The sequence below is a fragment of the Oncorhynchus mykiss genome, chromosome 25, assembly GCF_013265735.2.
Source record: "Oncorhynchus mykiss isolate Arlee chromosome 25, USDA_OmykA_1.1, whole genome shotgun sequence".
NCBI classification, from domain to species: domain Eukaryota; kingdom Metazoa; phylum Chordata; class Actinopteri; order Salmoniformes; family Salmonidae; genus Oncorhynchus; species Oncorhynchus mykiss.
Window position 1 is genome coordinate 19462274 of NC_048589.1, and position 142088 is coordinate 19604361.

Below are 142088 nucleotides of genomic sequence, written 5' to 3' on the forward strand. Positions count from 1 at the left end.
TAACAGGCAGGCTCCTCGTGAGGCAGGTGGTTCGAGCATTGGACTAGTTAACCATAAACGTGCAAGATTGAATCCCTGAGCTGACAAGGTAAAAATCTGTCGCTCTGCCCCTGAACAAGGCAGTTAACCCACCGTTCCTAGGCCTTCATGGAAAATAAGAATGTGTTCTTAACTGACTTGCCTAGTTAAATAAAAGGTGTGGAGGAAAGAAAAGGGAAAAAAACGGCAAATCGGCATCCAAAAATACCGTTTTCCGATTATGAAAACTTGAAATCGGCCCGATTTAATCGGTCAACCTCTAGTCTGTAGTGGATGTGTTCTTATGGAAATATTGTATATCAATAATAGTCCCCAAGTATAGATAGGAACAATCTCACCATTCTGTTGAATATATAATCAATTCCCATGTAATTAAGATGAGCGGTTTTGAAGGTTGGGTATTAAGTTTATAGTACAGATAAAGCATCCAGTAACTGAACGAAGGAGTTTATTAATTGTATTGTTGTTTATTTAACTGTGGAAGGAATTGCGTCTGACGCACATGTAGACACCATGAGCAAACAGTAGACCTTCACGTTCCTCCGGAGAAGAGCCACAACATGGAAACAAGTTTCTAGTAACCAATGAACGAACACAGCTGGAATTTCTGAAGATTGTGTTTGTCTGTGTCCTACCTTTCCGACACTAAAAATAACCATGCACATCCTGCTGCGATGTTCAAGGTGTAGTCGACTGTCCTTCTGGTAGGAAGCCATGAATATCGTGTGACAAGCGCCCTGTTCCTTCCTCTCAGGCCTGAGAAACAGGAAGTGGAGCTCATAATGCATTATTGTGACAGACAGGAAATGCAGTGTCCTCTAAAATAAGGGTCCCTCTCTACCCGTCAATGACCGGTCCCAGCTGTCTACAGCCCTGTGGTAGACCTCCCTCTTCCTGCACCCCTTTCTTCACGTCAGCAAAACACAGAGACTGGGGAGATACAGCCTCCTGAACAACTAGAACCAGAGTGTTTAGTCAGACCCTGAAAAAAAATCGACATCCCCTTCATCATATAGTAAAGAAAACGATGGATAAACAATGGGAACGTTGACTGTTTTATGACCAAAGGCAATGACAGACTGGTCCTGCGCAGTTCCAGGAACTGGAAGAGTATGGCAAACAATGGATTGGGCCATGTGATTTCTGCCAACCATACACAGTACACTTCATATGTACTGACTGACACAGCCCAACAGTGAAGAGAACCTTGTGAAAACCTTAATGCTGAAGGGCTCTTACCGCCACTAGTCAATGTCTCAAGACTAAATTGATTGGAATTCTATTTTCAGTCACATTACTGGAAACAAGATGACAGTTTCAATTTGAAATCTAAAAGCTCAAAAGACCTAGGAGGCTAGGAGATGAAGTACAGAATAATCCATGATCTCACCATATGTCTGCTGCAGAGGGACAAGAGAGAGCCATGAAAAAAAAAGTTTTGATCAGTCATGGAATTTGCTGAAAACAAACTGGCTCCCTATTTTAAAAAAGTAAATGGAGAACAAGCTATGAAGGAAAAATATTGCCATCTTGATGCAGGCTGTACCTGCACCAAACTATTGCGATAGTCAGAACTATACGATATATCATCAAAAACAATATCCCGATATGCAACTATCAATCTGCCCGCCATTCACTACTATCGATCCAGTCCCTAGCAGAAGCTGAGGAGCCAGTTGCTAAGAGAGATGGGTCTTTGTGCTCTGCTCCCTCCTAGTTAATTAAATACTACTTTATCTGTTTCATGCCTTCAATGAGGGTACCTGGCATGAGCCCAAGCTGCTATACGTAGATAACCATGGCAATAAGACGTGATTAATGTGGGCCCCAGTTGTGCTGTTGCGCCCTGCTGCTGTTTAAACACATTGTTTCTGTCTTAATATCCTGTTGATCCCAAACTGCACCTCTGAAAATGAATTCAAAGTGGCTCTTTGTGGAACACGTGTGTAATATCTGCATTGCAGGATCCTAATTCAGGAAGCCCATAAATTAATAAAGACATGGCTTTATTTTCCTATGTAAAACATGGCAGGTGTTGGGTACTTATGATCGTCAGCATCTGAACTTCTTGAGTGATTAGTGCTGCAGACAGGCAATATCAATTTCATGTCAACATCCTGCATTCATTCTGTGCCAGCTCTAATGGTTTTGCAGTCATCTGTAATCAAAGCAACCTTCCAGAAACAATGTTTTTCTTTCATTAACAGCATATCTATCAATGCTTTCCTGCGTTCCACCTCAATTAACAGCAACCATGAAGCCAAATTTAGTAAATTGATCATCCTAAGCTATATTGGGTACTTTATTCCGTGTTAGCATTTGTTTTACACAACTGACTATTGGACTTTGAGAAGAAACATTTTGAAATGAATGAATCATAAAAAGGTTTTTCATGTATACAATATTTGAACTTGATGTGCTTCATTTGGCTGAACTATAATTCTGCTGGTGCTGCACAGATCATCCAGGTGTGGGCTGGTATGAATTGATACACTATGTTCTGTATTGTTATCAAAGGAATTAGTTGAACATTATCAGGCTGTAGCCTGGCAGAATATTCCCTGTACGCCGAGGGCCTCATTACCAAGTGAAATGACTGCACTTAACAGATTCAGAATGTACCATTACTCACGCAAATCAGGCCAGAAAGAGAGAGAGAGAATAAATCAGAGTATTGAACTGGTGTTAATTTAACTTTGTAAAGGAACAAGTGATGAACAGCAATTTAAGTCAATTTAAAAATAGAAGCTTAAATAAACAAATGTACAGGTTAACCAGATACCATGGACACAACTCTAAATATCACTCATCCAATTATGATTTGATGTGATATTGTACATTTGAAATAGAAAAGCAGTTAACTAAAACACCCAACATTGGTGCAATTTATATTGCAAACAGAATTGACAATTTACCGCCACCTAGTGGTCTTTGTAGAATAAAAATGTACAAGTAATTTTGAACCAACCAATCCCAATCATAGGTGGCTCTTTCTAAATGAACTGAAGGAGAGACTGAGAGGAGAGGCGAGACCTTGGGGTTTCTGGATGAGGCCTCTCCCTGCACCAGGGATGTTTTCAGATGGCTGTACTGGGCTGGGTCTTGGGCCTGGGGGGACAGGCACCTCCACCCTCCCCACTGGGGCCTGGGTCTTCAGGGCTCCGGGGCTCTCCTTGGGGACCTGGGCTGCTGGTATCGGGAGAGCCAGGCCTCTTCCCAGTGAGGGGAACACAGGGAGAATGGGTGGTGTTGGGTCTTTCAACAGGGACCTCCCTCTGCCTGCCATTGTGTCCATCACTATCTCCAAGAGTCCTGGTGCTCTTGATTTAGCCACTGGGCTGACGACTCCAGACGGCTGTTTCCTGTAGCTCTGCTGGGCCTCTTGTGTCAGGGCACGGAGGTCAGAGGCCCCCAGGGTATTGCTGGGACAGGGTGTCTCTGCTGGGCCCTGCCCTGGTGCTGGGACTACAGGCGCCACTGCTGTGGGGACAGGAGGGTCTGGTTGTCTTTGGGTGGCTGTGTCCTGGCCCTGCCCATTCTGTGATGGGGGTAGGGGTCTGGGGTTGGAGCGCTCCAGTAGGCCCTGCTCAGTGACAGGGTAGCGGTCGACGGCCCACTTCTGGCGCTTCTGACGCGTGTGCTCCAACTCCCGCAGCTCCCTGGGCAGCTCCAGAACACTGCTCTGTAGACAGACACACAGCTGCCCATTAGCTTCTATATCATCACAACACACATACATTTATATCTCAGACCATTACTGCCATGGAGATCTATTCATTTTTATGTCACTAAATATTCTCTCAACATTGCCATATGTACAGTAATGAGTAAGTGGCTCTGGATGTTTGAGGATGTAAATACTTTATCTGTGTGGTTGTGTTGGGTCGTGTGTGTGAAGCTCAGTGGCTCACCGAGCCGATGTTCTGCATGTGGACAGGTTCCTCTCGGCTGCCGCTGAGGTAGGAGTCCACCAGGCCTGTGTAGTCAGCCATGAGGGCATCCAGCAGCACCAGTCTCAGAGGCTGCAGGTGGATCACCGACAGGGCCATGACCTTCAGCAGGGACAAAGGGCAGGGACGCACGTACCACACCTCTTTGTCCTCCTACAGGTTTAGTACAGACACACCGATACAGGTTTAGTACAGACACCTTGTAAACCTTTAACACACAAATACAAGTCTTTCAACAGTTCTGTTCCACTGAGACAGACAAACACCACATCCATAATGCTGTGCTATGTTCCCTCCTTTAGGGTTCCGTACCTTGGTGAGCAGAGACTTGATGTTGAGAGAGGAGAGTTGTGACGAGGACATCTTCAAATGTAGGCTCACCACCTTCGGTAGGGTACTGACCCTATCTGGCAGGAAGCCACCCGTCTCTGTGTAGAAGCACAGGATATCTGCCACCTATGGAGAAATAACATGACTACATTGCTGTGATAAGGCAGGTAGGACAACACCTGGTATGATGCCTACAGGTAGGTAAGAATCCATTCATAGAACAACATTTAGGCTGCACACTCTACAGTATAGTACCTGTGTGTCAAAGACATTGGTGAGATTTACTCCAAACTGAGCCATCAGACATCCGGCGAGGCTCCGGCAGTCATGAGTGACCTGAACAACAAATATATACAGACAGAAATTGCATGAGGTGGAAGTGAAATGGGATAATATGTCAAACTCTCCCATCTAAATTACTCACCTTTAATATGTGGTTATTTTCTAGGATCATGGACAGGCCGTTCTTAAAGGCCCGGGCTCCAAGCAACAGGATGTCAAAGAGGTACACCTTGTTCTTAGTGGCAATCTACAAAGAGACATAGTTCAGTTCAAATTTCCAACGATGAAAAGTAATAGATTGTGTGAAATAAAACACGCATATGTAAAAGCCTAGGTAGGAGCAGTCTCTTTCCTCACCTGCAGCCAACAGAGTCTCTCGTGCTGGAACGTCCCGACCCCGTCAGCTCCTATCCCGATCACCTGCTGCTTCCGGATGTGCATCATCTAGGTGGAGAGCATGACCAAGCAAGGAGCTAGAGAGTTCAATCCGTACGCCCACAGGACAGGACACACACCTCGTTAGGCTCCCACTAGATTAATTTCCCTCAAATATTATCCACCTTTGTATGCCAATAGGCTATGTAATGTGAAGCTTACACCCAGGGGCTAGGTGATATGAAACTGAGGGTTAGGTACTCACAGCAGGACCAAACTTCTCATGGAACTCATCAATGACCACAAAGTTGACATGGCTCTCATCATCATCATCATCATCATCTGAGGATGGCAAGATATCTATTTGTAGTACTACATAGATCATATAAACCAACTAATGACAAAAGCTAATGATTCAAATCTATGGCTTCTACTAGCTAAACATGTACAATATAGTATTTACCCTGAGGTCAACTCACTCAGTATGAGACCCTTCCTGTAAGGCTGGAACTCTGCCACTGTCAGGTGACCTTCAGGTCTGTGGTCACTGGTGTTATCTCTGAGCAGACAGTCTTTTGGTATTATTGCATGCAATACTAATGACACATTCATTTATCCGTGAGCAAAGTCAACTATTGTAAAATATGACAGATGCATACAAAGAATGATTCCATGGTTAGATAATCTTTCATCCATTCACTAATGACGTCAATATCGGACATACCGGTCAGACTGTGTTACATTTGGGAATTCCACTGAAAGATAGAAGGGTAACTAATAGTTATACATAGCAGAAGACCAGAGACGATTAGATTCAACTTGTAAAAGTAGCTAGTAATAATGACAGAAATAAAAGTGCACGATTCTGGCTGCCTACCATTGAGAATTTCATGTCCAAAGAATAGTTTCACTCCAGGGAATTTCCTTCCATTCTTGACATCCACAACTGAAAAAGATTAAACCCATACATTGCAGACTACTAGCTTCATGCAACAGTCAAAGACTAGCTAGCTACACTACTGTTCAAAAGTTTGGGGTCACTTAGAAATTTCCCCCAATAATTGTCCTTTAAAATAACATAAAATTGATCAGAAATACAGTGTAAACATTGTTAATGTTGTAAATGACTATTGTAGCTGGAAATGGCTGATTTAATGGAATATCTACATAGAGTTGAAGTTGGAAGTTTACGTACACTTAGGTTGGAGTCATTAAAACTAGTTTTTCAACCACTCCACAAATTTCTTGTTAACAAACTCTAGTTTTGGCAAGTCGGTTCAGACATCTACTTTGTGCATGACAAGTCATTTTTCCAACAATTGTATACAGACATATTATTTCTCTTAATCCCAATTCCAGTGGGTCAGAAGATCACATACACTAAGTTGACTGCCTTTAAACAGCTTGGAAAATTCCAGAATATGATGTCATGGCTTTAGAAGCTTCTGATAGGCTAATTGACATAATTTGAGTCAATTGGAGGTGTACCTGTGGATGCATTTCAAGGCCTACCTTCAAACTCAGTGCCTCTTTGCTTGACATCATGGGAAAATCAAATCAGCCAAAATTGTAGACCTCCACAAGTCTGGTTCATCCTTGGGAGCAATTTTCAAACGCCTGAAGGTACCACGTTCATATGTATAAACACCATGGGACCACACAGCCGTCATACCGCTCAGGAAGGAGACGCGTTCTGTCTCCTAGAGATGAATGTACTGTGGTGTGAAAAGTGCAAATCAATCCCAGAACAACAGCAAAGGACCTTGTGAAGATGCTGGAGGAAACGGGTACAAAAGTATCTATATCCACATAACCTGAAATGGCGCTCAGCAAGGAAGCCACTGCTCCAAAACCACCATAAAAAAGCCAGACTATGGTTTGCAACTGCACATGGGGGAAAATATCACACTTTTGGAGAAATGTCTTCTGGTCTGATGAAACAAAAATAGAACTGTTTGGCCATAATGACCATCATTATGTTTGGAGGAAAAAGGGGGAGGCTTGCAAACCGAAGAACATCATCTCAACCATGATGCACGGGGTGGCATCATCTTGTGGGGGTGCTTTGCTGCAGGAGGGACTGGTGCACTTCATAAAATAAATGGCATCATGAGGTAGGAAAATTATGTGGATATATTGAAGCAAGACATCAGTCAGGAAGTTAAAGCTTAGTTACAAATGGGTCTCCCAAATGGACAATGACCCCAAGCATAATCCCAAAGTTGTCGCAAAATGGCTTAAGGACAACAAAGTCAAGGTATTGGAGTGGCCATCACAAAGCCTTGACCGCAATCCTATAGAAAATGTGTGGGCAGAACTGAAAAGGCGTGTGAGAGCAAGGTGCCTACACACCTGACTCAGTTACACCAGCTCTGTCAGGAGGAATGGGCCAAAATTCACCCAACCTATTGTGGGAAGCTTGTGGAAGGCTACCTAAAACATTTGACCCAAGTTAAACCATTTAAAGGCAATGCTACCAAATACTAATTGAGTGTAAGTAAACTTCTGACCCACTGGGAATGTGATGAAATAAAATCTGAAATAAATAATTCACTCTACTATTATTCTGACATTTCACATTCTTAAAATAAAGTGGTGATCCTAACTGACTTAAGACAGGGAATTATTACTATGATTAAATGTCAGGAATTGTGAAACTGATTTCAACTGTAGACGTACAGAGGCTCATTATCAGCAACCATCACTCCGGGGTTCCAATGGCACGTGTTAGCTAATCCAAGTTTTTCATCTTAAAAGGCTAATTGATCATTAGAAAACCCATTTGCAATTATGTTAGCACAGCTGTAAACTGTTTTGATTAAAGCAGAAAAAAAACTGGCCTTCTTTAGACTAGTTGAATATCTGGAGAATCAGCATTTGTGGGTTCATTTACAGGCTCAAAATGGCCGGAAACAAAGATCTTTCTTCTGAAACTCGTTAGTCTATTCTTGTTCTGAGAAATGAAGGCCATTCCATGCGAGAAATTGCCAAGAAACTGAAGATCCCGGAACACAAACTGGCTCTAACCAGAATACAAAGAGGAACGGGATGCTCCGGTGCACAACTGAGCAAGAGGACAAGTACATTGGAGTGTCTAGTTTGAGAAACAGACGCCTCACAAGTCCTCAACTGGCAGCTTCATTAATTTTCCATCTCTCCCCTCCCGGAGAACCTGAGCCCTAGGACCATGCCTCAGGACTACCTGGCCTGACTATTCCTGGCTGTCCCCGTCCCCAGTTCACCTGATCGTGCTGCTGATCTGCCTGTGGCTATGGAACCCTGACCTGTTCACCGGACGTGCTAACTTGTCCCGGACCTAATGTTTCGACCCTCTCTCCCTCAATGCTTGTGTAACGGATGTGAAATGGCTAGCTAGTTAGCTGTGGTGCGCGCTAATAGCGTTTCAATCGGTGACGTCACTTGCTCTGAGACCTTGAAGTAGTGGTTCCCCTTGCTCTGCAAGGGCCGCAGCTTTTGTGGAGCGATGGGTAATAATGCTTCGTGGGTGTCAGTTGTTGATGTGTGCAGAGGAGCCCGGGTATGGGCGAGGGGACGGACGTAAAGTTATACCGTTACACTTGGCTACGAAAAGCCAACTAACATTTTACTTCTGAGGTGCTGACCTGGTGCATCCTCTATAACTCGGTACCGGTACCCCCTGTATATAGCCTCATTATTGACATGTTTTTTTCCTTCCCCCTTTCATCAATTTAAATATTTACTTAACATTTTCTTAACTGCATTGTTGGTTAAGGGATTGTAAGTAATACTTTCACAGTAAGGTCTACACCTGTTGTATTAGGCGCATTTGATAAATAAAATTTGATTTGAACTGAACATTTGATTTGAACAATTTGATTCAATCGACTGGCCGATCGCCAAGCCATTCCTAGTCTTTCAAATATTTATGTAAAAAAAATAAAGCCTTGCGTTCCCATTTGTTTCACAATGTTGGTGGTAGGTGCACTTGATTCAGCAGCCCTAGCGTCGGGTAGGCAGTGTTCCCATTTTATGTATCTGAAGATAAAACGATGCCTACCGGGCAGGCCCAGAGAGCAAATCAAGTGCACCTATAGGCTGGCTAATTAGATAACTGCAGACACAGTGATCTGAGCTTTCAAGCCATAGACTGTAAAAAGAAACCTTGAACGCACTGCAAAGTTGATCATGTGAGATTAACACTTATAACCATGACTAGTGAGACTCAATGAATACAGCGAAGAGCTGCTGTTTTATGAGTAAGTTCATGCCGTTATTCAGCACTGTCAACCCTTTGTTCAACAGTTTTATAAGCAATAAAATGCACAGTCGCCCGACTTCCACTCATGCTACAACCAGCACTGCAATGAAGGAGTATAACAAAGTGTTTTGATAAGCGTTATTATTTTCATCTCGTCTTTTAACGTCAAGGAATATTTTACTTTCTCTGGTCATAGGAGTAACATGAATTGGTGCATGAGGCAGAAATAATTCTGTACAACAAGTTTCGCCATCAGCTGGAAGACTGCCCTTTTCTCAGCGGATGGAGGGAGAGGAGGGACTATGAGTCGGGTGAGAGGGCGCTGCTCCATCCCTCCCCTCAGTCTGCCCATCGGAAGCAGGCAGTCAGTCCAGTAAAAAACTAATATTATACTCACTCAGCCATGCCTTGCAAGTAATACAACAAATTACATATTACCTGTGTGGTCATATACCTAACATTTTTAAACCATTTGAAAAAGGTCTGAAAAGAACATTGGGCAATTACAGCATAGCCAATATGCAGTGACAAGTCCAAGTAGGCTGTAGCCTACTTTTTACTGAAAAGTTTTTAATTGCTTAATGTTGCATAGGCTTACGTTTATTAAGTAATGTAAAGAAAAACTGAGCAGTGGCTCTCATTTTGCATTTTGACTCAGAAAATGGACTCCAAAAAGGTTGGTGACCACTGCTCTATAACCACTTATTATTACTTGACCCTGCTGGTCATCTATGAACGTGTAAACATCTTGAAGAACGACCTGGTTCTCCACCAGGCAGAGCCAGAAGAGGACTGGTCTCCCTTCAGAGCCTGGTCCTAGGGTCATGCCTTTCTAGGGAGTTTTTCCTAGCCACTGTGCTTTTAAATCTGTGGGGTTTTAGGCTGGGTTCTGTATAAGCACTTTGACATCTGCTGATGTAAAAATGGCTTTATAAATACATTTGACTTGGAGATGCTGATGCTTTTGGGAAACGGGGTCCAGGTCAGTCTTTAGGACACGCGCACACCTTTCTGGAAAAACCGCCTTTGCTGGCTAACTAACGTTAGCTACCATAGCAAACTTGCTGAGCTGAATGTGATCAGATACCGTGGAGATTCTTTGCAAAAAAATATGACCATGTAAAACAGTTAATCAAGATAATGTAAGTCAGTACATTCATTTTATATCTTACCGTCCTCTAAAATCACAGTTTTATTGGCGTTTATCCGCTGAACAATTCCAAGGAAAGTCGCAGTCTTGAGGGTCAATTTGATGCGCTTTCTCTTGAAGCTATCCATGAATTGAAAGTCGTCCATGGTCATCTTTCTAAACAACAATTGCTGTGCTTGTTGTCCAATGTATCAAGCGAAGTTAAAGCTAATGACAGCGAATCAATCTCTATCGATGCTTTTTTTTTTTTTTAACCAACATGTGCCTTGACCAAAGCAGGTGCGAGGAATCAACTACGTGAACGTGATTGATTGACGGCCAGGGGGTGGAGCGTGTGAGGGGTCAGGCCATACAGTCGCATAGAGATGGGTAGCTAGAGAACGCAACATTGTACATGTCCCATATGGCGTCTGCGAGAGCAGATGTACAAACCCCGCCTATTTTTTTATTTTTTTATTTAACTAGGCAAGTAAGTTAAGAACAAATTCTTATTTTACATTGACGGCCTACCCGTATTTTTACAAAGTATTTTCTTAATATATGATTTAAACCCAACCTTAGCCACGCTACTAACCTTATGCCTAACCAAGCGATTTTTTCCCCCCTTCATTTTATAACCATAACATCACATTACGATATAGCCAATTTTGAATTTGTGGCTGTGGTAACAAGTTGAAACCGTGAGAAAATGGGCAGCGCCATCTCCATTCTGAAGTAGTCCATTTTCTTCCGCAACTACTTGAGTTGGTAAACAAACTGAAAGGTTCCAAACTGCCACCTATAGTGTGTTGTTTGAATAAGTATAATGCAATGCCTGGCTATTTACTGCCACTTTCAGTTATGGACCGTTTTCTCATGAGTATAATTCATTGGCTGATCCTTCCTGATGACCTGGATGGAATTATGTGATCCTTCCTTAACCCATAGGAAGTCCCACCTAGTTGACTACTTAAAAATGGTGAAAGACCTCAATGGAGCTGCTCATGCTAAAACAGGCTTTTGGGCCCTAGAGTGCTCTATCTCTGTGGTCAGGCATCACCAGGCAACCTTCTTCTTCTTCTATATAATGGCGGGCCACAAACAAACATTTAAGGTCCATGCCACTACCTATTGTTTCAGCTCGACCTTGCATGATGCTTGACAATAAATACTCCTTTCAATATTGATTGTTGTCAATAACCATGCTTCCGTCTACAGTTTTTATGTGAGTAATATCGTATATAAAAATTTAAAAAATAACCACAGCTGTGATGAAAACAGGAAGTTTCGGTGTAATTGTATAAATGCTGACAGATAATTTGTTTGTTTGACGTGGTGGGAAGTTTTTGTGCAGGCAGTGGTGGAAAAAGTACTAAATTGTCAGACTTGAGTAAAAGTAAAGATACCTTCATAGAAAATGGCTCAGGTAAAAGTCACCCAGTAAAATACTACTTGAGTAAAAATATAACATGATTTTGGTTTTAAATATATAAGTATCAAAAGTAAATGGAATTGCTGTTGAGTAGCTTGGATGAATAAGTTGCCCAAAGTAAACGGCCTGTTCCTCAGTCTCAGTTGCTAATATATGCATATTATTATTAGTATTGGGTAGAAAACGCTCTAAAGTTTCTAAAACTGTTTGAATGATGTCTGTGAGTATAACAGAACTCATATGGCAGGCAAAATCCTGAGGAGAAATCAAAACAGGAAGTGAAAAATCTGAGCTTGGTATGTATTCACCATAGTTCCCATTGAAATCCCCTTTAGATATTAATGATGTTGCACTTCCTAGGGCTTCCACCAGATGTCAACCGTCTATAGTAATTTGAATGAGACTTCTACTGTGTTGTGGGACTGAATGAGAGCAGAATCTATCAGGTGACTGGCAGTCAGCCATTTTCTGATCACGCGCATTCCTCATGGTATCCACTTGTGTTCCATTGCTCATCAAGACACAAAGGAATACTCCGGTTGGAACTTTATTGAAGCTATATGTTAAAAACATCCTAATGATTCATGTTGTACTTAGTTTGAAATGTTGAAGTTTTTGTCCGACATAAAGCTGACCAGAATGAGTGTTTGGATATTTATACCAAACGCGCTAACAAAAGGAGGTATTTGGACATAAATAACGGACATTATCGAATAAAACAAACATTTATTGTGGACCTGGGATTCCTAGAGTGCTTTCTGATGAAGATCATCAAAGGTAAGGGAATATTTATCATGTTATTTCTTGTTTATGTTGACGCCAACATGACTATTTTTCTCTGAGCTCCGTCTCAGATTATTGCATGGTTTGCTTATTCTGTAAAGTTTTTTTGAAATCAGACACAGCAGTTGCATTAAGGAGAGGTATATCTATAATTCCATGTGTATAACTTGTATTATCATCTACATTTATGATTAGTATTTCTGTTGAAAGATGTGGCTATGCAAAATCACTGGATGTTTTTGGAACTAGTGAATGTAACGCGCCAATGTAAACTCATATTTTGATAAATATGAACTTTATCAAACAAAACATACATGTATTGTGTAACATGAAGTCCTATGAGTGTCATCTGATGAAGATCATCAAAGGTTAGTGATTCATTTTATCTCTTTGTGCTTTTTGTGACTGCTATCTTTGTCTGGAAAAAATGGCTGTGTTTATTGTCGTTTGGTGGTGACCTAACATAATCGTTTGTGGGACTTTTGCTGTAAAGCATATTTGAAATCGGACACTGTGGTGGGATTAACAACAAGATAACCTTTAAAATGGTATAAAATACATGTATTTTTGAGGAATTTTAATGATGAGATTTTTGATGATTTGAATTTGGAGCCCTGCACTTTCACTGGCTGTTGTCATATAGATCCCGTTAACGGGATTTCAGCCCTAAGAAGTTAAGTATCAAAAGTATAAGTATAAATAATTTCAAATATATTAAGCAAATAAATTAAGCAAACCAGACTGCACAATTTTATTTGTTATTTTTTTATTGACGGATAGCCAGAGGAACACTCCAATACATCATTTACAAACTAAGGAATTTGTGTTTAGTGAATCCGCCAAATCAGAGGCTGTAGGGATGACCAGGGATGTTCTCATGATAAGTGCGTTAATTTGACAATTTTTCTTTAAAAATTCATAGTATGCTTTTGGGTTTCAGGGAAAATGTATGAAGTAAAAAATACATTACTTTCTTTAGGAATGTAGTGAAGTAAAAGATGGCAAAAACATAAATAGCAAAGTAAAGTACAGATACCCCCAGAAACTACTTAAGTAGTACTTTAAAGTATTTTTACTTAAGTACACTGCTCAACAAAATAAAGGGAACACTAAAATAACACATCCTAGATCTGAATGAATGAAATATTCTTATTAAATACTTTTTTCTTTACATAGTTGAATGTGCTGACAACAAAATCACACAAAAATTATCAATGGAAATCAAATTCATCAACCCATGGAGGTCTGGATTTGGAGTCACACTCAAAATTAAAGTGGAAAACCACACTACAGGCTGATCCAACTTTGATGTAATGTCCTTAAAACAAGTCAAAATGAGGCTCAGTAGTGTGTGTGGCCTCCACGTGCCTGTATGACCTCCCTACAATGCCTGGGCATGCTCCTGATGAGGTGACGGATGGTCTCCTGAGGGATCTCCTCCCAGACCTGGACTAAAGCATCCGCCAACTCCTGGACAGTCTGTGGTGCATGGATGGAGCGAGACATGATGTCCCAGATGTGCTGAATTGGATTCAGGTCTGGGGAACGGGCGGGCCAGTCCATAGCATCAATGCCTTCCTCTTGCAGGAACTGCTGACACACTCCAGCCACATGAGGTCCAGCATTGTCTTGCATTAGGAGGAACCCAGGGCCAACCGCACCAGCATATGGTCTCACAAGGGGTCTGAGGATCTCATCTCGGTACCTAATGGCAGTCAGGCTACCTCTGGCGAGGACATGGAGGGCTGTGCGGCCCCCCAAAGAAATGCCACCCCACACTATGACTGACCCACCGCCAAACCGGTCATGCTGGAGGATGTTGCAGGCAGCAGAATGTTCTCCATGGCATCTCCAGACTCTGTCACGTCTGTCACGTGCTCAGTGTGAACCTGCTTTCATCTGGGAAGAGCACAGGGCGCCAATGACGAATTTCCCAATCTTGGTCTTCTCTGGCAAATGCCAAACGTCCTGCACGGTGTTGGGCTGTATGCACAACCCCCACCCGTGGACGTCGGGCCCTCATACCACCCTCATGGAGTCTGTATCTGACCGTTTGAGCAGACGCATGCACATTTGTGGCCTGCTGGAGGTCATTTTGCAGGGCTCTGGCAGTGCTCCTCCTGCTCCTCCTTGCACAAAGGCGGAGGTAGCGGTCCTGCTGCTGGGTTGTTGCCCTCCTACGGCCTCCTCCACGTCTACTGATGTACTGGCCTGTCTCCTGGTAGCGCCTCCATGCTCTGGACACTACGCTGACAGACACAGCAAACCTTCTTGCCACAGCTCGCATTGATGTGCCATCCTGGATGAACTGCACTACCTGAGCCACTTGTGTGGGTTGTAGACTCTGTCTCATGCTACCACTAGAGTGAAAGCACCGCCAGTGTTCAAAAGTGACCAAAACATCAGCCAGGAAGCTTCATGCTTGAAATGTCGCCGGGAATGCCTTTATGCGCAAATATTGATATAATCACCATCATACGCCTCAGGAAACCATGCAGTTTATTAAACTACAGATTACATATATTATTATGAACTTCACAGGGTGGTGAAAGTGCAATTGATGAGCTTGATTCTGCTTGATATTCTCGCTCTTATCCATAATAATCTCATCATGTAGACTAGCCAACCAGGCACAGGCTACCTGCACTGTATATGTGCAGGTGCCAAGACCAGAGTAGGGACATTTGCTATTTAACAAAACTATCGGTAGAGTTGAAAATGCAATGGAAACACATTGAACTTCAGATTTTTATTTGGTACATGAGAACTTAAGCGAAAAGTACATTTTGTGTACACTGTCATAACGCACAGATTTTTTTTTTATCTGCAACAAGTTCAGTTGGTGGAAACATACCACTGGTGGGAAAATATGCATATTTTCTTCATGCGGATTCTATTTGCATGAAAATCTGTCACCAATTGGATGGAAACCTAGCTAGTGTCACTCAGAGCCACCGGAAAACGTGTGGCATTTGCCCCAGTACTTTTCACACCACTTTCAAAGCAGCAGCACCGACCGGGACAGTTATTTCTCAGCACGTCATTGAATGCTTCTGAAGCTAAGCAGGGTTGGTCCTTGTCAGTTCCTGGATGGGAGACCAGATGCTGCTGGAAGTGGTGTTGGAGGGCCAGTAGGAGGCACTCTTTCCTCTGGTCTAAAAAAATAAAACATTTAAAAATATCCCAATGCCCCAGGACACTGCCCTGTGTAGGGTGCCGTCTTTCGGATGGGACGTTAAACACGTGTCCTGACTCTCTGAGGTCATTAAAGATCCCATGACACTTATCGTAAGAGTAGGGGTGTTAACCCCGGTGTCCTGGCTAAATTCCCAATCTGGCCCTCAAACAATCACGGTCACCAAATAATCCCCAGTTTACAATTGGCTCATTCATCCCCCTCCTCTCCCCTGTAACTATTTCCCAGGTCGTTGATGCAAATGAGAACGTGTTCTCAGTCAACTTACCTGGTAAAATAACGGACAAATAAATAAATAAATGCCATTGAATTGCATCACTCATCTCATATGTAATGCTACATTCTATTCTCCTGTATCTTACTCTATGCCGCTCTGACATTGCTCATTGCTGACATTACTTAGATTTGTGTGTATTGTTGTGAAATTGTTAGATATTACTTGTTAGATATTACTGCACTGTTGGAGCTAGAAAGACAAGCATTTAGCTACACCTGCAATAACATCTGCAAAACATGTGTATGTGACCAATAACATTTGATTTGATTTTGAAGACTACACCATTGAAGACTACACACAGAACAGTTGTGCTATTTGTATTTGAGCAATATGATTGGCAGTTCATTCAAGCACTACTACACTCCTGATAGTCACAACTTCTCCAGCACTCGAGCAGTACAGAAGGCACAGACGTCAATTCAACATCTATTTCATGTTGGTTCAATGTAATTTAATTGAAATGACGTGGAAACAACATTGATTCAACCAGTGTGTCCCCAGTGGGTAGCTACGTTCACACAGTACACAGGAGCTGTCCTGAGCAAAAAGAAGCGCCCATCAATCAACTCGCTGAGCTTATTTATTTTAGGGAAAGTGATTTACAAAAGTAAACCTTCAATAGTGAACATATTAGACATTTCTGACTACTGTTGATAGTCTGCAAAAATAAAGATACAAAAAAATACATTTTAGCATTCGTCTTGGCTAGTCTATGAGACCAGGCTGATCCACCCTCACCAATCACCCTCCTTTCGTTTTTTGCCTTAAGTAACCTGTCTTATGTAACCGCACCAAACGTAACATATCATGCTAATTTGAGTGTCCCGGATTTACATTTACTATGTTACGTCTAGTCTACGAGACCAGGCTGTGTAGCCAGGTCAATATATCTTTTCGAACGCAATTGTCTTAGAGGGGCAGCGTCCTATTATCAAAATGACATTAGAAACAAAAATTACTGAAATTAATACAATGCAATTCTACGGAATAGAGTAATGAAATAATATGAAACAGCTTTTTAATACATTGAGAATTTGATACTATAAGTTCCTATATGCAAAAGATGATTCTGAGATAATTACCTTTAAAGTTCTGAACCCTGATTGGTTTGAATGGTGTCAATACAGGACTAAGATCGAATCATACTACACTGACTCTGACGCTCGTCGGATGGGGCAGGACTTGCAAACCATTACAGACTACAAAGGGAAGCACAGTCGAGAGCTGCCCAGTGACACGAGCCTACCAGATGAGCTAAACTACTTCTATGCTCGCTTCGAGGCAAATAACACTGAAACATGCATGAGCACCAGCTCTCATGCACCAGCTGTTCTGGAAGAGTGTGTGATCACACTCTCCTCAGCCGATGTGAGTAAGACCTTTAAACAGGTCAACATTCACAAGGCCGTTGGGCCAGACGGATTACCAGGACGTGTACTGCGAGCATGCGTTGACCAACTGGCAAGTGTCTTCACTGACATTTTCAACCTCTCCCTGTCTGAGTCTGTAATACCAACATGTTTTAAGCAGACCACCATAGTGCCTGTGCAAGGTAACCTGCCTAAACGACTCACGTCTGTAGCCATGAAGTTCTTCAAAAGGCTTGTCGTGGCTCACATCAACACATCCCAGAAACCCTAGACCCACTCCAATTTGCATACTGCCCCAACAAATCCACAGATGATGCAATCTCTATTGCACTCCACACTGCCCTTTAACCACCTGGACAAAAGGATTTTTAAAATATTTTTTTTATTTCACCTTTATTTAACCAGGTAGGCTAGTTGAGAACAAGTTCTCATTTACAACTGCGACCTGGCCAACATAAAGCATAGCAGTGTGAACAGACAACAACACATAGTTACACATGGAGTAAACAATAAACAAGTCAATAACACAGTAGAACATTTAAAAAAAAGAGTCTATATACATTGTGTGCAAAAGGCATGAGGAGGTAGGCGAATAATTACAATTTAGCAGATTAACACTGGAGTGATAAATGATCAGATGGTCATGTGCAGGTAGAGATACTGGTGTGCAAAAGAGCAGAAAAGTAAATAAATAAAAACAGTATGGGGATGAGGTAGGTAAATTGGGTGGGCTATTTACCGATGGACTATGTACAGCTGCAGCGATCGGTTAGCTGCTCAGATAGCAGATGTTTAAAGTTGGTGAGGGAGATAAAAGTCTCCAACTTCAACGATTTTTACAATTCGTTCCAGTCACTGGCAGCAGAGAACTGGAAGGAAAGGCAGCCAAATGAGGTGTTGGCTTTAGGGATGGTCAGTGAGATAAACCTGCTGGAGCACGTGCTACGGGTGGGTGTTGCCATTGTGACCAGTGAACTGAGATAAGGCGGAGCTTTACCTAGTATGGACTTGTAGATGACCTGGAGCCAGTGGGTCTGGCGACGAATATGTAGCGAGAGCCAGCCGACTAGAGCATACAGGTCGCAGTGGTGGGTGGTATAAGGTGCTTTAGTAACAAAGCGGATGGCACTGTGATAAACTGCATCCAGTTTGCTGAGTAGAGTATTGGAAGCCATTTTGTAGATGACATCGCCGAAGTCGAGGATCGGTAGGCTAGTCAGTTTTACTAGGGTAAGTTTGGCAGCGTGAGTGAAGGAGGCTTTGTTGCGAAATAGAAAGCCGATTCTAGATTCGATTTTGGATTGGAGATGTTTGATATGAGTCTGGAAGGAGAGTTTACAGTCTAGCCAGACACCTAAGTACTTATAGATGTCCACATATTCTAGGTCGGAACCATCCAGGGTGGTGATGCTAGTCAGGCGTGCGGGTGTAGGCAGCGAACGGTTGAAAAGCATGCATTTGGTTTTACTAGCGTTTAAGAGCAGTCGGAGGCCATGGAAGGAGTGTTGTATGGCATTGATGCTCATTTGGAGGTTAGTTAGCACAGTGTCCAAGGAAGGGCCAGAAGTATACAGAATGGTGTCGTCTGCGTAGAGGTGGACCAGGGAATCGCCCACAGTAAGAGCAACATCATTGATATATACAGAGAAAAGAGTCGGCCCGAGAATTGAACCCTGTGGCACCCCCATAGAGACTGCCAGAGGACCGGACAACATGCCCTCTGATTTGACACACTGAACTCTGTCTGCGAAGTAGTTGGTGAACCAGGCAAGGCAGTCATTAGAAAAACCAAGGCTACTGAGTCTGCCGATAAGAATATGGTGATTGACAGAGTCGAAAGCCTAGGCCAGGTCGATGAAGACAGCTGCACAGTACTGTCTTTTATCGATGATTATGATATCGTTTAGTACCTTGAGCGTGGCTGAGGTGCACCCGTGACCGGCTCGGAAACCAGATTGCACAGCGGAGAAGGTACGGTGGGATTCGAGATGGTCAGTGATCTGTTTGTTGACTTGGCTTTCGAAGACCTTAGATAGGCAGGGCAGGATGGATATAAGTCTGTAACAGTTTGGGTCCAGGGTTTCTCCCCCTTTGAAGAGGGGGATGACCGCGGCAGCTTTCCAGTCCTTGGGGATCTCAGACGATATGAAAGAGAGGTTGAACAGGCTGGTAATAGGGGTTGCGACAATGGCGGCGGATAGTTTCAGAAATCGAGAGTCCAGATTGTCAAGCCCAGCTGATTTGTACGGGTCCAGGTTTTGCAGCTCTTTCAGAACATCTGCTATCTGGATTTGGGTAAAGGAGAAGCTGGGGAGGCTTGGGCGAGTAGCTGCGGGGGGCGAGCGGAGCTGTTGGCCGAGGTTGGAGTAGCCAGGAGGAAGGCATGGCCAGCTGTTGAGAAATGCTTGTTGAAGTTTTCGATTATCATGGATTTATCAGTGGTGACCGTGTTTCCTAGCCTCAGTGCAGTGGGCAGCTGGGACTTTACAGTGTCTCAGAACTTTTTGGAGTTAGAGCTACAGGATGCAAATTTCTGCTTGAAAAAGCTGGCCTTTGCTTTCCTGACTGACTGCGTGTATTGGTTCCTGACTTCCCTGAACAGTTGCATATCGCGGGGACTATTCGATGCTATTGCAGTCCGTCACAGGATGTTTTTGTGCTGGTCGAGAGCAGTCAGGTCTGGAGTGAACCATCTGTTCTTAGTTCTGCATTTTTTGAACGGAGCATGCTTATCTAAGATGGTGAGGAAGTTACTTTTAAAGAATGACCAGGCATCCTCAACTGACGCAGGATGAGGTCAGTGTCCTTCCAGGATACCCGGGCCAGGTCGATTAGAAAGGCCTGCTCGCAAAAGTGTTTTAGGGAGCGTTTGACAGTGATTAGGGGTGGTCATTTGACTGCGCACCCTTAGCGGATACAGGCAATGAGGCAGTGATCGCTGAGATCCTGAATGAAGACAGCGAAGGTGTATTTGGAGGGCCAGTTGGTCAGGATAACGTCTGAGGGTGCCCTTGTTTACAGATTTAGGGTTGTACCTGTTGGGTTCCTTGATGATTTGTGTGAGATTGAGGACAGCTTAGATTGTAGGACTGCCGGGGTGTTAAGCATGTCCCAGTTTAGGTTACCTAGCAGAACAAACTCTGAAGCTAGATGCGGGGCAATCAATTCACAAATGGTGTCCAGGGCACAGCTGGGAGCTGAGGGGGGTCGATAGCAGGTGGCAACAGTGAGAGACTTATTTCTGGAGAGATTCATTTTTTTAATTAGAAGTTCGAACTGTTTGGGTATGGACCTGGAAAGTATGACATTACTGCTATTACTGCTATCTCTGCAGTAGACTGCAACTCCTCCCCCTTTAGCAGTCCTATCTTGATGGAAAATTTTATAGTTGGGTATGGAAATCTCAGAATTTTTGGTGGCCTTCTCACATAGGATCACCTATGATATCTTGACTTCTGCGATGTCATTTACAAAATAGCCTCCAACACTCTACTGCAAATTGAATTCAATCTATCACAGTGCCATCCGTTTTGTCACCAAAGCCCCATATACTATACTACCCACCACTGCGATCCGTATGCTCTCGTTGGCTGGCCCTCGCTTCATATTTGTCGCCAAACCCACTGGCTCCAGGTCATCTATAAGTATTTGCTAGGTAAAGCCCCACCTTATCTCAGCTCACCATAGCAGCACCCACCCGTAGCATGTTCTCCAGCAGGTACATTTCACAGGTCAACCTCAAAGCCAACACCTAATTTGGCCGCCTTTATCTGCTGCCAATGACTGGAATGAATTGCAAAAATCACTGAAGCTGGAAACTCATATCTCCCTCACTAACTTTAAGCACCAGCTGTCAGAGCAGCTTACAGATCACTGCACCTGTACATAGCCCATCTTTAAATAGCCCATCCAACTACCTCATCCCCGTACTGTTATTTATTTTTTGCTCCTTTGCACCCCAGTATCTCTACTTGCACGTTCATCTTCTGCACGTCTCACTCCAGTGTTTCATTGCTGAATTGTAATTATTTCGCCACTGTGGCCTATTTATTGCCTTTACCTCCCTTATCTTACCTAATTTGCACACACTGTATTAGACTTTTTTCCTGTTATGTTTTTGACTGTATGTTTGTTTATTCCATGCGTAACTCCGTGTTGTTGTTTGTCACACTGCTTTGCTTTATCTTGGCCAGGTCGCAGTTGTAAATCAGAACTTGTTCTCAACTAGCCTACCTGGTTAAATAAAAGGTGAATAAAAAAATTATTAAATAAAAATTACACAGAGTGACATCCCGTGCCGGCGGCCAGAGTCCGAAAATCCATGGCAAACTCCTCGGCGCTCCTCATCCCCTGCCTCAGATGGAAGAGACGTTCACCCGCCGCTCTACCCTCGGGTGGATGGTCAAAGACTGCCCGGAAGCGGCTGGTGAAATCCTTGAAATGGTCCAGCACCGCATCTCCTTCTCCCCACACGGCATTGGCCCACTCCAAGTCTTTCCCAGAGAGGCACGAGACGAGGGCCCTCACGACCTGAAGGAGCCGGGTGGACGGTTGCCAGGTAGAGGTCGAGCTGCAACAGGAAACCCTGGCAGCGTGCAGCCGTCCCGTCATACTCCCGGGGAAGGGCGAGACGAATCCCACTGGGACCAGGTGAAGGGGGGGGGGGGGGGGGGGGGATTCTGTAGCAGAGTGCGTAATATGCAGCAGAGAAGTCAGGCGCAGGAGAGCAGAACTGGGAAATAACCGGAAATTTATTAAGCAAAACCAACGGCATCCAGAAAGAAACAAGATAAATGGGCTCAAAAATAACCCGCCGTGCGCTCACGGGAAACGTGCACAAGCACTACAATAAACAATCCCACACAAAGACATGGGGGGAACAGAGGATTAAATACACAACACGTAAATGAGGGAATAGAGACCATGTGTGTGGAAAAACAAGGCAAAACAAATGGAAAATGAAAAGTGGATCGACGATGGCTAGAAGACCAGAGATGCCGACCGCCGAACCCCCCCGAACTAGGAGAGGATCCGACTTCGGCGGATGTCGTGACAAATATACAATTTTCTGTCCAACTAGCTTACATAACATTGGATATAATTTCACACAGTTTAATCATGATAATGTGTGTAGCCTGCAGCAAAACGATTACAACCTAGCTAGCACATTATTAATTTGGTTAACTTTCATTGAGGTGACATCATAAAGGTTTTCTGTGATTGTATTGACTTGGTCCTGAGCTCGTTATGGGGAATTACTTCTGACTTAGACGTCTGTATTATGCTGATATTTTGTATCTTTTGTAATATATTGAGTCTTTTGGGGTGTATTATGCCTAGAATTAACTATGGAGGTTGTATTAATAATGGAGGTTGGTTAATTTGGTTCCTATTCTGAAAGTTTGATAAATTGTGCATAATAACATTTAATTGTGCAATAAAAGTATTTAGTGTTTCAGACTCATATACTGTATTTTAATACAGATTCAGGGGCACTTCTGAAATATTTTGGAGCACCCTCTGGCACTGGCCAGGATGAGGAGCCATCTCCCTCAGCCACACAGGCCTCTTCAGAAATTATCTCGGAGCCTGGTATGGCCAGTGAGATTTTTTTAAATTTACGTCGGACCCTGTCAGCCTACAAATAGGACCCATAGTTTCACCTGACCAGTTCATGAGATCAGGAAAACTCCAGGCACCAGAAAAGATACCACATTTTGCCACACCACATTTGAATGTCTGGTGTCACATCTGGTGTCACAACATGGCATGCACAACTAGAAGACTATACATTTAGAAGTGAGATTGCACAGTACCCGTGTATGCAAAATTGCTGCAGACAGACATACAAGATCCTCAAAATTTGAGGAACTTCAGTTATTCTTGGGGCAGCAGGTAGCCTAGTGGTTAGAGTGTTGGACTAGTAACCAAAAGGTTGCTGGATCGAATCCCAGAACTGACGAGATAAAAATCTGTCGTCCTTCCTCTGAACAAGGCAGTTAACCCACTGTTCCCCGGTAGGACGTCATTATAAATAAGAATTTGTTCTTAACTGACTTGCCTAGTTAAATAAAGATTTTTTTAAAATCTGGTAAGCTTCCACAGCCTTATAAAATTAAATGATATTGTCAGGTACTCCTCCTATTTTCCTAAATGGATTGAGTCTTGAAAAGTATATTGTGGTTGTTCCATTTCAGATTTTTTTTCAGAGTAATGGTTTTGTAAGTTTTAGACAGTGGATAGCTGAAAAAGTGCACTGTGGTTTGCATAGAGTTGCTTTGGGTTATTTTCATAATGTTTTTTCTATTTCATAAAGCCTCGTCCACAGAAGGAAGTCACTGTGTTGCAACAGTAGTACAGATTCCCGAACAATGTATCACAAACTAAAAAACATGCGCTGGAACTTTGGCGACTAGTAAGTATTTTTTAAACTCCCGCTTTGGGCTGGATGTGACGATGTGTAGTTCATACACACATAATCTATGAGCAGAATTAATGTTCTATCTCAATTAGCCACAAAATCTCTAGTTTGAAAGCGACTGTTCTCTGGAAGCCGAGCGGCGCCATTTTCCCTACATTTTTTCCCACGTGGGCCAGCCCCCTAGCAATTCGAGCTTCAGCCCCTCGCCGTTTGAGTGACAGCTAGCAAGATGCACACACATAGTAAAACAAAAGAGAGAGAGAGCAATGATGCGTAAGGGTCCCACGTGGGCACCACATTTGGCTCGTGAGCGCTACTTTCAGAACTACTGGTTAAAAAGTATACGAAAGTACCAGAGAATCGCTTTAAAGCACAGTCAAATCGAATCTATTTCAAACATCACAAAGCATTCTGGGGTGTGGGGTTAGACTGCACAGAGGGAACTATTATAGCTGTAAAGAGTTATTCACTTTCATAACCATTCAATGTGATGACTTCACCTCCCATAAAATAGAACAGTTAACTCAGAAGATAAGAAAGTATCACATTCTCATGGGTGTTTTGTGTGTTTATTGAATCTTGATCTAGAGAAGACATCAGATGTTGAGAACATGCACTTAGGTTTGATTAAGCTATCTGCTGAGTGCTGATCAGTTAAAGATGAATTTTATAGATGGAATATACTCAGTACTATTTAGAATGTATGACAAACATGCTACCTCAAAGTTAAAATAATAGTGGGTTATTTAACTTTCAAACATTTTCCTATGACGTTTCTGCTATGTAAATGTTTGTCTGTCCTGGTAAATAATTAAGTGAATGTTGACTTCAACCACATGGGGGCAGACTTAAGGCATTTTGGGCCTTAGTTCAATCACTCAATTAGATACCGTAGCCCTGTGAGAAAAGTAAACAGTTAATACAATCCATTGTTAAAAGTCAGAGAGCATATGGTTGAACGAGTGATTTCACGGAAGTGCAAGCAGCAGTGTTAGCAATTATACTAGATATCAACCCTTAGTCCATCTTGCCTCAGGCAGAAAGGGAAATACAGTATATCCATCCATATCAGGTCACTTATCACTCAGTTAAGGTTAGAAGGGGGAAAGAAGTATCTGAGTGAGGGGAGTAGGACAGGGGAGTGCAGACAGAAAACAGGAGTTTCAGGAGTTTTTTTTTTTATCAGTCTGTACCGACACAATACTATGACTAGTGCTTGTGTCAACATCAGGACCTGATGGTGTCATGTTTGACAGCTTCTCCACAACCTACTCATTCAATGTCTCCATGAAGATAGAAATAAACTTAACAAGCATAGATCCTAATTAACCTCTTAGCAGTTCTTTTTTTTGCTTATCTTTATCAGGGACGCCAATAATTATGAATGGACCTGACTGTATGTATTTAAATGTATAGCTCACCCAAATTACAAAATGACACATTGGTTTCTTTACCCTGTAAGCAGTATATTGACAATATTTGACAGCAATCCATGCTTTAGTTTAGTTTACCTGTTTTCAAATCCTGGTACCGATATTGTCAAAATCATTCTAAAACGTTAGCATTTGGAAACAGTACCCGGGAAATAAAACCAAACCACAGATTGCTGTCATCTCACTGGGCAAAAACTGGTTAAATCAACGTTGTTTTCCAATGTCATTTCAACAAAACCAAAAAAGTGATGTTGAATCAACGTGGAAACCTGATTTGGATTTGCAAAAAGTCGTCAACATAAGGGAATTTCATATTTTTTTAACCCAACTTTTAACCAAAACGCAATGACATGGTGACATTTTCTGTTGATTTCATGTTGAATTCCCATTAGTTGACAACTCAACCAAATGTAAATCAAAACATTGAAATTGTGTTTGTGCCCAGTGGGATACCTTGTCCATAGACTGCTTACAGTGTAAGGAAACCAATGGGTAATTTGGGTTAACTATCCCTTTAAGTCAGAGAGTGAGTGACATGTTGTCTACTCCATGGGAACATTTCTAACATACAGTTTATCTAGCTCCCTGTCTGGACATGTGTGATTAGTCCCAACACAGCAGGCTTACAGAAACATCCTCATAGGGGGCCAATGTCTAGTAGAGAGCTATGACTAAAAGGAAGGCCCCACCTTTCCTCTGCTGCAGGCACAGCAATGCAGCAATATATGTTGTGGTGGCAAATTCCAGGGAGCCTGAAACTACTAGTCATGGGATGATGGACATAAAGGTTCGGGATACTGTGAATAAACCTGCCAACTCTGATTAACAAAATGACACATACCTATTGCTGGAATCCATGTAGTTATTGCACACTTAATTAAATCACTTTTATCACAATTAAGTTTTTTAAAATTCAAAATAATCGATGTAAGAACAGATATTGCACACAGCCTATTGCACACTTAACTTAATTGTGATGAAAGTGATATAAGATTTTAAATAATCAATGTTAAAACAGATATCTCATATCTAATTGGACATAGGCTTAATTTAAAAACAATTTAATCATGACTCATACTTTAATGACGACAAATCACTAAACAATGGCAATAGGTTCATAAAGAAATGGGTTAGCCGGCCTACTCATTCTACTAATTTGAGCTCTTGCGCATAAATTACCGAGGAGTGAGTCGCATCACCAAAACAACTTTTGTTCAAGTGCGTTTACGCCCACACAGACACAGCACGATGCATCTTAATTTGTGCCATCCTCATTGACAAGTCAAAACAATGGTGAGCTCCCCACCGGCGCGCGGCCGCACACTGAACAAGGCACGCAATGAAAATGCTCTCATCGAAACGGACACAGATGGATAGTCTCGTTCAACCACTTGTTGCCCAGTATCTCGCTATGGGATGCCAATCCAAAGAAAATGGGCAAAATGAAAATGTGGGATCAAATGGAAAGGAAAAAGAACATCCGTAAGTTATTTTTTAACGAACTCCTGTATTTGTGAATGAACTGAATATGTTTATGGAGCGCATTACGCAGACATTTGAAATAGCCTACAGCAAATATCGTTTTGTCAATTTGAAACATACGCAATTATAAAACCTTTATTGACACCGAATAAACATTATGATCTTGTTGATTTAGAATGTAAATCAAACTTTTGGTGGTTCTTAGTCATACAATAACTTTATGAGTGCAACAATTCCGTACCCTGCGATGTATAAAAGCATCGACCAGGACGTACAACTGATGCACTCTCAAAACATATTCTCTATAGACTGTCTTCTCTCTTTCGAATGTCATTCCATAGTTAACCTATAGATTGTGTATAGAATAGTGTATAGTGTATAGAACAAATGGCACGCATGGCATCCTCTCCGTTTATCAGCCAACTGTTTATTTAGTGGTTCCTATAATAGAAGTCGGCAATCAACAATGATTTCCCCAAAAGGAAGGAAATGAGAACAATGAAAAATAGCAAAGCTACCTTTACTCTAAAACACCAGGTATGAAACACTTTGGAGTGTAGTATAATGACCTGAAAAGTGTTGTTATATTTGCCTATGTGATTTCTTTAGGATTAACATGTAGCATTTTCATTGTGTTGTCTACTTCAATATTGTATGCACTACATGCTATAAATGGCTGCACACACACACACACACACACACACACACACACATACACACAGCTGTGCCATCTACACCTCCCTCCACCTCATGACCTCTATCCTCCACTGCCCCTCCAGAAGGCCCTCTCTCTCTAAGGTCTGCCCGCCTGTGCCTGCTCGGCCTCAGCGGTTCAACAGGCCCAATCTGGCCCAGATGACCCAGGGCAAGGTCATGATGTCTCTGGGACACTATACCAAGGGGGCCAGCTGGGAAGAGCTGATCCAGGCCTGTATCCAGTCCTTCGGTGAGTCACTGTGTTCTGGGCTGCTCTTGTGTTTCTGCCAGTAATACTATTGGTAACTGAATGATAATACTGACTTTATATGATTTCACAATACTGAATATGCGCTGCATATTTTCCTTTTTTGTTTGAAAAAAGTATTGTTTTTTGTTGCATGAATTTGTTGTTTAGCTGTACAAAATGGTTGTGCAGGTCAAGATCATTGTCATTAGTTATGTTGTCAGTTTATAGCATCTGCTTCATTTCCCTTTTTAAGTGACGTTGAACGCTGAGCCTCAGTTGTTTTTAAATCAGTAGGGTGAATGTTTCCTGGAAGCACCTGTTTCTCTCGGCCTCTAGCTGTTTGATGTTAAGAGACCCTGTCTCCATGAAACTGTTACCATTTACAAGGTATCTCTAATTAGCCTATAGGGCTAGGTTGACAAAAACAGACCACATTTAAAGACTTTTCCCTTCTATGAACTAGCCTCTATTTGTTGTCTAACAATATGGTTGTCAGTCTTTGCATTTGAGATGAGACAGGGATTTATTTTTTATTTATTTAAGTTTATTTGACAGGGACAATGCACAACAAAACATACGTCTCAGAGCACTGAGATATGATGCGTTGCACCAGATTTAGTTTTATTAGAATATTACGATCACTTTCACAAAAATGTTAAGTATATATTTTCACCTACACACAGGGGAGGAACCAGAAAGACCAGACTACTAGAATTCTTTGCATTTTGGTTGTTATCAGTAAAAAACAAATCATCTGCCCAATGGGGCAACCTCAGAGCAGGCTCAACTTGCGCGACTGCTCATGTCACTTGCCCAGGGCAATGGACTATTCAATTTCTCTAAGACTATATTTAAATGATAATGCCCGATAAACCGGTGTTTGGAGGATATATTGGCACTGGTGTTGTTAGGCTCGAGACGAAGTTGATATATCCTCAAAACACCGGCTTCGAAGGGCATTATCACTTTTATACAAAGGGTTACCAACATATTCAAATAATGATTGACATATTTTCATTAGACACGACCCAGTCGTTCAGTCTTTGTTCCGTATCTATGGACGCAACCCAGTCCTTCGTTTTAAATGTTCCATTGCCATACTGGCTGGCAACGTGCTAGCTTGCTAGCTAGCCAACTACGGCTAACTTACAGTCATGTCAAAAAGTGCAGCCAGAATGAATAGCTAGCTGCCTTTGCATTTGTTAAGCTGTTTTCTAGTGACATTTATTTGGATACATTTATAACAATGATCTAATGGTGTAATTTCACCTGGCATAGAAAATGTGCTCACTTGTCAGGACACTTGTTCAGAGGAGCTAGCCAACAACACAGCTACTGTAATACAAGCAATTCAAACAGAAGATGGAAAGACTGAAAATTAGCTGTGTTGTTTGACCTTTTTTCAATTGACCTTTTTTTGTATACAGAGCCTTGACCTTTTCCGCAGTTTGTTACATTACAGCCTTATTCTAAAATTGATGAATTTTTCCTTCATCAATCTACACACACAATACCCCATAATAACAAAGCAAAAACAGTTTTTTAAAAATGTTTTGCAAATGTATAAAAAAACTTTTTAAAAACTGCAATATGACATTTACATAAGTATTCAGACCCTTTACTCAGTACTTTGGTGAAGCATCTTTGCCAGTGATTACAGCATCAAGTCTTCTTGGGTATGCATCTACAAACTTGCCACACCTGTATTTGGGAAGTTTCTCCCAATCTTCTCTGCAGATCCTCTCAAGCTATGTCAGATTCAATGGGGAGCGTTGCTGTACAGCTATTTTCAGGTCTCTCCAGAGATGTTAGATTGGGTTAAAGTCCGGGCTCTGGCTAGGCCACTGAAGGACATTCAGAAAACACTCCTGAGTTGTCTTGGCTGTCTGCTTAGTGTTGTTGTCCTGTTGGAAGGTGAACATTTACCCCAGTCGGAGGTCCTGAGTGCGCTGGAGCAGGTTTTCATCAAGGATCTCTGTGCTCTGTACAGCAGGATATTGAATTTCAATTTTGAAACAATGATGCAAAAGTTGAAGAGACAGACAGGAAGGTTTTTACAAATCTCTGCTGTTGAAAACAAAATGTTAGTCTAAAAGAAAAGTGAGATGTCTAGATGCATTTTATAGTGGAGATCAAGTTTATAAGTTGCCTCGCTGGGCTGATGAGACAGTGGATTGCGCAGTCAGATGGAACAGAGTAAATAGGCATTTTAACGTCATAGATTTAGCCGTTGGTAACTTATGGAATAGACACCGGCTGGATTGCGGTTTTACCCAATCAGCATTCAGGATTAGACCCACCCGTTGTATGTGGATCTACTGCAACTCTGCCTGCTCTGAATATGATACAGTATAACAAAATCATTCACCAATTGTGAAGTATTGAATCAGTAGACGTGGAATGTGATTTAAGGATATCACATAAGTAATACATTGACGTTTGTCTATTTACATGTATTTATATATTATGTATATTGGCTGCAATATGGAAGCTGTCAAAACCCTATCAAGATACCCTGTTAAATGAGAATAATGTGCCCTACTAAGTTGTCTGGAGTGCTCTCAAAGTTATCGTGATTATCTATTGGAAGAGGCAAGCATTCTGATTGCTGTTGCTTGGAGACACAAATGGAGTGAAGAGTGAGTGATGAGGAGGTGGTACAGTGGACTGAATACAGAGAGTGACATCCCTTACTTACAGTTATCTGTCAAGGAAAATAATGGCAGAATAATAGCTGGCTGTTCATTTAGGATTTCTAAAAAATCTATCAGCCATGTTAATCAAGTGGGTGCTCTTCTAAAGCTCATTTTATGTATTTTTAGGATAATTCATCCATATGGTTTACTAACAATATGTGTTGAATGACTGAAATTGTCATTGAATTTCCAAATCAGACTTCACAGGTCATTGAGAGAAATTCCGATCCTTTCAAGGAAATGTAGTCTACAGTAAAGAGATTAACATGCAAGTGTTTTGAATCCAAGTTAATACGAGGGTACAAAATGGACCTACTGTAGTACAGAGAGGTCAAACAGGGCGGAGCGTTCCCCAGCGGCTGCTGTCTCACATCAGAGGCTGACCCCCCAGGTCCTGGGGCTCCTGGGGCTCCAGCACCTTTTCAAATGTGAGAGCACACGTAAGAGTCATTTGAAAGATTGGGCTAGCAGCAGTAAGGCAAAGGTCAGCTACCCAAAAGGCCCTTCTCAGATGCTGACCACTCTTTGAAATGCAGAGCACCAAGGGGTGGGGATCAATAATGTTTGACATCATCATTCACCCCCAAGTCCACGCCCCACAGTTCCACTCACCCACAGTGCCCGAAGTCTCTACACTAGCATAATGTTAATGGACAGCAATAAGCATTGCAGAGATTTGAAAGCCTCAATCGTGGAACCCATTTGTAATTAAATTCATTTTCCAAGTAAATCATGTATGATGCAGGCACACAACCTGTGAATCTCACAAAGAGATATCCACTGCAGGCTCGGATGTACTGTAGACGCTAATGTGAAAAACCTTTGTGCCTATGGTGGTCAACATATGTTTAAACACTTACGGAGCATCATGGCTGTTTGTGGATATTAAATCAATTTCCTGTACTCCATTGTTCTACATGTACTGTAGGCCTACAGCATGTTGGGCCAACATTATAAGGTACATGCAGTAGAGAGTGTGCAACTAATAATGACATGGAAATCTCTGGGGCCTCTTAGACTGTTCCTTACCGATTCTTTCATGTGTACAGCAGAGATAAGCATTGGGCTGACTGAGGCAAAACAAAATGATTATCCATCCCATTAGACCACCAACAATTCTGAAATATTCATCCCTAACTACAACATTTTCAGACAAGATAGAACGGCCAAAGGAGGCGGTGTTGCAATCTACTGCAAAGAGAGCCTGCAGAGTTCTGTCCTACTATCCAGGTCTGTACCTAAACAATTTGAACTTCTACTTTTAAAAATCCACCTCCCTAAAAACAAGTATCTCACCGTTGCCGCCTGCTATAGACCACCCTCTGCCCCCAGCTGTACTCTGGACACCATATGTGAACTGATTGCCCCCCATGTATCTTCAGAGCTCGTGCTGCTAGGCGAACTAAACTGGAACATGCTTAACACATATCTAAGCTTGATGCCCTCAATCTCACACAAATTATTATCAATGAACCTACCAGGTACCACCCCAAAGGTGTAAACACGGGCACGCTCATAGATATCATCCTAACCAACTTGCCCTCTAAATACACCTCTGCTGTTTTCAACCAAGATCTCAGCGATCACTGCCTCATTGCTTGCATCCATAATGGGTCAGCGGTCAAACGACCTCCGCTCATCACTGTCAAGCGCTCCCTGAATCACTTCAGCGAGCAGGCCTTTCTAATCGACCTGGCCGGGGTATCCTGGAAGGATATTGATCTCATCCCGTCAGTAGAGGATGCCTGGTTATTTTTTTTAAATAAACAGGCAAATTCCTCACCATCTTAAATAAGCATGCCCCATTCAAGACATTTAGAACCAGGAACAGATATAGCCCTTGGTTCTCTCCAGACCTGACTGCCCTTAACCAACACAAAAACATCCTATGGCGTTCTGCATTAGCATCGAACAGCCCCCGTGATATGCAACTTTTCATGGACGCTAGAAACCAATATACACAGGCAGTTAGAAAAGCCAAGGCTAGCTGTTTCAAGCAGAAATTTGCTTCCTGCAACACAAACTCAAAAAAGTTCTGGGACACTGTAAAGTCCATGGAGAATAAGAACACCTCCTCCCAGCTGCCCACTGCCCTGAAGATAGGAAACACTGTCACCACCGATAAATCCACTATAATTGAGAATTTCAATAAACATTTTTCTACGGCTAGCCATGCTTTCCACCTGGCTACACCTATCCCGGTCAACAGCACTGCACCCACCACAGCAACTCGCCTAAGCCTTCCCCATTTCTCCTTCTCCCAAATCCAGTCAGCTGATGTTCTGAAAGAGCTGCAAAATCTGGACCCCTACAAATCAGCAGGGATAGACAATCTGGACCGTTTCTAAAATTATCTGCCAAAATTGTTGCCACCCCTATTACTAGCCTGTTCAACCTCTCTTCCGTGTTGTCTGAGATTTCCAAAGATTGGAAAGCAGCTGCGGTCATCCCCCTCTTCAAAGGGGGGGACACTCTTGACCCAAACTGCTACAGACCTATATCTATCCTACCCGGCCTTTCTAAGGTCTTCGAAAGCCAAGTCAACAAACAGATTACCGACCATTTCGAATCCCACCATACCTTCTCCGCTATGCAATCTGGTTTCAGAGCTGGTCATGGGTGCATCTCAGCCATGCTCAAGGTCCTAAACGATTTCTTAACCACCATCGATAAGAAACATTACTGTGCAGCCGTATTCAGTGACCAGGCCAAGGCTTTCGACTCTGTCAATCACCACATCCTCATTGGCAGACTCGACAGCCTTGGTTTCTCAAATGATTGCCTCGCCTGGTTCACCAACTACTTCTCTGATAGAGTTCAGTGTGTCAAATCGGAGGGCCTGTTGTCCGGGCCTCTGGCAGTCTCTATGGGGGTGCCACAGGGTTCAATTCTCTGGCCGACTCTCTTCTCTGTATACATCAATGATGTCGCTCTTGCTGCTGGTGAGTCTCTGATCCACCTCTACGCAGACGACACCATTCTGTATACTTCTGGCCCTTCTTTGGACACTGTGTTAACTAACCTCCAGATGAGCTTCAATGCCATACAACTCTCCTTCCATGGCCTCCAATTGCTCTTAAATACAAGTAAAACGAAATGCCTGCTCTTCAACCGATCGCTGCCTGCACCTGCCCGCCTGCCCAACATTACTACTCTGGACGGCTCTGACTTAGAATATGTGGACAACTACAAATACTTAGGTGTCTGGTTATCCTGTAAACTCTCCTTCCAAACATCTCCAATCCAAAGTTAAATCTAGAATTGCCTTCCTCTTTCGCAACAAAGCATCCTTCACTCATGCTGCCAAACATACGCTTGTAAATCTGACCATCCTACCAATCCTCGACTTCGGCGATGTCATTTACAAAATAGCCTCCAATACCCTATTCAATAAATTGGATGCAGTCTATCACAGTGCCATCCGTTTTGTCACCAAAGCCCCATATACTACCCACCACTACGATCTGTACTCTCTCGTTGGCCGGCCCTCGCTTCATACTCGTCGCCAAACCCACTAGCTCCAGGTCATCTACAAGACCCTGCTTGGTAAAGTCCCCCCTTATCTCAGCTCGCTGGTCACCATAGCAGCACCCACCTGTAGCACGCGCTCCAGCAGGTATATTTCTCTGGTCACCCCCAAAACCAATTCTTCCTTTGACCGCCTCTCCTTTCAGTTCTCTGCTGCCAATGACTGGAACGAACTACAAAAATCTCAAACTGGAAACACTTATCTCCTTCACTAGCTTTAAGCATCAGCTGTCAGAGAAACTCACAGATTACTGCACCTGTACATAGCCCATCTATAATTTAGCCCAAACAACTGCCTCTTTCTCTCCTGTATTTATTTATTTATTTTGCTCTTTTGCACCCCATTATTTCTCTCTACTTTGTAAATTTTTCCACTGCAAATCTACCATTCCAGTGTTTTACTTGCTACATTGTATTTACTTCGCCACCATGGCCTTTTTTTGCCTTTACCTCCCTTATCTCCACCTCACTTGCTCACATATTATATGGACTTATTTTTCTACTGTATTATTGACTGTATGTGTAACGTTCGTCGTCCTCGTCTGAGGAGGAGTAGGAGAGATCGGACCAATATGCAGCGTGGTACGTGTCCATGTTAATTTATTCAACAGAACACTAAACAAAATAACAACGGAGAATGAAACGAAACAGTTCTGAAAGGTGACATACACTAAACAGAAAACATTCACCCACAAAACACAGGTGGGGAAAAGGCTACCTAAGTATGATTCTCAATCAGAAACAACGAACGACACCTGCCTCTAATTGAGAACCATACCAGGCCAAACACATACAGTGGGGCAAAAAAGTATTTAGTCAGCCACCAATTTTGCAAGTTCTCCCACTTAAAAATATGAGAGGCCTGTAATTTTCATCATAGGTACACTTCAACTATGACAAAATGAGATTTTTTTCCCCCCAGAAAATGACATTGTAGGATTTTTAATGAATTAATTTGCAAATTATGGTGGAAAATAAACTTTTGTTATTGACCAAATACTTATCTCAATACTTTGTTATATACCCTTTGTTGGCAATAACAGAGGTCAAACGTTTTCTGTAAGTCTTCACAAGGTTTTCACACACTGTTGCTGGTATTTTGGCCCATTCCTCCATGCAGATGCTGGGCAACACGGACTTTCAACTCCCTCCAAAGATTTCCTATGGGGTTGAGATCTGGAGACTGGCTAGGCCACTCCAGGACCTTGAAATGCTTCTTACGAAGCCACTACTTCGTTGCCCGGGCGGTGTGTTTGAGATCATTGTCATGCTGAAAGACCCAGCCACGTTTCATCTTCAATGCCCTTGCTGATGGAAGTAGGTTTTCACTCAAAATCTCACGATACATGGCCCCATTCATTCTTTCCTTTACACGGATCAGTCGTCCTGGTCCCTTTGCAGAAAAACAGCCCCAAAGCATGATGTTTACACCCACATGCTTCACAGTAGGTATGGTGTTCTTTGGATGCAACTCTGCATTCTTTGTCCTCCAAACACGACGAGTTGAGTTTTTACCAAAAAGTTATATTTTGGTTTCATCTGACCATATGACATTCTCCCAATCTTCTTCTGGATCATCCAAATGCTCTCTAGCAAACTTCAGACGGGCCTGGACATGTACTGGCTTAAGCAGGGGGACACGTCTGGCACTGCAGGAATTGAGTCCCTGGCGGCGTAGTGTGTTACTGATGGTAGGCTTTGTTACTTTGGTCCCAGCTCTCTGCAGGTCATTCACTAGGTCCCCCCGTGTGGTTCTGGGATTTTTTTCTTGTGATCATTTTGACCCCACGGGGTGAGATCTTGCGTGGAGCCCCAGATCGAGGGAGATTATCAGTGGTCTTGTATGTCTTCCATTTCCTAATAATTGCTCCCACAGTTGATTTCTTCAAACCAACCTGCTTACCTATTGCAGATTCAGTCTTCCCAGCCTGGTGCAGGTCTACAATTTTGTTTCTGGTGTCCTTTGACAGCTCTTTGGTCTTGGCCATAGTGGAGTTTGGAGTGTGACTGCTTGAGGTTGTGGACAGGTGTCTTTTATACTGATAACAAGTTCAAACAAGTGCCATTAATACAGGTAATGAGTGGAGGACAGATGAGCCTCTTAAAGAAGTTACAGGTCTGTGAGAGCCAGAAATCTTGCTTGTTTGCAGGTGACCAAATACTTATTTTCCACCATAATTTGCAAATAAATTCATTAAAAATCCTACAATGTGATTTTCTGGATTTTTTTTCTTCTAATTTTGTCTGTCATAGTTGAAGTGTACCTGTGATGAAAGTTACAGGCCTCTCTCATGTTTTTAAGTGGGAGAACTTGCACAATTGGTGGCTGACTAAATACTTTTTTGCCCCACTGTAAACACAACCTTGAAAAACGAACAGACTGCCCACCCCAACTCACGCCCTGAACATACTAACACAAAGACAAAATAAAGGAACTAAGGTCAGAACTTGACAGTATGTTTGTTTTACTCCATGTGTAACTCTGTGTTGTTGTATGTGTCAAACTGCTTTGCTTTATCTTGGCCAGGTAGCAATTGTAAATGAGAACTTGTTCTCAACTTGCCTACCTGGTTAAATAAAGGTGAAATAAAAAATAAATCAAATTTGCCCAGTTACTTTACCTCTGTCAAAACAAGGAAAGACTCCTTTCACCATGGCTTTGCTGATGAATGCCTATGATAATAAAACACCTCAAAGTAAGGCAACGCTCCCTGAATTTTGCCTTGTTTGTCATCACATCCCTTGTCCTATCCCAGTGCAGCCTGCTGCTGCTTTCCTAACTTTCCACAGTGAGTAAGACAGAGGGGATTTCCTCAGCAATTAGTCCCGTCTGGGTTGGTAGGGAGGTGTTGTAAAATTATGAAGTAATTGTTTACCTGGTAGTGAATCAAAAGCTCTTACTTGTAATTGTAGATGATTTTAGAGCAGAACTTGCTTATATGATTGCAGCAATAAAAAAAAGCATTACGTTTGTATAAGTAGAGGAAGGATAGAGTTGAGTTGTTTTGCATCACAGTCCTTCAACAGGTAGTGACAGTATAAAGCGTCAAACCTATTACAACAGTTTCCCCTCAGAACAGTCTAATCATGTATATGATTTTCTAGATATTTATTTTCACTCATGACAATTTTTCATACAGTAAGATTATGTCTGTGTCATTGCTGGGAAGACGACTTTTCATTGACATTCATTGACATTGACATTGGTAAATGGAACACTGCCGTACTGGTGGTGCAGGACATGAGAGAAGGATCAGCTGCCTGCTGAAGTTGGCCCAGTGAGATAGTCCTTTCTAATGTTTGTTATCTATGTTGCCATCGTGTCTGAGGTATTTCAAGTCGATATGGGATATGTGGAGACCCATGGAAACTGTCATCCTTGTGTGGCATTAAGACAATACCAGCTGCTTAGGTTCAAAAGTTAAACACCATTTTCATGGATTCGTCAAGGTGCTTTCTTAGCTACGATTTCCAGAAAATCACTGGCAGATTGTTTACCTGCAATGGAAGAGATCAGAAGCATAGCAAAGAGGTTGTCTTTTGCTATCCAATAGACAAACATGGTAGTGAACCACTTGTTTATAAACAACATGTTACAGAGGACCAACAAAATGTCCACTTTTCTCAAGTCAGATAATTTGTAAGAGAGAGGCTAATGTAGTTAGAAATCTAATCTGCAATTGCTACTGTGTGGATAGAGCTAACAATGTATTCCTTGAGATGTTTTCCACAACGTCATATCCTTTTATCTCCAGTGCCTCTAGGGACAAAGCTGTTTGAGTAGATGACAGAGATGGTGGCTGAAGGTTCCTGTGATGCCATAAGTGTTGGCAGAGATATAGGGAGGCGGTCACAAAGACAGGAAGTGAGATACGACAGAGAAAAGTAGACCACAGATTCACAATACCACCACAGGAAAAGACATTCAGAGATGGTGAATACACTTAGATTTGCAGTTGACACAAAACTGGCATGTTATTGTGTTCATGGTTGCGAAGCACACATTAAAATAAAAAAAATAAGGTATGCTCTTTTGAGGTTGATTTGTATCATAATTTGACTGCAGACTTGTGGCTGAATGGAATCGGGAGGTTTTAATGGTTAAACCAATTGTTTTGTTGACATTCTGTAGCATGACATGACTGCTGGATTTGAGAGCTACTGTAGCATTGGACATTGATATGCAGAAATTATTTTCTTGTCCATATGAAATCTCAACCATCTACAGTACATTATTGGCATTGTGATAGGCAACAGCATGTCTGTTGACGTGCTCCATGTGTTGTGCTCTCTTTCAGATGCGGAGGGCTGTGTATGTGGGAGCAGCCACCTGATGAACATCACCCTGACCATGCACCGACTCCTCATGTCCTCCAGTGACCTCCTGGAGAAACTTATCTCCCTATATCCTTTACCAAGCAGACCCAATGCTCTATCGCTGTTCCACTACAGCAATAACTATTATTGAGTTGGCACCAGGACCTGACCAATCTGTTGTGCCAAACATGGGATCTTTACCGCCTGTGCAGCGCTGATTTGTGATCTGGTTGTCAGTAGCAACGGCCAATTAAGATCCAACTTGGCTGACAAGGTGCCATGCCATCGACTCCTCTCTCCTACCAGCAATGTGACTATCAATATGTGTGCACCCCAATTCTGTATTGCTGTACTATAGAGCCTCTAAATGTCTTTGTTAGCTCCAGTACACATCACCATGTTCTGTTTCCAATCCAGTGTCTTCCAGGTACTTTACAGTCTTTTTCTATTACCATCTTAGCTACACAAAAAGCACGATTCATCCCAATTTAATTCCCCCTCTTCAGGTCTGGTGTAAAAAGGCCACTGTAGTTGCCTATTTTCTGTTCTGAATGAGCAGTCTGTAATCTAGGGCTCCATTCAACAAAGAGCTCTGACGTCACAAAGCCCAGAGGAGCGGCAGTACTGGCACAGTGAGGAGGGTACTAAGGCTAGGGGCTTCAGGTGTTAATTACCTCTTCCCTGACTGAAGCCCTCTTCAGTTCTATTTAAACACAGCCTCTCAGCTGCCCAAGGAGGATCGCTCACCAAAACCCACGTCACACCTCAAGATGCACTGTGCGTCCTGCCCTCTATTTTCAACCCCTAAGCTCGTTCTGAGCTGAAGACCCAGAAGCATCAAATATGGTTAAGAGTGGCTTAGGAACAAGTGAAAGCACTGGAGCCATTAATGCCATTTATCGTAAAAACAATCTGGCTTTGCGATAGTGTGGGTGGCTCTTCATCTCCCATGACGCAATTAGCCTTTTTATGTGCATCACTTCAAGCTGATTTCTGCCAACAGAGTGCAGCAAGGCTCACAGTGTCAGGCAATTTTTTTTTTTTTACCCCGGTTTTATATAATAATAAGAATGGAGATGTTTTTTGAGTTAGGTACTCTGTACCTACTGAGCATATGGCACAGCAACTTAGCTAATAAACTGTTCTCACAGCCATTGAAATGTAAAAAGTAACCTTATGTTGGCTGTGTTTTTACCTGGTTGAGAGAACATGTTTTTACTCACTAAAAGGGTCCTCTGCCAGCACATCTTCTACAGGAATAGGGATTGTCTGTTGTGCATGTTTTAACAGACACTTTTATCCAAAGCAACCAAGGAATCCAGCCCATAGCCCTGTAAACAACATGCTTCAACCAACTGAGCCATTGGAACCACACAACACCAGAATGATTCACTTGCTGATGCTCCTAACCAGTTCTCTTTTTTGTGGTCGCCTCCTCCCACACCACCAAATGTCACATCTGTTCGCCTTTTAGTTTTCCTATTGATGAGTTTCCTGCGCTAAATACATTAAACACCAGTTAGTAATTGTTTACTTAGATGAATAGACACTTTGTCCTGCACAGTGATCCAGATCGTTTATTCCCTGATAAATCCCACATACAGTTCCTGGTCTCTTCCCAGACTCTAAACAATGTGCACATTTTACTATACCAGTGAATCATAATGTATCCTTAACTTGAGGTGTTACATTTAAAAGCGCCCTGGAGAATAAGCAGTCCACAGAGTGTAAGAGGATCTGTTACTTCATTAGGTAAGTGTGTGTTCCCCCTGCAGTCGTCCTAATCATGCCACTACCACTGGGGTCCACTAAGGCCTCCACACAATAACTCACTATTCAATCATTCTTATGAAAGGACATTAAAGGGCTTATCCACATAACACATACAATATTCTATAACTGGGTTGATGGTTTAGGCAATGCTATTAGTGCATTTGCAAGAGCCTATAGTGTTGATTTCATGTTAGACAATAAACAACTAGAGTTTAGTGTTTGAAGTATACTCCCAGTCGGTATTAGATAGAATGTCGCGGCCCCACCCGCCTTAGGGGAAAACAACCTGTAGTTACCTAGGTTACCCCATTGGCTCCCTGCAAAAACTGGACTTTTTTCAAATGCAATTTCCTTGTCTGCTTGTTTTAGTCAATTATAAAACTGCATTTAAGAAAAGTACTTTTCAACATTTCCTGCTTCCGTGCATTCTCACTACTTAGAAAAACGCAATATTGTAGAGCTTCCCTCACTCCCCTTTTTATGTGGTGCTGGCAAACATGTGAGTGAGTGAGTTGCTACCGACCAGAACGTTAAGCTAGCCAAGACCAACAACACAAACAAACACACTATAGTAGTGAGTAGTGAGTGGAGTTACAAACGGACTATACTGAACAAGTTAAATGTCTTACCTGTGATGAAATGTTTTTCACACACATAGCTACATGTACCCTACTTGGACACCAGGTTCCCACACTGCATAGCCCGAAGCTACATGGCTCTTCTCATGGGCTCTATTTCCCTATGTGGGAGCATTCCAAACCGTAGGTCAAGATTTTTGACCTGGTTACATGTACAACACAGCAGCTTTTCAGCATACTTTGTTATTTATGTATGACACAAAATCTACAACAAAGTTGGCTCTTTTACAATGGTGGTCAATGAGAAATAATGTTTGTTTTCCACAATTTGTGGGCGTGGTCAAGGGGAATTCCTTCTTATGTGAATATTGACTCGGGGTATAGTATTTAATTGTGGTAAACACAGTCTTATTGTCCATATATTTCAGGTATTGGATCCAGGAGTTCTGGACGATGTTCCGGTTACACAGCAGCCTGTCAGACTCCATGGAGCAGTTCCAAGATCTGGTCAGGGATCAGGGCCAGGAAAGGCTGTGCCCTCTGTTGCAGACTAAATGGATGTAAGTATTCCCAGTATATTACTGAACAGAATCCATGTCTCTCTTGAGGAAAGCATCTAGAATGACCTGAAAATGGTTTCATGATAATGGTTTCAAATGATGCCTGTGTAACACCTGTGTGTTTCCGGTCTGTGTTGTTCACCATGTTGTGTCCCAGAAATGATAGACACTGGTCTCAGAAGCCCAGTCAGAGGATCAAGGCTAACAGCAGTAAGAAGAGGAAAGTGTCTCTGCTGTTTGATCACCTGGAGCCCATTGAGCTGGCTGAGCACCTCACCTACCTGGAGTTCAAGTCCTTCTGTAGAATATCAGTGAGTAGAGTCCCAATCCGCCTATATGTGATCGCTATAAACACTATGACATTCTGAAGATTGTCATAGCACATGCGTTCTACAGTAGGTATTTCAATGCACTCAAATGTGTTCTGCAAAACTTCTGTCCTTTTAGCAAAATGAGTCAGCATATGCTTTATTCTTTTTTCCAGTTTGCAGACTACCAGAACTATATCCGCAGCTGCTGCATGAAGGACAACCCCATGATGGAACGTTCCATTACATTGTGCAATGGTATCTCCCAGTGGGTGCAGCTCATGGTTCTGAGTCGGCCTACAGCTCAGCTGAGAGCAGAGGTCTTCACCAAGTTCATCCATGTGGCTCAGGTATGGCCCTAACTATTTCTCCTCCTCCTCCAGAACCATTGTAGACTAACTCTACAGTATATGTCTAGACAATAACAAAATGTCCACATACAAGGTGTTTAGCCCCCATGTTTTGTACCCTCATGAATTGTGTTTGTTCAATGTCTATATCTGGTACCTTTTCCTTGTATTAAACTAATGCATGTCTACCATATCGTACAGTGAGACCTTCAGTACCTACTACTGTACTGCAGAAGCACCATCATTTGTTGTTACGTAATGCATATTAAAAGAGGGCTACTAATGACTCTCAAGAGCGCCATGATGGGCTTTTAGTGCATCAAAGATGCTGGCTAACAGTGAACGTGTGCTCTGAATATTAACAAAGTACAGGCCTTCAGCACTAATGGATTTATCAGTGCTAAGTGCTAATACTGAGGATCTATCAGATGCTATGGGTTCCCTCCAAAAATGGAAAGGTACCGGGATTAGATGCGTTTCCTATAGAATTCTACTGGCTATTATCTGAGCGGTTGATGCCTCTTTTTCTCCCTATGATCAAGTCCTGTTTGGCGAAAACGCTTCCTCATACTTTACGTCTTGCAGCTATTACTTTACTGAAAAAGAACGATAAAGATCACACGTTGTGCTCCTCCCATAGACCAGTGTCACTTTTAAATGTTAATTATCAATTGATTGCTAAAATATTAACTCTGCGCCTAGAGCCGGTGCCCAATCTCATCCACACAGACCAAACTGGTTTTGTGCAGGGTCGTCTATCCTGTGATAATTGACGTCTATATTTTGTAACCACATTCCAGTTATTGAAATAGGTTACTAATGACTTGAAAAGAATGGACTTCCTTCCGATTTATCTTACAGCCAGCGTTAATGTCATCCAAATGTCAATATTACCAAAATGTCTTTATTTGTTTCAGAATCTTCCAATTTCACCCTCTGCATTTTATCAAAAACATGCAAAGCCTATTTTCCTCATTTATTTGGAATAACGAATCACCCAGAATTTGTCTGCAGGTCCTGTATCTTCCATATAAGGCGGGTGGTCTGAATTGACCAAACCTAAAAATGTACTATTGGGCAGCCCAACTCACCCAAGTTAAACAATGGTTTTCTCCCACATTAAGTTCTTGGGCAAGGGAAGAATCCTATGACATTTTACCATATGAGCTGAAATACCTTAACTATTTTGGCCTGCAAAATAAGGTTGCAAATAACCCTGTCATTTTTAATAGTATACAATAATACACGTATGGAAAGCAACTCATAAATGACTGGGTTACATTGCATCCCTCTCCACTTTTGCTCCCATATGGAGACATCCCTGCTTTTAATTATGAGACATTTACAACCTGGCACAACAAGGGTTTAAGGAAAATGTACCACCTCTTTCAGGATGGTACTACTATGAGAGACATTCTGTATTCCATCTGACCATTTGTTTCAATGTTTTCAAGTCTGACATATGGTTCAATTGAGGAATAAGGTTCTCTTGTGAAATCCAAATCATCTAAACGTGATGTCTTACTGAATAATAGTAAAACAAATTGTGAACTGTATTTCCAAAGTTTGTGCTGTTAGATCATATGCTAGTAGACACAGATGTTACTAGATTAGGAACTATGACAACTACCGTCAGAGGAAGGCCCTGCAAATTGTCTAAGACTCCAGCCACCCTAGTCATGGACTGTTCTCTCTGGTACCGCATGGCAGACGATACCGGAGTGCCAAGCCATAAGACTCCTGAACAGCTAATCAAAGGGCTACCCAGACCCCTCTTTTAACGATGTTGCTACTCTGTTTATAATCAATGCATAGTCACTAACTCTACCTACATGTACATATTACCTCAATTACCTCAACTAACCGGTCCCCGCTCACATTGACTCTGTATATAGCCTCGCTTGTTATTTTACTGCTGCTCTTTAATTATTTGTAACCTTTATTTTCTATTTCTCACTTATCTATTTTTTTCTTAACTTCTTAAAGCGTTGTTGGTTAAGGGCTTGTAAGTAAGCATTTCACTGTAAGGTCTACACTACTTGTATTCGGCGCATGTGACAAATACGATTTGATTTGAAATGGGAACAAGATTGACAGTTTGAAATAAGCAGAGAGATAATATGTTCTACAGTTTGAAAGCACACACATTTTCCTACAACCTCAGACACAAACTCTCTCAGGTTCACAGAATTAACTATACACCAGAAAAACTTCACGAAATGAATGCTGAAATGTCTTTTCTTTGTTGGAGGCAAAAGGGTACTTTTTATTCACGTTTTGGACACGCAATCTTATTTCAATGTTTTGGGAATCTGTAAACACAATTTCAGAAAGTTTTAACATATGCCAATGTTTTTATAACATTACGCTGGAAATCAGATAGTCCCTCTACTTTAACACACTGGCTAAATGAAATATCTGGCTACATCCCTTCGAACAATATCTTCTATAATATCAAAGGCAGACCACATAATTTACAAAACATCTGGCATTCCCACATCCAATTCATGGCAATAAGAGCGAATAAATAATGAGTGACATGTTTATTATTATCATTTGTTGATGTTTTTTTTGTGTCTAATTGTATGCATTGCTGTACCTTTTTTGGTACTGTATATGCAAGTACACGTGTGTATTTAATTAATTGTATTATGTGTTGAAATTGTATTTACACATGCTAAAATACACACACACACACACAAAGTTGAAGTCGGAAGTTTACATACACCTTAGCCAAATACATTTAAACTAAGTTTTTCACAATTCCTGACATTTAATCCTAGTAAAGATTCCCTGTTTTAGGTCAGTTAGGATCACCACTTTATTTTAAGAATATGAAATGTCAGAATAATAGTAGAGTGAATAATTTCAGCTTTAATTTCTTTCATCACATCCCCAGTGGGTCAGAAGTTTACATACACTCAATTAGTATTTGGCAGCATTGCCTTCCATAAGCTTCCCACAGTAAGTTGGGTGAATTTTGGCCCATTCCTCCTGACAGAGCTGGTGTAACTGCTCGCACACGCTTTATCAGTTCTGCCTACACATTTTCTATAGGATTGAGGACAAGGCTTTGTGATGGCCACTCCAATACCTTGACTTTGTTGTCCTTAAGCCATTTTGCCACAACTTTGGAAGTATGCTTGGGGTCATTGTCCATTTGAAAGACCCATTTGCGACCAAGCTTTAACTTCCTAACTGATGTCTTGAGATGTTGCTTCAATACATCTGTAATGCGTCTGTGTGTAGATGAGTCAGGCGCAGGACAGCAGATAAGAGTAATGTACGTAATTTACTCAACAAATATACAATACGGGTCAATAAATCCAAGGCCACACATAACGGACATCAATACAAGAAACAAACAAACATGGGGGAACAGAGGGTTAAATAATGAACAAGTAATTGGAGGATTGAAATCAGGTGTGTAAGACAAAACAAATGGAAAATGAAAAGTGGATTGGCGATAGCTAGAAGGCCGGTGACGTCGACCGCCGAACGCCGCCTAAACAAGGAGAGGGACCGACTTCGGCGGAAGTTGTGACAGTACCCTCCCCCCCTTGAGTTGCGGCTCCAGCGGTGTGCCGACAACGACCTCGGGGATGACCCGGAGGACGAGGCCCTTGGCGATCCGGATGGAGATCCCGCAGCAACGAAGGGGCCAAGACGTCCTCCACCGGCACCCAGCATCTCTCCTCCGGACCGTACCCCTCCCGCTCCACGAGGTACTGAAGGCCCCTCGCTCGACGCCTCGAGTCCAGGATGGCTCGAACAGGATACGCCGGGGCCCCCTCGTTGTCCAGAGGGGGAGGAGGAACCTCCCGCACCTCAGACTCCTGGAGAGGTCCAGCCACCACCGGCCTGAGTAGAGACACATGGAACGAGGGATTCATATGGTAATCTGGGGGAAGCTGTAACCTGCATCATACCTTGTTCAGTCTCCTCAGGATTTTGAATGGCCCCACAAACCGCAGGCCCAGCTTCCCAGCAGGGCAGGCAGAGGGGCAGGTTTCGGGTCGAGAGCCAGACCCGGTCCCCTGGTGCAAACACCGGGACCTCACTGCAGTGGCGGACGGTGCTCGCCTTCTGCCGTCTCACGGCCCATTGCAGGTGCACATGGGCAGCGTCCCAGGTCTCCTCCGAGCGCTTAAACCATTCGTCCACTGCAGGAGCTTCGATCTGGCTCTGATGCCAAGGTGCCAGAACCGGCTGATACCCCAGTACGCACTGGAAGGGGAGAGAGGTTAGTAGATGAGTGGCGGAGTGAGTTTTGGGCCATCTCTGCCCAGGGGATGAACGCCGCCCACTCCCCCGGCCGGTCCTGGCAATATGACCTCAGAAACCTACCCACATCCTGGTTTACTCTCTCCACCTTCCCGTTGCTCTCGGGGTGAAAACCTGAGGTGAGGCTGACCGCGACCCCCCAGATGTTCCATGAACGCCCTCCAGACCCTGGACGTGAACTGAGGACCCCGATCAGAGACTATGTCCTCAGGCACCCCGTAGTGCCGGAAGACGTGAGTGAACAGGGCCTCCGCAGTCTGTGGGAGTAGGCCAATTATGCACGGCTGAAATGCGGTCACTCTCCATCTCCACCCCTGAGGTGGAAATGCGGTACCCTAGGAAGACGGACTGTTGGAAGAACAGACATTTCTCAACCTCAACCTGATCTTGTACAGGTCATGCACCAACAGTCGACCAAGCACGCTGCGCACCAGGGACGCATGCTCGGCGCGTGTAGCGGAGTATATCAGAATGTCGTCGATATACACCACTACACCCTGCCCATGCAGGTGCCGGAAAATCTCGTCAATAAAGGCCTGGAAGACTGATGGAGTATTTATCAACCCTTACGGCATGACGAGGTACTCATAGTGCCCTGAGGTGGTACTAAATTCCGTCTTCCACTCGTCTCCGCCCCGATACAAACCAGGTTGTCAGCGCTCCTGAGATCCAATTTTGTGAAGAAGCACGCCCCGTGCATTGACTCGATCGCACTGGCGATGAGGCAGCGGGTAGCTGTACCTCACAGTGATCTGATTGATACCCCGATAGTCAATACACGGGCGTAGACCTTCTTCACATAAAATAAACTCGAGGAGGCAGGTGAAGTGGAGTGCCGAATGTATCCCTGCCCCAGGGATTTGGAGACATATGTTTCCATAGCCGCCGTCTCCTCCTGTGACAGAGGATACACGTGACTCCTGGGAAGTGCTGCGTCTACCAGTAGATTTATCCCCCTGTTGATGAGGTGTAATTGAGTCGAGAGCCAAATCGGTATATTCTGAGGGGATGCGCACGTAGGAGACCTGGTCTGGACTCTCCACCGTAGTCGCACCCTACACACCTTCCTGAGCACTTTTGTGACCACCCCTTGAGAGCCCTCTGTTGCCACGAAATAGTGGGGTCATGACAGGCCAACCAGGGTAGGACCAGCACCACGGGAAACGCAGGAGAATCAATAAGGAAGAGACTGATTCTCTCCTTGTGACCCTCCTGCGTAACCATGTCTAGTGGAGCGGTGGCCTCCCTAATCAGCCCTGACCTAATGGTCGACTATCTAGGGCATGCACAGGGAAGGGCATATCCACAGGAACAAGAGGATCCCTAAATTATGGGCAAATGAATGGTCGATAAAATTCCCAGCTGCGCCTAAATCTACAAGCGCCTTATGCTGGAAATGCTCAGGAAATTTAATAAACGCATACATGTGAGCAACAGAGGGCTCTGGGTGAGCCTGGTGCCGACTCACCTAGGGTGACACGATAGTGCCCTGCCTGCTGCCTCGACTCCCTGAGGAACCCCCTCCCAGCACCGACCAGCAGTGTGCCCTCTGCGGCCACAGATGGTGCTGGGAATGGCACCTCCTCCAGTCGGCCCTAAGAGCAGCACCTCCCAGCTCCATGGGCATCGGAGCGGCGGTGCTTGTGGGATGGAACTGACCGGCCCCGATCCGGACGTCCGCGGGTAGCCAGCAGGTTGTCCAGCCGGATGGATAGGTCCACCAGCTGGTCCAACGTGAGGGTGGTGTCTCAGCAAGCCAACTCCCGACGGACGTCCTCGAGCAGACTGCACCGGTAGTGATCGATCAGGGCCCTGTCATTCCATCCCGCGCTGGCGGCCAGGGTCCGGAAGCCCAAAGCGAAATCCTGCTCGCTCTTCGTCCCCTGCCTCAGGTGGAACAGATGGCGTAATGGTCCAACGCCGCATCTCCTTCACTCCATACGGCGTTGGCCCACTCCAGGGCTTTGCCTGGAGGCAGGAGACGAGGGTGGACACGCTCTCACGTCCCGAAGGAGCCGGGTGGACGGTCTCCAGGTAGAGCTCCAGCTGGAGTAGGAACCCCTGATATCCGGCAGCCGTCCCATCATACTCCCTCGGGAGCACGAGCTGAATCCCGCTGGGGCCGGGTGAAGGAGGGGTGGACAGTGGGGCCTGGTGGAGGTCCTGGAAGACCTCCTCTCTCCCAACGATCCATCGTCTGCAGCACATGATCCATGGCAGTGCCCAGACGTTGCAACATGGTCACGTGCTGCTGACTCCATTTCGGGTGAGTGATTCTGTAATGCGTCTGTGTGTAGCTGGTGTAGATGAGTCAGGCGCAGGACAGCAGATAAGAGTAATGTACGCAATTTACTCAACAAATATACAATACGCGTCAATAAATCCAAGGCCACACAACGGACCGCAATACAAGAAACAATCACTCAAACAAACATGGGGGAATAGAGGGTTAAATAATGAACAAGTAATTGGGGGATTGAAATCAGGTGTGTAAGACAAAGACAAAACAAATGGAAAATGAAAAGTGGATTGGCGATGGCTAGAAGGCCGGTGACCTCGACCGCCGAACGCCGCCCAAACAAGGAGAGGGACCGACTTCGGCGGGAGTCGTGACAATATCCACTTAATTTTCCAACCTCATGATGCCATCTATTTTGTGAAGTGCACCAGTCCCTCCTGCAAGCAAAGAGGCACCGAGTTTGAAGGTAGGCCTTGAAATACATCCACAGGTACACCTTCAATTGACTCAAATTATGTCAATTAGCCTATCAGAAGCTACTAAAGACATGACATAATTTTCTGGAATTTTCCAAGCTGTTTAAAAGGGACTGTCAACTTAGTGTCTGTAAACTTCTGACCCACTGGAATTGTGATTACAGTGAATTATAAGTGAAATAATCAGTCTGTAAACAATTGTTAGAAAAATGACTTGTGTCATGCAAAGTAGATGTCCTAACCGACTTGGCAAGTCAGTTAGGACATCTACTTTGCATGACACAAGTAATTTTTCCAAATTTGTGGAATGGTTGAAAACACTTTTTAATGACTCAAACCTAAGTGTATGTAAACTTCTGACTTCAACTGTATATGTATATATATAAAGTATTCCAAAAATAACTAGTGGCTCTACTTGATCAAATGCCTCTTCATCACTTCATTCACATGCAAAGCTGTGTTCTGAAGAGTAATGAGGAGAGGAGCTGAGAGAGTTGGATGAAGAGGCAGCAGTCTGGAGAATCTCTCTGGGTTACATTAATGCACTAGTCAGCTGACGCTCCTCTAACTCCTCTCAATGCATTCCACGCCAATGGGTTCCAGTGTCCCACAGCAGGGCCATATGATCAATTAGGGAACTGAGAAAAGTTGGTGAAACATTTACTGGGGCGACAGGTAGCCAAGTGGTTAGAGCATTGGGCCAATAACTGAAAGGTTGCAAGATTGAATCCCTGAGTGGACAATGTAAAAAATCTGTTGTTCTGCCCCTGAACAAGGCAGTTAACCCACTGTTCCTAGGCTGTCATTGTAAATAAGAATTTGTTCTTAACTGACTTGCCTAGTTAAATAACGGTTAAAAGAAAACAACTAGATTTGTACAACTGTATTATCTAAGATTGTAAGCAACAGTATTATGAATGCCTAATGCAACCAACATTGGAGTGCTGCTTGTGGAGAGTGCTGTGGGTTGACACTGATTTAAGGTTCAATTAGAATGTTTGTGTTTCCCAGAGCCTCCATCTTATGCACAACTTCAACACACTAATGGCTGTGGTGGGGGGCCTGTGCCACAGCTCCATCTCCAGACTTAAAGAGACCAGTTTGCATGTGTCCCACGAGGTCACCAAGGTACATTTATCTATAACATTATCATAACATGATCTATATTGATCAGTATGTCTAAAATACAATACAAGGTAATAATCTACAATATATTTTCCACTATCTCTTCTCTCCACAGGTGCTGAATGAGATGACAGACCTCCTGTCCTCCTGTAGGAACTATGACAACTACCGTCAGGTGTACAGCAGGTGTGCAGGCTTTAAGATCCCCATCCTGGGGGTCCACCTCAAGGACCTGATCTCAGTCAACGAGGCCATGTCAGACTACGTAGAGGACAACAAGGTGAATGTTCAGAAGCTCCAGGCTCTGTACAACCACATCAACGAGCTGATCCAGCTACAGCAGATCACCCCACAGCTCGATGCCAATAAAGACCTGGTCCACCTTCTCACGGTTAGTATACACCTAAGTACACAGTAATTCACACTACTGTGTCTGTTGGTAAATGATCCTGGTCTCTGACCCTGTTGTCCTCTACTGCTCAGCTGTCCCTAGACCTCTACTACACAGATGATGAGATATATGAGCTCTCTTACACCAGGGAGCCCAAGAACAGCAAAGCACCCGTGAGTAAAAAGGGGACATGAAAAACACTGTGGGAAATGAAACTATTTGCATAATGATTGAAATAGAAAATACTCCTAGCCATAACAAGTTCACTGTGTTATGGCTAGGGGTGTTTTCAATTTCAAACATGTTTAATAATACTGACAAAAACCCAGTTCGCTCCAGTGAATCATGTCTGATGTTGCATATCCCATTAACAAACCTATTTCAAGAGAATGAGCACTGGAGCTCTTTTTTAATTGGCCCATTTAACATCAGCAGAGTCTATTCTACATCTGCTGACAATGTTCCGATCATCTGTTTTGTTTTACATCAGCCAGCCACCCCATCTAGACCTCCAGTAGTTGTGGAGTGGGCATCAGGAGTGGCCCCAAAACCTGACCCCAAAACCATCAGCAAACATGTGCAAAGAATGGTGGATGTGAGTTGACAATACCAAGGGAAGGAATATAGACATAAGCATTGTATTCTGTTTCATAAAAGCAGTAAATCATGTTTTAAATATTGTTTTGTCATGACCGTTATGTTATTTCCATTAATGTATACTACATACATTATTTCTCTGAAAGTTGTAGTTTTAATACTCTACCAGATCAAACTGAACAGAACTCTTTCCAGTTGATCTATTGTGCTTCGTGTATCTCATTACTATGTCTTGTGTCTCTTGTCCTCAACAGTCCGTGTTTAAAAACTATGACCATGATGAGAATGGCTACATCTCTCAAGGAGACTTTGAGAAAATCGCTGCTAGCTTTCCATTCTCCTTCTGTGTTATGGACAAAGAGAAGTATGTATATGGTTCCGTTGTGGCTGCATGGGCTCTCCTTTGGCACATTTGACAGTTCACACTAACAGCATGGGCTCATTTTTAACTGCAGAGAAAGGAAACTAAAGTGGAATCTGGGCATGTAGCTACAGGAAACAGAAATATCAACATAAGTATCAGCTAGCCATATGTCTCAGCAGTCAACTCTCACTGTGGTCAACTGAGGTTAAATCACAAACTTCTTAACCAGTTAGCTGGTGGAGTGAAACTGTTGAAGTGAAGTAAGGAAACCTGCTAGTTTTGGTTCCTCTTATTTCAATGTGACATATAGAAGTATGAAATTAGGCCCAATATAGTACATACAGTACATTGCAAACATAACATTTCTTATGAGACAGTTTGTTGACATGAGATATGCTTTGTGTTGTCCTGCTCCAGGGAAGGCCTCATCAGTAGAGAGGAGATCACAGCCTATTTCATGCGCGCTAGTGTCATCTGCTCCAAGCTGGGTCTTGGCTTTGTCCACAACTTTCAGGAGACCACCTACATGAAGCCCACCTTCTGTGACAATTGCTCTGGATTCGTAAGTCAAGACAGTACATTACAGCACTATGTCCTGATCTGTCTTTAGCTTAGCTGTCGGTCTCATTAGTATGGGCAGGAGTTTTTCCTGAAGTTGTCGCCTGATCAGGAAAGACTCTGGGGCTTAGTTATAGCATACTCATCAACAATAGCAATGCTGTTACGGCTTTAAATGACTATTTAAACATGCATATTCCTCATTCTTAAATATGCATTACTTCTGTTATCTCCAAACAACCTTTTCAAATTCCTCTTTTCCATAACAGTTGTGGGGCGTCATAAAACAAGGCTACAGATGCAGAGGTGATTATATTATGTTTTATTGTTGCTGCGTCTAGACTGGAATATTACATCATGTTTGCATAAATGTTATTCTGCACGTAGTTTACAGTTCAGTACATTGTTGATAGGATACAATGTTAGCAGAGGTTGCTGATAATGGGGAGACTGCGAGGAGCAGGTAATGTGTAGCTATCTTGAGAAGGTGCATTGTGTGGTTTCTATCATGCAGACTGCTAGCTGAACCCTGCAGCACATGAAAGTCACAACCACAAAACAACCTTTTACTCTCTTCCCCTTGAAACAGTCAGAAACACGCTGTTTGCATGGCAACATGCACACAAAGGTCTGAAAACTGTTCTGTTCCACAGGCACCATTAGGCAACCGAGGGGAACGGAAGTTACATTATCTAGTAGGGTGCTATTGACAACAAAACAAAAACATGCATTCTCTGTGCAACCCAACATGACCATACAAGAATCTATTTAAAAAAAACTCCTTTCCACCTCTGCCTGCTCTTACACGTTGTCTGCATTCTCTTGGCCTGTTCACAGACTGTGGGATGAACTGCCACAGGCTGTGTAAGGACCAGGTGGCGTTTGAGTGTAAGAAGAATGCCAAAGGCAGCAGCACCTCTGAAGGTCCACTAACACCCGGCTCCACACCCGGCACTACAGGTGGGCCGGAAGGTGAGGAGGGACATACACACATACACGCATAGTAAATATGCTTGTGCCGTGATCCCACTCTCTGAGGGTGTCTCAGGTGGACAACACATTTCCAATTTACACTGTATTCATGTGTGAAATAGCACAAATATAAGCAAGATATATTTTTTATATATTTTTAATCACACATACTAAATTATTTACCAAAATAGTGATGAACCACATGTAGTGTAACAGTAACCAACCAGAGTTGTGATTGCTAGTTGTGCTAGAAATCTAAGGCAGCAGAAGGTCGCCATCTGCTGGTCTAGAAGTAATATATCACTCTAGGTCTAGAAGTAATACATCACTCTAGGTCTAGAAGTAATACATCACTCTAGGTCTAGAAGTAATACATCACTCTAGGTCTAGAAGTAATACATCACTCTAGGTCTAGAAGTAATACATCACTCTAGGTCTAGAAGTAATACATCACTCTAGGTCTAGAAGTAATACATCACTCTAGGTCTAGAAGTAATACATCACTCTAGGTCTAGAAGTAATACATCACTCTAGGTCTAGAAGTAATACATCACTCTAGGTCTAGAAGTAATACATCACTCTAGGTCTAGAAGTAATATTTTACCTTTATTTAACTAGGCAAGTCAGTTAAGAACCAATTCTTATTTTCAATGACGGCCTAGGAACAGTGAGTTAACTGCCTTGTTCAGGGGCAGAACGACAGATTTTTACCTTGTCAGCTCAGGGATTTGATCTTCCAACCTTTTGGTTGCTAGTCCAACACTCTAACCTCTAGGCTACTCTGCCATCCCATATATCCCTCTACTTGTGCTTACTACCTGTATGCAAAGTAAAACCTATCTTGGATAGTCCTAAACTATACCATTCCATGTGGTAACCATTATTGACAGGAGTCACATATATTGCAAATACACAAAGTCCCAAATCATTATTTGAAAGGTATGTCTTTGCAGGTGAGAGAGCAGGTTTAATCTAGTTTATGGAAAAGTAGCACAGCTTCTGGGTAGTTTCCCTATGTGGTGGACTGTCATACTGCTCTCTAAAGTCAAGGACCTGCCTCACTTACTGTAACACTGGATGTGCTTTCTGTGGTCAGACAAACACTCAGTTGACTTTTCCTTAACCTTATGAGATTGACTGTTTGCAAACATATCACTTCAAAACCAGAAAACTGATTGAAATGGATTGAACAGATCAGAGTTGACTGACTATCTTTATGGTGTTGTTTGTGCTAGGCTCAGAAGAGGGGCCTTTCCCCTACCCGTCAGAGGAATGTAGGGACTGGAGCCCTGACTCTGCGCCCCCCTCCCATCTGAGGCTCCCCCCTAAGCTGTCCATGCCTGTGGGGGTCCACTGTAGCACCCAGACAGAGGGCCCTCCCGCCCCTGCCTCCCCGCCAGAGCCCAGTCGGCTACAGCCAGTACAGCCCTCTCTCCTGGCCCCTGTACCCTCCTCTCTCTTGGCCCCCGTACCCCCCTCCCTCACCCCATGCCCCAGTCCGGTGCCCCAACGCAAACAACGGGCCTATGCCAAGTGGGAGAACAGAACCTCTACAGTGCTAAAGCCCAGGGAGCCGGATGAAGATCTAAAACCCAACTATGATGCTCTGGAAACGGTGAGATTCAGACACCACTACCTCTGGGTTACTGATATGTGTTCAATTGTGTACATTGAATGTACTATATTCAAATTTCTAGAGTTTTGAATGCAAGGTTAAACATTCCAATAAATAAACAATGATGGTGAATGATTCTCAGGAGAACCAGAAGCTTCAGAAGAACAACGAAACGCTGCGTAAGAAGCTGAGGGAGACGCAGCGCGAGGTAGAGATCCTGCAGACACTTCTGAAGAGGCACGCCCTGCACCCTGTGGTGGAGGACTCATCCTCCTCCTCCTAGCCAGGAACACCCTTCAGCAGGTCAGACACACCCACTCTATGACATCACAGGTGATGCTCAGCCCTCTTTCTCCAGAGCCACTGACAGTACTGTTTGTCTTAAAGGACCACAGCGCCACACAATCAAGATACACAGAGGGACCTAAACGTCCCTGTGAGGAGACACTGTTACTCACATTGTTTTATGCCATGGGTACCTCACAGTGCGGTACATACAGCCACTCTAATTACCAGTTGCAGCCAATATGGGGTTATGAGGCATAGCCAATGAAAGTACCTTCCTGAATAGGACACAGCCAGTCAAAGCACAGTACCAGCCATTATGGAACAAAGCCAATCAGTGTGACATTGGGTTGGGGACTCTGACAATTATAATACCACACAGTATGGCCAGGACACTGGCCAAGTTCATTCAGGTGTACTGTGTAGTTATTATCCTGTCTTAAGTAATAACAAGGTTGCATATTGTAAATCCATGTGATTTCAATGTCACTGTCAATATTTATTGTTAAAACACTACAATACAGGTAGATATAGATATAGATAAATCATTGTTTTAGTCTTTATGTAGGTAGGTGCAAGAAGACATTTTCTAAAAAGACTACATTCAACCACAGTATTCTTATGTATATTTCATCAGCTCAGTGCGGTCCATAGTAGCAAATAACATAATTTTAGATGTTTCACCAATGACGTACCATGTAAATAACCTAAGCATATCATATATTGTGGTGCCATTGTACCAGTAGTTTCTCTCAAGATGTCCTCTCTCAGTATTGCTGTCATAATGGATGTTATAATAAAGACATTTTCTCTATTCATCATGTTCGGTGAGATTTGTAACTCGGTGGGTGTCAATTTTTTCTTCATTAGTATGGAACCTTCACAGTATGGAACTGACAGTAGCTGTGAAATAAGTTCCACTAGGGGTCACTAAACCCACTAGAATATCAGCATAGCCTACCACTCTGCCTGCTTTCATAATGATTTGATGGTTTAGTTTTATTTTGTTTTCGTCAACTTTGCTAAAATAGAAAGCACCACTCACAGTAACTATACTATTTGCTGTATAAATGCCATTCTCTATTCAACCTCATCAGAATAGCTGTGAACCAGTGCCATTACCTCCTCAGTTGGTGGTTAATGGGGAAGTTTAGCAGGAAAAGAAGAAAGTCCAGCTCTTAAAGGGGCAGACCCCCTCGCCTTCAGAGATTTGGTACGAAAATGTATGCACTCACTACTATAAGTCGCTCTGGATAAGAGTGTCTGCTAAATGACAAAAATGTAAATGGAACAATAAGGCTCCACCTTTACAGTCAACAGGTGAGATTGTGACCACCTATATGGCATTAATAATAATAATAAGTAAATAATAAGCGAAAGAAAGAACTTTCGCAAGAGGATAGAGCAGTGTACATTTGGTGCCTATCTTTTGTGTCCCTTGTAGGTCAATAGCCTGCTGCTCATAATTAGTGCTGTGTTCGCATTTATATTTGACCTGAGGTCTCTGTAGGTAATTAGTCTTCTGTGGTGTAGCGTATAGTGTAGATAATCATTGTACTTGTTTTTCACATAAACTGATATTAGGCGAACTATTAGAATTTTAGCAACCAGGAAATGGCGGAGGGGTTTCTGTGACTTATCAATATATTTGCCTGTATTTACAGCCCAAAGATTAAGTGCTAATTAAGTGCTAATGTGACCATCATAAAAACTACAAATGCCATGATCTGGACAAGACTGCCAAATCAAGGCAAAGGTAAGAATCTCTGGATTAATGTTAGCTAAATGTAGTCATGAATGTATTGGCAAAATGTCTAATGAACAATTCTGTGACCTGTCTTGCGAACGTTTTAAATTGACACAGTACCTGTTAGCAAAGGTGTCAGCTACAGATGACGTGCAGGAGCTTGCAGGGATTTGTAGTCTTTGATGCTAATTAGCATTTTCGAATCTGAGACTAAATATAGACGTGCATATTGATAAGTCACCTTGTCTAAGAGAGATTGCGGTTATATTAACGTCACGCCAGGGTAAGCCTACATGAAACACAGCCCTTATTTTAAGTGTTTCTAAAATCCCCTATGGGGAAAAATGGTGGGAAAACTATTGAAACCATTTCTGTTTGACCGCAAGGTTTTATGGGTATTATGACACCTCCACTTTGGGTCTCTATGTAGGCTACGTGCAGGCTATGGTGCAGCTCATGTGAATTCATATCAATTGTAGATACATTTACATATTTCTAGGGGGTAGATGTATTTGTCGTTAGGATTTTTTTTTAACAACTTTTTATATTTTCAAGGCAACAAATAGGCTGAATAAATTAGCAGCTACCTCTATGCTTGTGTAGTCCAGTGGTTATAGCTGCTGAGCCCATCACACATATGCCAGAGTTGTCATGGGTTTGAATCCAGCCCACTGCCCTTTGACTTTTTTCAGGAACTCGTACTTTATAGTTACTCTCAGTGGGCTGTATTTGTACTCTTACTCAAGTCATTTCTGAAGGAAGGAACTTACTTTCTACTGTTTTACATTTGACCAAATCCCTTACAGTTACATAGATATTAGATAAATACAGTACCAGTCAAAAGTTTGGACACACCTACTCATTCAAGGTATTTTATTTATTTTTGCTATTTTCTACATTATACATTTCTACTATAGTGAAGACATCAAAACTATAAAATAACACCTATGGAATCATGTAGTAACCAAAAAAGTATACTGAGGTATAACATATATTTTGAGATTCTTCAAAGTAGCCATCCTTTGCCTTGATGACAGCTTTGCATACTCTTGGCATTTTCTCAACCAGCTTCATGAGGTAGTCAGTCACCTGGAATGCAAATCAATTAACAGGTGTGCCTTGTTAAAAGTTATTTGTGGAATTTATTTCCTACTTAATGCGTTTGAGCCAATCCGTTGTGTTGTGACAAGGTAGCGTGGTATACAGAAGGTATCCCTATTTGGTAAAACACCAAGTCCATCTTATGGCAAGAACAGCTCAAATAAGCAAAGAGAAACAACAGTCCATCATTACTTTAAGACATGAAGGTCAGTCAATGTGGAACATTTCAAGACCTTTGGAAGTTTCTTCAAGTGCAGTCGCAAAAACCATCAAATGCTGGCTCTCATGAGGACTGCCACATGAAAGGAGGACCCAGAGTTAACTCTGCTGCAGAGGATAAGTACACTAGAGTTAGCTGTGCCTCAGATTGCAGCCCAAATAAATGCTTCAGAGTTCAAGTAACAGACATCTCAACATCAACTGTTCAGAGGAGACTGCGTGAATTTTATTTAACTATGTAAGTCAGTTACGAACAAATTCTTATTTACAATGACTGCCTACTCTGGCCAAACTCGGACGACGCTGGGCCAATTGTGCGCAGCCCTATGGGACTCCCAATCACAGCCAATCGTGAATCAGGCCTCCATGGTCAAATTGCTGCAAAGAAACCACTACTAAAAGACACCAATAATAAGAAGAGACTTGCTTTGGCCAAGAAACACGAGCAATGGATATTAGACCGGTGGGAATCTGTCCTTTGGTCTGATGAGTCCAAATTTGAGATTTTTGATTCCAACTGCCGTGTCTTTGTGAGACGCAGAGTAGATGAACGGATGATCTCTGCATGTGTGGTTCTCACCGTGAAGCAGGTGTGGGGGTGCTTTTCTGGTTACACTAAGTGATTTATTTAGAATTCAAGGCACACTTAACCAGCATGGCTACCACATCATTATGCAGCGATACGCCATCCCATCTGGTTTACACTTGGTGGGACTATCATTTATTTTTCAACAGGACAATGACCCAACACACCTCCAGGCTGTGTAAGGGCTATTTGACCAAGAAGGAAAGTGATGGAGTGCTGCATCAGAGAGAATGCCAAGAGTGTGCAAAGCTGTCATCAAGGCAAAGGGTGACTACTTTGAAGAATCTCAAATATATTTTAACACTTTTTTGGTTACTACATGATTCCATTTGTGTTATTTTATAGTTTAAGTCTTCATTATTATTCTCCAATGTAGAAAATAGTAAAAATAAAGAAACCCTTGAATGAAATGGCGTGTCCAAACTTTTGACAGGTACTGCAGATAGTGGCGTTCGGTGCCGTTTAATATGGACTTTTTTTGGTGTTGTTCATGAGCATGGCCTTATTTCTATTACAGCATATTGGATGACTGTCATTCATATTCCATTCACCCAGTATAATGTAACAGTGGCAGGCTTAGACTACTACATAACTCACATTTTCCCTAGACCATTGTGAGTTTTCTACAACCTAATTGCTACAATCCTGAGGCGACAGACAGTGAGTGACACATGGACAGAGAGTGACACATTCAATACCGCCTTGCACACTCTTGCCAGCATCTAGCTGATCTAGGGTATAATCATTAGTCCAACAGTTGGAAATGAGAGTTTCTATTGGATAAATTCAGGTACAGTTGAACTGGGAAGTTTACATACACCATAGTCAAATACATTTAAACTTAGTTTCACAATTCCTGACATTTAATCAGAGTAAAACATTCCCTGTCTTAGATCAGTTAGGATCACCACTTTACTTTAAGAATGTGAAATGTCAGAATAAGTGATTTTTCACCTTTTGTTTCTTTCATCACATTCCCAGTGGGTCAGAAGTTTACATACACTCAATTAGTATTTTGTAGCGTTGCCTTTAAATTGTTTAACTTGGGTCAAATGTTTTGGGTAGCCTTCCACAAGCTTCCCACAATAAGTCCAGTGAATTTTGGCCTATTCCTCCTTATAGAGCTGGTGTAACTGAGTCAGGTTTGTAGGCCTCTTTTCTCGCACATGCTTTTTCAGTTCTGCCCAAAAATGATATATTGGATTGAGGTCAGGGTTTGTGTTGGCCACTCCAATACCTTGTTTTTGTTGTCCTTTTGCCATTTTGCCCAACTTTGGAAGTATGCTTGGGCTCATTGTCTATTTGGAAGACCCATTTACGACCAAGCTTTAACTTCCTGACTGATGTCTTGAGATGTTGCTTCAATATATCCACAATTGTCCTACCTCATGATGCCATCTATTTTGTGAAGTGCACCAGTCCCTCCTGCAGCAAAGCACCCTCACAACATGATGCTGCTACCCCGTGCTTCACGGTTGGGATGGTGTTCTTCGGCTTGCAAGCATTCCCCTTTTTCCTCCAAACATAATGATGTTCATTACGGCCAAACAGTTCTATTTTTGTTTTTTCAGACCAGAGGACATTTCTCCAAAAATGATGATCTTTGTCCCCATGTGTAGTTGCAAAGGGTAGTCTGGCTTTTTTTATGGCCGTTTTTGAGCAGTGGCTTCTTCCTTGCTGAGCGGCCTTTCAGGTTATGTCGATATAGGACTTGTTTTACTGTGGATATTGATACTTTTGTACCCGTTTCCTCCAGCATCTTCACAAGGTCCTTTGCTGCTGTTCTGGGATTGTTTTGCACTTTTCGCACAACAGTACATTCATCTCTAGGAGACAGAATGCGTCTCCTTCCTGAGCGGTATGACCGCTGCATGGTCCCATGGTGTCTATACTTGCCTACTATTGTTTTTACAGATGAACGTGGTACCTTCAGGCATTTGGAAATTGCTCCCAAGGATAAACCAGACTTGTGGAGGTCTACAATTTTTTTCTGAGGTCTTGGCTGATTTATTTTGATTTTCCCCATGATGTCAAGCAAAGAGGCACGGAGTTTGAAGGTAGGCCTTGAAATAAATCCACAGGTACACCTCCAATTGACTCAAATGATGTCAATTAGCCTATCAGAAGCTTCTAAAGCCATGACATCATCTTCTGGAATTTTACAAGCTGTTTAAAGTCACAGTCAACTTAGTGTATGTCAACTTCTGACCCACTGGAATTGACACAGTGAAATAAATCTGCCTGTAAACAATTGTTTGAAAAATTACTTGTGTCATGCACAAAGTAGATGTCCTAACTGACTTGCCAAAACTATAGTTTGTTAACAAGAAATGTGTGGAGTGGACACTTAGGTTGCCGTCATTAAAACTAGTTTATGCAAACTTCCGACTTCAACTGTATGTTTATCCCCGTTTTCGTTCCTTTTGCTTCCTTTTTAAAAATGTTAACAGATACACCCCTGATCATGCGTAAACACAGTTCACTTTCATATCAGCCACATTGTATTCATTCTCGCATCTTTGCGCCCTCCTCTCACCTTTCCACTTCACTTGTGGACTTCAATGCACAACACATCTGTCTCGCTCTTAGGAAGAAATGAATTTGTTCAAAACTGTTCAACTATTGTCTTTCGCTCTTTTCTGCGTCAACTACTCACCACGTTATGCACTGCAGTGATAACTAGCTGTAGCTTATGCTTTCAGTCCTAGATTAATTTGCTGATCCTTATATTGTGTGGACAACATGTCAGTTCATGCTGCAAGAGCTCTGATAGGTTGGAGGACGTCCTCTGGAAGTTGTCACAATTACTGTGTGTCTGTGGAAGGAGGTGAGAACCATGACCCTCCTAGGTTTTGTATTGAAGTTGAAGTCAATGTACTCAGAGGAGGATGGAAGCTAGCTGTCCTCCAGCTACACCATGGTGTTACACTACAGTGTTGTTGAGGATATTGTGGAACTTAATTGCAAAAAAATGTTTTAATCAATTATTTGGTTGAGTGAATATTTAATAATGTAATTTAAAATGGATGACTTTAAAAAGTTTATTAAAAAATGTTTTTTAAAATTCAATGAGGATGGTCCTCCCCTTCATCCTCTGAGGAGCCCCCACTGACAGGTGAAAACAATCCAAATTGTGATTTAAATGATCAAATCATGTAAAATATGATATTTTATGTCTGTATGAACAATTCACAACCCCTTGACCAATTAAATATATTTTGAAATAGGGCTATTTGACCAAGAAGGAGAGTGAAGGAGTGCTATATCAGATGACCTGGCCTCCACAATCCCGACCTCAACCAAAATTGAGATGGTTTGGGATGAGTTGGACCGCAGTGAAGGAAAAGCAGCCAACAAGTGCTCAGCATATGTGGGAACTCCTTCGGGACTGTTGGAAAAGCATTCCAGATTATGCTGGTTGAGATAATGCCAAGATTGTGCAAAGCTGTCATCAAGGCAAAGGGTGGCTATTGAAGAATCTCAAATATAACACATTTTTTGGTTACTACATGATTCACTGTGTATTATTTCATAGTTTTGAGGACTTTACAAGTATTATACAATTAAGAAAATAGTACAAATAAAGAAACCCTTGAGTGAGTAGATGTTCTGAATATTTTGACCAGTAGTGTATGATCTCTGCTTGTTGGCTAACTAGCCACCTTGTCATTGGCATAAAGAGTGAACAGATGATGAATCAGATGTGTGTGGTAATAGCTATCGCGTTAGGTTGCCACTAGATAAGCTGGTTAAACTAGCTAGCTTTAGCTGCAGTGTTAACCATGTAGCTACTGTTAGCTAACATTAGCAAGATGATCAACTGGTCAGTCCAGCGCAGCATCCTCCCACTCTCTGTGTGCGTGTGTCTAAATGTTGCTGTTTTTATGACAAGTCATACAGTGTATCATCTCGGTAAGCTTTTTGTGCCATGTACTAGAAATACAAAATGATGTATTTTATTTACAGCTTGTAGCGCCACAACCGAGGGGGGAGGAGAATGGGCCAGCCAAGAAAAGAAAATACCCTTCAAAATGGAAAGGAGAGGTTGGAAGAGGAGGTTGGAGGGTAACTCCTACCTTAGAAGGAAAAAGATGAGTTAGTTGACCATGGCAACTGATATCAAATAAAAATGTATTAGTCACATATGCCAAATACAACACCTTCCAGTAAAATGCTTACTTACAAGCCCCTAACCAACAACGCAGTTAAGAAAATAAGTTACAAAAATGTTTACTAAATAAACTAAAGTTAAAAATGTTATGCAATAAAATAACGAGGCTATATACGGGGTACCGAGTCAATGTGAGCTGGTACAGTCGGGGTAATATATGACTATGCCTAGATAATAAACATCGAGTAGCAGCAGATATCTGCACTGTTTGATGATTTGTAATTTACATGATTCTTACCTGAATACCTACCTTGACGTCATATTCCATGCTGAAATATGTCTGATATGCACACTTACCTGATATTTCATTCTCTTGTGTAAAATTAAACATAACACGTGTTGTCAATCTTTTAAGTATGCATTCACCATCACGTGATGTACTTAGAATTATATTGTGAAATACATTTTCATGAATGCTATTGATATTGTAAAATTATTCCAATGTCCTGAGTACCATTTACCTTTTTATGAACTTGAGCACATTGATAGATATTAAGTCAACTTTGAATAAGACCATAATTGAAACTGTCCAGCCTACGGACTTCGTTTGACGTTAGTCTTTATTGAAGTGTATTTATTACGGAAAACATTTACTGTTTAAGAACCAATCAGAGCAACAGAGCAAACGGAGCGAAACAGGGAGGGACCTACCTGAAGTTGTCCAATAGAAACTCTTGTTTGCGTTTTCCGTTTCCGGTTTCAGACGATTTGCAACAGAATCGGAGTAATGATTACACGCCTGTACTGGGTGACTTCTGCAGGATGGTGCTGACAGGCTTAAATAATAAATTATAATTATAAATTATTTGGACTAAGTTGTTATTTTTGTTTGCTGTCGCAGTTATATACAGATCTTTGACTAAGGTAACACCGACATCATCTTTTAGGGATTGGTTTAATTATGTGACTAATAATGGTTGCAATTAAGATCAGCTGTGCGGGTGAATTTAGCGCAAGGCCCCTTGTTATTTGATTATATTTCAATAGGCTACATGTTGTAAGCTACCCGTTAGCCTATCCATTGTCACATAGTGAAAGGTGTGAAAACCGATAATAGGCTACTGTTTGTGTTTACCAGAATACCAGCTGATTTGTGCCATCAGTTGATTGACAGCTGTAGGCCTACTGTAGAACGAAAAACTTTCCCTCAGTGTGTATGCTCGCCCACATTTTATAATTAGGCAATGTAGAATTTTCAGAGCTGGGTAGAGTACTGAAAATCTGTATTCAAGTAAAAATACTGTAATTTACTCAAGTAAATGTTAAAGTAGCCCTCTTTAGAAACTACTCAAGTAAGCATGAAAAGGAGATGCTCCTGTCTCCAGCCTAACAATGAGAGTTGTTGTCCCAAAGGCAGGAAGGCAGGTGACAAGCTTAGGTCTGCATATTAAACCCATAGAAACGCATTGGGCTTATTCTGGACAGATTTAGCAGAGAATGAGCCCTCTCACTTTGCCTCTTCCTCTCATCCTCAGTCCTGCTTTTAACCAAAGCCTTTCAAGATATGTTCGCCCATGGTTGGTATTGTCATCGGAACAACTTAGTCCTTTTTTAGCAGACTACGGGCAATTTATCTATTTGACAAGCATTCCGTACAATAGAAATACCATGGCAAATCTACTGTGGCAATTTACTTGACAGTTTGTATGAACAGAAACTATCGTTGGTGTAGCCTACTGTTAATTTATTTGTTTCCTACTATTGTTATCCAAAAGTGTCTGGTATGGTCATTTCTTATCAAGGTAAGGGTAAAATATCCCTGCACTCTCCATATTTAAAATGTTAATCTATATCAAGTAAATCAGGGGGATTATGTTATTTATGCCAGAAGGGCGTGGGCTGGAATTGAACCCACACCGACACAGTAGGTCTACATGTGCTCCCTGAAGGTAGCGGCCCTAACCTCTAGACCACCCCAGGCCACGACTGACTTCAATTTTGACAGTTCATTCGTAACCTTAGAATAAACTTCACAATTATATGTCGTAGCCTAGTGGACACCACTATTTGTGTTATTGAGCTATATAAAACTATGGTTGTTGATGGGTATGGCTCCATTTCAGATACATTTGAATGTTGCGGTAATAGGACCCAGGCCTAATATTTGAGCGAGCAAGAGATAATATTATTTTGATAGCAGGCCTGATCCCAATGACTTGACTGCCTCCAGATGGAGAGAAAGAGAACTGTACATGTTCAAGGAATCACAAGGCTCATTTGAATTTCCTGATGCAGCAGGAAAATTCTCCCTGACAAAGGAGTGATCAAGTTAAGTTCCGACATCTGTACCATGTACTCTATACTGTTACTGAACAGGAAAATAAGAACATATCTCCAATCAGTTCATAGCAAATAGGAGGTATATTTCTCTGAGATGACATTGAACATCTTCACCCCCCCCCCCCAGTCTCAGTGTCACTGTCGCCCAGTGGAAGCATAACATAGCCCATGCAAACACATGCAGAGGAGTTCCAATCACGACTACAGCTGCTCTGAGCAGAGCACTCTGAGACTGTGCAGCCTGCAGGCTTAATGTTGCTGACAGTTGATTTACTTCTATTTGGATGTGACACCTAGCTCAGGGAAAGTCACAGCCAGTCTCCTCGCAGGATCATTTCCAATAACATGGCTGAGTTGGAAAAAGAGGGACAGAGTGAACAGACAGTTCATTAAACTCAGGGGACAGCATGTGGGGAATGGGAGGTTTTTAATTAATGCAATCTGGACTCCGGGGTAGATGTAAGATAGTAAATGTAAACCTGGAACACTCCGATTGGTATGACATGTTACATTTCGTATGGTATGTATTAATTTGTAAATGTCCATCATCCAATTCATATGATATGTTGCCAATTGCAATTTGTACAATATGTTACAACATGATATATATAATAAGCCGACATGATATGTTAGGAATTCCAATTTGTTGTGGCTAACGCTAACGTTAGCTAGGTTAGAGGTTAGGGTTGGGAGTTAGGTTAAAGGGTTACGGGAAGGGTTAGATAACATGCTAAGTATTTGCAAAGTAGTTAAAAAGTAGCAAGTAGTTGCTAATTAGCTAAACACGCAACCTTTGGGTTGCTTGACATTTGCGTTATACGCCTACCCATTCACCCCAACCAACCACCCTACTTTAGTTTTTCCCTTGAGTAACCTTCTAAGGAATCTATAATTACATTGAAATGTTGGAACCCAAAGACAGCCATATCCAGGCTGAATCACATCCGGCTATGATTTGGAGTCCCATATGGCGGCGCACAATTGGCCCAGCGTCGGTTTGGCCGGGGTAGGACGTCATTGAAAATAATAATTTGTTCTTAACTGACCTGCCTAGTTAAATATAGGTAAAAAAATAACAACAGAATCTGCAAAAAAAATCAAATAAATGGGTAGTTGATTATTATGGTGTCATCCACCTCCTTCAGACTGAAAATGAACTATAAATCATAATTCATACACATTAAGATCCATCCATCCATGAGATGGTATAGACAAAAAGCAGAGAAGGATGAGAGTTGAACTATATGTTGAGGCATGGCAGACAGGTCCAGGAATATCCCATTATGGTCCCTATAGAGGGCTTGCAGTTGTATCACAAATCACCAAGCAACCGCACCAAGCGCCATGTTGAAGATCAGTCAGTCTGGTGGAAGTCCTTCAATCATCCACATGGCTGGCTGCATTTTGCTATCACGGGAAACTTCGGGAAGATTGCCCATTATTTTGTTTTTCTAATGTCCCAGAAAACTGAGGCAGTGGGAGAACCTATTTTCAATTAAGTAAATATATTTTGAAAATGATAGCTACAGGAACTTTGTGTGCAGGCTAACTCAAATGAGCTGCTAATGTAATTTTCGTTTTTTTTTACAAACTGTATAGCTAGCCAAGTGAATTAAATATTACCAGCTAGCTAACTTAGGTAGCTAGCTAGCTAATATTATCTTAATGTTTTTATTGTTGTAAATTGAAATACATTTGTTGCTAGGTAGCTAGCTAGCTAACAGCCATGGAAGAGGGTGAAATGATTAGCTAGAAGTTCCAACTGTCAGAGAAGGGAGAATAGGCTACTGTGGATAGGGCAGGTACCTTTGTGGGAGGACATCTCCAGTTCCAATCTCTAGTGAGAAAAATGACTGTATGAGGACAGAGATATATAGCAATATAATATTCAGGGCTGTCTAATAATGCAGCCTGTTTCTTTGTGATGTTTTCTTTCCTCGATTACATAGAGCCGTGAAATCCTGTCTGCAGATAAGGAGTTCCCAATGAATGTCCCAAGAGAATAAGGGTAAATCCTTGTATACCATGGATTATATGTGTACTGTACCTATGTTAGCAAATCTTCTAAACAAAAATACATTTTAAAAGTCACACACAATGTATAAACCTATTACAACTGGAGCAGGCTAACCCTGCTGGGTGTGCAGTCTTCTGTTCCAGCCCAGCACTAACACACATGATTCACATTATCAAACCTAATTAGTTGATAATCAAGTGTACTATTGCTGGGCTGGAACAGAAGTCTGCTCCCCCAGTAGATCTGTGATCAGTGGAACGAGGTTGGTCACCTCTGGTATTGACTTTTTTTTGTTCGGCTGAAATTATGCTTTAGTGATAATAGCCTACTTGTTACTAATATGTCTAACCTCTACATATGAGTTAGCTTACTTGTACATTTGTACACTAGGCTACCTGGGGTGGCAGGGTAGCCTAGTGGTTAGAGTGTTGGACTAGTAACCGAAAGGTTGCAAGTTCAAATCCCTGAGCTGACAAGGTACAAATCTGTCGTTCTGCCCCTGAACAGGCCGTCATTGAAAATAAGAATTTGTTCTTAACTGACTTGCCTAGTAAAATAAAGGTTAAATTTGAAATTATAAAAAATAAAGTGTTGATTCTATGAAGTGTTTAAACTTGTTTTAATAACTTAAAACTATTATTCAAGATGAACTAGTGTCACAGCTCACAATCCTGCAATAAAGAGGATAAGGGAATATGTCATTTGTCTGTATTGTATTCTCAAATGAATATTACATTACCTACCTTTTTGTTCAGTTGTAAGCTATCCAATTAGTTTTATTTGATTGTCATGTGAACCCATTTTGCAGCTGATAATGGCACGCAACGCCAATGCGGCCATAGGCCTACAGTACCTACAGTATGATTACATTAGCCTTATGGGCATTCGCAATGCACTCCTTGACATTGTGCATCTGAAGCAGAGAATAGCTTAACTCACATATTGTTTACATATCGTTGAGCTACATACACTATGTGTCATGTATTGTCATGTTGTGTCTTTCTGTCCTTTCCTTTCACCCTGTCTCCCTCTGCTGGTCGTATTAGGTTACCTTTTCTCCCCCGCTTTCCCCCAGCTGTTCCTTGTCTCCTCCTAACTACCCATTCACCCCGTTTCCCACCTGTTCCCTTTTTCCCTCTGATTAGGTCCCTATATCTCTCTCTGTTTTTGTTCCTGTCCTTGTCGGATTCTTGTTTGTTGTGTTTCATGCCTGAACCAGACTATCGTCATGTTTGCTGTAACCTTGTCCTGTCCTGTCGGAATCTGCCGGTCTGTCTGAACCTACCTATGTTTGGTTATTAAAGAAGCTCTGTTAAGTTAATTCGCTTTTGGGTCCTCATTCACTCACCGTGACAGAAGAATCCGACCAAGAATGGACCCAGCGACTTCGGATCCTCTCCACTCAGCCGTCGAGATCCAGGGAGCGATGCTAGGCAGACACGAGCAGGAATTGTCTGCTGCTCGACATGCCGTTGAGACCCTGGCCACCCAAGTCTCCAACCTCACAGAACAGGTTCACCATCTCCGCCTCGATCCACCGGCCACTTCCAGGGCTTTCGAATCTCCGGAGCCCAGAATCAATAACCCGCCGTGTTACTCTGGGGAGCCCACTGAATGCCGCTCGTTCCTCACCCAGTGTGATATTGTGTTTTCTCTCCAGCCCAACACTTACGCCAGGAGCACTGCTCGTGTCGCCTACGTCATATCTCTCCTTACTGGACGGGCTCGTGAGTGGGGCACGGCAATCTGGGAGGCAAGGGCTGAGTGTACTAACCAGTATCAGGACTTTAAGGAGGAGATGATACGGGTTTTTGATCGATCTGTTTTTGGGGAGGAGGCTTCCAGGGCCCTGTCTTCCCTATGTCAAGGCAATCGATCCATAACTGACTACTCTATTGAGTTTCGCACTCTTGCTGCCTCCAGTGGCTGGAACGAGCCGGCCTTGCTCGCTCGTCTTCTGGAGGGTCTCCGCGCAGAGGTAAAGGATGAGATTCTCTCCCGGGAGGTTCCTTCCAGCGTGGATTCCTTGATTGAACTCGCTATTCGCATTGAGCGACGGGTTGATCTTCGTCACCGAGCTCGTGGAAAGGAGCTCGCGCTCTCCGTTGCCCCCCTCTCCGCATCACTACCATCTTCCTCTGCCGGCTCGGGAGCTGAGCCTATGCAGCTGGGAGGTATCCGCATCTCGACTAAGGAGAGGGAACGGAGAATCACCAACCGCCTCTGTCTCTATTGCGGTTCTGCTGGTCATTTTGTCACTTCATGTCCAGTAAAAGCCAGAGCTCATCAGTAAGCGGAGGGCTACTGGTGAGCGCTACTACTCCTGTCTCTCCTTCAAGATCCTGCACTACCTTGTCGGTCCATCTACGCTGGACCGGTTCGTCAGCTTCCTGCAGTGCCTTAATAGACTCTGGGGCGGAGGGCTGTTTTATGGACGAGACCTGGGCTCGGGAACATGACATTCCTCTCAGACAGTTAAGGGAGTCCACGGCCTTGTTCGCCCTGGATGGTAGTCCTCTCCCCAGGATTCAGCGTGAGACGCTACCTTTAACCCTCACTGTTTCTGGTAATCATAGCGAAACCATTTCTTTTTTAATTTTTCGTTCACCTTTTACACCTGTTGTTTTGGGCCATCCCTGGCTAGTTTGTCATAATCCTTCCATTAATTGGTCTAGTAATTCTATCCTCTCCTGGAACGTCTCTTGTCATGTGAAATGTTTAATGTCTGCTATCCCTCCTGTTTCCTCTGTCTCTTCTTCACAGGAGGAGCCTGGTGATTTGACAGGGGTGCCGGAGGAATATCACGATCTGCGCACGGTGTTCAGTCGGTCCAGGGCCACCTCTCTTCCTCCACACCGGTCGTATGATTGTAGTATTGATCTCCTTCCGGGAACCACTCCCCCCCGGGGTAGACTATACTCTCTGTCGGCTCCCGAACGTAAGGCTCTCGAGGATTATTTGTCTGTAGCTCTTGACGCCGGTACCATAGTCCCCTCCTCCTCTCCCGCCGGAGCGGGGTTTTTTTTTGTCAAGAAGAAGGACGGGTCTCTGCGCCCCTGCATAGATTATCGAGGGCTGAATGACATAACAGTGAAGAATCGTTATCCGCTTCCTCTTATGTCTTCAGCCTTCGAGATCCTGCAGGGAGCCAGGTTTTTCACTAAGTTGGACCTTCGTAACGCTTACCATCTCGTGCGCATCAGGGAGGGGGACGAGTGGAAGACGGCGTTTAACACTCCGTTAGGGCACTTTGAATACCGGGTTCTTCCTTTCGGCCTCGCTAACGCTCCAGCTGTCTTTCAGGCATTAGTCAATGATGTCCTGAGAGACATGCTGAACATCTTTGTTTTCGTTTACCTTGACGATATCCTGATTTTTTCACCGTCACTCCAGATTCATGTTCAGCACGTTCGACGTGTCCTCCAGCGCCTTTTAGAGAATTGTCTTTTTGTGAAGGCTGAGAAGTGCACTTTTCATGCCTCCTCCGTCACATTTCTCGGTTCTGTTATTTCCGCTGAAGGCATTAAGATGGATCCCGCTAAGGTCCAAGCTGTCATTGATTGGCCCGCCCCTAAGTCACGCATCGAGCTGCAGCGCTTTCTCGGCTTCGCGAACTTCTATCGTCGTTTCATCCGTAATTTCGGTCAGGTGGCAGCTCCTCTCACAGCCCTTACTTCTGTCAAGACGTGCTTTAAGTGGTCCGTTTCCGCCCAGGGAGCTTTTGATCTCCTCAAGAATCGTTTTACATCCGCTCCTATCCTTGTTACACCTGACGTCTCTAGACAGTTCGTTGTCGAGGTTGACGCGTCAGAGGTGGGCGTGGGAGCCATTCTTTCTCAGCGCTCCCTCTCTGACGACAAGGTCCACCCATGCGCGTATTTTTCTCATCGCCTGTCGCCGTCGGAACGTAACTATGATGTGGGAAACCGCGAACTGCTCGCCATCCGGTTAGCCCTAGGCGAATGGCGACAGTGGTTGGAGGGGGCGACCGTTCCTTTTGTCGTTTGGACTGACCATAGGAACCTTGAGTACATCCGTTCTGCCAAACGACTTAATGCGCGTCAGGCGCGTTGGGCACTGTTTTTCACTCGTTTCGAGTTCGTGATTTCTTATCGTCCGGGTTCTAAGAACACCAAGCCTGATGCTTTATCTCGTCTCTTCAGTTCTTCAGTAGCCTCCACTGACCCCGAGGGGATTCTCCCTGAGGGGCGTGTTGTCGGGTTGACTGTCTGGGGAATTGAGAGGCAGGTAAAGCAAGCGCTCACTCACACTCCGTCGCCGCGCGCTTGTCCTAGGAACCTTCTTTTCGTTCCCGTTCCTACTCGTCTGGCCGTTCTTCAGTGGGCTCACTCTGCCAAGTTAGCCGGCCACCCTGGCGTTCGGGGTACGCTTGCTTCCATTCGCCAGCGTTTTTGGTGGCCCACCCGGGAGCATGACACGCGTCGTTTCGTGGCTGCTTGTTCGGTCTGCGCGCAGACTAAGTCCGGTAACTCTCCTCCTGCCGGCCGTCTCAGGCCGCTTCCCATTCCCTCTCGACCGTGGTCTCACATCGCCTTAGATTTTGTCACCGGACTGCCTTCGTCAGCGGGGAAGACTGTTATTCTTACGGTTGTCGATAGGTTCTCTAAGGCGGCTCATTTCATTCCCCTTGCTAAGCTTCCTTCTGCTAAAGAGACGGCACAAATCATCATCGAGAATGTTTTCAGAATTCATGGCCTTCCGTCAGACGTCGTTTCGGACAGAGGTCCGCAATTCACGTCTCAATTTTGGAGGGAGTTTTGCCGTTTGATTGGGGCTTCCGTCAGTCTCTCTTCCGGCTTTCACCCCCAGTCTAACGGTCAAGCAGAACGGGCCAATCAGACTATTGGTCGCATCTTACGCAGTCTTTCTTTTCGCAACCCTGCGTCTTGGTCAGAACAGCTCCCCTGGGCAGAATACGCCCACAACTCGCTTCCTTCGTCTGCGACCGGGCTATCTCCTTTTCAGAGTAGCCTCGGGTACCAGCCTCCGCTGTTCTCATCTCAGTTCGCCGAGTCCAGCGTCCCCTCCGCTCAGGCTTTTGTCCAACGTTGCGAGCGCACCTGGAAGAGGGTCAGGTCTGCACTTTGCCGTTATAGGACGCAGACTGTGAGGGCTGCTAATAAGCGTAGAACTAAGAGTCCTAGATATTGTCGCGGTCAGAGAGTTTGGCTCTCCACTCAGAACCTTCCCCTTAAGACGGCTTCTCGCAAGTTGACCCCGCGGTTCATTGGTCCGTTCCGTATTTCTCGGGTCATTAATCCTGTCGCAGTTCGACTTCTTCTTCCGCGATACCTTCGTCGCGTCCACCCGGTCTTCCATGTCTCCTGTATCAAGCCCGTTCTTCGCGCCCCCGCTCGTCTCCCCCCCCCCCCCCCCCCCCCATCCTTGTCGAGGGCGCACCCATCTACAGGGTCCGCAGGATTTTGGACATGCGTCCTCGGGGCCGTGGTCACCAGTACCTCGTAGATTGGGAGGGGTACGGTCCTGAGGAGAGGAGTTGGGTTCCCTCTCGGGACGTGCTGGACCGTGCGCTGATCGAGGATTTCCTCCGTTGCCGCCAGGTTTCCTCCTCGAGTGCGCCAGGAGGCGCTCGGTGAGTGGGGGGGTACTGTCATGTATTGTCATGTTGTGTCTTTCTGTCCTTTCCTTTCACCCTATCTCCCTCTGCTGGTCGTATTAGGTTACCTTTTCTCCCCCTCTTTCCCCCAGCTGTTCCTTGTCTCCTCCTAACTACCCATTCACCCCGTTTCCCACCTGTTCCCTTTTTCCCTCTGATTAGGTCCCTATATCTCTCTCTGTTTTTGTTCCTGTCCTTGTCGGATTCTTGTTTGTTGTGTTTCATGCCTGAACCAGACTATCGTCATGTTTGCTGTAACCTTGTCCTGTCCTGTCGGAATCTGCCGGTCTGTCTGAACCTACCTATGTTTGGTTATTAAAGAAGCTCTGTTAAGTTAATTCGCTTTTGGGTCCTCATTCACTCACCGTGACACTATGTATACAAAAGAATGTGGACACCCCTTCAAATTAGTGGATTCGGCTATTTTCGCAACACTTGTTAATGACAGGTGTATAAAATTGAGCACACAGGCATGCAATCTCCATAGACAAACAATGGCAGTAGAATGGTCTTACTGAAGAGCTCAGTGACTTTCAACGTGGCACCCTCAAATTAAATCAAATTTATTTATATAGCCCTTCTTACATCAGCTGATATATCAAAGTGCTGTACAGAAACCCAGCCTAAAACCCCAAACAGCAAGCAATGCAGGTGTAGAAGCACGGTGGCTAGGAAAAACTCCCTAGAAAGGCCAAATCCTAGAGAGGAACCAGGCTATGAGGGGTGGCCAGTCCTCTTCTGGCTGTGCCGGGTGGAGATTATAACAGAACATGGCCAAGATGTTCAAATGTTCATAAATGACCAGCATGGTCAAATAATAGTAATCACAATGAACAGGTCAGGGGTCCATAGCCGCAGGCAGAACAGTTGAAACTGGAGCAGCAGCACAGCCAGGTGGACTGGGGACAACAAGGAGTCATCATGCCAGGTAGTCCTGAGGCATGGTCCTAGGGCTCAGGTCCTCCGAGAGAGAGAATGAAAGAAAGAGAGAATTAGAGAGAGCATACTTAAATTCACACAGGACACCGGATAAGACAGGAGAAATACTCCAGTTATAACAGACTGACCCTAGCCCCCCGACACATAAACTACTGCAGCATAAATACTGGAGGCTGAGACAGGAAGGGTCAGGAGACACTGTGGCCCCGGCCGATGATACCCCTGGACAGGGCCAAACAGGCAGGATATAACCCCACCCGCTTTGCCAAGTGGATGCAAAGGATGGATCAAAGGATGCCACCTTTCCAACAAGTCAGTTCCTCAAATTTCCGCCCTTCTGGAGCTGCCCCGGTCAACTGTAAGCGCTGTTATCTTGAAGTGGAAACGCATAGGAACAACAACGGTTCAGCCGCAAAGTGGTAGGCTACAAAAGCTCACAAAACTGGATCGCCGACTGCTGAAGCACTTAGCATGTAACAATCATCTGTCCTCGGTTGTATCACTCACTATAATGTTCCAAACTGCCTCTGGAAGCAACATCAGAACAAAAACTGTTTGTCAGGAGCTTAATGAAATGGGTTTCCATGGCCAACCAGCGGCACACAAGCCTAAGATCACCATGTACAATGCCAAGCGTCGGCTGGGGTGGTGAAAAAGTTCACCACCATTGGACTCTGGAGCAGTGGAAATGTGTTCTCTAGAATGATGAATCACGCTTCACCATCTGGCAGTCCGACAGACTAATCTGGGTTGGAAGATGCTAGGAAAACGCTACCTGTCCCAATGCATAGTGCCAACTGTAAAGGAGAGACACAAATTGTACAATAAGGGGAGACATAAATTGTACAATAGGTTAGGCTCCAGGCTATATGGACCTATTGTACAATTTATCTCTCCCCCTTTCATAGTCATGGCTAGAAGGGATCCATCTTTTGTCAGATTAACATCATTTAACATTTTCGTAGCAGATTAGAAGAATTTACACTGCAGTCAATGAGAATTAACATAGCAGGTCAGGAGAATTAGGTTAAGGTAAGGAAAAGGGTTAGGGTTAGCTAAAATGCAAAAAAAGTGACTTTTGAAGTTAATTTGACAAAAACTGGATCATATCTAGCCATGACCCTTTTCATAGGCCTAGATTACATGGTTACATTCAAGACAATGTCGTTTTTAATGATCTGTTGTCAGTGTCAGCAAAGTAGGCCTAATTAAAATACATTTGGATAATGTCTCCAGTCATATAAAGTGTAGTAGAAGTATATACAATGTTTCTCAAATGCCACATTTTTCCCGTGCAATGGAAGTAAACATCTCTCCTACAGGCCGATGACACTACACGCTCAGTGATATGCTAAATTATGACTATCCAATCTACTCATCACATTAGGAATAGTAGGCTTACATTAGTCTGCAAATGGGATGATAGATGCATGCAATCCCTTGTTATCAAGGGGAACTTTAAAGGTGGAAAATTGCTTTAGACTACAAGCTATCTAGCTAGCTAATTTTGTCTAACTAAGTGTTGTTGTTAACACCTGGTTAGCACAACAGCTTGACTTAACAGTGATGAAATGATTGTAGCAGACCCTGTACTGACAGCTGTCTGGGTTCAGTTCTTGACGGGCAAAAAGGTTTCTTTGCTTTTCTGACATTTCAGAATGGTGTCACCAATGGTGTTTCATGATGGATGCCGCAATGTCCTTAGGATATACCGTACTCAAACTGCTCTGATTTAGGGAAGTACATTCCCTAAATTATTCAAATTAGTTCATTAAGTTCTAATGATGGCCAAAGGAACCCTGTGCAGTAGCAGAGAGTTGAAGAAATACATTTTTCTTTTTTCTGGAGTGGTTTGAGAAGTAATCTGAAGCCCCCTAGGACTTTCTAATTAACATTGAAGAAGTTTAAGGGAAGATTGGGATGTGTGGGTGTTCGTGAGCAGAAACCTCATCACTCCCATGTTCTTTCTGACCTTTGCCTCTCATTTCCTAATGTCAGTACCAAGCCATTTTATACAATCTACTTTAATCTAGGGCTGGATTCAATCCGTATCGCTGAAGTATCGAGGAAGATCTGCTTAAAAATGTTAAGGTAATTCCCGTTTGATCCGTCATATGCAGCGTTTACTGTGAATGCAGTCTCCGCGACCGCGGGAACATTACCTTTAATTGTCAATAGCTCTATAAAGCAGATCTTCAGCGCTACGGATTGAATAGAGCACTTATAGACATTTTTTTCCTCAGTTGTTGTCAACCAGGGCAGTAATGCATTGTAAGTTTATCTTAATTGAATAGAAAATGATTGTCAAATGCCCATAATGTCCAGATCTAAAGTCAAGGTGTAAGAAAGTTGATAACATATAAGCACTACCTAAAGACCAACTGGTTCACTAGATTGAAAGTGTGGCTCTGTGGTACTGTATTTGTCTGCATGAAGCCATTGAGATTGGATGCATTGGATGCAAACCCCAGTTGTAACCACACTGATACAGCTTATCAATGAGCTAATTATTTGAATCAGCTGTGCTAAATTAGGGTTGGAGTGAAAATCTGCAGGACGGTAGTTCTTCAGGAACAGGTTTGAGAGCCCTGCCCCAGACCATGCTATAAACATCAGTTTGACATTTTCCTCACTGCTACACACATTCTTTCTGTCAATGTTCTATTTCACACTCTCATTTCTCCACTAGACACATGTCATGTCTATATGTTTGGGTTCGTGCTGCTGTTAGATAGAATATCAAAATGTTTGTGTGACTGCGATAACAGCTAGATATTTTACTTGTATAGAAACCAAAGATCAGATGTTTGAGTGGGGTGTCATTGCCGGATTTCTCTGCCTGTCTTTCACACATTCCCCTGCATACAGACAGTCCCTAAGAGTGACTCCATACACAGAGGGCTTTGCTAGGAGCTGGGTGTTCTGACAGCAGAGCTCTACAGCACAGGCCTGTGCTTGAGTCTGTAAACTCAGCTCACGCAGTTCACATGAGGATTGAGGCTCAATAAGTCCATGTGAAATCACTGGATTGTTACACTCTGAGCTCTATCCCCAGAGTGTCAGAGGTTGTAAAGCCACACAATCAGTGTAGCTGTCAGAAGTACAGTAAGTGGCTGAATATACTATGGTCCCAGCAATCGATGGACTGGTTCAGCCAGAAATCACCTCTCCAGGAGCATTGTTATTGGTCTGTGTTAGTCTTGGCTTGGCGGCTTGTGTGTCATATCTGGATCAGTTTATCAAAACAGAGGTACGCCAGGTGTCATCCAATAATTCCATAACATTACATGCCTGAAAATGGGCTTGCTGTTGTGTATAAGTATCCAAACCTCAGTTTTCTCTTATAAAAACTGAGACTGTGGGCTTCAAATGGGTATTCTGCATGAATATATCATATCAGCACATTCACATGGTTTGTTCAGCTGCATAAGACCAATTGTGCTTGAGTAGCTGAACCACATTTACTTAAATAGCATACATTTCAAATATGAATATGGTGTATCTCAGTATGACTGTAATTTGGCCAAATCAATCAGCATGTTTCCCGTAGCAAGAGAGCCCCCTCACACTCTTATTGCCTCCTGGTCCTTTAGAAGTGAATAAAAAGGAGAACTCAAAAGACTCATTGAATACCTGACTATGTGTTTATGTGGATAAGTTATTTGAATGTACTCCACACACAAAGTTGCAGTCTTCTTGGGTAAGTGTCATAATTGCTTTGCACACCTGTATTGTGCAATATTTGCCTATTATTATTTTTAAAATGCTATAATTCTTCTCCCAGTGTCTGGTGTAAAGCAGACTGAAGAAAGTTTTACTCTAGGATTTTGCCTGTGCCTAGCTCCATCCTGTTTCTTTTCATCCTGAAAAACTCCTGTCTTTGCTGATGTCAAGCATACCCATACCATGATGCAGCCACCACCATGCTTGAAAATAAGGAGGCATTTCCTCAGAGATGTGTTGTGCTGGATTTGCCCCAAACATAAGGCTTTGCATTTAGGCCAAAAAGTGTATTATTTTGCTGTGTTTTTTGCTGTATTACATTAGTGCCTTGATGCATGAATATGCATGTTTTGGAATATTTTTTATGCTGTATATTTATATTATTTTTTTCACTTTGTCATTTATATCATTATCTTGGAGTCACTACAATGTTGTTGATACATCCTCAGTTTTCTTCCATCACAGCCATTGAACTCTGCAGCTGTTTTAAAATCACCAATAACCTCATGGTGACATCCCTAAGCAGTTTATGTCCTGTCCTGCAGCTCAGTTCAGAATGACAACTGCATATTTGATGTGTCTATGTGGTTTAATACATCATCCACAGCACAATTATTAAATTGACCGTGCTTAAAGATATATGCAATGTGTGATTTGTTATACAAAGGAAGGGCTAGTCATTCAAAAATCATGTCAACCCCTATTATTTCACGCAGAGTCCATATAACTTATTTTGTGTTTTTGTAAGCCAAATTTTACTTCTGAGATAATTTGCGCTTGCTAAACAAAAGGGGTGATACTTATGCATTGACAATATTTGAGTTAATTAATTTGTATTAATTAGTAAAAATGTGTAGAATCTTCTTTTCACTTTGACATTTATGGTAGTATCTAGTCTAGATTGTCGTGGAAATTCAACACAGGGACACTCAATGTCAATATTAAATGAATCACTCTTTATTGTCAGCAAGCTGGAGAGGTCACAGTGAAAGTTAAACTTAAAGTATCGGTCTGAAGTGAGCTGTCTTGGGGCAGTCCCGTTTGATCTTTTATATACTGATTAGGCAGACAAGTTACATAGGGTTGGTTCCTGAATGTGTCTGGCACCATCTCCAATCTTAATTTATAGAACATATTCTGGGAGTTCATGCGTCCCCCCCAAAAAAACGAAACACTGCCGGTTAAATCAAAATAACAAAATTCAAGGAATAGTAAAATAGACTCGAGAAACGGTGTTCTTCATTCAGGGGCAGCTCTCTCTCTCTCTCTCCTTCTTGTGGTCCGAATCACACATAGGACTGTTGATAAATTATAAACTTCTACCTAATTATCAGTGTTTACATATTATATTTAAATCTCACCCAATGTCTCTAGTTTTTCTAGTGAGGGGGATCAGGCCTCACCAGAAAGTCAGAGCAGAGTTCAGAGGTCATTCCACCCCATTAACCTCTCTGGTACAAGTGTCCCACCTCGACAACAGCCAGTGAAATTGCAGGGCGCCAAATTCAAAACAGAAATCCCACAATTAAAATTCCTCAAACATACAAGTATTATCAACCATTTTAAAGATAAACTTCTTGTAAATCCAACCACAGTGTCAGATTTCAAAAAGGCATTACTGCGAATGCACACCATGCGATTATGTTAGGTCAGCACCTAGTCACAGAAAACCATACAGACATTTTTCCAGCCAAAGAGAGGAGTCACAAAAAGCAGAAATAGAGATAAAATGAATCACTAACCTTTGATGATCTTCATCAGATGGCACTCATAGGACTTCATGTTACACAATTGTCATGACGTTGACCTGGGGGTAGGTTTATGACAGTCATTAATACCTCTTCCCCCCTTTTTCCTCTCTCTACCCTACTGATGTTACATTTGCAAAACCCTTGGTTAACATAGAGATTCTGGGAACATCAGAAGGTGGCGGGAAATGAACTATACTCTGGTAATCCGACCAATTGAACATATGCGGTGGTACTTAATGAATATGATGTCAGTTCGGTTGTCATCTGAGACATTCTCATCAATGATAAGATGACATAAACTCTACAGTGAAAAGTCTACACATCAGAGTTATCGGATTCACATGGAATTCTTGTTCAATTTAAATGTTTGAATATGAAATTATTTGTGATGGTATGCAATGTGATTTTAGTTTCTAAAATGTGAGATTTGGGTTTTCATATGCTCAATCAGAGGCCCGCCCCTGTCAAGGGGCATGGGCTATAAAACTTTTCAAACACACTCTCCTCTTCCTTCCTATAAAAAGCCTTGAGGATGTGAGGACGACGGTCCGATGTCAGAATGGTTCAGATAATAACTACAGAACGAAGCCAACATCAGCGTGAGCTTTGTTTGCGAATGGTATGAACTTTGAACTCTTATTCACTACAGAAGTGATACCTCCTAGCCGTTGAGGTAACAACAGCCGCTGCAAACGAGGGTTAGGAAGGAACAGACAGAGTATCCCGTCTATCACACAACGACGTTACTACAACGTATCCAATTGACAACCATAAGACATTCTTCAAAGGACTCGGTTGGGCAACACGGCCTTCCATCTACCACCAACCTACCGAAGCACAGCTCAGGGTAAATATTTATTGCATTTTCCTTTTCCAAATGGGCAGTAATTTAGAATGAATAAGATACTGTATTTACGATAGCACAGCTTCGCCCTTTGTTCCTCAGTCTTCCCGCTCTTTCACTCAAACCCAGCCCCTTTTCTTTTGTGTAACAAACTGTCATATCTGTTCCGCCCGCCATGGACGTTTTCCTTTATGACGTAATTTGTTATCAATTTATGATTTAATTATGTGTGTGTGTAATTCTGTGTGATTAGTTAGGTATTTAGTAAATAAATAATTAAACCCAATGTTGTATTGCTGATTCAATTTGTTAGCCAGGGTTCGTGCAGATAACCAAGAATTTACAACTTTCAGATGAGACTGAATTAAGATGACGATTAATATTGACTGCTATTGATGTAAAATATTACTAGGTCTTTAAGAATTTATTCGGAAGATAACAGCTCTATAAATATTATTTCGTGGTGCCCCGACTCTCTAGTTAATTACATTTACATGATTAGCTCAATCAGGTAATATTAATTATGGAGAAATTATTTTATGGAATAGCATATCATATCACTTAATCCGGCATAGCCAAAGACACGACACAATACATGTATGTTTTGTTCGATAAAGTTCATATTTATATCCAAAAATCTCAGTTGACATGGGCGCGTTATGGTCAGAAATGCATTGTCTCAAACAAACATCCGGTGAAAGTGCAGAGAGCCACGTCAAATTACAGAAATACTCATCATAAACATTGATAAACGATACAATTGTTAAACATACGAATAAAGATAAACTTCTCCGAAATGCAACCACTGTGTCAGATTTCAAAAAAGGCTTTACGGAGAAAGCACACTTTGCAATTATGTTAGGTCTGCACCTAGCCACAGAAACACATTTTCCAGCCAAGGAGATGTATTGTGTCACAAAAGTCAGAAATAGCATTACAATTAATCACTTACCTTTGATGATCTTCATCTGGTGGCACTCCCAGGTCTCCATGTTAGACAATAAAACTTTGTTTTGTTCGATAATGTCCCTCTTTATGACCAATACTTCCTTTTTGTTTGCGCGTTTCGTCCAGTAATCCGAATGCTCAAGTGCACTAAGTCCAGACGAAAAGTTTTTAAAAAGTACAATAAAAGTTAGTAGAAACATGCCAAACGATGTTTAAAATCAACCCTCCGTTTTTTTGTCAAAAATAATAAATAATATTTCAACCAGACAAAAGCTTCGTCAATAGGAAAGGAGAAACAAGAAAGGCGTGTTCCCGATCAGGCGCATGGCTGATGAATGGAAATTTCCACTGGCCACTGATTGAAAGTGCTGTATCTCCCTCATTTTTCAGAGTAAAAGCCTGAAACAATATCAAACACTGGCCACATGTAGAGGAAGCAATAGAGACCGTGAACTGGGTCCTAAGTCTTTGTATGGTGGATAGGCTTTCAGTGGAAAAACAGCCTTTCAAAATAATAGTACTTCCTGGTTGGATTTTCCTCTGGTTTTCGCCTGCCATATCAGTTCTGTTATACTCACAGACATTTTTGGAAACTTTAGTGTGTTTTCTATCCAAATGTACTAATTACAGTGCCTTGCGAAAGTATTCGACCCCCTTGAACTTTGCGACTTTTTGCCACATTTCAGGCTTCAAACATAAAGATATAAAACTGTATTTTTTTGTGAAGAATCAACAACAAGTGGGACACAATCATGAAGTGGAACGACATTTATTGGATATTTCAAACTTTAACAAATCAAAAACTGAAAAATTGGGCGTGCAAAATTATTCAGCCCCCTTAAGTTAATACTTTGTAGCGCCACCTTTTGCTGCGATTACAGCTGTAAGTCGCTTGGGGTATGTCTCTATCAGTTTTGCACATCGAGAGACTGAAATTTTTTCCCATTCCTCCTTGCAAAACAGCTCGAGCTCAGTGAGGTTGGATGGAGAGCATTTGTGAACAGCAGTTTTCAGTTCTTCCCACAGATTCTCGATTGGATTCAGGCCTGGACTTTGACTTGGCCATTCTAACACCTGGATATGTTTATTTTTGAACCATTCCATTGTAGATTTTGCTTTATGTTTTGGATCATTGTCTTGTTGGAAGACAAATCTCCGTCCCAGTCTCAGGTCTTTTGCAGACTTCATCAGGTTTTCTTCCAGAATGGTCCTGTATTTGGCTCCATCCATCTTCCCATCAATTTTAACCATCTTCCCTGTCCCTGCTGAAGAAAAGCAGGCCCAAACCATGATGCTGCCACCACCATGTTTGACAGTGGGGATGGTGTGTTCAGCTGTGTTGCTTTTACGCATTGTTCCCAAAAAGTTCAATTTTGGTTTCATCTGACCAGAGCACCTTCTTCCACATGTTTGGTGTGCCTCCCAGGTGGCTGTTGGCAAACTTTAAACGACACTTTTTATGGATATCTTTAAGAAATGGCTTTCTTCTTGCCACTCTTCCATAAAGGCCAGATTTGTGCAATATACGACTGATTGTTGTCCTATGGACAGAGTCTCCCACCTCAGCTGTAGATCTCTGCAGTTCATCCAGAGTGATAATGGGCCTCTTGGCTGCATCTCTGATCAGTCTTCTCCTAGTATGAGCTGAAAGTTTAGAGGGACGGCCAGGTCTTGGTAGATTTGCAGTGGTCTGATACTCCTTCCATTTCAATATTATCGCTTGCACAGTGCTCCTTGGGATGTTTAAAGCTTGGGAAATCTTTTTGTATCCAAATCCGGCTTTAAACTTCTTCACAACAGTATCTCGGACCTGCCTAGTGTGTTCCTTGTTCTTCATGATGCTCTCTGCGCTTTTAACGGACCTCTGAGACTATCACAGTGCAGGTGCATTTATATGGAGACTTGATTACACACAGGTGGATTGTATTTATCATCATTAGTCATTTAGGTCAACATTGGATCATTCAGAGATCCTCACTGAACGTCTGGAGAGAGTTTTCTGCACTGAAAGTAAAGGGGCTGAATAATTTTGCACGCCCAATTTTTCAGTTTTTGATTTGTTAAAAAAGTTTGAAATATCCAATAAATGTCGTTCCACTTCATGATTGTGTCCCACTTGTTGTTGATTCTTCACAAAAAAATACAGTTTTATATCTTTATGTTTGAAGCCTGAAATGTGGCAAAAGGTCGCAAAGTTCAAGGGGGCCAAATACTTTCGCAAGGCACTGTATATGCATATCCTATCTTCTGGGCCTGAGTAGCAGGCAGTTTAATTTGGGCATGCTTTTCATCCAAAATTCCAAATGCTGCCCCCTACCCTAGTGAAGTTAAGAGATGGTTCTTTACCTTTTCTTTTCCTGTACCTCAGAACCATTATTTAAAGATATTTCAAACATTTAAAACATTTTGTGTACGAGGTTTACATGAGGTTTTTCAGTACATTTCTTATCAAGAGAATTTAGATGTGTGCAACCAAAACTCGGACAATAGATACTTCAGAAAATTTAATTTGTGTACTCTTTAAGATGCATCCTTCTAACTCGTGAAAAACCCACTAACACCAAAATGAAAAGACCCCACACAATAAATCAAACACAATATTAACACCACTAACAAATATTCATAACCGGTGTGTTGTGTGTGGGTGCTAGCGTGTGTGTGGTAAAACGTAGCGTAAAAACAAACAAAATGGCCTTTCTTAATTTCGAAGATCCCTTAACAGCCAGATCTGGGTACCTTTATACTGTATAGTACACAGTTTCAATAACTGTTCTCATAAGGCACCTGTCTCAGGAAGCCTTTCAAAGGGAGAGATACTGAATCATTGGTAAACTTGGTAGTGGACATTCCATGAGTCCTGGAGGAAAGAAAAAAAAACAGCTTAATCAGTCCTAAAAATTATTAATCTTAATCAAGTTTACTGTATCTTGGGCAGGAAAAACATGCATACACAGAATTATACTTCAGACACATCAGATGATACAGTGTCCCGTTAAGCAGAATAGGCACCTTCTAAAGTAAACAATCCCAAAGCCCCTCTCTTACAATCTTATAATTTTGACCTGCTGCATTGGCTTATGTTCCTGTGACATCAACTAGTAAAAAAATGAAACCTGTTGTTTAACAAATCTGCTAGGACCTTCAAAAAGTTGGTGCTGGCTTATCAGTTCTATATTTGGTACTAAAAACATTCACTTGAATCTACTTCAATTTTGGCCACAGTTCCACGTAATGGAAACAGAGTATTGTTTTAGATTACATTATCTTCTTACTTAAATCACTGGCACTACCCAAACTATAGAATTGAGTAATAATAATAATTGGAAATTGTCAAAAACGTCTCTTATTCAATTATTCATACCTCTGTCCCAAATGTCCCACTGTGACCCTTACAGCCTGTTTGAGTTCAGTGAGTACTACTTATTTTCCACAGGAAGTTTATCTCTAACCCAAACAACAGATGACGGCCTCTAATTTAATATTTTTCCTGTAGTCCACAATCATCTCCTTTGTCTTGATCAAGTTGAGGGAGAGGTTGTTGTCCTGGCACCACATGGCCAGGTCTCTGACCTCCTCCCTATAGGATGTCTCGTGATTAGGCCTACCACTGTTGTGTCATTGGCAATAATGATGGTGTTGGAGTCATGCCTGGCCGTGCAGTCATGAGTGATCAGGGAGTACAGGAGGGGCATGCACCCCTGAGGGGCCCCTGTGTTGAGGATCAGCGTGGTGGATGTGTTGTTACCTACCCTTACCACCTGGGGGCAGCCCGTCAGGAAGTCCAGGATCCAGTTGCAGAGGGAGGTGTTTAGTGCCAGGATCTTTATCTTATTGATGAGCTTTGCATCGTGTTGAATGCTGAGCTGTAGTCAATGAATAGCATTCTCACATAGGTGTTCCTTTTGTCCAGTTGGAAAAGGGCGGTGTGGATCTGTTAGGATCTGTTAGGGCAGCATGCAAATTGGAGTGGGTCTAGGGTTTCTAGGATAATGGTGTTGATATGAGCCGTGACCAGCTTTTCAAAGCACTTCATGGCTACAGACGTGAGTACTACGGGTCGGTAGTAATTTAAGCAGGTTACCTTAGTTTTCTTGGGCACGGGGATTATGGTGGTCTGCTTAAAACATATTGGTATTACAGACTCGAATAGTTAGAGGTTAAAAATGTCAGTGAAGACACTTGCCAGTTGGTCGGTGCATGCTCGCAGTACATGTCCTGGTAATCCGTCTGGCACGGCACCCTTGTGAATGTTGACCTGTTTAAAGGTCTTACTCACATCGGCTGCGGAGAGCATGATCACACAGTCTTCTGGATCAGCTGGTGCTCTCATTCATGTTTCAGTTTTATTTGCCTTGAAGTGAGAATATAAGTAGTTTCGCTCGTCTGGTAGGCTCGTGTCACTGGGCAGCTATCGACTGTGCTTCCCTTTGTAGTCTGTAATGGTTTGCCAGCCCTGCCACATCCGACAAGCGTCAGAGCCGGGGTAGTACGATTTGATCTTAATCCTGTATTGACGCTTTGCCTGTTTAATGGTTCGTCGGAGGCCATAGCGGGATTTCTTATATGCTTCCGGGTTAAAGTCCCGCTGCTTGAAAGCAGCAGCTCTAGCCTTTAGCTTAGTGCGGGTCTTGCCTGTAATCCATGGCTTGCCTGTGGGGACGATGTCATCGATGCACCTATTGATGAAGCCAATGACTGATGTGGTGTACTCCTCAATGCCATCGGAGGAATCCCGGAACATATTCCAATCTGTGCTAGCAAAACAGTCCTGTAGCTTAGCATCTGCTTCATCTGACTACTTTTTTTATTGGTCGAGTCACTGGTGCTTCCTACTTTCATTTTTGTTTGCAAGCAGGAATCAGGAGGATAGAATTATGGTCAGATTTGCCAAATGGGAGAGGGAGAGCTTTGTATGCATCTCTGTGTGTGGAGTAAATGTGGTCCAGAGTTTTTTCACTCTGGTTGCACATTTAACATGCTGATAGAAATTTGCTAAGACGAATTTAAGTTTCCCTGCATTAAAGTCCCTGTCTACTAGGAGCGCCACCTCTGGGTGAGCATTTTCCTGTTTGCTTATGGCGGAATACAGGTCATTCAGTGCAGTCTTAGTGCCAGCATCAGTCTGTGCTGGTATGTAGACAACTACGAAAAAATACAGATGAAAACTCTCTAGGTAGATAGTGTTGTCTACAGCTTATCATGAGATACTCTACCTCAGGCGAGCAAAACCTTGAGACTTCCTTAGTGCACCAGCTGTTATTTACAAAAATATGTAGTCCACCCCTTGTCTTACCAGAAGCCACTGTTCTGTCTTGCCGATACAGCGTATAACCAGCCAGCTGTATGTTGATAATGTTGTCGTTCAGCCACAACTCCATGAAGCATAAGATATTACAGTTTTGAATGTCCCGTTGGTAGTTTAATCTTCTGCGTAGGTCATCAATTTTATTTTCCAAAGTTTTCATGTTTGCTAGCAGACTGGAAGGAGTGGAGGTTTATTCAATCGCCTACGAATTCTCAGAAGGCAGCCCGCCCTCTGGCCCCTTTTTCTCCGCCTTCTCTTCACGCAAATGGCGGGATCTGGGCCTGTTTCCGGGGAAGCAGTATATCATTCACGTCGGGCTCGTTAAAGGAAAAATATATAAAATAAATAAATAAATACAATTTTAAAAAGTTACCAATTATACATTCATATATTGTCACTTTATCAAATCTAGTAACCAATTCTACTATTACTTTATCTTAATAGTCTATGTGTTGGTGTGTAAGTTGTATATTATTATACTTTTTTATGTATCTTCAACGATTCCTAAATGCCTACAATAACACCTCATGCTATTATCAGTGGTTCTCAGACCACGTAAACTTTTCTATCATTGCATCCTATGCACCATATATATCTTCAATGGTTCTTGGCGCTACTTCCTATACAAATAAAACACCCCGTGCTCAATAACACCTCGTGCTAGTAGTCCCCGACTATGATGGGCGGTGGTGGACGCAACCCCTAGATAACGTTAAAGATCAGCTCACAGAACTGGTTTGGTTATTCATTCACACACGCACCTCTTTTACACTCACATCCACATTCACTTAGTACTATTCCCAAAAACTCTCAGTAACTTCCCTTATTACTCTCGCTGTGCATCTTCAACAATTTTGTTGTCGTTACTTCCTATTCATATATAATAACACCACGTACTATTAGTAGTGACTGCAGACCATGTAGATACTTCTTCAATAAATGCCTACAAACAGCTGTCAGCGGGGATTTCCATGGTACCGTTACTTTGCCCTCGCTCTAGTCTTCTCACATAAGACTAGTGAATAGCCTTCTCATAAGACTATGGGTACCTTTTTATTGTTCAGTTTTATTGGTTTTATTATTTATTTTTATACAGATGCATTTAAATGGACTTTCTGAAATTCAGTTTGTCGGGCAGCTCACATTAATGGTCTGGGCAGGTCCTCGTCATCTTTTGGTCAGATGGCAATTTCCCTCACTCACACTTCATAAAATGTGCCACAGGTTTTCCTCGTAGTCCAACACTGGAAAGCTCCGCAGGCAGAATAAATCATCCTGTTCGTTGACGTCAAATGGTAGTGGAAATTCAACACAGGGACACTCTAAGTCAATAAGTCAATATTAAGTTAATCATTAAATTAATCACTCTTTATTGTCAGTAAGCTTGAGAGGTCACTGTCAAACTTAGATGCATAAAGTACCGGTCTGAAGTGAGCTCTCTCGGAGCAGTCCCGTTAGATCTCTTATTTATTGATTACACAGACAAGTTAAATAAGGTTTGTCCCTGTATGTGTCTGGCACCGTCTCCTATCTAGAAGAAAAAGAAACGCACACCTATTTAGGCGAGGTGCTGGCTAGCGGAGTAGAAAACTTCAAAATTAAAGAGAGCCGCACACTCTAGGAGCTCCGATGCAAAAATGTCATTAACAACGTTTCGACAGCCAAGCTGTCTTCATCAGGGTATAATCACAAACACTGCGGGATGACTCGTTTATGTAGTGTCAAAAGACACAGGTGTCTGTCTCCTATCTTAACTTGTCTCCTATCTTAACTGTCTCCTATCTTAACTGTCTCCTATCTTAACTTATAGAAGAAATTCTGGGCATTCTGCCAGATGGTCCTAAGGAGGGGGTCATGTCAGGCTATAAGGTACGGTGATTGAACACACTGTACACAGTAATAAGGTAAAGCACTCATATTCAGCATTGCTGCCCAGAGTTGTAGAATCAAGGATATGATATCTGGTCCTACAGAGGAGTGTTAATGGGCTTATGTGTTGTACTGTACCTTCACTTTCATTCCCCTCAGCATGTGTAATCCAGTGCTCTGTAGAGGCTCAAGCCCACAGTATCTTCTCTAGCAAACTGTATTTTGGGCTTATTTCCACTGAGGATATACCCTGGTGTTTTACACAAAAAGCTCAGACTTTTCTGTTATCTTCTACGCGGGTGGGCACCCATGTCTCACTGGGCCATGGCTCCGGGAGACCTCCTCTGAGCCAAGACAAGGCCCTGGGTACTTTTCAGCTGGCATTTACAGTACATAACAATGTCTAACTGGGAACTTTAACACCTTCTCACAAGGCAACAGTCTTGAATGATGCAGAGGTTGTTCATTATGCTTCTCACAAGTCTTTAGTCCTGATGGAAAGACAATAACACTAGAGTTTACATTAACATCAAACACTGGCGTTGCGCTGGTGTGGATGTAAGTCTAAGTGAAGCCTAGACTTATCAAATCAAATTAAAAAATAATTTGTATTTGTCACATGCGCCGAATACAACTGGTGTAGACCTTACAGTGAAATGCTTACTTACATGCCCTTAACAGTGCAGTTTAAAGAAAAATGAGTGTTAAGTAAAATATAGATAAATAAAATGACAAATAATTAAACAGCAGCAGTAAGATAACAGTAGCAAGGCTAGATAAAGTGGGTACCGGTACAGAGTCAATGTGTAGGTAGAGTTAAAGTGACTATGCATAGATAATAAACAGAGAGTAACAGCAGCATAAAAGAGGGGGGGGGGGACAATGCAAATAGTCTGGGTAGCCATTTGACTAGCTGTTCAGGAGTCTTATGGCTTGGGTGTAGAAGTAAATAGACAGCTACTCTCTTGGTAAATAGTGTGGTCTACAGCTTATCATGAGATACTCCACCTCAGACTTACACCCAAAGCACCAAAATAGTATTTGAATATGGCCTTCTAGTCTCAGACAAATCCCAGCCAAATAAAGACGCCATTTTCTCCTTCAGTCCAACACAATTACTCATGGGGGATTTCAAAGGGCTGGATTTATAGGGAAGGCGATACACAGTGACAGCAGTAATACTGCAGCCCACAGTGGAACATAAGCCAAGCATTCCTCTGGGTTACTGTCAAACTGGGACTGGGCCATCACTGCTCAGGAGAGGACATTACCACACATTTGTACAGGCACAGGGAAAGTATACCTTCGTCATTGAGGAATGTTGGGTTGAAGTTACAAGAGTGGATGGACCCACCTAAACATGGTATATCTGTTGGCATATCTTGAAAGGAGGGTGCTCTAGCCAACAAACAGCAGAGACCTGGAACTGAGCCAGGTTGGGGCGGCAGGGTAGCCTAGTGGTTAGAGCGTTGGACTAGTAACTGGAAGGTTGCAAGTTCAAATCCCCGAGCTGACAAGGTGTTTTACGTTCTGCCCCTGGACAGGCAGTTAACTCACTGTTCCTAGGCCGTCATTGAAAATAAGAATTTGTTCTTAACTGACTTGCCTAGTTAAATAAAGGTAAAATAAAATAAAACAATTCTCACTAAGGTGTGAAGTAAAAGGCGGGCCCAACAAGTGTCAGGAGTCTTTGATGGTCCTCTGAAGCTCCCTCCTGCTGTTCAGACCATTCACTGGTGTTTTCTACAAGAAATCTAACTCCAGAAATAAAAGCTTCTCCTAAGTGGGTGTGACACTGCCTGCTACACTGCTGCTTGGATTCTACCTGGTGATCTGTTCACCATCTGCCCTGGCCTGTCCACCACACTCACCCCTTTCTCCCGAGCTTTCGCTCGCCTCCAGCACACACTGTGCACACACTGTTGAGGCCGAGTGACTCTGACATCTGAATGTGCATCAGATGGCAACAATTTGATGGCGACAACATTGTTATATATTTTATTTTTTTCTTGTGCATTTTGCAATTTTGCCTCATGACTCATGACGAGTGTGTTTGTTCCCACACTCGGAACTCTGACTCTCTATTGGTTATACAGACTTTTGGCCTAACATCCTATTCTAACCACCTCTCGCCGGCTTAGTATTCATGTTACCTGATGAAATTGCTGTACGATATTATCTTGTTGCCATCTGATGCACAGTTCTCCCTGTACCTTGATTGTATTACTGTTGATGATATCTGGAAATGTGCATGTACACCCTGGACCATCTACAGTTGCTAGCCCCAATTCTGACTTGTACTTTGATATCTGCTTCACTGCCCTAAGCTCTCTCCTGGCCCCTTACACACTTCTATCCAAGATGGCGTCTTTGTCTTTGTCTTGTCTCGTCCCATTTTTCTTCGCGTTCTTTTTCATATTTTTCCTAAACTTCAACTTCAAAATGCCCTCCTGCAACCCGCCTCACCCAATGTGGTGTGGCTCTCCACTGCTAGCGGTCATCAGCTATCCTTTAGTGGGGGCTTTGGCGGATTGCCAGTTGACCAGGGTAGGGGTAGCCAGGTGCATGGTATTCAACCGATCACTGCTCGCACCTGCTCGCCCATCCAGCATCACTACTCTGGACGGCTCTGACTTAGAATACGTGGACAACTACAAATAACTAGGTGTCTGGTTAGACTGTAAACTCTCCTTCCAGACTCACATTAAGCATCTCCAATCCAAAATTAAATCTTGAATCGGCTTCCTGTATCGCAACAAAGCATCCTTCACTCATGCTGCCAAATATACCCTTGTAAAACTGACTATCCTACCGATCTTCGACTTCGGTGATGTCATCTATAAAATAGCATCCAACACTCTACTCAACAAACTGGATGCAGTCTATCACAGTGCCATCCATTTTGTCACCAAAGCCCCATACACTACCCACCATTGAGACCTGTATGCTCTCGTTGGTTGGCCCTCGCTTCATACTTGTTGCCAAACCCACTGGCTACAGGTTATCTACAAGTCTCTGCTAGGTAAATCCCCGCCTTATCTCAGCTCACTGGTCACCATAGCAGCACCCACGCATAGCACGCGCTCCAGCAGGTATATCTCACTGGTCACCCCCAAAGCCTATTCCTCCTTTGGTCATCTTTCCTTCCAGTTCTCTGCTGCCAATGACTGGAACGAACTGCAAAAACCTCTGAAGCTGGAGACACACATCTCCCTCACTAGCTTTAAGCACCAGCTGTCAGAGCAGCTCACAGATCACTGCACCTGTACATAGCCCATCTGTAAACAGCCCATCTATCTACCTACCTCATCCCCACACTGTATGTATTTATTTATTTTGCTCCTTTGCACCCCAGTATCTCTACTTTCACATTCATCTTCTGCACATCTACCATTCCAGTGTTTAATTGCTATATTGTAATTACTTTGCCACTATGGCCTATTTATTGCCTTAACTCCCTTATCTTACCTCATTTGCACTCACTGTCTATAGACTTTTTGTTTCCTTTTGTTCTACTGTATTATTGACTATGTTTTGTTTATTCCATGTGTAACTCTGTGTTGTTGTATGTGTCGAATTACTATGCTTTATCTTGGCCAGGTCGCAGTTGCAAATGAGAACTTGTTCTCAACTAGCCTACCTGGTTAAATAAAGGTGAGAAAAAATAAAACCTTTTTTTTTTTTTTAAGTCTGAATTTGTCCTGCTAGGTGACCTAAACTGGGACATGCTTAAACAACCTGACCAAGTCCTAAAGCAATGGCACTCCCTAAATATTTCTCAGATTATCACCAATCCCACAAGGTATGACTCCAAACACCCAGAAAAGGCTACTCTCCTCGATGTCATCCTCACAAATAATCCTGATAGTGATCAGTCGGGTGTTTTCTGTAATGACCTTAGTGATCACTGTTTTACAGCCTGTGTTCGTAAAGGCTGCTCAGTGAAACAACCTGTCTTGATTTGTCATAGACTCTTGCTAAAAAACTTTAATGAACAAGCCTTCCTTAATGAACTGGTATAGAATCAGCTTGATCCCCTCTGTCGAAGATGCTTGGACCTTCTTTTTTGGTATTTTCAATTTTTTTTCATTAAAAACGGGTTCAGCCCCTGGTTTGACCGTGATCCTGTAGAGTTACTCCATGTCAGGAATTACATTTGGCGAAAGGCTCGGCACACGCATACTCAAGCTGACTTACTATCGTTCAGGAAAATGAGAAATAAGTGCACTCAGGCTATCCAAAGTTAGTTACTTTAAGGAGCAGTTCACTCTCTGTGGGTCTAACCCCAAGAAGTTCTGGAAAATGGTTAAAGACCTGGAGAATAAACCCTCCTTCTCACAGCTTCCTATGTCCCTTAATGTTGATGATGTGGTTGTTACTGAGAAGAAGCACATGGCTGACCTCATACAAGTACTTGGGAGTATGGCTAGATGGTGCGCTATCTTTCTCTCAGCACATATCAAACCTGCAGGCTAAAGTTAAATCTAGACTTGGTTTCCTCTATCGTAATCGCTCCTCTTTCACCCCAGCTGCCAAACTAACCCTGATCCAGATGACTATCCTACCCATGCTAGATTACGGAGACATAATATATAGATCGGCAGGTAAGGGTGCTCTCGATCGGCTAGATGTTCTTTACCATTCGGCCATCAGATTTGCCACCAATGCTCCTTATAGGACACATCACTGCACTCTATACTCCTCTGTAAACTGGTCCTCTCTGTATACCCGTCGCAAGACCCACTGGTTGATTTACATTGATTTATAAAACCCTCACTCCCCCTATCTGAGATATATACTGCAGCCCTCATCCTCCACATACAACACCCGTTCTGCCACTCACATTCTGTTAAAGGTCCCCAAAGGACACACATCCCTGGGTCGCTCCTCTTTTCAGTACCCTGCAGCTAGCGACTGGAATGAGCTGCAACACACTCAAACTGGACAGTTTTATCTCAATCTCTTCATTCAAAGATTCAATCATGGACACTCTTACTGAGAGTTGTGGCTGCTTTGTGTGATGTATTGTTGTCTCTACCTTCTTGACCTTTGCGCTGTTGACTGTGTCCAATAATGTTTGTACCATGTTTTGTGCTGCTACCATGTTGTGTTGCTACCATGCTGTGTTGTCATGTGTTGCTGTCTTGCTATGTTGTTGTCTTAGGTCTCTCTTTATGTAGTGTTGTCTCTCTTGTTGTGATCTGTGTTTTGTCCTATATTTATATTGCGTTTATAATTTTTTTTCAATCCCAGCCCCAGTCCCCGCAGGAGGCCTTTTGCCTGTTGGTAGGCCATTATTGTAAATAAGAATTTGTTCTTAATTGACTTGCCTAGTTAAATAAAGGTTAAATGTATTTTTAAATAACTCAGTGGGACATGCTGACATAAAAAAATCTTCCAGTTCTCACTTCTTTACCTTTATCTTTGAGGAATGTCAAAAATATCCCTGGAGTTACCAACTTGCTCGACTGAAGTTAATTTGGGGCAAGTAGTAAGGAGTTAAAACACAACACACATCTCTGCACCATATGTGAGCCACTAACCCATAGGGAGATGCCAACTGTTCTCCTTAATTTGGCATGATGCCTCCCTCTGCATAGATCTCATGATACCGGCAGCAGTAACATCACAGAGACATGGGGTAAGAGGCTGAATTTTCATGCTAATAAACCATTCCCATCATACCCTTACTACACCATTTTCCCACTTCTAACAGTGGCAGTGGGTACATAGAACATGGAATCATTATTGGAAGAGTCTGAGTCACAGTCATAAATGTTACAATATGTTTATTAAGGTTGTCAGTTAAATGAATGCCTGAGCCAATCATGACCTTCCCCCTGCAAACTGAAGTGCTAAGAGGAGAAGGATAATTACAGGTGATGTGAGTTGACAGCTCTGGGTACATGTACATGTGACAATTAAAGACTGAATCTGAATCTCTGAGCAGTCACAGCTCTTAATTTATAGAGCACACTGCTGGAAACCTCTCACCTAGCATGTCACATGTCACATACAAAACACACAGAATGTTGCTCAACATTTTTTGGAAACAGAAAACTGATGCCATATTTGGATTAGTTGTTTTGTATGGTTTATTGATAAAACTTGTGAGAATATTTTAACATCATGTATTAGTCTTAGCAGACAGAGACCTGGTCAACACAGCCAGAATAATTATGTATCCTGCATTGTAGTTATGTCATAATAATTCAGATGGCCAGTCTCTACTGGTGAGGCTTGGTCTACTGTTGCTTCAGTTGCCTCTCCCACAGACTGGGTAACCATGGAAACCACAGGTGCCACTGTCATACTATTTTAAGAAACTATTTCATCCCATAAATGAGTGCACAGTTCACCACACAAATTCAGCTGCAGGAGGAAATGTGTTTTGGTGCTGCTCTATTACAGTGACTATGTAACTGATATTAACACCAGGAAAAGTGACCAGTCATTTAGTTTATTGCAAATGATTGGTTTGTACAATTTGTGCAGTAGGTCTATAATCCCAAATCAGATTTACATTTCTTTAACATTGTGAAAAAAACCATTTTAACATAAAAACCTTGCAACAACATGTTTCCTCCACTGTAGTTAGATGAACAGAATGACTGAGAGGATAAAAACTGTTGACCTCAGTGCCATGTAGCGATGTGTCTTTTTAATGTCATGTTGACATTAAACACACTTGGGACTCCCGAGTGACACAGCCGTCTAAGGGCACTACAGACACCCTGGTTTGAATCCAGGCTGTATCTTAACCAGCTGTGATTGGTAGTCCCATAGGGCGGCGCCCAATTGACCCAACGTCGTCTGGGTTTGGCTGTTGTAGGCCGTCTTTGTAAATAATAATTTGTTCTTAACTGACTTGCCTAGTTAAATAAAGGTAAAAAAAAAAACTCTGTCTCTCTATAATGCTGAACTGTGATGGACTACTGAGCTCCTCCAAGCTCTCTCTCTAAGACAAAGGGTCATAAAAGTGGCCCTTCATACCTACGTGCGATACTATGTGACTTCACAGGACTACAAAAGGACTCTGCTGTCTCCCCCTCACTCTCTAAGCCCATTACTTTTTCTACTATACATATCAAACATCTATTACCCTCCATAGGTCAAGTCTCACAGTTTGCCGATGACCTTTGCTACTGGTCCAGCTCCGAATGTCCTCAACTTGCTGCAACAGTCTAAAATGAACAGTCTAAAATCAAATCCAATTTTATTGGTCACATCCACGTGATTAGCAGATGTTATTGCGGGTGTAGTTAAATGCTTGTATTTCTAGCTCTGACAGTGCAGTAATATCTAACAAGTAATATCTAACAAATTGCACAACATATACCCAATACACACATATCTAAGTAGGAATGAATTAAGACTATGTACATATGGAAGAGCGATGTCAGAGCGGAACGGACTGAGATACAGTAGAATAGCATAGAAAAACAGTAGACACATATTTGATCAGTAATGCAAGATATGTAAGCATTATTAAGTGATTGACATAACGTAGAATAGTATAGAAAACAGTATATACATATGAGATGAGTAATGCAAGATATGTAAACATTATCAAGTGACTAAGATACAGTAGAATAGTATAGAAAACCCGTATATACAGTGGGGCAAAAAAGTATTTAGTCAGCCACCAATTGTGCAAGTTCTCCCACTTAAAAAGATGAGAGAGGCCTGTAATTTTCATCATAGGTACACTTCAACTATGACAGACAAAATGAGAAAAGAAAATCCAGAGAATGACATTGTAGGATTTTTTATGAATTTATTTGCAAATTATGGTGGAAAATAAGTATTTGGTCACCTACAAACATGCAAGATTTCTGGCTCTCACAGACCTGTAACTTCTTCTTTAAGAGGCTCCTCTGTCCTCCACTCGTTACCTGTATTAATGGCACCTGTTTGAACTTGTTATCAGTACAAAAGACACAACCTCAAACAGTCCAAACTCCACCATGGCCAAGACCAAAGAGCTGTCAAAGGACACCAGAAACAAAATTGTAGACCTGCACCAGGCTGGGAAGACTGAATCTGCAATAGGTAAGCAGCTTGGTTTGAAGAAATCAACTGTGGGAGCAATTATTAGGAAATGGAAGACATACAAGACCACTGATAATCTCCCTCGATCTGGGGCTCCACGCAAGATCTCACCCCGTGGGGTCAAAATGATCACAAGAACGGTGAGCAAAAATCCCAGAACCACCTAGTGAATGACCTGCAGAGAGCTGGGACCAAAGTAACAAAACCTACCATCAGTAACACACTATGCCGCCAGGGACTCAAATCCTGCAGTGCCAGACGTGTCCCCCTGCTTAAGCCAGTACATGTCCAGGCCCGTCTGAAGTTTGCTAGAGAGCATTTGGATGATCCAGAAGAAGATTGGGAGAATGTCATATGGTCAGATGAAACCAAAATATAACTTTTTGGTAAAAACTCAACTCGTCGTGTTTGGAGGACAAAGAATGATGAGTTGCATCCAAAGAACACCATACCTACTGTGAAGCATGGGGGTGGAAACATCATGCTTTGGGGCTGTTTTTTTGCAAAGGGACCAGGACGACTGATCCGTGTAAAGGAAAGAATGAATGGGGCCATGTATTGTGAGATTTTGAGTGAAAACCTCCTTCCATCAGCAAGGGCATTGAAGATGAAACGTGGCTGGGTCTTTCAGTATGACAATGATCCCAAACACACCGCCCGGGCAATGAAGGAGTGGCTTCGTAAGAAGCATTTCAAGGTCCTGGAGTGGCCTAGCCAGTCTCCAGATCTCAACCCCATAGAAAATCTTTGGAGGGAGTTGAAAGTCTGTGTTGCCCGGCAACAGCCCCAAAACATCACTGCTCTAGAGGAGATCTGCATGGAGGAATGGGCCAAAATACCATCAACAGTGTGTGAAAACGTTTGACCTCTGTCATTGCCAACAAAGGGTATATAACAAAGTATTGAGATAAACTTTTGTTATTGACCAAATACTTATTTTCCACCATAATTTGCAAATAAATTCATAAAAAATCCTACAATGTGATTTTCTGGATTTTCTTTTCTCATTCTGTCTGTCATAGTTGAAGTGTACCTATGATGAAAATTACAGGCCTCTCTCATCTTTTTAAGTGGGAGAACTTGCACAATTGGTGGCTGACTAAATACTTTTTTGCCACACTGTACATATGAGATCAGTAATGCAAGATATGTAAGAATTATTAAGTGAATGAGATACCGCAGAATAGTATAGAAAACAGTATATACATATGAGTAATGCAAGATATGTAAACATTATCAAGTGACTAAGATACAGTAGAATAGTATAGAATACAGTGTATATATATGACTAATGCGAGTTATGTAAACATTATTAAAGTGACTAGTGATTCCTAGTCTATGACTATAGGCAGCAGCCTCTAATGTGGTAGTGACGGCTGTTTAACAGTCTGATGGCCTTGAGATAGAAGCTTTTTTTCAGTCTCTCGGTCCAAACTTTGATGCACCTGTACTGACCTCGTCTTCTGGATGATAGCGGGGTGAACAGACAGTGGATTGGGTGGTTAATGTCCTTGATGATCTTTTTGGCCTTCCTGTGACATCGGTGCTGTAGGTGTCTGGAGGGCAGGTAGCTTGCCCCCGCTAATGCACTGGGCAGACCGCACCACCCTCTGGAGAGTCTTGCGGTTGCGGGTGGTGCAGTTGCTGTACCATGTGGTGATACAGCCCAACAGGATGCTTTCAATTGTGCATCTGTAAAAAAGAAATGTGAGGGTTTTAGGTGACAAGCCACATTTCTTTAGCCTCCTGAGATTGTAGACTGTTGTGCCTTCTTTCTCACACTGTCTGTGTGGGTGGTCCATTTCTGTTTGTCAGTGATGTGTACGCCAAGGAACTTGAAGCTATTGAAGAGATCGAGACATGGTCTAACATGTTGCGGGTAAAGCTGAACCCACAAAAGACTCAATGTGTCCTCTTTATAAGAAGCACCATCAAAAAAACTAAGAAACCCATAGAACTCAAGCTTTACGGTGAAATAATAAAAGTAGAAAAATAAGCAAAATTCCTTGGAATCACCTTTCAGAAGAACATGCACTGGACTACACATATAGCGAACATAGAGAGAGGGGGATGAGAAGGAATCAAACACTTAAAAACACTGTGCAGAAGAAAATCCGGAGCCTCACCCTCAGACAGTGTTGAAAGTCTATATCAGCTCTATATCATCCAATCTCTGTTTGAATATGCCCTACCAGCCTGGATAACAGCTTCACTACAGCAGATGAATCGGTTACAGATAATCCAAAACACAGCAATAAAAATGGCCTACAAACTACCAAGATGTATCAGTAATCATTACAGCCACAGCATATCTGGACTCACATCAATCAACAATATACAGTCAAGCATTGGTCAGAAGTTCATCGATAGGGCCATCCATAATCTATCATTGAAGGAAGCTCTGGGAGAGGCCAAATGGACCACAAACACATGTCCATAATGTTGAAACTAACATATCCCCCTATCCACAACATAATCATGCAAGACTGTCTTTAATCACACATCATTGATTATTTTTTATAAAAGTAACAAAAAAATAATACAACTGAAAGAACAAACAAAAATAACTAGGCAAGTCAGTTAAGAACAAATTCTCATTTACAATGGTGGCCTACACCGGCCAAACCCTAACCCAGACGACGCTGGGCCAATAGTGCCCCGCCCTATGGGACCTCCAATCACGGCCGGATGTGACACAGCCTGGAATCGATCCAGGTTCTGTAGTGAAGCCTCTAGCACTGAGATGCAGTGCCTTAGACCGCTGTGCCACTCTGGAGCCTTTTAATGGCCAGAACTGGTCTTTGATAAATTTGTGGAAATGTACCTTTTAGGGAATAGTACCTGTAATTCACTACAGAAATTGGGACAGCAATGCCCATGTACTAAACAGGCTAAGAAGAAGACTTACTCTCAGAAGAAGGCATAAGACTTCAAAGAGCTAGTGTAGCCTGAACGGTACACTTAAGCTCACCTTCTTCAAGGAATGAAAAAGAAGACATTTAGAGCACAGCCTCAAGCAACTCAAGCAAGGAGCCAACAGAGATGAGCAACAAGCATAAGGACACCAACTCAGGACCAAAGGAGCAACCTGAAGGAGGAACCACCCAACTTAACCAGAAAGGACACAGCCTTTGTTCTCCTCCATGTGGCCTAATCAATCAAGATGTCACAACAGACTTTGATCACAGACTGAGTATAAAGTCATTCAATGTTCAGGATCTCCAGGTCTGCACTTCTTGTCTTTCATTCTATTTCCTATTTAATTTCCATTTTCATTATGTTTGTTAATATTTTGATGAGCAATTAAATGTTGATTATATAAATGTTTGTCTTGTTATTCTGGTAAAGAATGCCATTTGATTCTCAACATAATTCATACCTTCAGATAAGTTAATAATTACTATTGGTTTAATCTTATTACAAAAAGATCCCTCATAAGTCAGGTCTTCTTAGAGATAATTTTGTCCAATAACTGTTCTGGTGCCCCGTTAATAACTTCATAGTAATAAGTGTACACACTACCCTACAGCCCTATGGTGAGAGGTCTTGCCATAATGATACATAAATGTACTCTGGTACTACAGCAGTTTTTATTACCGGTGACAGGGTGCAAACTGCAGGGTCAATAGGGAGATTTTTTTTTAACTGTTCTTACATTTGTGAGGCCACAGTATAATAGGATTTCAATCTGCAGAAGTCAATGTCAAGGGGGAAATAGGGCGCCATTATGCAGTAAGTGAGAGATTTAAAAAATAGCTGATTAAATCTGTAGCCGAGCCATCACTCAAGTTAATGAGCACTAAAATGAGCACTTAAAATAAATATGTATTCGGCAAATAAAATATGCATACTTTCACCAGTCCATGTGTTACTGGACTGGACTTGACTGAAATGTCTTATATCTTTACAGATTAGCTGGGACTCCAAAGTTATTTACATTTTTAAACCCCGATCAGCCTAATAAAATTATTCCCTAGTGCAGGATTTCTCTAAATCAGTCCGCGGGACCCCAAGGGGTGCACGTTTCAAATAATAAACTAATTATCATCCTTTGATCATTTGAATGAGCTGTGTAGTGTTAGGAAAAAACAAAAGGTGCACCTCTTAGGGTCTCGAGGACAGAGTTTGGTAAACGCTGCCCTAGTGTTTCTGGTTACAGGTATTCATTTCACTTCTCTCTACTGAAATGAAAATCCATTCCATTTGTGATTGGGCGGTGATGTATTGCCTCTACCTTATGGCACCCTTTTCCCTTAATGGTGACCTACTTTTGACCAGGGACCTTAGAAAAAAAAGGTGCCATCTACAACCTAAGGGTTCTTTGGCTCTCCCCATAGGAGAACCCTTTTTGGTTCCAGGTAGAACCTTTTTGGGTTCCATGTAGAACCCCTTCCACGGAGGGTTCTAGATGGAACCCAAAAGAGTTCTTCCTGGAACCAAAAAGGGTTCTACCTGGATCCAAAAATGTGCTATGGGAAGAGCCCGTTTTGGAACCCTTTTTTCTGAGTGTACATAAGGAATAGGGTGCCATTTGGGATGCACACAATGAAATGAAGTGGTGAGCTCATTAAAACACTCGCACAGGCAGACAACAGACAGTAGCTCTGCTTGTGTGGAAGATAAACAATCAATAGTGATACTTTGCCAACTCAACCGTTAAACTCCAGAAAACAGAATGCCAAATGACCAGTCTCTTCTATAGAAGAGGTGTACAAAATTGGGGCTTGCAAAAACAATCACATTTGTATCTTATTTCTACCAAACTTTCAGCACACGTCTTCCAACATATGATAGGTAGACATTATGTATTTGGTATTTTATTAGGATTCCATTAGCTGCTGCAAAAACAGCAGAGAGGCGTTGTGCCGTGAGGTGTTGCTTTATCTATTTTTTAAAACCAGGTGTGCTGTTCTTTTGAGCAATATGAGATGAAACGGAGTTCCATGCAATAATGTCCCTATATAATACTGTACGCTTTCTTAAATTTGTTCTGGATTTGGGGACTGTGAAAAAAAACTATGGTGGCATGTCTGGTGGGTTAAGTGTGTGTGTCAGAGCTGTGTGTAAGTTGACTATGCAAACCATTTGGGATTTTAAAAACATGAATGTTTCTTATAAAAAGAAGAAGTGATGCAGTCAGTCTCTCCTCAATCTTAGCCAAGAGAGACTGACATTTATATCAGCCCTCTGACTACAATGAAGATCAAGACATGCCACTCTGTTCTGGGCCAGCTGCAGCTAAACTAGGTCTTTCCTTGCAGCACTCGACTGAACAATAATCAAGATAAGACAAAACTACAGCCTGCAGGACTTGCTTTTTGGAGTGTGGTGTCAACAAATCAGAACATCTCTTTATGGACAGACCTTTCCCCATCTTTACAACCATTGAACCTATATCTATATATGACAGTTTACAATCAAAGGTAACACCAAGTAATTTAGTCTCCTCAACTTGTTCAACAGCCACAACATTCATTACCAGATTCAGCAGAGGTTCTAGAACTTAGGGAATGATTTGTAGCCCAGGGTCCGAAAATGTGAAGCCAGACATCCTTTCCCGCCTGTACAGTTCCGCTGCCACACCCTCTGAATCTGAGACCATCCTGCCTTGAGACTGGTGTTTTTCGGGTAATATTTAATGAAGCTTCCAGTTGAGGACTTGGAGCCTGTTTCTCAAACTAGACACTCTAATGTACTTGTCCTCTTGCTCAGTTGTGTATCGGGGCCTCCCACTCCTCTTTCTATTCTGGTTAGAGACAGTTTGCGCTGTTCTGTGAAGGGAGTAGTGCACAGCGTTGTACAAGATCTTCAGTTTCTTGGCAATTTCTCGCATGAAATAGCCTTAATTTCTCAGAACAAGAATAGACTGATGAGTTTCAGAAGAAAGTTCTTTGTTTCTGGCCATTTTGAGCCTGTAATCGAACCCACAAATGCTGATGCTCCAGATACTCAACTAGTCTAAATAAGGCCAGTTTTATTGCTTCTTTAATCAGAACAGCAGTTTTCAGCTGTGCTAACATAATTGCAAAAGGGTTTTCTAATAATCATAGTAGTCTTTTAAAATGATGCACTTGGATTAGCTAACACAACGTGCCATTGGAACACAGGAGTGATGGTTGCTGATAATGGGCCTCTGTACGCCAATGTAGATATTCCATAAAAAATCAGCCTTTTCCAGCTACAATAGTCATTTACAACAATAACAATGTCTACACTGTCTTTCTGATCAATTTGATGTTATTTTAATGGGCAAAAAAATGTGCTTATCTTTCAAAAACAAGGACATTTCTAAGTGACCCCAAATTTATGAACGGTAGTGTATTTATAGAATTTTGTCGACAGACACTAGAATAAATTAGAGAAAGGGTTCATAATATAGGGATCAAAGAAAGAAAGCCAACTAAATACTGTACATGCATATTCATCTCAGTTTCAGCACCAGCTAGTAGATGTAAAAAATACTCTGATCTTGTAGACTGTTTGGGCACATTTTTGGGTTAGGAAAGTATGTATGAATCATAAAAAACACTAAATATATTGATGAATAAAAAATACAGTGGTTTGATTCATTCTAAAAGTTGGCATATTCAAGTTCAATCCATGAAATATTGGAATGTGAAGAGGAACCGGGATTCATCAGACCAGGCAATGTTTTTCCACTCCTCAATTGTCTAGTGTTGGTGATCGCGTGTCCACTGGAGCTGCTTCTTCTTGTTTTTAATTGATAGAAGTAGAACCTGGTGTGGTTGTCTGCTGCATTAGCCCATCCGTGACAAGGATCGACGGGTTGTGCATTCCGAGATGCAGTTCTGCACACCACTGTTGTAATGCGCCGTTATTTTCCTGTTTGTGGCCCGCCTGTTAGCTTGCACGATTCTTGCCCTTCTGTTTTCGCACACAGAACTGCTGCTGACTGGATGTTTTTTGCTTGTCTAGACTTAGACACTGTCGAGCATGAACAGCCCAGTAGGTCGGCCATTTCTGAGATCCTGGAACCGGCATGTCTAGCACCGACGATAATTTTCGTGAACAGGGTGGTGTACCTTATAAACTGGCAAATGAGTGTACAGACATAAAACATTCATTTATAGGCAAACATTCCTTGGCTAATGAATTATGCATAGAAATAATGTATTATTCAGTCTGTCAGAAGGAATACAGCGCTAACATGTTGTCAAGCATCATCCCTGTTCAGACCATGTAGACGCTTCCAGTAATCAGTCTCTTGAGAACTGATACATGCACTGATACCTAACATTTTGCCAAATTCCATAGATATTTTCCCCTATTATGTTGGTCTTAGAGAGTCTCTGAAGCACTCAGCTGGCTATCTCCATTAAAGATTCTCCATCCAAGACTGTATATATACGTATTTTACACCCAGAAGACGGTAACCCTTGTATTATGCCAACCGTAGTGTGAATGTCATTCTATTCTGAGTGTTTGCTGTCTGGAGACAGATGAACATGTGACATGAGTTGTAATTTACAGGACTTTGACCAGCCTGTTCAAATGGATGAGCAGTTAAGAATGTCATTCCTCTGTCTCCAGCTTTAACCAGGAACCCCAGGTAGCCTAGTAAAAAATCTGTCATTCTGCCCCTGAGCAAGGCAGTTAACCCACTGCTCCCCGGGCGTTGAAGACGTGGATGTTGATTATGGCAGCCCCCTGCACCTCTCTGATGCAGAGGAGTTGGGTTAAATTCAGAAGACACATTTCAGTTGAATGCATTCAGTTGTACAACTGACTAGGTATCCCCCTTTCTCTGTAATTAGATCTCTCTCTGGGGGTCAATTTGATGCATATGAGGCCATCGATTTTCAAAAAAGCCTCAGCAAATAAACACAGGTCCTGTTTAGTGGTTGGCTGGGAGACGGAGCTGGTATTGACCCAGTTGATGGTCATGTGACAGGAAGCATGTTTTTTGCTGTGAACAATTATGGAGGGAATGGAGCATCTCCATGGAAACTGGGTAAACCTTCGATGGCCCGTTGTAGGTTTCTGGGACTAATGGATCGTATCATGGGGCATGGAGAATGAGCAATATTGAGTAGTTGGTGAACCTTAATTGTTGAACCCCTCTTTATTAGTCACAGCATAATCTACAGTGGCAGTCTTGATCTAAAACAGCTGGTCAAGTAATGGCACTCTCTGCATCTCCTCCTGCAGGAGAGAGAGCAATATTCTCCAGTATAAGGCAACAGAGTAGAAGACACGGTGGAGGAACAGGAGGAAGCTAAGCGTATTGATCAATAAAGGAGAGAAAAACAGACAAATGAAATGTTTCCACAATTGACTTTGCATTAGCTTCATAAATGCAACTATTTTCAAGTCAAAGCTGCTGATAAGAGTAAAGAATCTCAGGGCCAGGCCTAGAGCCACATCTGCAGAATTCACAAATGCATTAGACTGCCAAAAATAAACTGCAATCACTTTAAAGGCTCTTTATTAAGTGCTAAAACTGCAAGAGACTGGGGTACTATCTAACTAAACCTACAGCAAAGACTGAGCACTTTCCCTTTCAGCTGAAAAGGCTGTTTTCTCGTGGTTTACAACTTCACAGAAACCTATGGTGAATAAATTAAATTTCAGCAACTGTTGTGTGTGAAAAACCCAGCGGCGTTGCAGTTCTTTCTCTTGCCCATTCACCCTCTGAATGGCACACATACACAATACAAGGCTTAAAAATCCTTCTTTAACCTGCCTCCTCCCCTTCATATACACTGATTGAAGTGAATTTAACAAGTGACATCAATAAGGGATCATAGCTGGATTTACCTGGCCAGTCTATGTCATGGAAAGAGCAAGTGTTCTTTATGTTTTGTATACTCAGTGTATAGTATAGTAGGAAGATGGCACCAGGTCATGAATTCTGCTCCCGTCACATTAACACACAGTTTTACCAATCTCTACTCCCAGAGTCGAAAAATATTATCTTGAACATTTAGGAACTTGATCACCAAAAAGCCCCTCTCTTTAATTTTTTTTTACTAGTAGCATAGCTTAACTACCAGCAGTGCTTAGACTCTGAAAAACATGATGTGTCCTGGACTCAGTTCCCAGGAGAGTGAGTGGGTTAGACGGTGTCTGAACAATATGCCCTAGACCCAGCACCAAGGTGGACAGGGACTGATGCAGACCCCACAGGCAGAGAGAGAGATGTGGTGGGCAGGCAGGCAGGTGAACACAGTGACCGCAGAGAACCAGATAGTTGACATGATTCAAACAGACAGGGTGATGAGTCACCCTTGCAGAGAGTTTCTCTATGTGCCTGATCCAGAGCGCCCCCTCCCAACGCTTACTTATTTATGAGCCATCCCAGCTATTCTACGGCCACCAGTAATCCTTTCTGACGACAAGCCAGCCTTTTCAATGTACCTGGGCTCTTGTGCACCAATCTGATTAGAGAAAGCCATAACCCATTGGACCTCAAATAATACTCTACACTAAATTCAGCTTTCCCTAATCTTAAATGAATTTTATACAAGCTAACTGTGACCCTCTTTCAAAAGGTCAACCTTTTATACTAAAAATGTTTTCCAGTGCAATAAGTTTAGTCCATTGTCCAGTGTGTGAAAAACATATTTTGAGAGCCATCTCACACAGAATTACACAGGACAATATGTTGCATCCATAAGTAATGTCTGCAAGCTTTTATATATGCAATCTGGACCCATGACATATCAGGAAGAGCAGCTTTGACAAGGCTGAGCACCTTCAACTTCCCATTTTATTGAGGCTGATGAGTATGTGTGTGAATAAAACCAAGATCCAGGTGGCAGCGAGGGGGACATAGTTGGTCCCGTCTGTCTGTCTGACTCACCAGACCCAGAATACACACTGTGGAAATATTCTATCAGGATTTAGTTTGGATCACCCAGATGTTAAACCTGGACTGAGAGAGTGCACAGCCCTGTCAAACACCTGGCTTTAGTTGCTTTCATTAACATATTCACATACTCCAATAAGTGTTTTATTAGATGGAATAAAATGCTATAGTTACAAGTCAGATAGATAGATAGATTAATGATAATTCGTTCATGATTAATGATGAAGTGACAACATTTTACGTGAATTGGTGTTATTGTTATTCATATTTCCCAAGAGGTTTCCAGTGCATTGCTGGCAAGACATTAGCTACTGCATTTGGAGGAATTTATCATGCTGATGATCCATGGGCCCTACAATTTTCATGCCGAAAAGCTCTGCCGTCTAAATAAATTCTCACTGGCACACCTTTAATTAAACTATTCAACTCTCACTACAGAGGATATAATTAATATGTGGCCATCCTATTCTCCAGGGCAGGACTTATACTGTACCACGGCATTATTACATTTACTGGACTAATAATTCCGCAAAGTCCATAAAAACCTAAATGAAGAGTGTTTCCTCGATGAACTCAGATTAGTTTCAGGCTGAGGATTTATTCCTTGATGCATACTTAGCGCTTTTTAGTCTGGACTCATCTTTCAATATGGATGTGCTTCGGGTACTGTATGAGAGGAGCTAGTGAGCAGTCCTCCTCTCTGAAATCCAGGATAACAAACTTCAACATTCCTCCTCGCATCTGAGTGCTTTCAACTTGCAGGACACTTAATAGATTTGTGTGGGGGATAATTATATTGCCAAAGGCCTCTGCTTCTCTGCACCCCATACATTATATCCCGTTTATACAACAGGTGGGTCTAATCCTGGATGCTGATTGGTTAAAACCGCATTCCAGCCGGTGTCTATTCCATAAGTTACTTCCGGCTAAATCCATGCCGTTAAAATGCCTATTTACTCTGTTCCATCTCACTGCGCAATCCACTGTCTCATCAGCCCAGCCTGGCAATTTATAAACTTGAACTCCACTAAAAAAAGCATCTATACATTATCTTCCATTTCTTTTAGACTAGCATTTGGTTTTAACAGTTGAAATTTGTATAAACCTTGCTGTCTGTCTCTCCTACATTTACAACATTGTTTCAATATTTAAATTCAATCTCCAGCTGTCTCATAGTATTGAACGTGTTGGGAGTCAGGATGAGACAGACAGGCATACAGCTTTTCTCAGCCAGTCGAAATCATGATCATGATGATCATCAGCTGCCATAATTTTTATGGATATATACATAGAAATATCAACAGAAAACAGGTAAAACTAAACAAAATGCAGCTAGTGTACGGTCTTTCCAGCTTCAGTTTGAAGTGATTGGGTTAGCTGTGAACAACAGTGTCCTGAGAGAGCACATTTTCTATGCCAGGTGAAATTGCATCATTAGCTCATTGTTATGAATGTATCCAAATAAATGTCACTGGATAACAGCTTAAACAAATGCAAATGCAGCAACTTTTCTGTTATTCTGGCAGCACTGTTTGACGTGACTGTAAGTTAGCTGTAGTTGGCTAGCTAGCAAGCGAGGGATAAGAACATTGCCAGCCAGTATGGCAGTGGAACATTCCGAAAGAACGATTAGGCCGCATCCATAGATACAGAACAAAAAGACTTAACAACTTGGTTGCATCTCTGGCAACCGAACCGATAGAACGAATGACCAACTGGCTTGGGTAGTGACCTCAGATTTGTGTCAAGACTATAACTCGTGGAAGGATGGAATAGTATGAATAAATTAATAATAAAAATATGAAAATATGTAAATCATTATTTGAATATGTTGGTAACCCGTTGCATAAAAGTGAAGCCGGTGTATTAACCTCCAAACAACGGCTTCTCGAGCATTATCACTTAAAAGTGCTTTTCAAGTGCTTACCTGGGCCCACATCCAAAGCTACCTTAAATGCTTCATTTAATTTTCAGAGAAGACCTTGAAGAGTGTGCAACTTTCAGACGCTAAATGAAATTGCTTCTCATAAATGTGGGCATTCTTTGACTTGTACATTCATATTATGACAGCTGGAGAGTCACACTCATTTCCCTGCAATGTTCATAAGGCCCATAAATCCATATATCTAAATGCTTCATATAGCAGCTCCATCACAGACAGGTTGACTTTACTATCACACCATAACAAGTTAGAAAAGGTTTATCCTTCATTTAGAGATGCATCCAAATAAGAAACAGGGAGGAGTTTATTTTGATGATAAACAAACCAATTGTTTGTTAGTGAGGAGTTTGTCAGCTCCGACGGCCAAACAAGATTTCTTGCTCAATTACAAAAATTGCCACTGTCTGCGAGAGGAAGATTAAGTCTTTGGCCATAAAACAGCTAGAAGTGTTATTTATTGGACAACCCATGATCCTTACTGATTCATCACCTCCTCTAATAACCATCTGCCCACTACCTCCACTGCTCATGTCTGGACAGAAAACAAAGAACACTTCCTGGTCCTCTATCTGAGGATGCACTTGGCCATGACATAGTTTACACCAGAAAGTGTTGTTTAGGGGGCGTGATTATATTTGTGCTTCCAGTTCTGGAAGGAGAGATCACATTTGTTCCTGCCAAAAAACGCCTTCTCATTTGTCAAACGTCTGCGGACTTGCAGCAGGGGCAGCTGGGGCATGAGTGTGATCACCACCTCCTCTCATGGCTGACTGACCTCTACTCCTGTGGATGAAATTCTCAGACAATGTCTGATGTTCACAGTGAGCAGCAGAAGAAAAATATTTGAAGATGAGTTGAGGGTGTTTCTAGACTAGATGATGCAGTAGCAGATGTATTGTACCACTAATAAGCTATAAGCTAATATTGAGTATTTAGCAGAGGAATCAGCCCTCCCAATTGACGCTTTGCTAAGCCCCCCTTGGTTACTGTTCAAACCTTGGACAACATTTTCCCGGGAAGCCAAATTCCCTCTTCTAACCATTGGTGAAATCCTCTCACTATGATCTAAAACTGTGTTTTTAATACTCAATTAATTTAAACACAGACTAGCCCTTGCTAATCAGGAAACTCTTCATGGGAACCTGTTCAAATAATGTTTGTAGTGTGGCTAGCCACTGAAAGGCTCTGATCATTGTCAGCATGCAGTCAAAGCTACAACCAGTTTTGGAGCAAACTAGTGCCCTCAAATCATATCCTGATGTCGACAGCAAATAGAAGTTGCATTAATAACATGGCTAACTTAGCTACCTAACAGACATTTTGAGAAAACAAGTTAAATTAAATGGCTAGCTAGCTTGAATTAGCAACATTTGGTGGTCAATGAGACTGAGAGCTGGCTAACCAGCTGAGCTAGCAAAATGTAACAAAAGGTATCATTTCGGATTCTAAAAATACTGTCTCTGCATTCTGTGAATCACATTCACAAGTACCCCTGGTGCACTGTTCAATTATTTAGCTATTTAAAGAAATACTTTTTGAAGAAAAGTATTTTCCCACTGTGCTCACTGCTTTCATGTGTTTCAAAGTTACAAATGGAATGCTACGATTGGTTGCCCAAAATTCTGGGGCGGGACTTTATACACAAATCTTGATTCCTGCCTTTAAACAGAACCTAGCAGCAGCTTTTCAATATTGTGGATTGTTTTATCCATCCCTGAGGTGGGTTCAGTGGTCAGAGGTGGTGTTGGTGTGCTTTGTCAGAGTGCTTAATCAGAGGAAATAATGCCTAGAATGATCCTTGGGGAAAGCAGCTTAAACGCCTTCTTTCTTGACAAAAGCAAGAACAGATCAAATTAAGTGGTTTCATACTTCCTCTGCAAAGAGGATTAAGCCGACTAATACCCAAAAGTGTTTAAATGATTAAAGCTGGTTAATGGGCATTAGGGAGGCCTTCCAGCCCAGGGTTTCAGTGTTGGCTGGTAAATCAAAGAGAGGTGGTCAAAAGCCTCAGTGAGAGAGGTGTAACACTATTAAACAAACACTACTTACTGTAGGTCCTAAGCCTCCCAACTTCATTGAAATATTCTTTACTTTTCTATTAAAGAAATGTATAAAGCATGTAGGGCCTACACTAAAAGACTGTTCCAATGAAACTCCCTTTTTCTACCTTGAAGACTATGAAATAGAATAGGACCATAAACTTATGGTTGACAAATATTGCATCAGCCATTTGGTGACAGAGGACCTAAATATAGACTAGGCAATAGAACGGCCATGATAAACACTATACATATTCACAAATAAGACAGTGTCCAGCTATACCCAGATGGCAAAGATTGGACTAGTCAACAGTACATTATGGATAAGTGGATGAATGGACCAATAGTGCCATGTGTGTTAAGTGTGCTTCAAAGTGTTACTGCAATGGGCTTTCTATTGTGAACTGATTAAATCGATGGAGAGAGAGAGAGAGCCTGTTCCCTCTGCCTCTGTGCTATAATATACTTTTTTCCAAAAGCATTTTTGTCCATCGTAGGTAGACATGTCCGGTTCTACCCCATCGCCTCGCTCATCTAAACACAAGGTGACTCTGTGACAGACGCAGCTCATCAGACAGCTCATGAGGCCACATGCTTCTAAACGCAGCCTCGTGTTTCCCTCATAAAGTCCCCTTCAGTATGTTAATGCTTCACCCAATGCATCTGACAGAGGAGAGGCAGACATAGAGACACTGCACACAACAAAAAATATGTCTGTTTTTCTATGGAAAATAAACTACTAAAGAGAGACTAAAGCCTTGACCTGAAAACAACCACGAGCTCCTACCTCCCCAGCCACTTTGTGAGGTGGCTGGGGAGGTCTCTTTTATTGGCAGACTCAACAGCCTTGGTTTCTCAAATTACTGCCTCGCTTGGTTCACCAGCTACTTCTCAGACAAAGTTCAGTGTGTCAAATCGGAGGGTCTGTTGTCCGGACCTCCGGCAGTCTCTATGGGGGTGCCACAGGGTTCAGTTCTCGGGCCGACTCTTTTCTCTGTATACAGAGCTCTTGCTGCTGGTGATTCTCTGATCCACCTCTACGCAGACGACAACATTCTGTATACTTCTGGCCCTTCTTTGGACACTGTATTAACTAACCTCCAGATGAGCTTCAATGCCATACAACTCTCCTTCCATGGCCTCCAACTGCTCTTAAATGCAAGTAAAACTAAATGCCTGCTCTTCAACCGATTGCTGCCCGCACCTGCCCGCCCGTCCAGCATCACTGACTTAGAATATGTGGACAATTACAAGTACCTAGGTGTCTGGTTAGACTGTAAACTCTCCTTCCAGACTCATATTAAGCATCTTCAATCCAAAATTAAATCTAGAATCGGCTTCCTATTTCGCAACAAAGCATCCTTCACTCATGCTGCCAAACATACCCTTGTAAAACTGACTATCCTACCGATCCTTGACTTTGGCGATGTCATTTATAAAATAGCCTCCAACACTCTACTCAGAAAATTGGATGCAGTCTATCACAGAGCCATCTGTTTTGTCACCAAAGCCCCATATACTACCCACCACTGCGACCTGTATGCTCTCGTTGGCTGGCCCTCGCTTCATATTCGTCGCCTAACCCACTGGCCCCAGGTCATCTATAAATCTTTGCTAGGTAAAGCCCCGCCTTATCTCAGCTCACTGGTCACCATAGCAGCACCCACCCATAGCACGCGCTCCAGCAGGTATATTTCACTGGTCACCCCTAAAGCCTATTCCTCCTTTGGCCGCATTTTCTTCCAGTTCTCTGCTGCCAATGACTGGAACGAATTGCAAAAATCACTAAAGCTGGAGACTCATATCTCCCTCACTAACTTTAAGCATCAGCTGTCAGAGCAGCTCACAGATCACTGCAGCTGTACATAGCCCATCTGTAAATAGCCCACCAAACTACCTCATCCCCATATTGTTATTTAATTTTGCTCCTTTTCACCCCGTTATCTCTACTTGCACATTCATCTTCTGCATATCTATCACTCCCGTGTTTAATTACTAAATTGTAATTACTTCGCCACTACGGCCTATTTATTGCCTTACCTCCCTAATCTTACCTCATTTGCACACACTGTATATAGATTTTTTTCCTATTGTGTTATTGACTGTACGTTTGTTTATTCCATGTGTAACTCTGTGTTGTTGTTTGTGTCGCACTGCTTTGCTTTATCTCGGCCAGGTCACAGTTGTAAATGAGAACTTGTTTTCAACTGGCCAACCTGGTTAAATGAAGGAGAAATTAAAAATTAAAAAATGAAGGTCTAAAAGAAACCCGTCAATATGTTGATAGCTCCACCTTGGCTTCTGTGTGGGGCCAATTATTACATGTCGTTGTGTGGTGACATTCAGAATTGTATTTACTGGCACTAAACAACTGTTGGTGCTGATGTGGTTGGATTTAGCGATTTGCATCCTGTAAATGGTTAAGTCATTGCCTAATAGATTCTCCTGGTGACATGTCAAAAGTATCAAAGCTTAATTCCAGTGTGTGGAATTTGTCACAGTCACTATTTTGCTGTGCTTGCATTAAAATCGCATCTATATTAATGTTATGTAAACACTATTTACAATGATAAATTGAAGGCATGAAATCTTAAGCAGCTTAGGAGGGCATTAAGGTCAACCAAACTGGCAGACTTATAATAAATTCATGAGCTTCATCTGAAATATTAACCAAATGTAAATGCAAGGATATTAACAATGTTAATTCGTTTCTGATGTGATGCGGCACCTGAATAGTAGGGTTGATTTATTCTAGGTTTGATCATGTCCTCGAGCTCAGACTCAGACATAGACCATTTTGAATAGTAGCTCATGAAAGTCACAGTAATAAAAACAGAGACAATTGAAAAGACTCCACAAATTCTATAATGAAAATGGTAAATAATAATGTCACGTCATTGTTAAGAACTAAAAAGGGTAAAGGGACGTTATACACAGAAGTAAAATGAGTACTGATCCTACAAACGTCATGCTCACCAGACCAGGGATAAGAACATGGAAGGCTGTGTCAGTCTGTAGGACATCAAGATCTATCTTCTTCAAGAGGAGTGTATACGATGACGCTGGACCCCGACGGCATAGTCCTCCGCACCTCGCCGTGTAACATAGATGAGCGGTGGTGATTCTACCATCAAGCACGCTCTGTAGACTAGGCTACAACAGACTTTGTGTCGCAAAGTGGATGGAAGACATATCTTCGATGTACTTTATATGAGCTATAGCTATTACTGATAGTCATTTAGAGAGTGATTGAGGAAGTGAACCCAAGCGGTGAGTGTGCGTAAAATCTACACCTTCTCTCCAGACTGGGTTCAATACGCAGCGGTCTGTCTTCTCAGCTAGCGGCACACAACATAGAGCGGGCCGTCAGTTCATGTTTCAACAGAGAACGAAAGTGACCTGCAAATTGGTCCTCGTTTTGTTTTATCAATTTTTCAAAATTTATGATGTGAACTTATATGAGGTACAGGGGTATGATTGTGAGCCCAATTCGCTTTCCATCGACTCTTGGACAACTGTAAAGGGAATGCTATTGAGGCAGTCTGTGGCAGGATCTTATACAAAGGTAAGATCGATGGACTCAATTGATTACCTTGAATTGTTTTGATTTGCAGTGCATACTGTCATGTATTTTCACTTTGTATGTCATTGATTGTTCATCTAAGTTTCCCTATAATTCATGATTTGTAAATGTAATATCTTGAGATTCTGATTAAACATTAAGTGTAAATGCCATTAGATATAAATAATGAATGTAAAATGTATAGAGACAGACTGCTATTGATGAATATGTGGAATAGGAATGTGACATTTCTGAATTGGCCATTCAATTAGCCATAGTTTTATTCCAAAATGGACTATGCACTGTAAAATATTGTTAGAAGTGATTTATCATTTCAGATAGTTGTCACCTCTCAAAAATGTATTATATGATATTAATCAGAGAGAGAGCAAGAGAGAGACAGAGACAGAGAGAGAGAACAGCTCATGAGCCCTCCTCATATACACACCAAACTGTGCTCTCTAACCACAGACTCATACAAACATAAGTGCATGTCACTGTCTGTCTGATAAATTATTAGTGGAGATGAAATGTGCTTTTTGTTGTGTAATGTACTGTGAAATGGAATTTCCTCTATTCTGAAAAGCGGCAAAGATGCATCCTCAAAGGCATATGAGAATTACTTTGTAATTCCATATAAATATCCTCTGGAGATACTTATATAAAGGGAATGCAAATCTTAATTGATACTTTGCTTTGATGTGTAGAGGAGAAGGAACTTGTCTGCTGTGGGAATCTTCCCAAATGGACATGATTTTTCATAGAGTTAAAGGTCCACGCTGAATTAACAAGTATTGCTACAGCCCTTAGATAAGCTTCTTACTGTACATATTCTGTGATATTGCTCCTGGGCGAATCCCCAAAAACATATTCCTAGAAGGAAGGATAAACTATTACTCAGAATTCCGTCCCACTATGCCTTCTTCCACACATAAACCTCTACATGACGACTAATCTGACATAGCCACCTTAATGCCATCATTCCATAGTAGACCTATAGAATGCTATGACTATGCTATAGGATGCAGGATATAGGCAACTCACTGGGTTTTTCCATTGCATGCCATGCGAGACAGAAAATATCCCATCACGTACCAGGATTAAGCTGATAGGTTCTCCTTTCATCAGAACCTCAGTGAGTAGGCTTGGGTGGAAAGATTAAGAAGGTCTTTTCATAAACTTCCTCTGGGACTGACCTGGTCCGCTTCCATTGGCTACGAGTTTTATTTATGCTAATTTCCCTGTCTGATAGTGATAGAGGGAATTGTGGTGAGTTTTGCCAGCTCTTCAGAGCATGTGAATCATACTGCTTAAAACAACAAACTAGCTCACAGGAAAACATGTTACCCTGGTGACACGCTCCCCTGATGGTGTTATTGTCATTATTGAAATAGCCTCTCGAGAATACACTTACCGTAGCATGAAAATACCTTTGCTATTTGCTTTTGGTGCTTTGTTTTGCTTGATTTCATAGAGCTAAAGTGACTACAGTCAACATCACTGGAGCTTATTCATGACCTATGAGAGGCTTTCCCCCTCTTCAGTGATGAGTGTAGCTCAGCACTCTGATCAGTATGCATTGCAAAATCCTTAAACATTTGTCTTCATCTTACTTGGTTGGAGAGAGCTTGGAAAATGATGAATGACTTTTTACCACCGTTTTTATATGAATTTAGGGGCATGAAATGTGCAACAGTGACAGATGGTGATTTGGTGGTTTAGGTGTGGGTGAATGCCATTAGTTTAATACCGTGTGAAGAATATAGCAGATTCTATTGTCATTGCATTGGCAAGAGTTTCATACAAATTAATGTCATTACATATCATACCTCATCCCACTTTCCGTAACTCTACCTGTCTTTTCCCTTCCAGCTCGTTATCAGTGTTTGCTGTCTATCCACTCTGATCTCCCTGAAGTCCCTCTCTGTCTCCCACCATGGAGAGTCTGAGTGAGCTGCAGAACCCTCTTCTAGATAAGACCAGCAGTAGACACGTGGTCCACAACGACTACCAGGCGTACCAGAGTGACTACCCCAACCACCAGTACCAGGAGAACATCATTGGTTACTTTGTCACAGGCAGCAACGGCAAGACTCAGGCCCAGCAGTTCCTGGATGCTACCTCTCTGCACTTAGCAGTGGAGGCCTTCTATAGGCCCAACTTTATCCTGTATAAGGACAATGTCAGCCTCCAGAGCAAGGACTCTAAGAGTGAGAGCTCCGAGACCACGTTCACAGAGAACAAGGACAGTGTGTTGGGAGTGGAGGGAGCCCCCATAGAGGACCCTCAGGACAAACTAATGGGAGAGAAGGATGTGACGATCCAAACTGTGTCCTATGAGGTGGAGGAGGAAGGACACGAGTATGAGGTGAGAGATCACACAGAGGGCAACTATAAATGACCAACTACAACTTTGGATTTGGGATGTGTTGATGCTCATACAGGCTAAACAATGAGCATTGTTCAAATCAAAAGGTTATTTTTGTATTAGTAGAGAGCAGTTGGACATCAATTAATACGACGATTAAAATAAAAAGGTTACATGTACCTCAAATTGTGTGGATTGTAATAGTGAGTTGCAGAAATCAATCACAGAATAATAGGTCACGGCACTCAATGCTTTTCATGATAACTATTTCATTTCCAACAAATCTCCCTACCTCTTTCTAATAGGCTGCTAAAGCAGCCAGCATGATTCATGCCTATTTATTCCACCTAACTGTCTGCTCACTAAATGGCCAATTTGGTGTATTTTATAGCAATCTTACAAAATCAAATACAGGGGTAATTGTACTGTTTTTCTCTTCCATAATTGTTGGCAAATCTCCCTGTTCATCTTTGATCATATCACTCCAGTCCTTTTGTTATGTTAGGACAAAACTGTGACTAAGCACTCCAAACTAAAACGGTGACAGTGGGAGAGCACCTTCTTTTGAAAAGTGGAACAATCTCATTTCATGCAGCAAGGGTTGTAAAATACCCATTGTCGTGAGTTGGCAGCGGGGGGGAGTGCATAGATCCCTAACTGGACTTACGATCAGTCCAGCTCCTGTCACTAGGAGCTCAGCAGATGGATAGATTCACAGCAGAGACGGCCATTAATGCCATAGCTAATGCAGTGCTTTGAGAGTATTAGAGACTCGGCTGAAGCATGGCCCGACACAAAATGGCCAGCAGATCAATTATTCCAGGTAGATTCAAAGAACAAATGAATCTGATTAACACCCAGGAGATGAAAGTTGGGCTTCCAGTTGGAACTTGAGAGCTGGTTCTCTAGGTTAACCCTCTGTCTAGCATTTGCGTGCATGCGTGTGTGTGAGTGCGCGTGTGTGTGTTGGTAGATCATTTCATTCTTGGATGTAGTTCCAAGAATTGGGGATGAAGTGAGTGTGCCAGCCAGGTGTGTGTTGATGTGATACAGCTCTCTACAGCTGGAGATCAAAGCTCTGTAGAAGGCTTTTAAAGTGAACATGCTCTCAACACACTTAGACAAGAGGGAAAACGCTGGACGATAATTCTTACACGTCAAAGTCAGTATCTGCTGTTAGTTCTTCTATACATGTTGTTGTGTTTATCATAAGTTATGGAATTTATCTTGGACAGATCTACAAGAAAACGAGCAGCTGTAGTTCAAGTGTTTGTGTTTTTCCTCACTGGCTTTTTGGACAAATCACGATTTTGCAGGTGTTAGCATCTTTCGAATTTCAGAAGGGGACGGGACATTCAGCCCATAACTGCACAGAGAGAGGAGCTCCTCGTTCCAGTTCCGCTCTTTGCTCTAGCATCTCTTCATCTCTTCTCTTAACACGTATGGAGCCGAAACTTAATCGCTCAGCTGACCAATTACTTGAGACATTAGTTCTGTGTTAACCAAGATAAAAGATTATGTTGAAAACCCTGCATCTGTAAGCTGACAACATGGTTCTCAGTAGGCATATGATGGCATTAACTGTTCCACACAATAACACATGACTGGACCATGTCCTCAATGACACCCATCTAAATTCTTTACTCAGTATTTATTTTTGTTTTGGTGAGCTCTGTGCAATGTTTAATATCCATATTTGTAGATGAAAAGCTAGTTTTTCCAAAATGCCAACAGTTTAGTCCCTCTGCCAGCGTTTCCCACCAGATGTGATGGGGAATCAGGATACTGCTGGTGTGTAAGGGGTAAAACAAGACTCAGGCCTGGGTGTGGGTGAATATGCCATTCCCTAGTGACTGGGGCCATGGCTGTCTGTGTGACCTGTGGGTGTGCCCAGTGTCCCCTGCCGTCATTAACGAGCCCTCTGGGAGTGCAGTCTGAGGATAATTAACAGACCAGTGCAGTGGAGGAGTCTCATCAATTACACTGGCCTCAAAATGCCTGCCGCTACTGGCTGACTGGCTAACTCTCAGATTGGCTTTAGTGTAATGCACCACTGTCTGTCCATATTCCCATACCAAGTCTAGAAATCTATCCACAGCGACATGGGCATTCATTAGAAATGTAGTTGGATGTAGAGAATCTCACCTGGTGCTACAGGTGTCCACCAGGAATTATTTCACAAGTCCATTGTGGGCCAAAATCTCTTGGCCATTGGTCATGCATGTGGGTCTCCGTGTGCAACTTCATACAAAATTGACATAGCTTCTGTAGCTATATAATCGTATGGATGTAAAGTATTATGTAATAGATTTTAGATCCTCTGTTACTTTGTTCTCTCTACAAGCACAGTACTTGTGGCATTTAATGCACAATGCAAGGGCACATCAATATGTTTATCACTCTCTCTAACATGTTTGCCAATGGGTGAGAAGGTGATATGAGGGTTTTGCCGCTATGTCCACTTTGTCTACATGCTGTATAATTGGCTGGAGAGCTTTGACAGACACTCCCTCTGCCCGCCTCTCTGCCTCTCCTCTCGTCCTCTTTAAATTGGCTCATTTATTTTCGGCCCTGAACATCCATTTCCATTTCCTCTCTTCCCTCAGTCGCCCAGGTTTGTTTGATCCCTGCGAGTAACAAGACTAACAAATGAATCCGGTCCTGATGGAGGGCCATTCATTTAATCAAACAGCAGCTCCCTCTCTGGGAGAACTGCAAAGGTGAGGCTTTCTCTTCTTAAAGGTCATCCCAGAGATGTGGCTCCTTGTGTTTGGCTCTCAACTTTTGTCCCCGTACCAGAGTGCCCACAGCAGCGTCAGACTTTTCCATTCATTAGTCCCTCAGCTACCCAGGGGCCTCTGAGGAGGATCAGGGCACAGCATGAGTAGAGACCACACAAGCCCTCAGAACATTCACAGCCTCTCAAGCAAACAGATGAGAGTTGATGGCACCTTAATTGTGGAGGACAGGCTTGTGGTAATGGTTGGAGCAGAATAGTATCAAATACATGGTTTCTATGTGTTTGGTGCCATTCCATTTGCTCCATTCCAGCCATTATATATATATTTATTTTATTTATTTAACTAGGCAAGTGAGTTAATAACAAATTCTTATTTATAATGACAGCCTACCGGGGAACAGTAGGTTGTTCAGGGGCAGGACAACAGATTTGTACCTTGTCAGCTCAGGGATTCGATCCAGCAACATTTCGGTTACTGGCCCAATGCTCTAACCATTAGGCTACCTGCCGCCCCATTATGAGCCATCCTCCCCTCAGCAGCTTCCTGTGCTGGAGGTGCACATGAAGGATGGGGGAGGGGTCTTTCTCGTGCCGTAGAGGCAATTTAGCACATAAATTACACTGTCTTTTTCCCGTTTCCGCTGTCACCTGGTGATGATGAAACAGTCCGTTAATCCAGCGGTATCTGTCAGGTCGCGTATGGGTGTTGACAGAAATACAAATCCTCTCTGCCTGGCTGAGCCCATCATGTCCTACATGTAAGCAGAACAAGGGCAGATATGCCTGGGGGTGTTTGTCATCAACTATCACAGTGTGTCACAGTATGTCACAGTGTGTCACAGTGTGTCACATTATGTCTGCAGTGCAGAGTGACTTGCCTGACAAGTTCAGGTCCATGTTGTAGAATCTGACCCTATAATCTTGCAGATTTTTGTGTTAGAAACAGCTTTGAGGTACACATATTGATTTAAAAATGCATTAAAATGTGTAAGTAAATAATCTAGCATGAGTAGCTCATCGACAATTAGCTATTGGCGGGAGGATGGGGAGGGCCCTGGCGATGGTGAGGCCCCTAGTGGAGCCAGGAAAATAACCTCTCCCTCAACGTCAACAAAATGAAGGACCTGATCATGGACTTCATGAAACAGCAGAGGGAGCACACCCCTATCCATATCGACGGTCCACCCACACAGACAGTGTGGTGAGAAGGCGCAACAGTGCCTCTTCAACCTCAGGAGGCTAAAGAAATTTGGCTTGGCACCTAAATCCCTCACACACTTTTACAGATGCACAATTGAGAGCATCCTGTTGGGCTGTATCACTGCCCAGTACAGCAACTGCACCGCCCGCAACCGCAGGGCTCTCCGGAGGGTGGTGCAGTCTGCCCAACGCATCACCAAAAGCACACTGCCTGCCCTCCTGGACACCTACAGCACTCGATGTCACAGGAAGGCAAAAAGTTAATCAAGGACATCAACCATACGAGCCATGGCCTGTTCATTCCACTATCATCCAGAAGGCGAGGTCAGTGTGGGTACATCAAAGCTGGGACCAAGAGACTGAAAAACAGCTTCTATCTCAAGGCCATCAGACTGTTAAATAACCATCTTTAGCCGGCTACCACCCCGTTACTCAACCCTGCACCTAGAGGCTGCTGTCGTATGTACATAGACATGGAATCACTGGTCACTTTAATAATGGAACACTAGTCACTATAATAATGTGTACATACTGCTTTACTCATCTCATATGTATATACAGTATTCTATTATACTGTATTTTAGTCAGTGCTCATCCTAATATGGATACATTTCTTAATTCCATTCATTTACTTTTAGATTTGTGTGTATTGTTGTGAATTGTTAGATACTACTGCACTGTTGGAGCTAGGAACACAAGCATTACGCTACACCCGCAATAACATCTGCTAAATATATGTATGTGACCAATCAAATTTGATTTGATTTGGCGTCACCATAATGTAGTTTTTCAGACGTACACCAACCGTGACTATCCCAACTGACTGGCTCTTTCCTGTGCCCTTCCCCCCCTCCCAGAGTGACAGCTCCAGTGACAGTGAGAGTGAGGACAACTTCATCATGCTACCCCCCAGGGACCACCTGGGCCTGGCCATCTTCTCCATGCTCTGCTGCTTTTGGCCCCTAGGGATCGCAGCCTTCTACTTTTCCCAGAGGGTGAGTCCAGGACCAGTACACTTTTACACCTACTACCCTGTTATTAATGCTAATTACCCCCAGAACACTCTGCAAGTTCAGTAGGCACAAGTGCTCTCTCACAAGTGTAACGCAGCTCATTTTCTACATCCATCGGCTCATACCAATTATCACAGACCATTTACTGCTTAAACTGTATAGGTACCCGCCCCTATTTACTCTTGTGATCACAAGCAACCATACAGCAGAGAGCAAAGGAAACTGAGTACAGCTCAAACTAAAGGATGATTGTGCTGCTACATATTCAGTATATTTTATTTTCAATTATGGTCACATTTAGCCAATCAAATACCTCAACAATAAATGTTATTTTATGTTAGCAATACATTTCCCAAGGGAGTATCTAGCTGATACTATTTACATGTATTTTTCAGTAGATAATGAATAGACAGGATAGCTGCTGCCCCCAGGACTGTCTCACCATTACAGTGATTATACTGAACCCCAGGTCTATCTATAAATAGCAGCACTTTAGTGAGCAGGTTCTGAATGCAGCAGGTCCCCTCCCTGCCCCCTAATCCAACTACAATTTATCTCAGTGGTTCGCAACATCTCTCAAACTAATTGCAAAGACAATTACATTGTAAAATGACCCAAATAAATGTGTCAAAAGGACAAATGGGTTATGTGAGGGTCCTTTCGGAGGGATACAAAAACATCCAAACAGCACATTAGTCACTTTCAAAACGGTAGTGACATAATTGCCATAGCAACTAATGTCTTGTTTTCTCGCTCTACAGTAAATGTACACCTACTCACATTTTTCTCAGTCATATTTAATCATGACTCATTTCTCTATCTTTTGTCTCTCAGACTAGCAAGGCCATTGCTAAGGGAGACTTCTCCAGGGCAAGCAGTAGCTCCAGAAAAGCCCTGTTCCTTGCTGTTCTCTCCATCACCATTGGGGCAGGGATGTACGTGGGGGTGGTGGTGGCCCTCGTAGCCTACCTGTCCACGTCTGGAGGACATGTATAGCAGCAGAACCACGGCCACAGGGGAGTGCTTAGGAAGCTGTCCCTTCTATGGCAACCCTGAAGCACCATCCCCTATAGATGTGGCTCTGTCTGGATGTTTGGGTTGAGGAGCAGCAGAGAGGATAGAGGAGGAGAGGAAGGAACCGAGTCAGTGTTTTGAAATGTTTACCCTGACCAAACAATGTAAACCACAGACGTATCCATCTGGATTACACCCGTGTCTATTTCCCAGCCTCTTCTCTCTAGGTTTATCAGCCTGATAATGATGTTCGAGGTTCACAAAGTAATGAGGAAAACATCAATGGAAAGAGAAAAATGCTATTTTCCCCCAATGACTGTTCTGCTCCTAGTAAAATTAAAGTGATGATACTAATTCCAGAGCTAACCTCCTCCACTGATCTTCATCATTATCATGGAGGCCCCCATCCATCATTTTTGCGGTTCTGTGTAAATACTTCATGTGCAAATGATGTTTTTGTTCTTATTGATTTCCATGCCACAGGGAGTCATAGTGAGCCAGTCATTGTGTCTGAAATGCTACATCAAGAAGGCTTACTTTACTGATTATTCATCAAACTGCTCGCCAGTCCAGGTTCTGGGAAATTAATCTGCCATCATCAGTCAATCGACTCTCAACACAGAAACCTATCGGAGAATGTAGATAAAACTGGTGAGCAGTGATCAAGAGGAACATGTGTTTATTGTGCACTGTATATCCTGTCAGAATAAATACATTTGGCATGAATAATTTTCCTGTTGCCTGTCTTTCTCACTTATTCATTGTTTCCTTGAGGAGTGTGGAGAGGGGCATTTCTGACCGTATAATAGAGGGATGTCAGAATGCATTGTTGGCCACTGTGAGTTATATTGACAATTTGCTCACCTCCTGGCTTCTCCCCTCACTGGCACTGCTTCTCTGTTCTCTGTGTTTGGCATCACTCATGGTCTCGCCTTGAGGTGACTTTAACTGCCAGCAAGCTGAAAGCTCAGGAACAAAGCATACATTTTGGAGTCAGGATGGCAGAACGAAACGAGTGCAGTCTTTCATTCACCTCGAGACTGTAGAGCCATCAAGTCCATCTCTCGCTCTCTCCCTCCCTCCCTCTCTCTCCCCCTTCTTTGTCTGGCATCTCATCAGCACCACTCAAAGCCAGCAGAATGACTCAAATACACAGGGAGACGTTTGTCGTGACTTGACGTTTAACATTAATCTGAAGACTGTTATTTATCTAATTACTAACTATGTTTAATTGTTACCCGTAACAATGACTCCTGTAACAATGAACTCATTAGGATCTGGGGCACCACGAGAGCGGTTCTTTAAAGAGTTACCATTTCCTGAATGAAACTCTAAAGTTCTTTACCTATTGCATCTATTAATCATAACCTTGTATCATATCATCATTCTGAACAGTCGTAACGTCCTGCATCTGCAAAAAACCCAGCCTTACTTATGATTCTACACAAATTGGTTTAATAATTTATTTACTAGCTTAAATAAATGGTAACACAAGATAAACATACAGACTTAATACATTAGAAACAGATCCCTAGCGGACCGACAACAATATGGCTGCTTGTTACAAAATACATGGAGAGGGCGAAAGAGAGAGAGGGACAGAGACAGTTAACATTGTTACATTTAAAAACGACTCTCAATTACACTACTCCTATACTTGGAGTAAGAAATATGGATATATTTATGTAGAAATCCCTTGCTTTGACGCGGTTTATGCCTTTTCATGGTGAGCTCTTAACACCAATGTCCTTGAGTTCCCTCGTGTGTTTTTGAATAACAACATGAACCATAGGAAATTATATAATCTTTGAACTCAAGGATGAATAGAAATGACGTGTGCATACAGTATACCTTTTACTCAAGGTCAGAAGTAGATACAGATCTGGTATATGGTTAAGGGAAGGGAAGGTTGCTGGTATTACAGTGACCTCATCTGTTCCCTTTTCAGCTCCCCTCCCTTTTCAGTATTTTAGGCCTCTAATGGATGGAATGGTCCAGTGGGGAGGATGGGGGCGAAAGAGCTCATCAATGAAAGCTGTATAGGGTAGTGAAGTGTGTGAGAATGAGTGAGTGCAGCATGTGTTCCCTGTGTCTGTTCAATAGGGAGGAAAGTTCACCCACGCTCTCAGCATCCGCAGCTGAGCTCAGACCACCCGAAGCAAACTGGAGTCATATTAGTCATCCACCACCCTGGGAATAAAACTTTGTAAATTACTGCAGGATCTATCTGAACTGTGGGAAATCATTTATGTATTTTGTCAATTCCTTTGTTTTGAGGAGAATAAATATGTAGAATATAACTCATATTTATTCAAAAATCATAGATGTGTCTGTATTTGTATTCACTTTGTTTTGCATATTTAGTCTAAAACATGTCAAGCCAAGGCATTGTGAAGTTGTTTGATTCAGACAGAATCCTATCACTGCTGCTTAACTGTTTGATTCCATGAAAATGAGTGTGTAACATCCAAAGACCTTTCATTTCCCTCTAGAAAATGACAGGGAGGAAATTGAATGGGGCATATCCACATGTGACTGAGGGAAGAAAATCAGAGTGATAAATGGAAGAGAACAAAATGGATAAGCAACTGTATAGGAGTGGAATGACAAAAGGTCATTAGAAAGCCACTATGTACATTAATAGTTGACCGTTCATACATCCGGGACCCATTTTCACTGTGTATCATGACTGTGATTGAATACCTGTCATAATTGCCTGCATGCGGACAACATTGGCCTGCAAATGCCATCCTCTGTTGCTAGCATGTTCCTGATATCAGTTACTCTCACAATAGTTAGCTGTGTTCATGAATTTCACTATGTATTTACATGATTGACCATGTATTATTCTTCACAGTGCTAAAAGCCTTAAAATATCACCTGCAGTGAAGCTAATTGGTTTTGAGTTCACGGAAGAGTCTAATTTTTTTCATCTAAATTATATAATTGCCATGTATAGCTCTGAATCCTGCAGTTTTGACCTTCGCAATGTTGGCTGAGAGAGTCAATGTTCTCACGTCTGTTTTATCAGCTATTACAGAAGCATAGGTCATTCTGTGGAATTCTTTCTTCAGACACAATTTTTTATTGCCTGAGGCATATTACATTACCAAGGATGGTTTCAGCAACATTGGGAAAACCTAATGAGCCTCATCATTAACAAACTGTAGCAGCTAACTCTTCATCTCTGTGGCAACAGTATAACGACAGATATCTTGTGAAAACATCCTCCTAAAAAAGGGTGAATTGTGAAATACTGTCTTATTAGTGTGATAACTGCAAACTTCACAACAAGCTATTCTGTGAAAATGTAGTTGTATAGATTACAGACACTGTAATGCTGTTTGATGTTGATCCAGAGATGATTATTTTATGCTAGTGTGTCATTTAACGTATATTTAATTATTACATTAATGTTACACAGTGATACATTCAAGGTCCATTGCAGTGGCGACCCGTCATTCAGGGCAGAGCCCCACCTGTTTTGAGCCCCACATTTTTAGCAAAAGCAAATGTATAAAAAAATATATATAAACTACCGTTCAAAAGTTTGGGGTCACAAAACAGAGCAAACTGGCTCTAACCAGAATAGAAAGAGGAGTGGGAGGCCCGGTGCACAACTGAGCAAGAGGACGAGTACATTAGTGTGTCTAGTTTGAGAAACAGATGCCTCACAAGTCGTTAACTGGCAGCTTCATTAAAAAGTACCCGCAAAACACCGGTATCAATGTCAACAGTGAGGAGGCGACTCCGGGATGCTGGCCTTCCGTCTGTGTTCTTTTGCCCATCTTCATTTTTTTTTTGGCCAGTCTGAGATATGGCTTTTTCTTTGCAACTCTGCCTAGAAGGCCAGAATCCCGGAGTCGCCTCTTCAATGTTGACGTTGAGACTGGTGTTTTGTGGGTACTGTTTAATGAAGCTGCCAGTTGAGGACTTGTGAGGCATCTGCTCCTCAAACTAGACACTCTAATGTACTTGTCCTCTTGCTCAGTTGTGCACCAGGGCCTCCCACTCCTCTTTCTATTCTATTCAATCACAAGGACAGGTGAAACAGATTGACACTCTTTTTTTGTTTGAGTAAGGCAGCTCCAAAATGCAGGTTTTTCTACCTAGCTCAGTGCTTTATGTGGTGGTGGGTCGATCCAGCAGAAAAAAGGAGCATTACGTCGTTATAGGCTCAGTGTTCTGTCACTCATGGGAACAGTACTTCGTCGCCAAGTTTAAGTGCTTAGTAAGGGTAGACACCCAAATTTCAGCCCTTTGGGTCCTGCCATAGAGTTATATTACAAGTGCCCTTCCAAGGAGGCTCAAGGTCATTGGCCACAAATAAAATTACGTCAAATCACGTTATATGTACAGTAGCTTTGATTGGACTGATCATGTCAACATCTTACTTTCAAAGTCTTAGCTAGCAGTCTTCATCATGAATCAAGTCGACAATCTACTGGCAAATCCTTTTTAATCCTTGTCATATGAAGAGAAATAATGAAGAGAAATTATAGATAAAACGTATCGGTGCTCCATTGGACATAAAGATTACACAACAAGTTGGAAATGGCAAATTCAACAATGAATCTTTTGGAAAGAATCCGTGGCTAACTGCAAGCATTGCAACACAACAACCACTAACATTAGTCTGCTACTCCAATGTCGATATTCAAGTAATAATAAGGAATTCCCCTCGACCACGACCACAAATTGGGGAAAACAAGCAATCTTTCCCATTGACCCCCATTGAGCCAACTTCACTGTCAATTCTGAGTTACACAGAAATACAGAAAAGCTGCTGTGTTGTTCAATGCACATGTAACCAGGCCAAAAATCCCAACCTAGAGTTTGCATTGCTCCCACATAAGGAAATAGAGCCCATGAGAAGAGCCCTGTGGCTTCAGGCTACACACTGAGTATACCAAACATTAGGAACACCTTCATGGTATTGAGTGGCACCCACCCCTTTTGCCCTCAGAACAGACTCAAATCGTCGGGGCATGGACTCTACAAGGTGTCGAAAGTGTTCCCCAGGGATGATGGCCCATTTTGACTCCAATGTTTCCCACAGTTGTGTCAAGTTGGCTGGATGTTCTTTGGGTGGTGGCCCATTCTTGATACACCCGGGAAACTGTTGAGCGTGAAAAACTCAGTAGCTTTGCAGTTCTTGACACAAATCGGTGTACCTGGCACATACTCCCATACCCTGTTCAAAGGCACTTAAATATTTTGTCTTTCACCCTCTGAATGGCACACACACAATCCATGTCTCAATTGTCTCAAGGCTTAAAAATCCTTCTTTAACCTCCAATTCATCTACACCAGTGGTTCCCAAACTTTGTATAGTCCCGTACCCCTTCAAACATTCAACCTCTTCTTGCTGCGTACTCCCTCTAGCACCAGGGTCAGCTCACTCTCAAATGTTGTTTTTTTGCCATCATTGTCAGCCTGCCACACACACACTATGCAATACATTTATTAAACATAAGAATAAGTTTGTGGGAAGTGATAAAGAGCTCGTATAGGACCAGGGCACAAATAATAATATAATAATAATCAATAATTTTGCTCTTTATTTAACAAATAAAACCGTATTTGTTCATCAAAAATTATGAATAACTCACCACAGGTTAATGAGAAGAGTGTGCTTGAAATGGTCCACATAACTCTGCAATGTTGGGTTGTATTGGAGAGAGTCTCAGTCTTAAATCATTTTCCACACACAGTCTGTGCCTGTATTTAGTTTTGATGCTAGTGAGGGCCGAGAATCCACTCTCACATAGGTACGTGGTTGCAAAGGGCATCAGTGTCTTAACAGCGTGATTTTCCAAGGCAGGATACTCTGAGCGCAGCCCAATTCAGAAATCTGCCAGTGGCTTCTGATTAAATTCAATTTTCACAGAACTGCTTGTTGCAACTTCGATGAGGCTCTCTTGTTCAGATATCGGTAAGTGGACTGGAGGCAGGGCATGAAAGGGATAACGAATCCAGTTGTTTGTGTCATCCGTTTTGGGAAAGTACCTGCATAATTGCGCACCCAACTCACTCAGGTGCTTCGCTATATCACATTTGACATTGTCCATAAGTTTGAGTTAATTTGCACACAAAAAATCATACAATGATGGAAAGACCTGTGTGTTGTCCTTGTTAAATGCAGACAGAGAAGAGCTCCAACTTCTTAATCATAGCCCCCATTTTGTCTCGCACATTGAATATAGTTTCGGAGAGTCTCTGTAATCCTAGATTCAGATCATTCAGGTGTGAAAAAACATCACCCACATAGGCCAGTCATGTGAGAAACTCATCATCATGCGAGCGGTCAGACAAGTGAAAATTATGGTCAGTAAAGAAAACTTTAAGCTCGTCTCTCAATTAAAAAAAAATGTGTCAATACTTTGCTCCTTGATAACTAGCTTACTGCTGTATGTTGTAAAAGTGTTACATGGTCGCTGCCCATATCATTGCATAGTGCAGAAAATGCAGGGTTCAGGGGCCTTGCTTTAACAAAGTTAACCATTTTCACTGTAGTGTCAAAAATGTCTTTCAAGCTGTCAGGTATTCCCTTGGCAGCAAGAGCCTCTCAGTGGATGCTGCAGTGTACCCAAGTGGCGTAGGGAGCAACTGCTTGCACGCGCTTTACCACTCCACTATGTCTCCCTGTCTTGGTTTTTGCACCATCAGTACAGATACCTACACATCTTGACCAGCAAAGTCCATTTGATGTCACAAAGCTGTCCAGTACTTTAAAAATATCCTCTCCTGTTGTCGTGGTTTCCAGTGGTTTGCAGAAGAGGATGTCTTCCATAATTGACCCCCCATAAACATAACGGACATATACCAGGAGCTGTGCCAGGCCCTGTTGACTCATCCAGCTGTAACGCATATAATTCACTGGCTTGTATGAGAAGCAGTAATTGTTTCAAAACATCTCCTGCCATGTCACTGATGCGTCATGAAACAGTGTTGTTATTTGTCACATTTGACTGTGTAAAACTTAGCAGTACTACTTATATCTCTGAGAGTGAGGTGAATATATAGCCTTCTGCAACAAAACATGATTATTTGTCTCTGAAAAGAAACCATCAAGTGATAGATTTGAACCAAATGCATAAACAACCCCATGTCATGATTAGATTGTGAAAAAACACACCAATTTCTTTCATAAGTTCTTTAAACTGTAAAAGCTAACTGACCACAATTTCTGAAAATGTATGTTTAGCGTTTTTGGAATTAAAATGTTCAATTATATGATGTTTTCTTCACACATTCAACATTATTATTGAACTGTTTTATGATATTATTTCCACAGATAAACTGGGCTGAGCAGACCAAATACAATGTTAGAGCATTGTATGCAATGTTAAAGCATGCATCCATGTTCATGGTTTGGAGAGCAGTCATACTATATTTAAATAATGTTATCATTGAGGATACAATGAAGGTTCTATTGTCAAATGGGTGGATAGACAGCATATTGAAAATAGAAACTACTGCAGCCCTATTCTCTACACATCAATCTAATTATGACTTAATAAATCCAGCAACATGACACCCTTACCACCCCAATGCGTTTAGTTGTCAACCAACTATTTTCAACCAGCCAGACTCAAAGAAAAAGTAACCCTCTTTCTTACGTTACGATTTAAAATTCATAAAATGTCACATTTGGATTTATTCAATTAGTTTAGGTCTTGGAAACTCCTTGGCAGCTCCTATTGCTGGCCTCCTAATGACAGAAATCTAAATAAAATGGAAATTTGCATGGCACTGTACTGTGGCCCTAGTATTTGCTTTATCTTTGTGAGACACACAACTCAAGAATTCTCTTTGGTTTTGAAGCCAATCAGTACTCCCCAAACACTCCATCCTCTTTAGAAAGAAGGAAACAAAGACATGCAGATTCAGCAGCCCAGCTATCAGCATCAGTCTCTAATAAAGCCCGCTTCTTGTGAGAGCCACAGCTTCACTTCAGAGTCCAGTGCGTCTTTGAACATGTTCACGTGCATGCTTATCTGCCCTCACACCTTTGTCGCACAGCAACATGTTCCTCTCCATGGCGACAGCATTAGCCGGGACACTCTCTGGGCAGATAACAGGCTAGCAGCACATCTTGGGCTTTACTTATCTCTCCCAGGCAACAAGGAAACTCTGTCTATCTCTTTTAGCTTTTTATCCTTTCCATGATAAGCAGAGACTGGACACTTTTGTGCTCTGAGCGTCCCCCCAAACTGCTGTCTTATGCCAGCTGTGGAGTGATGCGAGTCTAACGCAGCCGAGAGATAAGAGGGACAGAGGGATGGGAAGGTTTCTGATTACCTGCTACTATTACTATGTTTGAGTTAGCAGCACACATCATGTCAAAATGAGGCTGGCATGGTGGATCAGGTTTTGGGTGATTTATTCTTATAAGGTATTATTGAAGTGAACTGGAACTAACACTCTTTTAGTCTGGCAGATGACACAAACTGGCTCTCAGAACTGCCCACAGATGGCCTGCTGAAAATACCCAGCTCAGAGGGTTTTTGCTGGGGGAGGGAAAGGAGGGCTGCTGGTGTCTTGCCACACATCATAAATCTTTCTAGGCCATGCTGTCAATGCTAACTGTACAATATATTTTCATGATTCAAGTAGTGGCCAGCCCAGGCAAGAATTATAAAGACTTGTGTCCAGCTGAGCTGTGTAGTGGAGGTGGAAGTTATCCATGGACAGAAGCCCTACTTTCAATTCAAACATGATTAGATTACTGTCATCTTATCCATTCACCATATTCTCACATCCATAGTGTGACAATTAGAAGGTAACATCAAGTACCACTGCCTGGGAAGCTTATGGCTACATAAGTAGACTAAAGTGAACCTTCACTCTGTCTCTTGACACTAGTTAGGGTTACTCACTTGTTTGATTACTGTATGTCCCTGTTCCTTCCCCTTTTATAAACAGTCACCTCTGTCATAGACTCTAATCGAAAGTACTGAAAGGCTAAATGTTGAAAAAAATATATAAAAAATAATTAAAGTGTTAAAGCTGACAACAAACTCTGAATATTAAATTCAGTGTATGGAAAATGTGGATTGTAATACAAAAAGTGTCCTTATTCAGATATCATTGTCTGATCCTGTCTCCATGTCTTGGTAAAATAACCCCTGGAAATTAAGAATGCCCTGATCTCAGACAACTCAATAGTTATCCACATGATCTCAGACAACTCATTAGTTATCCCCCTGATCTCTGACCTCTACGGACTACTATGACATGAGGAACACTAACCCTAACTTCATGTCCACACCCCAGCTCAAACCTAACCCTAGCTGTCCACACCCCAGCTCAGCCCTAACCTTAGCTCCATGTCCACACCTCAGCTCAAACCTAACCCTAGCTTCATGTCTAAACCCCAGCTCAAACCTAACCCTAGCTTCATGTCCACACCCCAGCTCAGCCCTAACCCTAGCTCCATGCCCAAACCACACCTCAAGCCTAACCCTAGCTTAATGTCCACACCCCAGCTCAGCCCTAACCTTAGCTCCATGTCCAAACCACACCTCAAGCCTAACCCTAGCTTCATGTCCCCACCCCAGTTCAGCCCTAACCTTAGCTCCATGTCCAAACCACACCTCAAGCCTAACCCTAGCTTCATGTCCACACCCCAGCTCAGCCCTAACCTTAGCTCCATGTCCAAACCACACCTCAACCCTAATCCTAGCTTCATGTCCAATCCCCAGCTCAGCCCTAACCCTAACCCTAGCTTCATGTCCACACCCCAGCTCAAACCTAACCCTAGCTTCATGTCCACACCCCAGCTCAAACCTAACCCTAGCTTCATGTCCCCACCCCAGCTCAGCCCTAACCCTAACCCTAGCTTCATGTCCAATTCCCAGCTCAGCCCTAACCCTAACCCTAGCTTCATGTCCAATTCCCAGCTCAGCCCTAACCCTAGATTCATGTCCAATTCCCAGCTCAGCCCTAACCCTAGATTCATGTCTAAACCCCAGCTCAAACCTAGCCCTAACCCTAGCTTCATGTCCACATCCCAGCTCAGCCCTAACCTTAGCATCATGTCCAAACCTCCGCTCAGCCCTAACCCTAACCCTAGCATAACCCTAACCCTAGTCTTATGTCCACACCCATACCCATGCTCAACTCACTTTAGCCATAACTCTAAACCTAATCCTAACCTTAACCCTAGCTTCATGGAGTACCTGGTTCATTAATTCATTAGAACATGAGTATCAATGTATGGCTCAACCCTTACCCTACAGTGTGGCAAAGTAAATAAACAGAACAAACATATAAACACAACATGTAAAGTGTTGGTTCCATGTTTCATGAGCTGAAATAAAATATCCCAGAAATGTTCCAAACACACAAAAAGCTTAATTCTCTAAAATGTTGTGCACAAATTTGTTTACATCCCTGTTAGTGAACTTCTTTCCTTTGCCAAGACAATCCATCCACCTGACATGTGTGGCATATCAAGAAGCTGATTCAACAGGGTGATCATTACACAGGTGCACTTTGTGCTGGGGACAATAAAAAGCCACTCTAAAATGTGCAGTTTTGTCACACAACACAATGCCACAGATGTCTCAAGTTTTGAGGGAGCATGCAATTGGCATGCTGACTATAGGAATGTCCAGCAGAGCTGTTGTAAGATAATTTAATGTTACATTCTCTACCATAAGCCACATCTAGCATGGTTTTAGAGAATTTGGCAGTAAGTCCAACCAGCCTCACAACTGCAGACCGGTTTGCTGATGCCAAACGTTGTGAACAGAGTACCCCATGGTGACCGGTGGGGTTATGGAATGGGTAGGCATGAGCTACAGACAACAAACACAATAAAAAAAAATATCGATGGACATTTTAATTTTATCAATGGCAATTTGAACGCACAGAGGTACCGTGACGAGATCGTAAGGCCCATTGTCGTGCCATTCATCCGCCACCATCGCCTCATGTTTCAGCATGATAATGCACAGCCCCATGTTGCAAGGATCTGCACACAATTCCTGGAAGCTGAAAATGTCCCAGTTCTTCCATGCCAGCATACTCACCAGACATTGAGCATGTTTGGAATGTTTGGCTCAACGTGTACGACAGCGTGTTCCAGTTCCTGCCAATATCCAGCAACTTGAAAAGGAGTGGGACAACATTCCACAGGCCACAGTCAACAGCCAGAGATCAACATCAACTCTATGCAAAGGAAATGTGTTGCGCTGCATGAAGCAAATGAGGATCACACCAGATACTGACTGGTTTTCTGATCCATGCCCCTACCTTTTATTTCAGGTATCTTTTTCCAACAGATCTGTATTCACAGTCATGTGAAATCAATAGATTAGGGCCTAATGCATTTATTTAAATTGACTGATTTCCATATATGAACTACAACTCGGTAAAATTTGTGAAATTGTTGCATGTTGTGTTTTTGTTCAGTATAAAATACTTTTTATGTATTATGCAATTTACATTAATAATTTCCAAAGACAGGCTCTCAAATGTTTACTGTTTTATGTAATTAATTCCATTTTCCTTTTGAATGTCATATTTAGCTCAAGATGACCACCTTGTGGTCAATGCCACATATTTAACCCTTCCTTTCTAGGATCCATTTTCTCAAGCTTCTCTTTCCACCTGATGGACAGCATTTTTTAAAACTAGGCAAGTCAGTAAAGAACAAATTCTTATTTCAATGATTTCCTAGGAACAGTGGGTTAACTGCCTTTTTCAGGGGCAGAAGGACAGATGTTTACCTTGTCAGCTCAGGGATTCCATCTTGCAACCTTTCGGTTACAAGTCCAATGCTCTAACTACTAGGCTACCTGCCACCCCGCATTGTAACATATGAGGAAAACAATCATACATTAAAAAGTGTGATTAATCTCAACAGTGTTGAAAACAACAAGCAAACAAAGAACAGCAAGCTTAGGTAGAATTCATACCTAGCCGGACATATGCATGAGGTTGAATGTTTAGCTGGACTTGATTATTTTGCTCCCTCTGGAGCATATTGACCACAAACAGACATATATTATAAGAGTATAAGAACTGTAGTCCTCCAAACCCTTCATCTCACCATCAGTGAAACACTGTTTAGATGCATGCCTTCCCCAAAGTACCCAACAGGGGGCAGAATAACATTACATTTAATTCCATTGGCATATAGGGCTGCGGTCACATTATGTCAACTCACAAGAAACTGCATATAATATAATATAATATAAATATAATTCACAGATATAGCAATGATTTTTATGAAGTTTACATTAGTTTATGAAGTCAATTCACTTCAACCAACCATAAAAGGGCTTTCTGAAGTTCCAGCTGCTGACTATAAGGCTAGTGATAGACAGATAGTGAAGTCTGAATTGCTCTTGTGATGAACAGGGGTCCAGAATGTTTAACCCTCTCTTTGCAGTGCAGTTTATCTCCTAAATGAACAAACTGATGGAATGAGATGGTGGACTGGAAATGGGTTATTGACATATATAATGATTTTGTAACAGTCACTTTCACATGCTGCTGTTCTGAGCTGCTATGTGCAGAGCTGTTGCCATAGGAAATTATGTTGGTTTCATCTCCATTCAACCCTGATGTGCCATTTGTAACATGGTTTATGAGCCTTTTCTCATTGATTAACTCAACTTTTTTTCTTGTACTTGACAAAGACAATCACTCAGAAGAAATTGTGTTTTTAATGTTGTGTTAAGAAGACTATTTTTACATAAAACCTCTTATCTTACAGTTTAAAGAACTGGAGTTTTATCTTTCCATCAGGAGAAATATGATAAATGACATATCTAATATAAACAGCTTTCTCGTCAACAAACATGATCCCTCATAAGCATCCATTGCACTTTCAAAGGATTAAATAGCTTTGCACTATTAATAATCTTCACTCTGCGTATCTCTTAGCCCAAGTCATTTAATTTGTGAGTTTATGTATCCTGGCTAAGGGTCCAGTTCACTATTTGCTATACGGCTCTTCCAACAGTATTATAGGATTCTGAGGATCCACAACGTGTCATTGCACTATTTTGTAAACTGTCTTTACAGTTTAGAGGGACAAAACAGTGCAATGACACGTTGTGGATCCTCAGAATCCTGTAATACTGTTGGAAGAGCCTTATAGCAAATAGTGAACTGGACCCTCAACAACAAGCTGTTCACATAACATTTCTGACAGACAAATATCCTCTCAAATAGCTAATGGTAAATCTCAGCTCCACAGCAGATGTACAAACAAAGTGATGAAACTTTTATCCATTCACTTTTTTGCCTAGTTTTAAAATGCAGGATGCCAACTTCATTTTGTTAATCTCTCTGAGTGTTTTCATTTAGATCCAGCAAACAGAAACCAGAGTGGATGTTACGATTCCAAATATTCCAAAGGTTTAGATGTGTATAAAATACCATTTGTTGGATGTGATCTGAAGTTTCTGGCATTTCTAATAAACTGATCCACTGAATCGAGAGTGACACATATGAATGAAAGGGATGTTTCCTAAAACATAATTTTGTTAACACAATCCAGGCATTATCACACCAGATGTCATTGAATTGATTACACTGATGCTAAGTAAATTGATGTAAATTAGGGTTGAATTTACAGTGTAAATTTAATGACAGTGTCACTATATACGGTACACCATATTTTCCCTCTCCTGTGACATGATGACTGCATTTAGGCAGCCAATTCTGATATTTTTTAACTAGTTGGTCTTGACCAATCAAATCAGCTATTTTGTTAATAATTGGGGGGGGGGGGGCATATGGGAAGCATCCAGTGTGCAAATGTCATGATGCCTACTGACAGCCTACTCATCTGCCTGTTGCTCAATGGAAATGTTCTATATTTGCTATGAATGGCTTGGAATGGTTCATTTCATAAAGGAAGTAATAAAAGATCCACCCAAGAGATACAAAAAGGCTTGAATTATTCAAACCTCTGGTTTAGAATAGTATACAGTAATAGATCATTTAATAGATCATTCGGAGTGAATCTTAATCAACATGCAATCTGTGGGATTCTGTCTTGCATCCAAATCTATTCTAAACTGAAATCATGTTGACCTAATATGAACCAATGAATGTAAGACAGCTCAGCATTTCAGCTAGCAGTATGTGCATACTTAAAAAAGCTGGATGGATAAGTGATCTAAACATCTAGAATAACAGGATAAAACAGCATTAATGGAGACAGATATGGTTCTGGCTAAGTAACAGAGCAGGTGCCTTTAATACAGGCTGAGAGCACCTCATCTGAGCTGGCTCCCCTCTCCCATATGACCCTTATGCACTGGCCCCATACTTTAATCTGAGCGATTGAAGCCTCTCTACTTCAATGGATTACAGGCAGCAGAACAAAATACTGCACTTGGCTTCCCTGGGAACAGGCAGAGCATGCAGGTATAGGACCAGCTAGCCACCTTCTAATCAGCATGACCAACGGAGCATCTTGCACAGGGAATGACAAGGACAAAACGGCAAATGGTACCAACAGGCTCCGAGACAGATTCTACCCCCAAGCCATTAGACTGCTAAACAGCCATAAGACTGCTAAATAGCTAATTAAATGGTTACCCAAACTATTTGCATTGACCCTATCTTACACTGAGTCTATGCACACTTACAATACTATATATAAACACCATATGTATACACTCTCACACACTACACTGACACTCACACAAACCCACACACATTCACATACACTACATACGCACACACACGCATGTAGGCATGCATGCACACACACACACATCATAAGCTGCTCCTACTCTGTTCTTTATTTTACTATTTCTTATTATTTATCCTGCTGCCTAGTCACTATACCCTGCCTTTATGTACATATCTACCTCATATTCTGTACCTCGTACCCCTACACAGTGACATGGTACTCCCAGCTAGCACATTTGGTTCCTTGGAAGTTGTGGGTTTGGGTTTCCCATTGGTTCTGGGAATAAAGCCATATGTTTTCTGACCGATAAAATATAACGTTTTTTAAACGTTCTGAGAATGGAATTGAACATTTTGCCTGTTATGGGAATGTACATTTTTAGTTGAAGGCAGGTCCTGAGGACGTTTTACTACAATTACCTGAAAGTTTTCCTGGGAGGTTTTATCAACGGAAATTATAGGTTATTTTGAGTTTTTTAATAACTTCCTTAAAACATTCACTGAATATTTCAATAAGACTTTTAATAACACTGCTGGCTTAGTTTAGCTCCAAGCACAGATAGGACACATGGAAATTAATTTGCTTAGGCATTAATCATGCAAACATTGCAGCATAGCATCAATGAGATTCAAACCTATGATCTTCTGTTCTATATCTATGGAATAAGACCACTGAGCCACCTGGATGGACCTAGTATACTATGGGTTTTTTTACTCATGCGAAACTGTTCATTTTGGTCTATTCAAACGGACCCCATTTCAATGGCAATTGTTATACTGAAGTACTGAAAATCCCACAAAATAACGTTTTTTTTTAACGTTCTCTGAACCTACTGAGAACATGTCTTTAAATAGAACCATGAGAAAAAAACTGTAGGAAATGTTATGCTTAAAAGATGCACTATGCAGAAATTGCTCTGCCATTTCCTGGTTGCTAAAATTCGAATAGTTCACATAATTTCAGTTTGTGACAAAACATGCATGTATAGTGTAGAGAATCATTGTACCATCTAAACTGCTGTGAAATATCTTACATTCCCAATGTCAAACCAGTTGGAAAACGTTCCTAGAACATTACCAAAAATGTAATTAAATGGAACCATGTTTGAAATTTTAGGAAACTTTATTTTAAAGTAATGAAATACCAAGGAAAGAACATTATTTTGTCCAGCTCTCGCCAAGTTCTAAGAAATGTATGGTTCTTAGAGCATATGGTTCTGTATATAACTTCATCTTTGTGTATTTTATTCCCCTTTTCTTACTATTTTTGTATTACATTTTTTTGCATTAACTCTGCACCTTTGGGAAGGGCTCGTAAGCAAGCATTTCATGATAAAGTTTACACCCATTGTATGTGACAAATAAAATTTGATTTGATTTGAACTCTGGTAGTTTTTAGAGCGTCCATTGTCTGGTACAGCAGTCCAGGACTTACTACTACTTACTGAAGACAGAAATAGCATAAGTATGCCCAGGTAGTGGACTGGAGAAAAGACAAATACAGTGAAGAATATACTGTAGATAATTATTTGAGCTACAGCTTCTCTCTTGCAGGTCCACCTGGCCACTTGGCTTTGTGTTTAGGTAAAACACTAAATCAAGCAACAGCAGACCTCATCAACAAAACTAATTATACTCTGTATTGCATATTATTCAGACTATGAAACAAAAACGCAAACATTTAAAGACGACATAAAATTATGTTTTAACAGTGCCTTTGTGAGCTATCTTTCTTTATCTTTATTATATACAGCATAATAACAAGGTAAGATAACTTTTTAATTGTTGTGTTCCTCTTAATTAAGAGAAAATAGTTTTCCCTTTCATACATCATCATCCCAAAGAAAAATCTTGAATATGAGTCTTCAGGGAGCGACTATACAAGAAACATAGTCAGCATCAATATTATGGATGCTGTGAATTCAATATACAGTATACTTTCAAAGATTGGCTACTTATATATCAACAAATGTCCTAATTGGCTCATTCTAACAAACACAAGTATGCACTTTGCATACTGAATGAGTAGTTTAAGAACATTCAATGAGAGACATTTGTAAAGTGGGTATCTTCTAGTTATAGGGGTTGTCAGCAATATACATATGTATGTAGTGTTAACCCCCATATTAAACACGTTTTAACAATATATAAGCAACAATATATGTATGAATGTCGGGGAGTAAGAAAGACAGAAAGTGCATTGGTGTTTTTCTTAGTCAATAAGAGACAAATTCAGTTATCTTATCTCTCCAATAGGAAGACCAGTTTAAATAAGGTCATTTTAAAACAGCATAATAGAGATCTAGGATGAGTTCAACATGTAAAAACCTCAGGGAACACTGAATAAAACTGATAGATCTAGTTGAGTCCATACAGACGTTTAGAGAACAGTCAAGAGAACTGCAAAGTCTTTACAAAGTGAGGGTCTATGGACTCTTGGGCTCTTCCACTGGACTCAAAGGGCCACTAGATTTTTCCTCTGCTGCCTGTCTCTCCACTTTGCTCTCTGGTCTCTCACATGTAACAGTCCCGAGCACCTTGGCACTGTGCTCCTGTGCTTTTGCCCTGAGGGCTGCGATGCTGTTCTCCCTCAGTTCCTCTTTGGAGATGGGTGACTTGCCCTCCGGCCTTTTCTCCTCCACGTCACATTCTTCTCCTCTCTGAATGGCTGGCTGCTGGGGTATGTCGAACTTCCCTGTTGGCTGGACGACCGTGGTCTCCATGGACTTTTTGTGCATCCCTGTAAAGAATTGGGGGTATTCGGATTTAGAAAAGCGTCTGCTGATTGGAAAGCCATCTTCAACTGAAAATATTAAACAAAGAAATAGTTCTGATTTAGCTATAGGAATATGATCTTCAAATTGAGGATGCATAATAAATGTAGACCAATAGTCAATACTTGCTGTATAGTTTTTTCCCCCACTACGCAAGAAGTAAGCCTACCAAATATAAATGATGATATCTTGATAATTTCAGAGCCATTTGATGAAAGGATGAAACCAAGAATAAAGTATTTTCCCTCTGCCCTGAATGACGAGGAACACACCCCACCATCACAAGTAGAAAAGTAGAATGTGGAGAATATATGAGAGCAAGAATTAATTCAAAGCATGGAGGATGAAACCTGCTGTAGATTGAACATTAGTCTCATACCAAGCAGCCATGGGGCACAAGAGTCCATGATGCCATCCTTGGCAGACTTGAGGATGGAATCCGGTAGGGGGATGGAGTGACGGACCATGGCTCCATACAGCCCATACTCTGCCATCACACTGCTGCGTCCCCAGCACTTCTCCCTCTTCCTCCATTTGGCCCTGCGGTTCTGAAACCAGACCTTTAACCCAAGAGGAGTCATTAAGTACCACCTATCAACACTGAATCTAGCAATATTCAGACACACTGACACTAGCAGCATCAATGAGTCTTCTGACAGACACCACCACCTTAAAAGGCTTTAGCACTACCATCACATTGCGCCACAGTGTTCCAACTCTTGAAAAATTGTTTGTATCATTTTTGTTGTTTTATTGGTTGTATATCGTTGTATTCTACATTTGTGTGACTGTCCTTGTCTATCAATGTATCAGTGTTTGTTACTTGTTTTGTGTTTTTTTTTTTGTGGACGCCAGCTGCTGCTTTTGGAAACGCTAATGAGATTCCAAATAAAGACCCAATGGCCCTTCATGCCAATTCTGTTCTATAATTTGTGAAAACAACATAACTAAATCTGGTTTTATTTCAGTCACTCTAGTGTTGTGTTGTTTTGAGAACTCTGTAAGACCCCTTATACAATGTTTGGCTATCTCCACCCAGTCTGAGGTAGTGTGGAAGAATATTCAGTGAAACATCAACTTGCCCAATGCCAAATGTGGAACTCCATGACCACTGGTTGGGGCCCCATGCTATCTGTCAGCTCAGTGAGAGGCCAAATTGATTTCATAGCACAACACAGAGCTGTTAAACAGCCTACTTGGCCACATCTGATGGCTGTGTGTAAAGTGCAAAAAAACAAAAGAGGAGGTGCAAGCACAGAGATGTCTCGACTGTGGAGGGGAACCAGACATTAAATTGAAAATTAACAAAACCATTTCAAACCTTTTTCTGTTCATTCTAATGATAGCCCTTATTTCATACAATATACTTTTTTTTATAAGAAATTGCTTCTCTGTCCCTCAAAGGAAGCTGAGGGGGAAGCTGCGAGCAGAAGCGACCCCTAGGGCACGCCAAGACTGATTGAAAACTAAGTTAATTTCAAGCTCAATCGATGGTGGACAGGCGGGCAAATATCACGGGAAATTAAACGAGCGGTACTCCGGGGAGCGGCACTATTGACCCGTGCTAATAAATTCAATGTAGTTATATCATTTGAACTCCCCGCGTTTCGAGCCAGCTTCCCCCCGGAACAAGGCATGCTCATCTGATTCAACTAATTAGACTGTATGAGAAAATTGGATGTTCATTTTATTTAGGATTGGAATACAGTTTTTCTTCCTTATTATTTATTCGCGGCGAAGAGCCATAATGAGAACGAAATTAAACGCCGCTCGGGCAGATGGATGGTCCAGGTCACACCGCAATCTTCTTCTGCCTTGATAGCTTGATTAGGTCGTTAGTGCTCCTGTCCGAGAACAAATTGTTTCACATCCAACTACACCTAATGAGAGATTATCTGGCGAGGATGCTACTAGAGGTGTCTTTGTTCAGACAGGTAGAGAGGCATTATTGTTCGATTTATGTGGGCTCACTTTGCCTCCTCCGTAAAACATTAAGGAGCTAACTATTTCGTCAAGAGCAGAGTAAGCCTATATCACTTTACTTTTCATTTTCCACGCCATTCATTGGTTAGTAGACGCCTGCTTTATAACCTAGGCCCAGGCTATTTAAATGTCAAGGTTAAAGCAACAAAGGTAGACCTGCCTATAGGTCTACACTGCATAAACCTATTCAGGTACCAATGTCCTTTATTCTGGCCGGGACGCAAAAACCACCTGATACCATAGGCCTTCTTTGTGAATGACTGAAATTGTTTGTAAGAGACTTTATCTGAATTATTATAATACATATCAAACGCAGATGATGGTCCCAATGTACAGTGGCAGATGTCAGTGGTGGTTTAAAGGGCTACTTCGGGATTATGACAATGAATGTTGGACCTTTATCTACTTGCCCAGAGTCAGATGAACTCGGATACCATTTTGATGTCTCGCCATCCAGTATGAAGGAAGTTAGAGGTAGTTTCGCAAGCCATTGCTAACTGGCGTTAGTGCAATGACAATTGATAACTTGCGTTAGCGCAATGACTGGAAGTATTTGGTATCCACTAGCATTCGCTAACGCTATCAATTGTCATTGCACTAACGCTAGTTATCAATTGTCATTGCACTAACGCTAGTTAGCAATTGCACTAATGCTGGTTAGCAATTTACCTTCAAACTACATGCAGAGACATAAAAATGGTATCCACCAGTTCATCTGACTCAGGGAAAGTAGATAAAGGGCTTAATTTACAAAATCCTGAAGTATCCCTTTAGTAGTCCTTGCTCCAAAATAAATGCAGAAAAGGTGTTTAAAAAAACTAATGTGTCACTGATAATCACATCTCATTGGAGAAATACATTTTACAATTAGCACATGTTCTCCTGTAGGAAATATTTTGGAGAGTAACATAATAAGTACATTTGAGTTTCTTGCAAGGGACAATGCGAATTATATAAAAAACTATATTTGACATGATATTCCAATCAAATAAAAAATATTATTAACATGAAGAATGCTGTTTTGAGACATTTAAATGCTATTTAGGGGAGGAAGAACTGCAGTTCCAAA

At 42.2% G+C, this 142088-nt stretch overlaps 4 protein-coding genes across 10 annotated transcripts in view; 2 read left to right on the forward strand and 2 right to left on the reverse strand.

Moving 5' to 3' along the window:
- Window positions 1-486: 486 nt before the first annotated feature.
- exd1 (exonuclease 3'-5' domain containing 1) lies at window positions 487-10722 on the reverse strand. 3 transcript variants are annotated; one of them, XM_036962886.1, is made up of 11 exons: window positions 10389-10722; window positions 5854-5922; window positions 5701-5731; window positions 5456-5535; window positions 5242-5318; window positions 4959-5045; window positions 4744-4848; window positions 4575-4655; window positions 4302-4445; window positions 3951-4142; window positions 487-3721 (listed from the first exon to the last, which is right to left on the reverse strand). In XM_036962886.1, exons 1-11 carry the CDS (start codon window positions 10516-10518, stop codon window positions 3017-3019), a joined length of 1701 nt encoding a protein of 566 aa, XP_036818781.1. In that variant the 5' UTR covers window positions 10519-10722; the 3' UTR covers window positions 487-3016. The 3 variants fall into 3 exon arrangements, with proteins under 3 accessions (XP_036818781.1, XP_021440475.1, XP_021440474.1); XM_021584800.2 differs by having other exon boundaries at window positions 2318-3721; window positions 5242-5312; XM_021584799.2 differs by having other exon boundaries at window positions 2318-3721; window positions 5242-5315; window positions 10389-10721.
- A 15750-nt stretch (window positions 10723-26472) lies between these two features.
- Window positions 26473-55517, forward strand: LOC110505526 (RAS guanyl-releasing protein 1). Of its 3 annotated transcripts, none has more exons than XM_021584802.2 (17): window positions 26473-26739; window positions 27522-27685; window positions 38208-38313; window positions 39916-39978; window positions 41006-41137; window positions 41295-41448; window positions 41622-41795; window positions 49806-49922; window positions 50035-50310; window positions 50403-50483; window positions 50801-50905; window positions 51162-51271; window positions 51689-51833; window positions 52099-52135; window positions 52667-52801; window positions 54037-54416; window positions 54559-55517. In XM_021584802.2, the coding sequence occupies exons 1-17, from the start codon at window positions 26597-26599 to the stop codon at window positions 54697-54699; spliced, it is 2463 nt and encodes an 820-aa protein (XP_021440477.1). In that variant the 5' UTR covers window positions 26473-26596; the 3' UTR covers window positions 54700-55517. The 3 variants fall into 3 exon arrangements, with proteins under 3 accessions (XP_021440477.1, XP_021440476.1, XP_021440478.1); XM_021584801.2 differs by having other exon boundaries at window positions 26474-26739; window positions 27519-27685; XM_021584803.2 differs by having other exon boundaries at window positions 26578-26739; window positions 27519-27685; window positions 52667-52789.
- A 57019-nt stretch (window positions 55518-112536) lies between these two features.
- On the forward strand, window positions 112537-122324 carry LOC110505527 (synapse differentiation-inducing gene protein 1-like). Its single transcript, XM_021584804.2, has 4 exons — window positions 112537-113266; window positions 115136-115631; window positions 120429-120566; window positions 121419-122324. The coding sequence occupies exons 2-4, from the start codon at window positions 115200-115202 to the stop codon at window positions 121578-121580; spliced, it is 732 nt and encodes a 243-aa protein (XP_021440479.1). The 5' UTR covers window positions 112537-113266; window positions 115136-115199; the 3' UTR covers window positions 121581-122324.
- Window positions 122325-137960: 15636 nt separating this feature from the next.
- LOC110505529 (visual system homeobox 2-like) overlaps window positions 137961-142088 on the reverse strand; it is a 7198-nt gene continuing 3070 nt past the window's right edge. For 2 of the 3 annotated variants that reach the window (XM_036962987.1, XM_021584806.2), the window contains 2 exons: window positions 139416-139596; window positions 137961-139065 (listed from right to left, as the gene is read on the reverse strand). In XM_036962987.1, the coding sequence (XP_036818882.1) occupies window positions 138689-139065; window positions 139416-139596 (558 nt within the window). In that variant the 3' untranslated portion in view covers window positions 137961-138688. The remainder of the gene's footprint in view (window positions 139066-139415; window positions 139597-142088) is intronic. The other variant, XM_021584807.2, reaches the window with a different exon arrangement.

Coding starts and splice junctions, on each gene's coding strand:
- LOC110505526 (XM_021584801.2), top strand. CDS start 26,597: ATGAAAATGCTCTCATCGAAACGGACACAGATGGATAGTCTCGTTCAA. Junction 26,740..27,518: donor GGAAAGGAAAAAGAACATCC/GTAAGTTATTTT, acceptor CTGCCCCTCCAG/AAGGCCCTCTCTCTCTAAGG. Junction 38,314..39,915: donor CTGGAGAAACTTATCTCCCT/ATATCCTTTACC, acceptor TTGAGGTGTTAC/ATTTAAAAGCGCCCTGGAGA.
- LOC110505527 (XM_021584804.2), top strand. CDS start 115,200: ATGGAGAGTCTGAGTGAGCTGCAGAACCCTCTTCTAGATAAGACCAGC. Junction 115,632..120,428: donor AGGAAGGACACGAGTATGAG/GTGAGAGATCAC, acceptor CCCCCCTCCCAG/AGTGACAGCTCCAGTGACAG. Junction 120,567..121,418: donor CCTTCTACTTTTCCCAGAGG/GTGAGTCCAGGA, acceptor TTTGTCTCTCAG/ACTAGCAAGGCCATTGCTAA.
- exd1 (XM_036962886.1), bottom strand. CDS start 10,518: ATGACCATGGACGACTTTCAATTCATGGATAGCTTCAAGAGAAAGCGC. Junction 5,923..10,388: donor AACTGTGATTTTAGAGGACG/GTAAGATATAAA, acceptor AATCTTTTTCAG/TTGTGGATGTCAAGAATGGA. Junction 4,656..4,743: donor AAAATAACCACATATTAAAG/GTGAGTAATTTA, acceptor TTTGTTGTTCAG/GTCACTCATGACTGCCGGAG.